Source organism: Achroia grisella, unplaced genomic scaffold (assembly GCF_030625045.1).
Source record: "Achroia grisella isolate CSIRO2021 unplaced genomic scaffold, CSIRO_AGI_Agris_v1 utg454, whole genome shotgun sequence".
NCBI lineage: Eukaryota > Metazoa > Arthropoda > Insecta > Lepidoptera > Pyralidae > Achroia > Achroia grisella.
This window is the reverse complement of record NW_026712865.1, coordinates 274029-418207: the sequence shown is the minus strand read 5'-3', so window position 1 is coordinate 418207 and position 144179 is coordinate 274029. Positions and strand designations below refer to the sequence as shown.

The following is a 144179-nucleotide window of genomic DNA, read 5'->3' as shown; positions in this document are numbered from 1 at the left end:
AGATATGTCTATGATATTTGGAACACATATTTATCTGGTAAGTTAGTTATCTGGTTAGTTGGATTACAATTCAGTTCTGTACCGAACTACATGCTCCTATTATATTATTATATTGACTGTAATCTGTTTTGTATGCTAATAAATAAATAAATAAATAAATAAGTCTCAATATATGAACCAAATTTGACACGTGTATGTAAAAGTTTTTGAGTTATGAGGGAGTCAAAAGTGGCTCCAAATGGTTCGTGTAAAACTACACACGGTGCTGCTCGCCAGTTCTCTTACTTGGCTTTGAAACGCTTCCGCGTGTCTAGATACTCCTGGACAATTCACATAGCGCCATCTAGTTTTAAGCTATGTAATATAATGTTATCTGTGCTTAAGTTAAGCAGAGCTTATGTATATAAAACAATTGACATACATACATAATACACATAGGAAGCACCCACACCAATTCAAACAATCATATATATTTGTACAGTACGAAGAATCGAATCAACGACCATAGGAAAGTAAAGCGATGTCCTAAATCAGCCCATCGTGGTCGTCAAATAATGTATGTTTCTCATAATATACTAAGGTTATTTTAAAAGACAGTGTTATTTTCTTCTCTAACCTTCGTCTCCATATTATAGTGTTGGGTCAATTTGATTAAACTTAAACCAAATGTTATTTGGATCCGTTGGATTTCGAAGGTACCCAATATATGGCCTTAAAGATAAACCGGATGAATATATGCAGTCGTAAAAGGTATTGTTTCATTCTTATTCTGATCATTATGAACTCAAAAACAATGAATAATTATAATAATATATTTATTTTTCTCCACAAAATCATACATAATATAAAGTGCTGCAGAACCTTTGAAGTATGTAAATTTCCATGCAAAAATACAGTTTTGTGGAGAACTGGTGCCTGTACTAGGTTTCCGAAGAACCTGTGTCACGGGTCACCAGGTCCCCCCACTAGATCTTACATGCTAAAATTTATATATAGGTGGAAAGAATTAGCTGGAAAGATAATGTAAGAAATGAAGAAATATTGTACAGGGTGAAAGAAAAAAGGCAGATATTGAATGCTATAGAAAGTAGAAGAGGAAAAAAGTTGGGGCACTTGATACGGCACGATGAATTTTGAAACTAAGGAATTATTGAGGAAAAGATAGAAGGAAAGAGAAGGAGAGGAAGACCAAGGCACAGCTACATCAAACAAATTATTTATTTATTTATAATTGCACATGCATATACATTACTTTACATACAATAAATCAACAACACACATGGACTCTGTTTAAAGAGTATGGCAATTACGCAGATGACTCATTCCCAAAATGAAATTTAAAATTTCAATCTGTTGTAGTGTTCACTTAGCTCTTATAGTACCTCTGTTAAAAATTCTTTTACTGTGTAGTAAGCTTAAATTTAAAATTAGAGACAGAATTGGAGTCGTGTCGTATCAAGGCCTAAAGACTGTGATGGAAGATCGTAGAAAGTGGCAAGAGCTCCACCGACAAGAGCGTAGCTCTTAAATTTATGAATGAATGAACATTAGAAGAAGGATACACCTACTATAATCAATGAAACAGAGAATATTTGTAATGAAAAAACAATATAATTTAGAGGTACGTTAAAAATGTAAAAGTATCCAACAGAGAATGAAAACCTGTAAGCCTGTAGTTCTACGATATAGTAAGTCATTATTTAGCGATTTCAGTTTTTGATGTCATTGATTCGAAAGCTCCTGATTATCTGTATAAGAAACTCGTGTGGTCTTGCAATCAACATTATTTTAAAACTAGGTTTGGGGTAAAAGTTAAAAATACTCCCAATAAACTCGTAATTATTTAATTGAAATGAGCGTACAATCGACACAGGTGTAACCTAATACAGAATAATCGCGACTGGCTATGACCGAGCGACAGCGGAAGCTGCACGGTGCAGCAAAGCGATGCGTTACAAAACTTGTCAGACGACTCTCAGGTGAGTACATCACAGAAAGTCCGGCCAACCGCATACTACGGGTTTCGCTCGAGTATGCTCACGAATTAAATTAATGTTGTACAATAATGATTGTATGTGTATATAAGTATATAACAAGAGTATAAATGTATATATATTTATATTATTATGGTTATATATGTGAATATTGTAATGTTCGTATCCGTATGTATGAGGTGTAATAAAACCAAGCTTATCCGTCAAGCGTATATTCCGGACTGGCTCCATCTCACATATCGCCTTAAAAGTACCCGCCACCTAATTATATCTTATATACCCTATATTACAAATATAATTTAATGAAATGTATAAATCTGTAAATATGAACTTTAAGTCACCTACACTACATTAGAGTAGCCCTAGGGCTACTCTGTATCGACGGGTGAATCCTGCACATCGGACTACTGCCTTCAGGGGCAGTTTCAGATATATGGCCTCTAAGTGTTGGAATAACTTGCCTCCTCCCATTCGCACTGTAAGCACTAAAGATAATTTTAAAAACCAACTGAAAAGACTTCTACTAACTGAACAATAGGAGGTCCCGTATCTGCGGACCTTTATTACCCAACTTAGTCCGCAAGCACTGTCTTGGATCATCTTCGTCATCATCAGTCTCGCGGAGCCTTTCACCACATCAATATATGTGTAATCCTTGTTATAGTATTTATGTAGTATAAGTAGTTTAATAACATAATTAATTACATTATTTACAATTTATTCATATTTTATATATTTTGATAAAGAGCTCGAAGTTTAATATTTATGTATTTTTTTAGTAATAAGTATAGTATAAGTAAGGAGCCAACAGAATATCAGCGCTGCAGTTATCTGTAGCATTATGCTGAGTTGGCTGCCTTTTCACTTTTGCGGCACATAAAGTCACCTACATTTCTTTTATTAATTCGTGTTTTTTCTGTATCTCATGTATGTTATGTGTCTGTAATTGTGAATAAACAATTTATCTATCTATCTTAGGGTGGATAAGTTACCTAGACCTAGACATAGTATCCAATTTACAATTTTAATAATTAGTTTGGCTTTAATAATAGTTTAAAAAGAGAAAAGTTTAGCTTAGTTTTAAAGAATAAAGGTATTTTGAAATTGACATTTTGCAAATTTTAACACGTGAGATGTCTTCAATTTCCCTTCTTTATCTTCTTTTCTTCTCCTTACGTCATCTTTACATATTTGAGAATACATTTGAGAGGACACTTAGGTCTTGATAGTAGTACCATTTGCAGTTAATATCCATTAAATACATTTTTCCTGTCATAAATAGTTTTACTACATATTTCTACAACAAATTTGCGCAGGCTGTTCAGAACTACGTGGCGTGACGGTTGATACGCGTTATCAATCACATACTCAACAAATACGGTTGATTTGTCTCTTTCGTTCATTTCCTTCCATTTTGTATTTGAGATATTGTTTCTGATTCCCTTTAATTTGTCTTAGATGTGTACTAGCTGTAAATATTAATAGAATAGAAAATCATTTATTCACTTACTTACTGGTTACTCCGTCGTAATATCGATCCCCGTTTGAATTGGATGGGGGATCGATCGGAGCGTCGATATGGAAATATCGACAGATTTGTAGTGAAATTTCAGACTATCGTATTGTTAAGATTCACATCGACATTGTCGTAAAATCTGATATTTTTAAAATATTAAAAGAAGGTAGTTTCATTATTACTCGGTATCGTTAAACTAGTTGCCTATAACCCCCACTCATATCTTCTCTGTAGAAAATAGAGGGTTTTTGTAAGCCGCGGCATTCGGTCTTTGAGCACAGGATGTGCTGGTTGTATTTTAAATGCTAAAGTGAATTGCGTTGGAGACATAGTTAAATTAATGCTATAATAATAATAATAATTCAAGACAATTCACACAGCGCCATCTACTCCCAAGGTAAGCAGAGGTTGTGTTATGGGTACTAGACAACTGATATACACGCATACATTTTTTTTTGTAAATAAATACATATTATATATAGAAAACACCCAGACCGATACAAACAATCATACTCATGATTACAAATGTTTGTACCGTGCGAGGAATCGAACCTACGACCATCGGATAGTAAAGCGGTGTGCTAAACTACTAGACCGCCGAGGCTGTCAAAATCTATATAGTTGTTATTTTATTATAATCATACTTTTACTAGTACATAGAGTTGATATATCTTACAATATTAAGTTTATTTGAATAAAGATTATTTCTATTTCTAAGTTCTCTGTCGGAGAGCAATTAAGTTAGATTTCATTACATTACATAGGAATTTATGATAGGTACACTGTAATACAGTGGCGAAGTTAGGTAACCAAGGGCCCTGGGGCAAATAAAAAAATGTATGCCCTACATTACAGTTTTATTAAAACGCACACATCGCTATCAGTCAAATTGACAATACTGCCAACCCACAGAAAGAATTTTGGGTAATATTTGTGGCAGTACATGATATTTCATTGACAGATTATTAAATATGTATGTTTGGGAAACTACTCTCTGCTACCAAAATGTTAGGGAATTTACTCTCTGTATATATATAGTGAAGAATGAGTGGAAGCGTCAGTTTCGTACCTGTATGGTTCTGCGGATTTCTTGGGCTTCAGGGTCTCGAAGGTATCTTCGCTAGCTTTCCAGCTTCACAGTAGGTTTAACACAGTTCTAATTTATTTTAATTCACAACACAATGCGCGCGCGTCATGGCCGCTGTACGGTCCGTTTGTTACTAGGTGAGGGAGGGGAAGGGAACGCGCGGGAACAGAAAACTAACGGACTCTAATATAATATAATATCTGTGCTTACGATGATACAGGGTAGATTTTGAACAATGTATTTATGTATGGTTTATGTATGTATCTATATATGTAGTTATTTATTCATATATATTTTTATGTGTATCGTTTAATATATTTATTATATGTATTTGCACCGCCAACAATTATTCTCTGCACCACCCATGGTTGACTGGTAGATAATGCCGCATGGTGTTGAGTCCACCTATATATTTTCAATTATGTGCATTAAAGTTTTAATAAATAAATAAATAAATAATTCCGAAGGTATAACTTTCGAATTTCTCTCAACAGTGTTGCCATGATTAAAGTCGGGTTGCAACCTGTCATATTTTGAAAATGGGAGAAATTTTGAAAAGTTCTGTTGGATTAAGATTTTCTGGTAAAGGTGCGAGGGCCCCCTGAGCTGAGGGCCCCGGGGCATATATAGACCTGTCATATTTATTTTGAAAATGGGAGAAATTTTGAAAAGTTCAGTTGGATCGAGATTTTCTGGTAAAGGTTCGAAGGCCCCCTGAGCTTGAGGGCCCCGGGGCACTGCCTTATTTAGCCCCTAGGTATATATAGACCTGTCATATTTATTTTTAAAATGGGAGAAATTTTGAAAAGTTCAGTTGTATCGAGATTTTCTGGTAAGGGTTCGAGGGTCCCCTGAGTTTGAGGGCCCCGGGGCACTGCCTTATTTAGCCCCTAGGTGTATATAGACCTGTCATATTTATTTTGAAAATGTGAGAAATTTTGAAAAGATCAGTTGGATCGATTTTTACTGGTAAAGGTTCGAAGGCCCCCTGAGCTTGAGGGCCCCGGGGCACTGCCTTATTTAGCCCCTAAGTATATATAGACCTGTCATATTTATTTTGAAAATGTGAGAAATTTTGAAACGTTCAGTTGATCGAGATTTTCTGGTAAAGGTTCGAGGGCCCCCTGAGCTTGAGGGCCCCGGGGCACTGCCTTATCTAGCCCCTAGGTATATATAACGTTATTCAGTGAACATAATGTCATATTTATTTTTAAAATGTATCATCTATATATACCAATAAAATTGAGAAATTTTGAAAAGTTTTTTTACAGTTGAATATAAATGCGAGATTTTTTTTACAATTTTTGTCTGTCTGTCGGTTCTGAGAAATGGCTCCCGATTTTGACGTGACTTTTTTTGGCAGGTAGCTGATATAATGAGTAATTTAGGATACTTTTATTTTAGAAAAATAAAGTTAAATTTCACGGGAAGTCACTGCCTTAATGAATACAAATATTTGCCCGAACTCAGGTGTATATAGACCTGTCATATTTATTTTGTAAAATGTGAAATTTAATTTCCACCGCTGAAATAGATCCCCCAAAGATTGACGATCGGTTTTTCAAATGCCTTCCAGCGATCTTGACCAGATCGTCGGTTCACCTTGCTGGAGGCCTTCCACGCTGCGGTTTCCGGTCACGCCACTCGAGGACTACTGCCCCAACGGCCATCTGTCCTACGAGCTATGTGCCCTGCCCATTGCCACTTCAGTTTCGCAATTCTTCGGGCTATGTCGGTCAGCCCTTCTATCTCATTATATATAGACCTGTCATATTTCGCGCCATTTATAAACATATCGTGAGAAATTTCATATTTGACGACGTTCAGTTGATCGAGATTTTCTGGTCGCGGGTTCGATTCCTCGCACGGCACAAACATTTGTATTCATGAGTATGATTGTTTGTATCAGAGATATAATACGGCAACACTGCGTATGGCTGTCAAAATAAACAGCTGTTACATTATTTATATTTTAATTTAGTTTTACTAATAAATAATCGTATATTTTTATAAAATATAATAAAATAAGTGATAATTATTAAGTACCAGTGTTTGTTGAAGATTATATATATATAACGTTATTCAAACGTGAACGGCATCGAAAATTGAACAAATGTTTTATTACCTTTGAAAGTAATCTAGTTAATGATATAAATGGGATGTTAATCTAAATAATTAAGGTTGTTTCATCACATATCCATATTTACATATTATTTAGTTACATTTTTTTCATAAAAGTAATATTAGAAATATTAGAGATTCATATTGGAAATGTTTAAATCATCTCAAACAACAAAATACGTCTACCTCACATTATTTTGTTTTTAGCAATAATTCCTATAGTATATTCTCAATTAATTAATATATAAGTATAATAATTCATAACTATAAATACATTATTAAATTGTCGACAAATCAATGAGAATATACATAGTATCATCTATATATACCAATAAAATTGGATTGTCTGTTTGTAATATTGAAACAACCGTTTTTTTACTACATGCATATGAATATAAATGCGGTACATACACCAAAATAACATTTTTTACAATTTTTGTCTGTCTGTCCATGAGTTTGTTGAACTGTCATTAATCTATAAACACATGAAAAAAATGGCCAAGGAGAAAAGACCGATTTTGACGTGACTTTTTCTCTAATACACAGGCCTTTTATACAACACAAGCAACTATATAATGAGTTAATCACAGAAATTAGGATAGAAAACTTTAAAAAATTATTTTTAAAATTAATCGAAAACCTTCTCAAAAATATTAAAAGTTAAATTTCAAAAACAATTAGAATATTATGAAAATGAGTTCTGGACCCATAAACTACAATTTGATACGAATACTACAAGATTATTGTTGCATATAAAAGAACTGGACGCATCATTGGATGCCATTAGTGACAAGTACTCACAAGTCAATGAATACAAATATTTGTACTAAAAGTGAATGTGAAACATCAGACCACCTAGGCAACATTCAGACTTCAACACTGTGTCGAATTACACCCACATCGACATCCATCATCAATACAGGTGCTACCCAGTATTGTTAGTAGTAACCACACATGTATGAGTAACACAGTAATATATTCAGATAGCATGGGAATAAATCTGCACTTGATACCTGTTTGACATATCCAAAATAATTGTATGTCATTTAATTATATAGTTGAATATAAAAAACAGTTATTAAATACACAACTCTTGTGTTATTCAGTAGTTTAAGTATCACTAAAAATGACTTGATATTCTTATTTAATTCTGTCTCGAATATGAGAATTAAAAAATTTATTATATGTACATTACCTTATTCAAAGTCATTATCCAAGAATAGAAATAATAATATTTTTAGACTTAACACTCTTATATACAACATGAGCTGTTATAATAGCAATATTCATTGTTTTGATATAAATAAATTTGTAAAAAATTTTACATTGACTAAAAATACTTTGTATTTGTCACATTTTGATAAAAGACATATAGCTACTTTGTTAGCTCATAATATACACAATCCTGTTATAAGTAGTATAACGGGTTGACTGCACAGTTTTTAGTAGTTTTACTAATGTTTCTGTGCAAGAATCTTTAAACTTAAGTTACAGACAAAGAGAAAGCCATCACAACTAAATTTATTACATCAAAATATTCAAGGCTTTCTTGGCAAAGAATTAGAGATAGAATTATTTATAAGTAAATTTAATATTGACATTGTATGCCTCACAGAGCATTGGTTAAAACAGTCCAACATGTTATTTCAGTTACCAAATTATGAAATATTGAGTACTTTTACACGGCAAATTTCAATTAGAGGGGGTTCAATTATTTTATTAAAAAATAACATTAAAGGGAAAGAACGTAAAGATATTGTAGCACTTTCAAATGAATGCATTATAGAATTATCATGTGCAGAATTAGAGAAACACATAATTATATGTGTGTATAGGCCTCCTAACTCAGACTATGAAAAGTTTGAGTCCACCATGGAAGATGTACTGAAGTTAGCATTCAAAAGTAACAAATTTATTTTGGTATGTGGGGATTTCAATATTGATCTTCTTGTTGATAATCCTATAAGTAATAAAATTAGAAACCTTTTTAAAAGTTTTGATCTTGATCATATTTTCTTTGAACCTACTAGGATTACATCCACTACGGCAACATGTATTGATAATATATATTGTAATTTTAGTATTTTAAATAAATCGATTATAAATAGATTGCCGTCAGACCATTGTGGACAAATAGCAACATTCGCATGTAATGAAAAAAATGAGATTATGTATAAGTTCTGCAGACCAACAACAGCATTTAAATTACAGAATTTTAAAAACAGATTAAATGGAAGTTTACCGTTTTTGATATTTGATAATATTGATCCAAATATATCATATAATCGTTTTTTCAATATAATAAAAAATCATTTTGATAAAAATTTTACAGTAAAGAAACTTAAAGTCAGTAATTCTAAGTACGCTGAATGGTCTACATTAGGTATCAATATAAGTAGGGAAAATATGTATCAATTATATGATATTAGATCCTATTTGCGTGATCCTATATTCGATGAATATGTCAAAAATTATTCAAAGTTATTCAAAAAAGTATGTAAGGCCGCCAAGGCACTTCATTTAAAGAATAAAATTAAGTTTTCTAAAAATAAAATAAAAACTACCTGGAATATAATAAATACAGAAACAGGTAACATTAAGTCGTGCCAGTCAGAATATGAGTTAAAAGCAGAAAATGGCGTTATTATCGATAATAAAGAACTAGTTGCTCAAACTTTTGATAATTTCTTTTCAACAATACCTCTCAAAGCTACGGAAAATTTAAACTCATCACCTAGTTTAGCTGAAACATTATTAAAAAATACCATAAATCCTTGCGTTCATGACTTTACTTTTCATCATATCAGTTGCTCCTGTGTAATAAAAACGTTCAACGCTCTCAATCTAAAAGGAACAGGATATTGTATTCAGTTAGAGTAATGAAAACTGTAATAAGTGAAGTTGCTTCACATTTGACTGAAATATTTAATATGAGCATTGATCAAGGTATTTTTCCAGATCTAATGAAAGTGAGTAAAATAATACCGCTATTTAAATCCGGTGACAAAGACAATATATCAAATTTTAGACCTATCTCAATTTTACCAGTATTTAGTAAGATTTTTGAAAAGATACTACTTACACAAATGTTAGCTCATTTTAATACACATGATTTATTTCATAAACAGCAATTCGGATTTATGAGTTTCTACTGATGCAGGCATTAACTTAATACAAAGTATTTTCGGTGCCTGGGAAGATTCACAGGATGCCATTGGTGTCTTCTGTGATCTCTCTAAAGCGTTTGATTGCGTTGACCATAGGATATTATTACGCAAACTAGAACATTATGGAATTAGAGAAAAGTCCTCAGAACTCATTGGATCATATTTGCGCGATAGTGGTAGACATTAAAGGAAGTAAGTCCAAGGGGTCATTTATAAAAATGGGTGTACCCCAGGGTTCTATACTTGGCCCATTTCTTTTCTTGTTTACATAAACGACTTATTATTAAAACATTATTATTATGACACATCACTTATTTTCAAAGTGAAAAGAAATACAAAGGATTTTAATAATATAAATATTGCTCTTGAGGATGTTCCTGGTTTACATCAAATAATCTAGCGCTTAATTCAATGAAAACAAAATGTCAAATTCTCTTTAGGTAAAACAAGTAACGACAACTGTTAGTCTGAATCATCATGTTTTGGACTTTGTTGATGAGACTTCGTTTCTTGGTATTGTAATAGATAATAAATTGCAGTGGGGTCCACATATATTCACATTAGCCAAAAGACTAAGCTCGGCTGCTTTTGCTATCAGAAAAATTAGACAGTTGACTGATACCAACAGCGAAACTATTAATTATAGTAAATATATTATATTGTGTGCATGTTTTTATATTACAAAAATATATAATTTAGTGTCGCGATCTCATAGAGAACGCTTTAAAGAAACAGGTATCCTTAGCTGTTCCCTGTCAATATATATATGAAAATATTATGTACGTACGCAAAAACTTAAATTTATTTCGTAGTCACTTACACGCTTATAATACAAGGAATAAAAATAAATTAAATATGCCTAGTTATCGTCTCAAAAAAGTAAGTACATCTTTCATGGGACATTGTATACGTTTTTATAATAAATTGCCAGATAGTGTTTTAAATTTAAGTGAAGGCAAATTTAAGATACATGTAAAAAAAACACTTTGCTCTAAAGCTTATTATAAAATAAACGACTACTTAAATGAACAATGTGTGGACTTAATTACAATTTTAACTTTTGTTATGAGGCATATAATTTTTCCCATTGACATGGATAATGTAATAACATTAAAGAAACTTATTATAAATGATTTTTTATAATTTGTAATGACATATTGTAAATTAAATAATGTAAATTTAATATTGTAATGGGTGAATGATTATATTGTAAATAATATAATTGACGTAGTGGAGTAACCTGAAACAGTCATGCTCGCTATTAAAGTTCAAACTTGTGGCTTGTTGGTAGTTTGTATTCACAACGTTGCTACGGGGACTGGTCTGTTCAAAACACTGATTAAATTTTTTATTCTTTGCGATAGCATATGCTGATTATTTAAAATTTGAATTTTAAAAACTATATTTATTATAAACATGTTCCACTATTATTTGAAAAAAATACGAGCTTTTCTTGTCTCGTTCATCTCTATCATTCCGTGATAGATTTGACATATCATAAGAGTCTGTAATAGACCTACATGAATAAAGATATTTTGAATTTGAATTTGAATTTGAATTTGTATCGGTCTGGGTGTTTTCTATGTATAATATGTATGTATTTACAAAAAAAAAAATATCTTTGTATATGTATCAGTATTCAAAAGTGCTTAAATTAGATGGCGCTGTTGAATTTGAATATTATTATTATTATTATTATTGTTATTATATCCTCATCCCTTTCCCGCGCACAGTATGTCAACTTCATGACAGTCCACATATCCGCTACCCCCGCTTTATTTCTATATTTGAGTTGCCCTGTGTTTTTTCATGACCAGCCGTATAGTTGGCGACCACGCCTCTGTGCCGTAAGTCATTGCTGGCAATATACAATATTAAAAGTAAATAATTAAAACATAATTTCTATATGAATGAAATCGTTACAAAAATTATCACTTGCACCATCTTGAAGGGAGAAAATCGTCAGATCTCCGGCCGCTCGATGGGAAGGGTTTCGAGCAAAATAACCATTTTTCTGGGTACATACCCCCGTAAATGTCCCAGTAGGGTTCAATACTGATAACTCCGAAAATACATTGTTTATTTATACATTTGTTTTAGAGAATATTTACACCCAGTTGCATTTCAATCGGCCCGTAAAATATTGTCCCTATTGATTTATTTATTTGCTTCAAATACGAAATACAACGATGTACTGTCCACATAAACAATATCAAATCAAATAATATTATAAATGCGAAAGTTTGGGACTCTTTCACGCAAAAACTACTGAACGTATTTTGATGAAACTCAACAGTAATATAGCTTATACATCAGAATAACACATACGCTATATTTTATATTAAAATCTAAATCACAGCTAGTTATTACATAGTATAACACAAAGTCGCTGTCGCCCGCTGTCCCTATGTATGCTTAAATCTTTAAAACTACGCAACGAATTTTGAAGCGGTTATTTAATAGATAGAGTGATTCAAGAGGAAGGTTTATATATATAATACATGTACACCCGTGCGAAGCCAGGGCGAGTAGCTAGTATTCAATATTATAAAGGTGAAAGTTTGTGAGTATGGATGGATGTTTGTTACTCCTTCACGCAATAGTTTTTGCGTGAAAGAGTTTTTTTAATACTTTTAAGTATTAATGACTGATTATTTGAATTTATTAATTTAGCCTATTGACATTATCTATACATCTATGCATATAAATAAAATTGGAGTATCTGTTTGTAATATTGAAATCACCGTTTTTTACTACATGCATATGAATATAAAAACGGTACACACATCAAAAATACATATTTTGAAATTTATTTTAAGAATAAAAAAAATCGGACTGATCATTAAAATAATTTGTAACAAACTGTAATAAGATTCTGTTTTATTAGGTACCTTTAAAATGAAGATAAAAAATTACTACATTTTACAATTTCAGTCTGTCCGTTTGTTTGTTCCGGCTAATCTCTCAAATGGTTGGACCGATTTTGACGGCACTTTTATTGGCAGGTAGCGGATGTAATAAGGAGTAACTTAGGCTACTTTTATATTATTATTTTAGAAAATAAAATAAAATTCCATGCGGTCGAAGTCGCGGTTGCTGCTAGTATAATAATATAATTATAACAAGTATATTACCGAGTCCTGGTTTTAAACTAAATTGTTCTGGATTTTCCAACTTCAAATCATAGTGTTTTAAGTTTGGTGTTGACAACCCTAACCGATATAAGACGAAGAAGAGTGAATTTACAGGACATGGAAGCACAACCTCTCGGGAGTGTATGAGTGATATCACGGGCATCACATGATAACGTGATGTACGTAGTGCTGTCCCTCTATATAGCTGACGGTTACCATCTACCATTAGGAAGACCTTCAGCATATAAGCTTATTAAGAAACTTATTCTAATTTGACATATTGTAATTTAAATATTGTAATGGATGAAAACTGTGATTGTTACAGTTTATGCTGTAAATAATATAAATGACGTAGTGGAGTAACTTGAAACAGTCATGCTCGCTGTAAAGTTCAAACTTGTGGCGGCGTGGTGGGCCGGGTCGATGTGCTCCCTATAATATGGTTGAGTGCAATGATGGCTGGATCATCCGTCATACTCGTGAACGGGTGCTGCTTGTGGGGACTGGTCTGTTCAGGTTGCGAACACTGATTAGATTTTTTTATTTTTTTTATTTTTTATATAGCATATGCTGGTGATGAATAGTAAATAGTATTATTGTAAATATGTACAACATAAAAAAAAATACGAGCTGAGTTTCTTGTCAGTTCTTCTCATCTCGAAATCATTCCGAACTGACGATAGATTTGACATATCATAAGAGTCTGTAATAGACCTACATGAATAGAGATATTTTGAATTTTAATTTGAATTTGCATGTTTGATATCTCAATTACATAAAACCAAGTACCCCAATGGTATAACAATGTAGGCATGTCAATAAAATTAATCATCATAAAACATATTTCCGCTAATTAAAATTTCAATAAAGACTGTTTGTCGAGACGGGAGTAAATTGTATAATTTCAAAACAGGTGTGCTTTGAAACTGTTTGTAATGCGTACACTTGCAGGCCTTTGTTTGGTGGTACATACAAAGTAAAGTACATATAGATATATATATATAAACATGCCTTCTTATGTAAATAATCATTAGCATAAATAACATTACGTTTTATTCAACCTGCATTACAACGAGAATAGCTGTCTTTACACGGACGATCTTTCGCGCGCGAAAATCCCCCGTCAAATTCAAAAGGGATCGAAATTACGACGGTCTGAGCCGCGGTTCGAACCTCTACTTTTTGACTTGGAAAAAATCCCTCATGGACACCCGCCGGGAGAGGCAAGCGGGTACTGTGAGACTCCTACTCGCTAAAAACTCCAAGATGTCCCTTTGTTTACGTCAGGAAAATCCATCATGGAGAACCATCCGCTTAGGGACGAATGGATACTGCCGGACTCCTACCTGCTAAAAACCTGACGACTGTTCGTCCTCGACATAATCGCCGTGGCCACGATGTCCCTCACCCAATGCTTAGCCGGAGTCGCGGGATCGGAATCAGTCCACCGCGACTCCTACGGTGGTGGCCCACACTAGCAGCGGGCCCCATCTTTGCTGGTTCCCTGGCAGAACCCACTACTTCTTCCGTCTTCCCTGGGGAAGGCGCGCGGAGACATGCGCGCGATTTATACGGGCCTAGTTCGGTGGGGTGGGACCGCCCCGTGGTCGTCACCACGGCCCGGTAGCGATCTAGGGGCGACTTGCGGTGCCCCTGCCTCCCTGATCGCTATGAGGAGAACTGACGTCCATCTCCTCCTGGTTCCTGCTACCACGACCTGATGCCTGAGAGGCGGGCCGTGCCAATCCTTCCTCTTGAGCGGGGTGCACTTCTTGCTCCCCACCCAGTGGTCCACCGGCTGACCCAGTGATGAGCAAATTGCACACTTCTGGGCCGCGGTGCACACTGCGGTGCGGTTCGAACCCCTAGAGGTACTCTCAGACTAAAATCGTATCCGTCAGGCGGGAGTTGTCCTTCAGTCCTTATAAGTCCTTCCTTGGTTTGGAGTGCATCTGCACTCGCCCCCTATCGTCCGGTGAAGCTGTAAAGCCAGTTGCGGACAACAGCATTAGAGTAATTCGAAAAAAAACGTTTAAAAAATTTAAGCGCAAAGCTGAATAGCTTCAACAACAATCAGGCGAAAGAGAGAACACAAAAAAATGTTAACTGCAATCACGATTGCGCGCGTTGCTTTTCCCGCGCTAAAACAGCATCGCAGCAATCGCACGGGAAAGAACGTTTCGTGTAAAGGCTACCTTTACACGAAACATACTTTCCCGCGCGATAATGGGACCAATAATCTATATACGAGACCTTCGAGATGTCACAGTATAATTAATAATATATAATAATAACCTACGACAATTCACATAACTCTAAACAGACCTTGTACCATGTGTTTTAAACAACTGACAGAAATACACAAATACATTTATTGTAAATATATACATGTATGTATAATAATAATGTGTTGCCATATAAATTAATGGTGATCGATGGCCGAGACTAGAAAATTACTGAAGTACAAATATCGTTATCTTATATATAAAATTCTCGTATCGCAGTTTTCGTTCCCATACTCCTCCGAAACGGCTTGACCGATTCTCATGAAATTTTGTGAGCGTATTGAGTAGGTCTGAGAATCGGCCAACATCTATTTTTCATCCCACTAAATGTTAGGGGTAGTCATCCTTAATTTTTTTTTTATTATAAGGCTAAACAACGTTTGCCGGGACAACTAGTCTAAATATATATTACTCAAAGGTGATCGACTGACATAGTGATCTATCAAAGCACAGACCAAACCACTGGACGGTTGACCTGAAATTTGGCATGCAGGTAGATGTTATGACGTAGGCATTCGCTAAGAAAGGATTTAGATTAATACTACCCCCAAGGGGATGAAATAGGGGATGAAACTTTGTCAATTTTAAACCGATCGGGCTGAAACTTTGCATGCATAAAGCTACTATGACGTAGGCATCCCCTAAGAAAGGATTTTGATAAATTCCATCCCTAAGGGGTTAAATTAACGCGAGCGAAGCTGCGGCCAAAATCTAGTATATATATATATAAATGTATAGTCGTAATAAACTGGTTGCGTTTTAAAGAAAGTTAGCAACAGAGTCAAGGGCCTTCTTGTGTCGAGAGCGCTGTCGTTTGTCCCTTTGTGCCGGCTGAGACTTAACAATAACCTGTCACTGTGTAACTATAGTTTGTATTCACCTGTTCAGTGTACGGCGACCTCTTTCTTTCACTACATAAAGCGTTGACCTGAAATACATTGTATGTTTCTTTTTATTTATTTATTCATTTATTTCAGGGAACTAGGCCCATATTATAAATACCTTATAGACTAACATACATGTAATATAATATTTAAAAACTAATACATTGATATTGTCTGTGTGATCACTGCACTGAAGACGGCAATCTGCCACGGTAGCGCCGATACACCGCCGATACACCTTTCGGCCAGTAGTCCTCTTTCATGAAGGTGGGCAGCAAGTCGGTGGGGACCAGGGCCACAAACGCTTTACGCCTACGTCGTAGTAGATTTATGCATGCAAAGTCTCAGCCCGATCGGTTTAAAATTGACAAAGTTTCATACAAACTTTCATCCCCTACTTTATCCCCTTGGGGGTTGAATTAATCAAAATCCTTTCTTAGCGGATGCCTACGTTATAACATCTACCTGTTTGCCAAATTTCATCCCGATCCATCCAGTGGTTTGGGCTGTTCGTTGATAGATCACGATGTCAGTCACCTTTGAGTTGTATATATATAGATATATAATTAGTTATTTAAAAAAGGAAAATAATAGTCATATTTATTTTCTTAGCATATATGTCAACAGGGCCCCGAACCCTTTCGTGGCGTGCCTCGTTGCCTAAAACTGGGACATCTTAATTTAATAACCGAACGAGAAGCACTGAATCACTGGCAAAAAATGCCAGGATTGACACATTCAAAAGCCCTAATATCGGGCTACTCGAACAAATACTCCAATAGACTACTACTATTGAGTAAAAACAACATATGCATGATGACTAGGGCCCTCACAGGACACTGCAAATTAAACAAGCATATGGCTAAACTAGGCCTATGCACGACAAAAATCTGCAGATTCTGCCAAACTTAAGACGAAACGCCACTACATATCCTAGTTGTAGCCCACTCATGCATAAACGAAATATCTCCTTTGGAAAGTTTACACTCTATCCTGAGGAGATAAAACCATCGCTCCTAAGAATATCCTTCAATTCTTGTCCCTGACGGATCTAGGTAGCGAACTCTGAAAAAGGGCCAGCTCAATAGATATATGTGCTACAGGTGCTACAAATATCTGACAATAGCCCAAACATCGCAATAAAAAAAAAAATTAATAGCATATATGTTATTCTGATATATAAGCTATATATACTTTAAAGTTTCATCAGAATCCATTCAGTAGTCTTTGCGTCAAAGAATAACAAATTTCCATCCATACTCAGAAACTTTCGAGTTTATTATAGAATAGAAAATCATTTATTCAAATAAACTTAATTTAAGCACTTTTGAATAGTCAACATTTTTTTAAATCTACCGCTTATTCGGAAAGCTGTCTCATCACAAGAAGAATAAGCAAGAAACTTGTGTGTCGCTCTTTTTAATAATCCTTGTAAGTTCACATTTTACAAGTCGAAACGTGTGAATACAAACTACCAACCAGCACTAATTTATTTAGGCTCAAATATAAAAACACAATAAGATTAAATCAGTCGTAGTGATAAGAGCAGACCAGTCCCTACAAGCAGCACTCGTTCACGAGTATGACGGATGAGCCAGCCATCACTGCGCTCGACCATATTTTAGGGAGCCCAATGACCCGGCCCACCACGCCGCCACATGTCTGGACATTTTAGTGATTATTATATTAATAAGATAGGATTATACTATTTTCTTTACTTCAAATACTCCAAACTATGCGTCTATATATTATATATAAGTCATTCTTACTCACAAATGATTGACCACAAGCAAAAGACAAACTAACTTCTCTATCTACTCTAAACTCCAAAAAGAAGCTCTTCTCAATCCTGGGTATTGTATCTGACTGGACATTTCTGATGGACACGTAAGAAAAGTATTGTAAAATCCTGGAGGATGTAGGATTTCACCATCCAGGCCTAGAGTTACCAACCGTCCTGTTTTCCCAGGACATGTCCTAGTATTTAAAGTGTCCTGAGTAGTCCTAAATAGTTATTTGGCAGCGTTCTGGGTTTTTAAAATATCTCTCTTTCTTCTATTCTCTTGATTACTGATTTTCAACAGTATAATTTTATCAAATACTTTTTATTAAGAACCTGATTATATTAATTAATTAAATTTTACTACATATTAATATATCTATTGCAACAGTATTACTGTATTTTCTTTTAAAACTGGATTTTAAATTAGGGCTTAGCAACTCTATCCAGACCAGATATATTCCTGTATTCTAGGAAAGTGAATATGTAAATACTTGTAGAACTCACTGTACCATGGGAAACAAATATATCTAAAGATCACGTAAGCCATGGAAACTTGCTATGTAGTTAATTAAATACAATCGAAGTGGGAACAAGAGCTATACCAGCGACTTCTCGACACAATCTTCTAAAATGTCTTAGAACTGCAGTGGGTTCAATACTAGAACCATATTGGTAGGCTCCTACCAAATTTCTCTTGGCAGGTAGAGGAACACGCTCGTGAATGCGTTAAACCTATACCAGAGTCACAATTTCTGGCAAGAGCTCGGAGTTTCAATAGGTGAGACATAGTCACCCAAACAGACAACTTTGTAAAAAGTCAACATCGGTAAGGAAGAAAATAAAATTTCGGCAAAGATATTTTAAGTAAAATTTAATCTAATTAAAGTCTAGAAGATTATAATATAACTATGCATCGTCTTCTAGAACGAAGTCGGCGGCCCTCTCCCCTAGTGCGATGGCTGCGGCGGCGGTGTTCCCGCGCGGCGGGCGGGGCAGCACGCCCGCGTCGGCGGCGCGCAGCCGGCGCACGCCGCGCACGCGCAGCCGGCCGTCCACCACGCGGCCCAGCGCCGTCGTGCCCACCGAGTGGAACGTCGAGTACGTCATGTGCCGCGCGTAGCAGCCCCAGTACGACGACCAGTCCTCCTCTGCGCTTCGAGGACAGCCCTCCAGCTCCAGCTGCACCATAGACGCGCCGCGCGATTTGAACGCGGGCGTCTCCATTAAGTCTTTAATTATATTTATGCCACGTAGAATCTCCTCCACATCTCGGTCGTCAGACAGATAATTGGGAAATATGGTAGGGGGTTGAAGCGGATCCGCGCTCGCCAGCCGCACCCTACCGCTCGACTTTGGTCGCAACACCAGAGACGATATTATTATAAACGCTGAATTTTTACTAATTTCAGTCAATTGTTTGATCACAGAGTCCTCTAATCCAGTGCTGTGTTGCATAAAGGCTCCTCCGACGACGAGCAAACCTCTATCTATGTACGCGTGAATGAATTGTGTCGTGGGCAACTCGCACTCGGTGCTGTTGTTTATAAGCTGGTGTTTGTCAAAATCGTAACATAGCGTGTTCACGAAACCCGTTACATCGGTGAGGCCGATGGATCCCAAAGATCCACCTCGTGTTAGTATTATATCGGCCAATGAGCTGAAGACCTTCTCGGAGCCATCCAGAACCTCTTTCAGTAAATTTAACTCCTCGTCCACCTTAATGAAAACTAACGGTAACGTGTGATCTGTCATGTCATCACCTACAGACAGATCTACACGAAGTGGTATACCTAACTCGTTTAAATGTTCAGCCGGACCGATCCCAGACAACATGAGCAGTTGTGGGGTGACTAGAGCGCCAGCACTTAAGATAACTTCTTTCTTCGCGTACAACCGTAGTTTAGCTTTGAACAGACCATGAGCGACGGTGACTCCGCGCGCCACATTGTTATCGTCTATGATAACTCCAGTACACGTCGTGAACTTGGCCACTTTCAGCTTCCTCTTCACATCAGTCCTACCGAGATATCCTCGTGCAGTGCTCATACGCAAATTATCATAAGTATAGCCAATGATATGAGAGACTCCAATTTGGGTTGCCGCATTTACATCAGGATTGTTGGGGAAATTTAAAGCTTCATAGCCATCAACAATCCTTGAATGCCAAGGATTGTTAGAATCTTCGAAGAATTCAATCTTCATCGTACCTGTGGTGTTGTGATATGGTATGGAAGATGCAGGAAGCAGGTCTAAGTCCTGTAACCCTTCGTAACGTAAGAAATAAGGTTCTACGTCGTTCCAGGACCAGCCTGTGATGTTGAGACTATCGAAGTCGTCCCGATTACCGCGGACGTACATCATGTAGTTGATACTGGTGGAGCCTCCCAGACACTTGCCGCGGCTGGCTACGCACGCTTTATTCTGCGACGACAGACACGACACGTTGTTAGGCACAGTGTCATAATGATAATCCAGGGCAGAACCCAATAGCGCCATCGATGCAGCCGGTGCCTAGAAAAAATATTAATTGAATTTTAAAAAGAATACTATTCATATCGTATGCTTTATCACTATAATAAATGGATTATTTAGATTTACTATAGATTGATTTGAATAAGGCAGAGCTCTAGTAATTTTACGATCAATCAAAAAGATGTATGAGAGCATTATTTAAAATTTATTATTTACAATTTTGCTAAATTGAAGAGGTTTTAAGTTAAGACGATTTTTATTTTACAAACTTGCGGCTACCCTGCTGCTAAATGATGCCGCTCATGAGCACCCGCAACACCAGAGGAAATGCAAATGCTTTTCCGGCCTTTTAAGAAGGAAAACACTCTAGGTTGGAAATACAATTGCTGGAAAGTGACTCCACCATGTGGTTGTGCGTGGCAAAAAATTTCTAGTGGACCATTAGTTAACCATTAATTCCATTCTCACGATTCTGTTTTTTATAGCATTAGGTACTTTACCCTGGAGACGAGGTCAGGATCGCCCCCCGCTTCTATGAGCAGCACGTTAGCCCCTGCAAGAGCAAGCCTGGCGGCAGCCGCCGACCCCGCGGCACCCGCTCCCACCACGATGTACTCGAACACCTGGCCATCTGTTCACCGAAGTACACTTAATACAAAGTCATCCAACCGGTTATCAATACCGGTTAACAAAGCCGGGTGTTGTGAAACCTCTTTCGTTTAATTTTTTATATTTAAACTAGCTTTTGCCCACGGCTTTGCTCGCGTATATAGGGTCGCGCAAATAGGGGATGAAAGTTTGTATAAATCTTCTTAGATTTTCGACTGATTGAACTGAAGTTAAAGATTGGAGTTACTATAATGAGGACGTTCGCTTAAATAGGATTTTGCTAAATTCAACCCCCATGGGGATAAAATAAGGGATGATGCAGGACATTAGTTTGAACCTATCAGTATCTAATGGACCGAATAAATTAATACGTACAAAATAATTTTTAGTTCTTTAGGCTACTTTTATTGTAGAAAAATAAAGTTAGATTACGAGGAAACAGCTAGTCTATCTATAAATCCACTCATCCTACATACCCGCTGTCCCGAAACCAAGAAATTTCTATCCGATCCATCACACCGGGTGTTTCCATACACATCTAAAAAAATGTGCGTTAAATTATACATACCCCAAAGTTTTACCCCTATAGGTAGCGAATAGCTCGGCTGCTGTGCTGTTGTCTGGCCGTGGACGACAGCAAGAAGAGAGAGCAGTACCAATCTGAAAATATAGAGACGTTCAAAATACGAGCTCGGTGGACTAGCTGTTACCATTACCATCTTATTTCAATTGCCATTTTTTTTAAATTATTAAAATCACATTATCTCTACCTCAGCTACCTGCCAAAAAAAGTCCCGTCAAAATCGGTCCAGACATTTCAGAGATTAGCCGGAACAAACAGAGAGACAGACAGACACAAAAATTGTAAAAAATGTTATTTTGGTGTATGTATCGTACTTATATTCATATGCATGTAGTAAAAAACAGTTATTTCAATATAACAAACAGACACTCCAATTTTATTTGTATGTATAGATGAACTATTACTCACTCAAAATAAACTCAAATAAACGATATATCTATCTATCTATCTAACTCACGGCACTCAATATCTATGGTAAAAATAATTTTATTTGTATTTTTATATAACGACTGTTTGTAGCCAAAATAAAGAGAAAAAAATATTGGCGCCAATATAATAATAATAATAATCTCAGGACAATTCACACAGCGCCATCTAGACCCAAGTTAAGCTAGCTGAAGCTTGTGTTATGGGTACTAGATAACTGATACGAATACTTAATTTTTTTTCGTAAATACATACATAGAAAACATAGAGACCGATACAAACAATCATACTCATAAATATAAATGTTTGTGCCGTGCGAGGAATCGAACCCGCGACCATCGGAAGTAAGGTGATGTGCTAAACCACTACACTATCGAGGTCATCTCGGCCTACATGTTATTACTTTATTGACACGACAGTACTATCGTAATATTTAATTAAATGATTTGTCGACAAAAAACTTCATAATTAACTTTTAATTAGCTCTTATCATTTCAATTGTGCCAAGTGCCTTCTCAATGTTTTTTTTTTAATTTATTACAATACATACGTAAAAAAGATAAGGGTATCGAACCTGCGGTCACCGGAAAGTGAATTGTGGGTAACGTGGGTACGAATATTGTGTTTAGCTGAGTGAGCCGAGCTGAGTTTCTTGTCAGTTCTTCTCATCTCGATATCATTCCGAACTGACGGTAGATTTGACATATCATAAGAGTCTGTAATGGACCTACATGAATAAAGATATTTTGAATTTTGAATGACATTTTATATTGAGTAAACAACAACAAGACCATGCATCATTATTACACATACCCTCCGATCGATCCTCTGTCCAAATCAAACGGGGATCGATATTACGACGGCCTGAGCCGAGGTTCGAATACGACTTTAGTCTGAGGGCACCATTAGGGGAATGGTGCCCTCAGACTAAAGTCGTATCCGTCAGGCAGGAGTTGGCATTCAGCCGTTCCATAAGTCCTTCCGCGGGTATGGAGTGCCATCTGCACTCGCCCCCTAACGTCCGGTGAAGCTGTAAAGGCCAGCTGCGGCCAACAGCATTAGACTAATCCGGAAAAAAAAGGACACTGCAAATTGAACAAACATGTAGCAATCCTAGACCTGTGCACACCAAAAATCTGCAGATTTTGCCAAACTGAAGAGGAAACGCTACTAAAGATCCAACGTGGTTGCAGCCCACTAATACATAAACGTAATATCTCCTTTGAAAAGTAAAAAAAACCATCGCTCCTAAGAATATCCTTCAATTCTTGTCCCTTACGATCTAGGAAGCGAATCTCTGAAAAAAGGGCGAGCACAATAGACAATAGTCCAAATCCCCAAAAACAAAAATAAGAATAACATTTGACATGAAGATGTATAGAGGACAATCGTCGCCATAATTGCCGTTGCCGTTAACAATTTAAATAATGTATATTAAACACGAATTATATTACAAAATACCAGACAAAGTCGCGTGAAACAATCAGCTATAGTATGACCGATAAAATATTAATTCCTACCTAATTTACATAACGAACGATTATCTGAAAAAAAAAAACAAATTAGGCAATATTAATTATAACCTTGGTTGCTTGTAGGCAGTTAGAATTTGACCATATGTAAATATTTGATAATCATAAGCAAATATCTGACAAAAAAACGAGTTATTTGTTTTATATTGTACTGTCAAAGTATGAGTTACTGTTCATCGTAAACTGAATAGCTAAATAGTGTTAAAATACGATTTCATATAATTGTATATGTAATGTAAGAATTCATAATGTAACAATACAACACAATGTAATGAAAACTGTGAAATTAGTAGTAGTGTAAGATTTATATAATTGTGTATGCATATTGGTAAATGTAACTGGCTCCTAATAAAGATAGGTGACACTGCATGTTGTCAACTCACCCGGCCGGCCAGCGGTGGTTCTGGGCCAGATGGATAAGGTTTGCCTCGGTGCCACTGTTAGGCAAATTGTAACATCTCGGCTGAAGTTGTACAAAAGTGGAAATTAAAGAAATATAATAATATTAAAGTAAATTAAAAAAGGCACGGACGAATATGTCTGTGGAAAATTGTATTTAAAAAAAAAACTGAATAGCTAACCAGCGAACTGTCCACTCACCACTCTCGCCTATATAGTCCCTCCGATCGATCCCCCGTCCAATTCAACCGGATCGATTTTACGAGCCTGAGCCGAGGTTCGAACCCCTAGCGTTGCCCTCAGACTAAAGTCGTATCTATCAAGGTAATGGTATAACTAGCCAAGCCAAGCCTGTATAACAAGCTAAGCCATTACCCCTGGAATTTCCCTAAATTATTTCTGTGGGTTGACAGTGTCGTCATGGTATGGACAAGTAATGCGTAGGAACGAGGATAATATTTTAAGAAAGGTGTTACATATGAATGTGGATGGTTATAAGGGCAGAGGAAGACCGAAAAAGAGATGGATGGACTGTGTGAAAGATGATATGGTGAGAAAGGAAGTAAATAACGCGATGACTGCGAACAGAGAAAAACATATTACGCCGACCACAAATAAATGGGATAAGGAAGAAGCAGATAATTATGGTTGGCAGTGTTGCCCTTGGTTACCTAATGTAGGGCTGTTTTATGATTTACCCCAGGGCCCTTGGTTTCCTAATGTAGGGCCGTTTTATGATTTACCCCGGGGTTCTTGGTTTCCTAATGTAGGACTGTTTTATGATTTACTTCCGGGCCCTTGGTTTCCTAGTGTAGGGCCGTTTTATGATTTACCCCAGGGCCCTTGGTTTCCTAATGTAGGGCCGTTTTATGATTTACCCCAGGGCCCTTGGTTTCCTAATGTAGGGCCGTTTTATGATTTACCCCAGGGCCCTTGGTTTCCTAATGTAGGGCCTTTCTATGATTTACCCCAGGGCCCTTGGTTTCCTAATGTAGGGCCGTTTTATGATTTACCCCAGGGCCCTTGGTTTCCTAATGTAGGACCGTTTTATGTTTTACCCCAGGGCCCTTGGTTTCCTAATGTAGGGCCTTTCTATGATTTACCCCAGGGCCCTTGGTTTCCTAATGTAGGGCCTTTCTATGATTTACCCCAGGGCCCTTGGTTTCCTAATGTAGGGCCGTTCTATGATTTACCCCAGGGTCCTTGGTTTCCTAATGTAGGGCCGTTCTATGATTTACCCTAGGGCCCTTGGTTTCCTAATGTAGGGCCGTTTTATGATTTACCCCAGGGCCCTTGGTTTCCTAATGTAGGGCCTTTCTATGATTTACCCCAGGGCCCTTGGTTTCCTAATGTAGGGCCGTTTTATGTTTTACCCCAGGGCCCTTGGTTTCCTAATGTAGGGCCGTTTTATGATTTACTCCAGGGCCCTTGGTTTCCTAATGTAGGGCCGTTTTATGATTTACCCCAGGGCCCTTGGTTTCCTAATGTAGGGCCGTTTTATGATTTACCCCAGGGCCCTTGGTTTCCTAATGTAGGGCCGTTTTATGATTTACCCCAGGGCCCTTGGTTTCTGAACTAGGTCACTGCATAGTGGTCTCGTTTTTGTACCTGAACTATCATTTTGAGATAACTCAGGACGTTTCTCAAAAATAATCTACTCAAATAACTGCAACAATCACATCAAGGGACATTTCATCATAATAATTTCTATTTAATTTTTAATACTTTTGGTACTTTATAATATTAAATAGCAAAATGATTTAAATTCAAAGATATTGAAGTAAGTTACTAAATTGCCTGTGAAATCAAAAACAATTTACAAAATTCATTAGTGACCGCTATTAGGCTAATGAATTGTGACATCAGAATAGTATGTAACGATCCCTATTGTATATATAAATAGCTGCAACCGCGACTTCGTCCGCGCGGAATTTAGCTTTAATTTCTAAAATAAAAGTACCCTAAGTTACTCCTTATTGCATCAGCTACCTACCAAAAAAAGTTTCTGCAAAATCCAGCCATTTCAGAGATTAGCCGGAACAAACAGACCGACAGACAGACAGACAAAAATAGTAAAAAGTGGTTTTTTGGTGTAGGTACCATATTTATATTCATATGCATGTAGTAAACGGTTATTTCAATATTACAAACAGACACTCCAAGTGTATTTATATGTATAGATGTATAGATTGTTGTCTGTGGTTATTAAACTGTTATACAATATTAAATTCATTATTGATGTACATACATACAGACAATATACAACGGATGCTTCACTCGGTAGCAGGATATTGGACCGTTACATCTTATTAGACGTTTTGGAAATGTATTTCATGTTCAGAATTGACCTCTCTACAGATTTATTATAAATATAGATAGATAGAAGATAGACGAAGATAGATAAAGGTATTTACCTCTCGACGTTTCGACCAGGTTGCACTAGCCGTGGTCACAAGCTGACTGCTGGGCTAGTGTTTTTTTTTTAAAGGATGATAATGGAATGGTGCACCCGCCTGCGCTAACGGTTTACGCTGGCGGGGCACCAGTGGAGGATGATAAGATGAACATGAAGTCAGATCAGTTAGCCTAACGTGACAAATTCACCGGGAATGTATCACGATGGTTTCCAAGGGGACCGCGTGGAGGTCAAGCTGACATGGTACATTGATAGTAATAGAGTCATGATGCTGGGCTAGTGTAATCTAGTTGAAACGTCGAGATAGGTTTATTTAGATCACGAGGTTTATATCGGTAGCCGTGGTCACGAACTGACTGCTGAGCTAGTGTACCTAGTTGAAACGTCGAGATAGGTTTAGGACCTTTATATGCCATAAAATTATTCATGTTATCAGTTATCTAATACCCATAACACAAGCTCTGCTTACTGTAGGATTAGAAGGTGTTGTATTAAATATCCAGAGTTATTTGTTATTATTATAAATGTGAAAGTTTGACAGTCCATCTGACGGGTAAACAGTTGAATAATGTTCATGTTATTTGATATTGATAAATTGCTTGCTTCATGTCTAGCCCTCGCAGGACACTGAAATTGAACAAACATATAACAACAGTAAATATCTGCAGATTTTGTCAAACTGAAGAAGAAACGCCACTACACATCCTATGTGGTTGTAGCCCACTCATGCATAAACGTAACATCTGCTTCGGAAAGTAAAAAAACCATCGATCCTAAGAGTATCCTTCAATTCTTGTCCCTTACGGTCTCTGAAAAAGGGCGAGCACAATAGACAATAGTCCAAATCCCCAAAAACAAAAATAATAATGATGTTTGACATGAAGATGTATAGAGGACAATCGTTGCCATAATTGCCGTTGATCCGGTTAATACAATCATTGCCATTGACCCGGTTAACAATTTAAATAATGTATATTAGACACGAAAGTTTAAAAATAAATTATATATTCTGTCTAAACTTACCCAGCACTCCGCAGATACATTATTATTGATTGAACTAGAGCACAATTTGCCTAAACAGACACTATATATATAAGTCCACTAGTATATGTTTGTACCGTAAGAAGTCGGGCAAGTTGATATTGAAAAAAAATTACATTACACGACTCTATACATTTTATTACGTACTAAACGCGCGCCGTGACTTCACGTGAGTTAGACGTAGTATTACGGAAAATATGGTAAAATCTCTCATCGATACTAGCAGGCAATGAAACAATATGAAAATATGTTTTATTCCAAATCACCTTTCTTTTTATTTTTCAAACATATTATTTCATAGAAAACTTGGCTTTTAAATAATTAAGTATTTATTATAAGTTAATAATTATTATTAAATTTAAAAATTAATTTAGTAAAATTATGTTACAAAAAAAAGTTTCTACTCGCCCCGGCTTCGCCCGGGTGTACATGTATTATCTATACTTATAATAAATCTGTAGTGAGGTCGATTCTGTACATGAAACATATTTCCAAAATAACTATCACTATCAAAAATGCAATCAGTAAAATTGTTGTCTGTCTGTCTGTATGTTCGTTATAGAAACAAAAACTACTCGACGGATTTTAACGAAACTTGATACAATTATTCTTCATACTCCCGGGCAGGTTATAGTATACTTTTCATCACGCTACGATCAATAGAAGCAGAGCAGTGAAGGAAAATGTTAGGAAAACATATCACAACCACTGAACCGTGAGGTATGACATAGGCTACTTATTTTACGAAAAACGATGGAAACGCAGACGAAGTCGCAGACAACAACTAGTTATACATATAAGCTTTCCTCTTAACTCACTCTATCTATTTAAAAAAACCGTTCCAAAAGATTTAAGCATACATAGGGACGGACAGACAGCGACAGCGACTTTATTTTATACTATGTAATGGTATATTAGATACTAGCTGACCCCCGCAATTTTGTCTGCATTACACTTATTATTATATATCGCCCAATTTATTTGATATCTTTTTAAATTATTGCCCATATGTTATTCTGATGTGGGTATAAGCTATGTTACAGTAATGTTTGAGTTTGAAAGACTAAAAAACATCCATACACACTTACACACTTTCGCATTAATATTAGTAATTATAATAACTTTCTTTACTAACAGATAACATACTCGTAATATTACTTAGTAAGATCAAATTTCAACACACAACAAAATATAAGTAATACCGAAATGCGTGTAAATCATTGTAAAGTGATGCACTTAAAATTACAATTCAGCAATTGTTTTTATAATAGACAAACTATTTTTTATCATTACTCCTAACTTTTTTTCTTTTTTTTTTTTGCTTTTTTTTTTTACGTGGTGAAAATCCCTCATGGAGACCCGGCCCTCTCAGGGGTTGGACGGACAGGTACTGTGAGACTCCTACTCACCAATAACCCCACGATATTCCTAGTGCTGGCAATCAACCGCGACCCCAGCGGCGGTTGCCCGCAAGCGGGTACTCAACGCGTGGGGGGAACTCTTCCCAGTTCCCCCGCCTCCGCGGGGAAGACGCACCAGATGGGATGCGCCTCCCCCATCTCGGCTCCTGTAGTGTGGACGGCAGACTTGAACCCCTGAGACTGCCGTCCACACAGAGCCGCGCCCGCTCCGCACGTGTCTCTACAAGGGTAGAGTCATAGCAGGAGCGGGCCACCAACGCGACACTTACCTGATGGGACGGGCCCCACCTGGGCCCATTATCCCAACCTGCCCCCCAGTGCAGGTTTACGGTTTGAAGTCAGTTGCACCGAAGTGCTGTCCGGCTACGCAGTTAAGCACCCACCGGACCTGACTTGCCAGTAGTCAAAGAAGAAAAACGAAAAGAAAACAGAAAGAAAACACTATGAGGTTACAATTACAATCACTTGCAATAAGTTCAAGTATATAGTGTTGACTTAATTACTGGCTGCCACGACATGCGTATATGTTTACAGAAGTTTATATCTTATATATAAAATTCTCGTGTCACAGTTTTCGTTCCCATACTCTTCCGAAACGGCTTGACCGATTCTCATGAAATTTTGTGAGCGTATTGAGTAGGTCTGAGAATCGGCTAACATCTATTTTTCATCCCCCTAAATGTTAGGGGTAGTCCACCCCTAATTTTTTTTTTATTTTAAGGCAAAACAACTTTTGCTGGGACAGCTAGTATATATACATATTTATCTTTTTATTTTATTCTAGTTTATATATATATATATCGATTTTGCTTAAATCTTTAAAACTACGCAATGGATTTTGACGCGATTTTTTTTAATAGATCACTTTATCTATTAAAAAAAAAGAGGTATGTTTATATGTATAATTCCGGGCAGCCAGGGTTAGTTACACTATATTATAATTATATTTATAATTATCATATATATATCCTCAATAGATAATAGGAAATTGTGTTTACACTGTTTACAAGTTCCTTATCGTGGAAACAAGTTAATTGAAAATACCTTTATCTCTTTTTCATTCCTTTAATACTATATGTAAAGTGACACATATATTATATACTAGCTGTACCCGCGATTTCGTTCGCGTGGAATTTAACTTAATTTTTCTAAAATAAAAGTAGCCTAAGTTACTCCTTATTACATCAGCTACCTGCTAATAAAAGTCCCGTCAAAATCGATCCAGCCATTTCAGAGATTAACCGGAACAAACAGACAGGCAGACAGACAAAAATTGTAAAAATGTTATTTTGGTGTATGTACTATATTTATATTCATATGCATGTAGTAAAAAACGGTTATTTCAATATTACAAACAGACACTCCAACTTTATTTATAAGCATAGATATCTTAATCTTCTAGAACCATATGTATGCATATGAATATAAATACGGTACATACACCAAAATAACATTTTTTACAATTTTTGTCTGTCTGTCTGTCTGTTTGTTCCGGTTAATCTCTGAAATCGCTGGACCGATTTTGACGGGACTTTTATTGGCAGGTAGCAGATGTAATAAGAAGTAACTTAGCATACTTTTATTTTAGAAAATGAAAGTTACATTCCACGCGGGGAACAGTTAGTTTTAAATAAACTCAACTATAAAACTGTAATGCTATTGCTTTAGCGCCATTTTACTCTTAAATGAGCGGTGATCACTTCGAAATTTATAAAAAAATTACAAAATAGTGCGGTTATGGATAACTATCTGGACCGGAAGACGCAGCGTGGGAAGGCCTCCAGCAAGGTGGACCGACGATCTGGTCAAGATCGCTGGAAGGCATTGGATGCGAGCAGCGCAGGACCGATCGTCGTGGAGATCTTTGTATGAGGCCTATGTCCAGCAGTGGACGTCTTCCGGGCTGCGATGATGATGATGATGATGTTTTACGTTTATAACGCACACGTGTTTTATGAGCTGATTCATCAACATTACATAGTATAAAACAAAGTCGCTGTCGCTGTCTGTCCCTATGTATGCTTAAATCTAAAACTACGCAACGGATTTTGAAGTGGTTTATTTTAATAGATAGAGTGATTTAAGAGGAAGGTTTATATGTATAATACATGTATACCCGTACAAAGCCGGGGCGAGTAGCTAGTTATATATAAAAAACCAGTGAGATTAGATCCACTTTACGAGCCGAAAAAATAATAACAAAGTTAAAAAAGGTAAATAAAAAAATTAAATATTAAACATAAAATTAAAAATTAATATATATGACTAGCTGTACTCGCGACTTCGTCCGCGTGGAATTTTACTTTATTTTTCTAAAATAAAAGAATTTTAGAAAAATAAAAGTAGCCTCTGTTACTCCTTATTACATCAGCTACCTGCCAAAAAAAGTCCCGTCCAAATCGGTCCAGCCATTTCAGAGATTAACCGGAACAAACAGACAGACAGACAGACAAAAATTGTAAAAAATGTTATTTTGGTGTATGTACCGTATTTATATACATATGCATGTAGTAAAAAACGGTTATTTCAATATTACAAACAGACACTCCAATTTTATTTATAAGCATAGATATCTTAATCTTCCAGAACCATATTTCCACCACTTGCAATGCGATATCACAGGCACTGGTCTTCAAGAATGAAAACACATTAAAATCACGGTCGTCACAATTTATTGATGGTATTTTTTTATAGTACAGGGGACAAACGAGCATGCGGCTCACCTGATGGTAAATGATTACCGCCGGCCATGAGCACCCGCAACACCAGGGGAATTGCATGTTGCTCTTGGTGGATGCCATTGACGAAGATCACCTTCGTTCAGAATGCAAGTATATATTTATTATTCAATTGTTTTTATTATACATGATATCAATACATGTATACATAAACATGTACATCTACTCGTCACGACATCTGTTTCAACATACAATGAATACGACTTTATCGTGACGATATTGTTTTTAATTAGTACCTACTGTACTGTAAGTAAACATGTACCTTATAAAAGAAACTAATTAGAATACGAGTAAATATTGAAAATCGTAAAAACTGTAAGCCATATTTCCAAAAACATAATATTCTTACTTTGACCTGCATTTATATTCTAGAAATCAGTAAATTCTTCGGAAAATACGCCAACAACAAAACACACGAAGAAAGGTGTAAAAAATATAATTTACGGCACAGAAACAGGCTACTTCTTCCATCCTCCACGTTAGCACTACATTCAAGTGGTCCTCTGGTGTCATCCATAAATATGTATAACCACTTACCACTTTCTTTAAAAGAGGAAAAAAATGATAAAATATTTATAAGAAATCTCAAGACATTGTTGATTCAAAAATGTTATTATACAATTTTAATAATTAAATATATAGAATTTCAATACATTAATTATTACTAGTCGCAAATAAATCTATATTATTACTATATATTGATCATCTATAAATTCAGATCTTATAATAGGCTTTTTTACATAACGTTTTCGAATCAGAAATATTGAAATCCGCAGAAGAACCAGAGTAACCGACATATTTCCAAAAATATAATGCGACTTTGAAGTGGCAATGGGCAGTCGGAAAATAGCTCGTAACACAGAACACACGAAGGGTGCAAAAATATAATTTACCACAGAAACAGGCGACCACCACCGGAAGACGCACTACATTCGTAGGAAGGCCATCCATAAATATATATAACCGACGATCTGGTCAAGATCGCGGAAAAAAATTATAAAGCATTTATAAGGAATCGTCGTGGAGATCTTTTGATTCAAAAATGTCCAGCATACGTCTTAATAATTAAATATATATGATGATGATGAATTATTACTATTTTTATTATTATTATTCCTAACTTCCAAAACAAATTCTCATCTCCCCTCTTAAGGAGAGGAGATGGCAACTTACCCCTGGCAGAAGCACAGTCTGCCGGGGTTCAGGGCCCCAGGGATTATTATTATTATTAATATATAATACATAAAAAATAAAAGAAAATAACTCGTCCTCCTCTCTTCTATTCCGCTTGCTGCCCAACAGGGTCCATAATTAACCTACTTTGAAATGTACCTGTCTATCTATTTACTGTAAAATTATGGAATGCAATCTTAAATAAATATAAAAATAAATAAAACAAATATTGTGACACAATAATGGGAGTATGTTGTGACACAACAATGGGAGTATGTTGTGACACAACAATGTGAGTATGTTGTGACACAACAATGGGAGTATGTTGTGACACAACAATGGGAGTTGGTTGTGACACAACAGAGGGACACACTGTGACAGTCATTTTGTTGTTAACAATTATTGAGGTGTTGACGTAAATAGGCGATGGTTAACACTAGGGTTGCCAGATGGCTAGGAAATCCGGAATTGTCCTGGAATTTTGCGTCTTGTCCCGTGTCCAGTGATTAGACATTATTGTCCCAAAATCAATTTTTATTTTCAAATTCGAACGTGAATTAAGTTATAATGTTTTTATACATTTACTAGCTACTCGATCCGGATTCGCCCGGGTGTACCTGTATACATATAAACCTTCCTCTTGAATCACTCTATCTATTAAAAAAGCGCATCAAAATTCGTTGCGTAGTTTTAAAGATTTAAGTATACATAGGGACAGACAGCGACAACGACTTTATACTATGTAATAATAATGATTATCGCAATATTAGTGCATTTTTATACATTCTGACTGATTTTATTTCTATTATACATAGACGACCACGGTCGGTAGCAGTCTAGCACACCGCTTTACGTCCGATGGTTGCGGGTTCGATTCCTCGCACGGCACAAACATTTGTATTCATGGGTATGATTGTTTGTATCGGTCTGGGTATTTTCTATGTATAATATGTATGCATTTACGAAAACAAAATATCTATTTAGTTATATTTAGCTTTTCATTTAAATTCAAATTTTCATTTAAATTTAAATTTCTGAGAATAGAGCATATCACCATCACCACCAGCACCACCACCAGACCACCAGCATATCATCATCATTAGAATAATAAATACTTATATTAACGAAATCACGATGGTCACATCCTGAGGTCAAAACCATGTTTACTATATAGCTGTACCCGCAACTTCGTCCGAGTAGAAAATAACTTTATTTTCTAAAATAAATGTAGCCTAAATTTCTCTTTATTACATCAGCTACCTACCTGCCAATAAAAGTCCCGTTATGTTCGACATTATCATCATCATCATCGCAGCCCGGACGACGTCCATCGCTGGACATAGGCCTCATACAAAGATCTCCACGACGATCGGTCCTGCGCTGCTCGCATCCAATGCCTTCCAGCAATCTTGACCAGATCGTCGGTTCACCTCGCTGGAGGCCTTCCCACGCTGCGTCTTCCGGTCCGTAGTCGCCACTCGAGGAGTTTACTGCCCCAACGGCCATCTGTCCTACGAGCTATGTGCCCTGCCCATTGCCACTTCAGAGTCGCAATTCTTTGGGCTATCATTAGATTAACCGGAACAAACAAACAGACAGACAGACAAAATTTGTAAAAAATGTTATTTTGGTGTATATACCATAGCTATTTGGTGCATATGCATGTAGTAAAAAACGGTTGTATCAATATTACAAACAGACACTCCAATTTTATTTATATGTATAGATAAAAGACTACAAACATTGGTATTAACTACAACTATAACTAAAATAGGTGTAACACAGTTAGTTTTACAGATTTAATAGGAAGTTAACAATAATGCAATTAAAACTGTTGAACAGTTGAAATTCGGACGTTGCGACCTCGGTCATTCGGCGCGTGCAATTCATGCGTTTTAGCATTTTTCAACAAGGCCAGTCAGTGCACAACCTTATCAAAAACTGCTGAATATATCATTTACAAGAGATTGTTATTAGATATTTTATGTTTATACTAGCTTTTGTCCGCGGCTTCGCTCGCGTTAGGTTTTCCCGTTAGGGGTGGAATTTACCAAAATCCTCTCTTAGGGGATGCCTACGTCGTAAGTAGCTTTATGCATGCAAAGTCTCAGCCCGATCGGTTTATAATTAACAAAGTTTCATACAAACTTTTATTCCCTATTTTATCCCTTTGGGGGTAGAATTAATCAAAATCCTTTCTTAGCGGATGCCTACGTCATAACATCTACCTGCATGCCGAATTTCAGCCCGATCCGTCTAGTGGTTTGGGCTGTGCGTTGATAGATCACTACTTATATGATCAGATCAATATCAATTTGACTGCCCGGGCAGCATCTCAGTATAATATTGTTTTTGCATTCTACTTCATTTAGTAGCAGGATACAGTTTCTAATAAGTTTAGATCGGGTTTCGTACGAGTGTAGTGCTAGTAGAGCAGCATAACTGTCCGTATAAATGCATATGTTCTGATTGATGTAGTTAAGGTTTAGGATTACTTCCAGACATCTTATTAAGGCGTAGGTTTCAGCCTGAAAGATTGAGGCGTGTTTTCCTAAGCCTATATAGTTGCAGATTTTAGGTTTTACACATCCTACATCATCTATTATTTTGGATTCGTCTGTAAACCAAACCTTTTCACTTCGCTTCGTCTCTTCTTGTTACTTCATGAGATTAAAGGCGAGTATCAGTGCTGATTGTCTTCTAGAACGAAGTCTGCGGCCCTCTCCCCTACGGCGATGGCTGCGGCGGCGGTGTTCCCGCGCGGCGGGCGGGGCAGCACGCCCGCGTCGGCGGCGCGCAGCCGGCGCACGCCGCGCACGCGCAGCCGGCCGTCCACCACGCGGCCCAGCGCCGTCGTGCCCACCGAGTGGAACGTCGAGTACGTCATGTGCCGCGCGTAGCAGCCCCAGTACGACGACCAGTCCTCCTCTGCGCTTCGAGGACAGCCCTCCAGCTCCAGCTGCACCATTGACGCGCCGCGCGATTTGAACGCGGGCGTCTCTATCAAATGCTGGATGATCCGTATACCGCGCACCATCTGCTCTACATCACGGTTATCGGCCAAGTAGTTGAGAAAAATTGCAGGCGCTTGTAGAGGATCGACGCCAGCCAATCGTACCCTACCACTGGACTTTGGCTCTAATAACTCGCATGATACTAATAAAAAGGCATGATCTGCATTAATTTTACTTAGTTGTCTAGTGATAGCTCGGTTTAGTCCGGTTTTGTGTTGAAAAATCTTTGGCCCGAGTTGAATCAAACCTTTGTCTATATTAGCAAAAATGATCTGTGTTGTCGGTACTTCACAATCAGCACCATTGTTCATAAGTCTTCGTTCCTTAAAATCGTAGCATCGTGTGTTCACAAATGCAGTGATATCTGTCACACCGATAGAGCTGTGGGACTCGCCTCGTGTGAATAGTATATCAGCAAAAAAATTAAATACTGTACCGATGCTCTCAACGATCGTCTTTAAGAAATTTGAGTCTCGATCGACTTTGATAAATATAAGTGGTAACGCGTGATCAATCATATCATTACCTACAGATAGATCAACACGAAGTGGTATACCTAATTCGTTTAAATGTTCAGCCGGACCGATTCCAGATAACATGAGCAGCTGTGGGGTGACTAGAGCGCCAGCACTCAAGATAACTTCTTTCGTCGCGTACAGCCGTAGTTTAGTTTTGAACAGACCATGAACGACGGTGACTCCGCGCGCCACATTGTCATCGTCTATGATAACTCCAGTACACGTCGTGAACTTGGCCACTTTCAACTTCATTTTCACATCATCTCTTTCCAAGTAACCTCGTGCAGTGCTCATGCGTTGATTTTTATAAGTATAGCCGATGACTTGAGAGACTCCGATTTGCGAAATTGCATTTACATCAGCGTTGTAAGGAAAATTCAGATAGTTAAACCCATCGATTATCCTAGAACGCCACGAATTATCAGAGTTCCTGAAAAAACCAACTTTCATTGTTCCAGCTGTATTGTGATACGGTATTGAGGATGGAGGTAGCAGATTCAAATCAGTTAATCCCTCGTAACGTAAGAAATAAGGCTTCATATCGTTCCATGACCAATTTGAGAGGTGTAGACTATCAAAGTCATACGGGTTTCCACGGACGTACATCATGTAGTTGATACTAGTAGAGCCTCCGAGACATTTCCCGCGGCTGGCACGACACGACCTCTTCTGGGAGGAGAGGCACGACATGTTGTTAGAGATGGTCTCGTAATGATAATCCAAATTAGAACCCAATAGTGCCATAGATGCTCCGGGTACCTGTGGTGAAGAATTGTTTTAGTTACCCTCACTTGTTTTGTTTACAGTAACATATACATTTAGTATTTGATGCCTAATTCTTCTTCAGCGCATTAAGCGCGTGGGTACTTATGCTTTAAATAAAATTTTTGTTACACATTTAAGTTTAAAAATGAAATTGGGTATTAGGGTGAGCTTATCTACTATTACCTTATCTTAGCAACTAACGTAGGCTCTTAAATTGCCATCTTAGTCTTTAGGGAATGAGTGATATCGCAACGCATGTGTCTTTAGTGCTGTTCACGACGACGGTTATAATCAGCTGAATCTTCACCTTCAGCACCATTACATAAAGAAAGACGTACAGTTGTATATCCTGTAATATTACTGCCATATCTCCTCGAAACTTTTACTGTACTTAGTGGCAAAATTTCGATAAAAGAAGTTAACCATGCAAACAAACTTGTGCAATCTTACTTAATATCATTAAATCAGAAAGTTATTACAGATATGCAATATCTTTGCGATTGATGGTTGCAGCGTGACAATACCCTGGAGAAGAGGTCAGGATCACCACCCGCCTCCAGCAGCAACACGTCTGCTCCAGCGAGCGCCATCCGAGCAGCCGCAGCGGTACCAGCCGCGCCAGCTCCTACCACGATGTACTCGAACGTATCACCATCTGGGCAAACAATAGGTCGATAAATCTAAATATATATAAATCAAAGGTGACTGACAGACATAGTGATCTCTCAAAGCACAGCCCAAACCTGTGTGGGTGTGGTTCACCCCAAAATTCTTTTATCATTTTTTCGATAAAATATTTTATTTTTATATTTTATGATGTGACATAATACCCTAAATTTACACCCTTCCATCACCAACCCCTATTTTTAAATAGCGATTTTAATTTATATTGCAAAACAACGTTTGCCGGGACAGCTGGTATTCTACATATGTATGAATTTTACGTAAGTGTGATGCAGACGAAGTTGCGCGGGTAAACTATTAGGTTGTTCGGAAAGTAATTTCGATTTTTCCTAACTTGGGATTTAATTGTTTTTTTTTTTTGCAATAGTACGCAGATATTTGATCAATACAGAATATAGAATGAAATTATAAATAAGGACAGTATTTTAAGGTGTATAAAACAAAATAAAAACATTGTAATCGAATCTTCAGGGGCTTTGTTATAATACATTTTATGTTTCAAGAAAAAATTAATAACGTAAAACACAGTCACCTTTGAGTCTTACTGCATCCGGTAGAGAGTGAGTCGACCAATCACTGCCGGTTGCTCCAGTCCCACGGGTCAGTAACAAAATAATTATCCTATTAACAATATACTTTATTTATTTCATTGATATCCTTTCTTCATACATATTAACTGAAAAAGATAAGCTCAGAAGCGCGTTAACCACTTATTAAATTCATCTGTTAAATCATATTTACCGAGCAAAGTCTAATACTCACTAAACGATTACTTGAATGACGAGCGTGCATGGCAATATTCATGCACGGGATTTTCATTTAATGTTAGACATAGACACCTATATAAATAGAGAATGACAAGCGTGCATGGCAATAGTTGTTCATGCACGGGATTTTATTTAATGTTAGACATAGACACCTATATAAATAGACATTGTAAATAGACTGGCTTTAAAAAAAAAGCCATTCAATTGAGTTTCTTGCCAGTTCTTCTCAATTGGATCTATATATTGAACTGGACGGTAGGGAAAAAATTAAAATTATAATGTAAAACTTTGACGTTCATAAGCGGCTAAAATGTCCTACATGAATAAATGAATTTTGAATTTTGAATTTAATAGATAGATAAATATATGACATATTGTCATAAATAATGTAATAAACATTCAAGAAACTTATTGTAAATTTAGTAATGACATATTGTAATTTAAATATTGTAATGGGTGAAAACTGTGATTAGTACAACCTATGCTCTCAAAAAAATATAATTGACGTAGTGGAGTAACTTGAAACAGTCATTCTCGCTATAAAGTTCAAACTTGTGGCGGCGTGGTGGGCCGGGTCGATGTGCTCCCTCTAATATGGTTGAGTGCAATGATGGCTGGCTCTTCTGTCATACTCGTGAACGGGTGCTGACTGTGGGGACTGGTCTGTTTGGGTTGCGAACACTGATTAGACTCTTTGCTTTTGCTATATCATATGCTGGTGGTCACTGTATTCTCCCAAATTTGAAATTAAAAATGAATCTGTATTATTGTAAACATGTACAACATTTATTTGTAAAGAATACGAGCAGAGTTTCTTGTCAGTTCTTCTCATCTCGATATCATTCCGAACTGACGGTAGATTTGACATATCATAAGCGTCTGTAATAGACCTACATGAATAAAGATATTTCGATATTTTTTTAATTTTGAATACATAAATGCTTTATTCATCCATTGTAAACACACCATACATGGGACACAGAAAAAAATATATAAATAAAAAAAAATGGAGGTGTCTTTTTTTATAACACAAGGGACAAACGAGCATGCGGCTCACCTGATGGTAAGTGATTACCGCCGCCCATGAGCACCCGCAACAGCAGGGGAATTGCAAGTACGTTGTCGGCCTTTTAAAAAGGAATAAGCTCTTTACTTGAAGGTTTCAGTATCGTATCGGTTCGGAAATACCATATCAAGAGAGGCAACCACCTCAGTATAAAGCTACTGATAAATCTGCAGCGCTGATATTCCAGAGAATACCCCCCAGACAGACCCCAGAGGGTCCTATAATAAAATAAAAAATATAGAGCCCTGGATAGGCACAGTAGGTCACACAGAATAGCACTTGTTTCTTTAATATTGCAAATGAACTGAAATACCCTATGTATATAATCTAAATATATATATATATATATATATATACATATATACAGTCCCATTGTTAGGAATGTTTTGTAAACAAAAAAGTTAAAAAAACCTAAAGTAAAAGCTAAAAAACCTACTTATAAAAATAACACAGAATAAACGCGGAAAAGCAAGGATCGCCTTGAAATCTACGGGTCTTGTCGTTAAAGTAAGTAATCATCAAAAAGATGAACTCTATTCGTGAAGTTTCAGTTTTTATCTTAAATTTTCGTTCGCAATTCTTAACTCTCATCTGATGTGTTCTGCCAAAATTTAAGTCACTACTACAATGCACGAAAATAATAAATTTTATTTTTATTTATAACTCTTTATTGCACCTTTAAAAAATACAAAATCAAAAAATATTTATATATATATATATAACTCAAAGGTGACTGACATAGCGATCTATCAACGCACAGCCCAAACCACTGGACGGATCGGGCTGAAATTTGGCATGCAGGTAGATGTTATGACGTAGGCATCCGCTAAGAAAGGATTTTGATTAATTCTACCCCCAAGGGGTTGAAAGTTTGTATGAAACTGTCAATTTTAAACCGATCGGGCTGAGACTTTGCATACATAAAGCTACTATGACGTAGGCATCCCCTAAGAAAGGATTTTGATAAATTCCACCACTAACGGGACAAATTAACGCGAGCGAAGCCGCGGGCAAAAGCTAGTTCATAATATGTCGTATTAGGATCTTCCGCAGGTCCTCATGGACCGATGGGTTCGGGCCTCGAGCTTGTGCTCCTTGCCCAGGTATTCTACTGTGGTGAAACACCACAGCGTCGTTCGTTCACTGGCCGGCCGGAAGCCGGCTACTTTCCGGCAGCCGGCTGTGGGCATCATGTGGCGCGCCTGCCAGCTAAACGACGTCGCGTTACGTAGGTTAAAAAGGCGGTCTTATCGCTTAAGCCTTTGGGTAGAGGAACCCAAAGGTTGTCTGGAAGGGATCGCAAAAACAGAAGGTGGTGGATGGCACAAGATGTAACAAACAAACATAAATAGATAAATACGATATCTAATATAACACAATAAAATTATTTTTCCAAGTAACTAAGCTATAAATTTTAAGATTTAAATTCAAATTCAATAACATCACTTACTACCTATCTAAAAAAATGTACACAATTTGTCGCCCAATAAGACGTTTAAAATTTTTCATTTCTTATACGGTCAGTTGAGTCTAGAACCAAACAATAGCTACCAGTGAATTTTAAAACGGTTCCTTACTAATATTATCTATAAATGCGAAAGTAACTCTGTCTGTCTGTGTCTGTCTGTCTCGCTTTCACGCCGAAACCACTGAACCGATTTAAGTGAAATTTGGTACACAGATAGTCTAAAACCTGACAAAAGACATAGGCTTCCTTTTAATGCTCAAAAAGGGTTGCAAGGAGTTGAAAGTGGAGATGAAAGGTTATACGGAAATATCGGGTAAAGCTAGTCTAATGTAATGTAATAAAATTATTTTTCCAATAACTAAGCTATAACTTTTAAGATTTAAATTCAATGAAACATCACTTACTATATAAAAGAATGTTCACAATTTGTCGCCCAACAAGACGTAAAAAAATTGACATTTCTTAGACGGTCAGTTGAGTCAAGAACCAAACAATAGCTATCAGTGAATTTTAAAACGGCTATAAAGATATTATAACATGGATAAATATGTTATTAAAAGTTAAATGCGCTTCTTAAAAAGTTAGTAATTCGTTTTATGGCAATTGCGTAAGGTTTTATAAAATATACCAGAGTCTGTTATAAATCTGCCTGAAAAAAGATTTAAATGTCAAATAAAACAGTTCCTTTGCAAAAAAGCTTACTATAAAAATGAAGAATTCGTTAAAAATAATAATGTTTTTATAGAAAAACTTAAAATTCATAGCGCTGACAATATTATCTGATTACACTAATAATGAGTGCGTAACGGTTTCTATGTTGATTATCGCATGCCTCTTACTTGTTATACTGTAATTATTTATAAAAAAAAAACATCTATTAAAAAGAGCAACAGACAAATTTCTTGCTCATTCTTCTTGTGATGAATCTGCATTCCGAATGAGTGGCAAAATATGACTATTCAAAAGTGTTTATAATGAGTTTATTTGAATAAAGATTATATATTTTTTTATTTATATACTATATTGCTTTAGAACAGAAAAATATTATTTAATATGAATATATATATATATACAATCATAGGTACAAAGGCGCCTTTATCGCTAAGCAATCTCTTACATATTAGTATATATACATGAAAAACTGTAGGTGGTGCAAGTAACATATTTTTCTTTCTATCTGCGATCAGCCTTTCCAGCTGTAATCAGATTTTTTTGATGTTATTGGCATTTTGAGAAGAGGCAACTCCAGTAAGGTGCCATCTCATTTACTTTATTTAGATGTTGGCAAGGCGAGACCATTTTAATCTAAATGGACAGTTATTTACACCCAGTAGTTTTGAAGCTAACTGGTTCTTATGACTGGCTAATCTGTGTTTATATCATCCACAGGCTTTCTGTATCTCTTCTTTTACAGTTGGAATTTCTAGATATGTATGTACTTCAATGTTTTTCATGAACCAAGGAGCTATGGTTTTTAATGCCTTATATATATGTTAGATTGATCTGATATAATTCCATCGCGTATGTCCACACTGGTATGATTATTATTATGATTATTTTCCATATAGTCTGGAAAACAAACTCTAATAATTATTATTATTGAACATATAACATATATTATTTCTGTTTCTATTTCTATTTCTTTCGAGTTCACCCGGACACGTTTAACCACGTCTGACACGGAACCCTAGCAGAACTAAGGCACGGCACATATTTCCTTTGTTGGCTCTAGAAAAGTTTCGAGCAACTTTCAAAACCTGCGAATACTTCAAAGCTCTGTTAGCAAAAGTTAAGCATGGTGTTTGCTCATTTTTAAACTATTTTTAATTCAATATCTATACATGTGAATAAAATTGGAGTGTCTGTTTGTAATATTGAAATAACAATTTTTTACTACATGCATATGAATATACACCAAAATAACATTTTTTATGATTTTTCGTTATAACTAGCTATACCCGCGTGGAATTTAACTTTATTTTTCTAAAATAAAAGCCTAAGTTACTCCTTATTTCATCAGCTACCTGCCAAAAAAAGTACCTTCAAAATCGGTCCAGACATTTCAGAGATTAGCCGGAACAAACAGACAGACAGACAAAAATTGTAAAAAACGTTGTTTTGGTGTATGTACCGTATTTATATTCATATGCATGTAGTAAAACACGGTTATTTCAATACTACAAACAAACACTACAATTTTATATATATGTATAGATAATAATAATGTTATGTTTGCGTCCAGGGTCAATAATGATCTAAAACCAATTATGAACATCTTTCACTATAATATTATGGAATGCAATAAATTTTTAGTATTGAGTATACTTATATACACATATAGATATAGATAGATAGATAAATTCTTTATTCACAATTACAGACACATAACATACATGAGATACAGAAAAAACACGAATTAATAAAAGAAATGTAGGTGACTTCATGTGCCGCAAAAGTGAAAAGGCAGCCAACTCAGCATAATGCTACAGATAACTTGCAGTTCCCCTGGTGTTGCGGGTGTTCATGAGCGGCGGTAATCACTTACCGGTGAGCCGCATGCTCGTTTGTCCCCTGTGTTATAAAAAAAAAGATAACTCTGCAGCGCTGATATTCTGTTGGCTCCTTACTTATAACATAATATTACATACTTATACTATACTTATTACCATATTATGTTATCTGTGTTATTACTAAGAAAATGACATAAATGTTAAACTTCGAGCTCTTTATCAAAATATATAAAGTATAAATAAAATAATGTGCTGAATTATATATATACATACATACACACAGTCACACCAACATAATAAAACAATTAGAAACCAATATGCTACTATAAAATATCTGCTTAATAAACACTCCGCTCAAAATATCGTTGCAAGCGAAACTAAAGCGCTGATTTTCAGCGGAAAGATTAGGTAAATAATTCTCAAGTACTCACCAATCTAGATTCATCCCATGCATTTCCAAACTCGGTTCACCACATTATAGTTTTAGATACAACTATTTCTCCAATCTCAAAGTGTCACACTGTTTGTTTAAGAACAAACGTATCGTTTTTGTACTTTACAAATGAAGTTCGTTTTCCAATTACGGTGCTAATATTAATGGAAGCTTAACCTGTATGGAGAGGTCGGATTATCCGTGCATTGATGTCCAGTTGGAACAATGACCAACCTCGAAGCCCGACCTTGCTTTCGAGAGAAATAGGCAGCGTGATTAGCATTAAGGAGTCCACACTGTAAATTTCGTTTCGTGCATTGTCTTAAATTTGACGCAGTCTTTATTTATATATATAACTAGCTGTACCCGCGACTTCGTTCGGGTGGAATTTAACTTTATTTTCTAAAACAAAAGTAGCCCAAGTTACTCCTTATTACATCAGCTACCTGCCAATAGAAGTCTCGTCAAAATCGGTCCAGTCATAACAGAGATTCATTTCATTCATTCATAATTTAAGAGCTACGCTCTTGTCGGTGGAGCTCTTGCCACTTTCCGCGATCTTCCATCATGCTCTTTAATTCTTGATACGACACGACTCCTATTTTGTCCTCAGTTTGTTTGATGTAGCTATTCCTTGGTCTTCCCCTCCCCCTCTTTCCTTCTATTTTCCCCTCAATAATAATTTTCATGAAATCATCGTGCCGTATCAAGTGCCCTAACATTTTTCCTCGTCTATTTTCTATGGTGTTCAATATTTGTCTTTTTTCTTTTACCCTGTGTAGTACTTCTTCGTTTCTTACTTTATCCTTCCAGCTAATTCTTTCCATCCTCCTCCAACACTACATTTCAAAAGCCTCCAGTTTGTCTCTTTCCTTTTGATTTAATGTCCACGTCTCATACGCATACAAGGCTATAGGTTTTAATAAATCGTTTCCGTTAGGTCTTTGATATTTTAGCGCGTAAAAGGTATTTTTTGTTGTTAAATGCTTTTTTTGCCATGGCTATTCTTGTTATAATATCTGTGGTACATCTGGAGTCGCTGGTGATTTAACTGCCTAGATATTTGAATGTGTGATTAGCCGGAACAAAAAGACAGACAAAGAGATATTGTAAAAAAATGATAATTTGGTATATATACCGTATTTATATTCATATGCATGTAGTAAAACACGGTTATTTCAATACTACAAACAAACACTACAATTTTATTTATCTGTATAGATAAAGTTTTTGTAGAAAAATTATAGCGCTGACAACACTATCTGATGGAACAAAGATTGAGTGCGTACGTTGATTGTCGCATGCCTAATCCTTATTATAGTAAACTCACTTATAACAACATATTAAAAAGAGCAACACACAAGTTTCTCGCTCATCCTACTTGTGATGAGTCTGTGTTCCGAATGAGTGGTAGAAAACAACTTGACTATTCAAAATTGCTTATATTAAGTTTATTTGAATAAACATTATTTCATTTCTATTTCAATCCATCGCTATGTTTATAATGCAAATTTATCTGAGAAGTATGGCCAAGTAACATTACAATTTGAATACGGCGTATTCTTACCGAGAGAGAAACGATGTTATTATTACACAAACAGCACAAAACTTTATACCTCTTTTTAGGAAATAAACATGTATAGGAATGCACGAAGTATGAAAATTGGTAAAGTTAATATTTATGTACAGAGGAAGCGCTGAATCTAATATTTATTTTTCAGTGATGCTTAAAAATACTTTAAAATTAAAAAAAAAACATTATACATACATTAATGTGTTTTTTTTTAATTTTTAAAGTATTTTTAAGCAACATATAAAAAACATGGTAGGTAATCAATGAACAAACATGTAGCACATACCGTGTTTTTTCAATGATGCTTAACAACCTCAGCGCCAGACCTCAGTGACCGTTTTAAAAAAAAAACTATTAATTTTTGGAAAATCACCGATTCCAAGACCATTTACACCACAAAAATGCGACAGGCCAGGGTTTTCATTTGTGTTACAAAATTAGAGTCTCTGTTTGTAATATTAATACTAGATTTAAAGACAAACTTGCTGTCCCCAAGTATCGTTTAGAAAAAGTCAATAGGTCTTTTATGGGAATAGGTATAAAAATTTACAATAAGATACCAAAGGATATATTGGGAATTACCCTTAAATAAATTCAAAACATCTGTTAAATCATATTTACTGAGCAAGGTCTATTACTCACTAAACGATTACTTGAATGACGAGCGTGCATGGCAATAGTTTCCATGTTCGGGATTTTCATTTAATGTTAGACATAGACACCTATATAAATACATTGTAAATAAACTGGATTTTAAAAAAAAAAGTAATTCAATTGAGTTTCTTGCCAGTTCTTCTCAATTGGATCTATATACCGAACTGGACGGTAGGGAAAAAAATTATAATGTAAAAACTTGACGTTCATAAGCGGCTAAAATGTCCTGAACATGAATAAATGATTTTTGAATTTGAATTTGAGTTTGTAATATTAAAAAACCGTGTTTTACTACATGCATATGAATAAATACGATACATACACCAAAATAACATTTTTTACAATTTTTGTGCGTCTGTTTGTTCCGGCTAATCTCTGAAATGGCTGGACCGATATTGACGGGACTTTTATTGGCAGGTAGCTGATATAAGGAGTAAGTTAGGCTACTCTCATTTTAGAAAAATAAAGTTAAAATCCACGTGGACGAAGCTGCGAGTACAGCTAGTATGTAAACATAATAATCTATGGAAGTGCCTCCCTAATTTGAATATAGTAAAGGCTAGCCTGATCTCATTTAATAACCATGCAGCCACTGTACAATAGATGTTATCAACACTACACTTTGTTGCTGACTGTTGAGGAGGGTTGACATCCTCAGAGATCACGGCTGCCCATAAATTAGGCACAATCTTTCGTGGCAGATACGGTGCGGCACTCTTAATACACTGGGCGTATTGTTTCAGTGTTGGACCTTTGTATCCCTCCCATCTGTGATCTATAATTTTATCATTACAACCCCATACAACCACAATTACGCTACGGTTTGTATGTTTATACTAGCTGTTCCCGCGACTTCGACTTAATTGTTTCTTTTCGAACATGTCATTACTGTTTCACACTTTATAAACCAGAGAGTTAACAATATAGAACCAATCATAGACAACAATTTTAGTTGCCAATTACTACTAATATAAAAATGCTAAATGTATGTATTTATACTTAACAATTATATTATATGTTTACACTCTACTAAATGTTAAGTCACAATCGTCGCCACATACAACTACCACCTTCTTTATCTCAAAAAAACCGTCCTCCTGCGACAGGAGTGACAAGAGTGTATGAGATTATTTCCCATCTTAAAACCATAAGATGTACTTACGAGTATTAGTGCCGGAGAGTTAGCATTATACCGCGACTCTGCCAGCGCCCAGCTTGTAGGTGGTGTGTGACATGCCTCATCTTGTTATTAGGACGATGTACAGTACGTTACCATACAGCCAGCATTTTATTTATTTATTTATTTACTAGCTGTCCCGGCAAACGTTGTTTTACCCCTAACATTTAGGGGGATGAAAAATAGATGTTGGCAGATTCTCAGACCTACTCAATACGCTCACAAAATTTCATGAGAATCGGTCAAGCCGTTTCGGAGGAGTATGGGAACGAAAACTGTGACACGAGAATTTTATATATAAAATTTGAGCGATCAACAAGACATACACTATGAGGTTACAATTATTATCACTTGCAAGAAGTTCAGGTATATGTATAGTGTTGATTTAATTACTGGTTTCCAACACACACATTGCACATCATCATCATCATCATCGCAGCCCGGAAGACGTCAACAAAGATCACGACGATCGGTCCTGCGCTGCTCGCATCACTATGACCAGATCGTCGGTACAATTATTATCAACTTGCAAGAAGCCACTTCAAAGTCGCAATTCTTCGGGTATATGTATAGTGTTGACTTAATTACTGTCTCTGTTTAACACACACTGGCAACACACATTGGTCAAACCTTTCTTGAGACACTGCGGAAATTTGGACGAAAAGATATATCGGAGCTTCCCGAACGCTGCCCATCCGAGTTGGATTTGACGATTGACCTATCAAATTAACAACACTGCCAACCTCTGTGGGTTGATTTTAAGGGAATTCGGAAGGAAAGAACTTTCGAATTTCTCTCAATTAAGTTGTCATGATTAAAGTCTGGTTGCAAACTGTGTTATTTTGAAAGTGAGAGAAATTTTGAAAAGTTCAGTTTGTTCGAGATTTTCTGGTAAGGGTTCGAGGGCCCTCTGAGATTGAGGGGCCCGGGGCGCTGCCCCGCCTAGCCCCTAGGTAGCTACGCCATTGGTTCGTACTAGTAATGTGTAATGTTTTGTGATGGCATCTGTTGTATCTCATCAGAAATGATCCCGGTTGAGTCAGAGCGTAGAAGTGTCTGGCGGTGAGCTCCTTCCATAATTTTACAGCAAATAGATAGACAGGTACATTTCAAAGTAGGTTAATTATGGACCCTGTTGGGCACAGCAAGCGGAAGAGAGGACTTGCGCCGCCCCTGCCTCCTCGATCGTTAGGAGGGGAGTTGATGTCCATCCCCTCCTCTGCACCACTCCTACGGCCTGGGACCTGTGAGGCGGGCCGTTTCCCTCCTTTGCTTCTGGGCGGGGTGCACTTCTTGCTCCCCACCCAGTGGTCCGCCGGACGGCCCGTCGACGTGCAGAGTGCGCATCTTGTGCCCCGCCTAGCCCCTAGGTAGCTACGCCATTGGTTCATACTAGTAATGCGTAATGTTTTGTGATGGCATCTGCCTCCCACTCCTACGCCTGGGACCTGTGAGGCGGGCCGTTTCCCTCCTTTGCTTCTGGGCGGGGTGCACTTCTTGTTATCTCGCGGAAGGAGGCCGCGGAAAGGGAGCGGACTCGTCCCGCTTCCCTCCGTCGCAGAAGAGCCAGGCCTAGAAATGAGGGCGTACTCAACTCCGCTCCCTCTATCCCCCACTAGGGCCGGGGTGACTGCCTTGAGGGAGGCAGTACCCCAATCCAAAGGCCCCGGAGGTGTGCGAGTGTACGCACACGCCTCCACAATGGAGTAGGGCGAAATAGGTCGCCCTAACTGTAACGAGATGGGGCCTGCCCTACAACATCTACAGGGCGGGCCGTCGCCGTCGGAGCTGGGGTGGAAATGCACTTGCGAATCCTCTGGCTCCGACATAGGCGCTCGTAGGTACACCGTGTAGTTTTTGGTGAGTACAAGTCTCACACACCGCCCCGCCCTCCCTCCGGCGGGGTGAGTCTTTTGAAGATTTTCCACACCTTAAAAAAAAAAGCGTAGAAATGTGGTCATGACCGTCATGACACGTCAAGTACAAGCGCCAGAGTTGTGTTGCGACGTGTTGGAATTCACCTTTCCTAGAGCTACGTCTGTATTGATTCAATATATCGTCAGAAGGCATCAGAACACGACATATAAATGTAAAAACTAGTCAGCATGTCATGACAGGACACGTCGCGACACATCGTCGATTAAATAGAACAATGGCAATATACAAAATGTACTTTTTTTTACAAGACAAACGTTTAAAGTTTTTAAATATATTTAAATAATTTTTCCCTTTTAAAGTTTTAAATTTACACACAAGTATTATATATAATCCCATCAAAAACATAAATGTGAAATGATAGCCGAGTTTAATATTATGATATATGCCTTGATTGTTGACTTCTACGACAAAAGAGATGAGATCTAAATGGGTGCCAAGTTCAATGGTCTGTCCTGAAATGTATTTATAACAATATAAAATATCATTTCTTCTTATAACTTAGGATAATATACTGTAGCCTAGTTATATAGTTTCATTTTTTCCTTTATATTCACCTAATTACCTATCTGCATGCCAAATTTGAACTTACTAGGTCATCTGGAATTGGGTTATAATTTTGATCTATAGTTGATCAGTGATAAAAATGACGATATTTCGACGTTAATATCTAAATAACCGTTTGAGATATGTTTATGAAATTTGGAATACATATTTATCTCGCAAGTCTCAATATATAAACCAAATTTGACAGGTTTTGTGAAAGAGTTTTTGAGTTATGAGGGGGTCAACAGTGGCTCCAAATGGTTCGTGTAAATATACACACGGTGCTGCTCGCCAGTTGTCTTACTTGAAACTCGGCTTGACACGCTACCGCGTGTCTAGATTTTAAAAGTATTTAGATAATAATTAAGACGGCGTGGTTAATTTAATTGACTTATATAAAAGGAGGCAATTCTAGCTTCCAATTTTGAAAAATTACATTTTTCTATTTATTCGACGAGATGTACATGCACCAGTACTGTGTTGTGACGCATCGGAGTTTCACTTTGTGTAGAGCTACGGCTGTATTTCAATTACGGCATTCAAAATATCGTTTGAAGGCATCAGAACAGAACATATAAAACATGTTACGTCACGACACGACACGTCACGACACATCAGACAATATGAATCCCACTTTAATTACATACTGTATTGTAAAAGTTGAACGTTAGCTGCAATACAAACAGGAGCACTATCTCAATGTGTTTATATGGAGAGCCGGAGCGGCGCTTCGTGTGAATTATTCAACAGTCAATTGGACGACGTCTGCATCGTTGAATCGAGATGAGCTAACTCCCAGGAGAATTGTCAAGAAATAGGTTTAAAGATTGATTTGTTATTTAACTAGATCATCTTGGATACTTTGTATTGTATATTTAATATTACTACTACTTTTGTAGAATAATCTAACTTAAAATTCATAGCACTGACAATGTTATCTGATTGAACAAAGATTGAGTGCGTAGCGTTTTCTATGTTGATTGTCGCATGCCTAATACTTGTTAATGCATATATAGGTTTTTTTTTTTTTATTGGGTTGTTTGGGCTATTGTCAGATGTGTAGCACCTGTAGCACTGCGACCTACATAGATCTATTGTGCTCGCCCTTTTCAGAGTTCGCTACCTAGACCCGTCAGAGACAAGAATTGAAGGATATTCTTAGGAGCGATCGTTTTTATCTCCTCGGGAAAGAGTGTAAACTTTCCAAAGGAGATATTTCGTTTATGCATGAGTGGGCTACAACCACATAGGATGTGAAGCGGCGTTTCCTCTTCAGTTTGGCAGAATCTGCAGATACTTGTCGTGCATAGGCCTAGTTTAGCCATATGCTTGTTTAATTTGCAGTGTCCTGTGAGGGCCCGTCATCATGCATATGTTGTTTTTACTCAATAGCAGTAGTCTATTGGAGTATTTGGTCGAGAAGCCAGATATTAGGTCTTTTGAATGTGTTAATCCTGGCATTTCTTGCCAGTGATTCAGTGCTTCTCGTTTGGTTATTAATTTGAGATGTCCCAGTTTTAGGCAACGAGGCACACCACAGAGGGTTCGGGGCCCATTTGGACGGTTTTTGCCCCTAACTTTGCCAGATGGTCGGCATTCTCATTGCCTTCAATATTTGAATGCCCGGGGACCCATCTCAGTATAATATTATTTCTGCTTCCTACTTCATTTAGTAGCAGGATACAGTTTCTAATAAGTTTAGAACGGATTTCGTACGAGTTAAGTGCTAGTAGAGCAGCTTGACTGTCCGAATAAATGTATATGTTCTGATTGATGTAGTTGAGGCTTAGGATTACTTCCAGACATCTAATTAAGGCGTAAGTCTCTGCCTGAAAGATTGAGGCGTATTTTCCTAAGCCTATATTTAAAAGAGTAACACGCAAGTTTCTTGTTTCGTTCGATCTTCTTGTTGAATCTGCGTTCCGAATGAGAGTAGTAGAAAAAATTAATACACATCCTACATATTTCTTTTTTCATTTTTCTGTGGTGCCCTACCAGTATATACTTCAACTAGCTTTTGCCCGCGGCTTCGCTCGCGTTAATTTATCCCCTTAGCGGTGGAACTTCTCAAATTCCCTTCTTAGGTGATGCCTACGTCATAGTAGCTTTATGCATGGAAAGTCTCAGTTCGATCGGTTTAAAATTGACAGTTTCATATAAACTTTCATCCCATATTTTATCCCTTTGGGGGTAGAATTAATCAAAATTCTTATCGGATGCCTACGTCATAACATCTACCTGCATGGCAAATTTCAGCCGATTCGTCCAGTGGTTTGGGCTGTGCGTTGATAGATCACTACGTCAGTCACCTTTGAGTTATATATACATATATATAGTGAAGGCAAGATCAACTAAATCCTATGATAATAAACTGTAGAGCTATAGCTTATTTCATATGTCCCATTTTGTTTGATTCAATTTATGACCATGGTTGATTAATATAAGAAATCAAATAAAAACTCAATTTTCTACATTAATATTTATTTTACAACATATAAAACATAGAGTAACAACAATATACATTCATTATAATATATATACCTACTAACATTCTATTACAATAACACAAATAACAATTTGTGAAGGGAACTGATCACGAAGTGCTGAGACAAATTCGATGAAATTTGGGAGGCAGGTGTGCCATACAAATATTAATTGTAATCAGAATATTGGTCATATCACAGTGACATCTAAACAAAACTTGTACTAATAAACATACAACATGTATATTTACATTATAACAAGCTGCACCCGCGACTTCGTCCGCGTGGAATGGAATTTAACTTTATTTTTCTAAAATAAATAGCCTAAGTTACTCCTTATTACATAAGGTAACCTGCCAAAAAAAGTCCCGTCAAAATCTGTCTAGCCATTTCAGACATTAGCCAGAACAAACAGACATACAGACAAAAATTATAAAAAATGTTATTTTGGCGTATGTACCGTATTTATATTCATATGCATGTAGTAAAAAACGGTTATTTCAATAACAGAATAGCAGAGAGGGTAGACTCCTTCATTAGTTTTAAATTATATTATTGTATGGGCAGCAATTGTATTAGTTTTTGTATGAGACAAATAAAAATGATTATTACAAACAGACACTCCAGTTTTATTTATATGAATGTATCCCATTGCTATTTCTCGCATTCCACACTTCATATAGCTTTATACATTTGTCTAATTTATTACCTGCATTTAAAAAGAATTGTACGTTTGATATATTATGCGTAGAGATGTGTCAACTCGAGTTAACTCGAGTTGAATTCTGCCAACTCGAGTTGGAAGAATTCAACTGGTAAATGAATGAATCAAGTGTAAAAGCGAGAGCATGATTCTGTCATCGAACCGACAATGACATGAAATTTATTTTTTATATTATTCCTTTTTGTAATTGTTTGTTTTTTTATGACAAAAAATAGTTTTATAATTATGAAGAATTGTTGATTTTTAAAATTATGCCACTATTCCGAAGATATGGAGATGCTAACGTATGAAATTTTTTTCCATTTGTACGAGGTTAAACATTCTGCTGTTGGCTACCCTAGTTTTGAGTAACACCAGTAAACTCGCAACTTGCCTAAGTGTGAAGGTCGCGTGCCACTGTTGCCAGTGTTGCCACTAGACCTCTAATTAGAAGGATGTTTACGAAATTTTTAATTAAATTAGTTTTAAAATCTATAAAAAAAAAAAAATCCAATCATTTCATATCATACAATTTTCACTCGTCACAAATATTTCAATATTGATTTGAGGTTGTTATAATTTTTTTCTCATATTCGTCTGATAATGATTATGCGTTCCATAGGTCCTTCCGGGACTTTAAAGTGTCATTTCTACTCGCCCCCTAAAATTCGGTGAAGCTTTCAAGGCTAGCTGCGCCCAAAAACATTAGAATTATTAGAATTGTTCGAAAAAATAAAAATTAAACTGTTTATTCCATTCGAGTTGACTCGAGTTACCTGAATTTTAACTCGAGTTAACTCGAGTCATGTTTATTGCGAGTTAGCACATCTCTAATTATGCGTAAATTCTCAGGACATGAACGATATTTCATAATATATACACTTAATTTGTTAGTTGAGGTTATTCGGTTCTGAACACCTGAATATATAATTCTAAATTGTATATTTCATTGTATATACAATTCTAAATTGTATATTTCCTACCATTACTTTATTATTTGCTAAATAGTTTGATCCGAGACTCCGGCATTGTTAATCATTACATAGTATAGAATATAGGTCGCTGTCGCCGTCTGTCCCTATGTATGCTTAAATCTTTGAAACTACACAACGGCTTTTGAAGCGAATTTTAATAGATAGAATAAGAAGGAAGATGCTTATATATATAATACATGTACACCCGGGTGTACATGTATTATATATATAACCTTATACATATATAAAGAACTAGCTACACGCCCCGGCTTCACCCGGGTGTACATGTCTTATATATATAACCTTAGGAGGAGGAGTAGGAAAGTTTATATATATAATACATGTACACCCGGGCAAAGCCGGGGCGAGTAGCTAGTTCTTAATATATGTATTTTTAAACATGAAACTATTATTGGTGATAGTTATCACCCGTTTAATACACGTAGAGATTTTATGTACAGAGTACATAAACTTTTCACAAAAGAGAAAAAAAACAGAGGATGTATTTTCGTATCCGGCACAGATTAACTATACGTAACATTGTCACAGATTATAAACAAAGGATTGTTATCTCAAAATAATAACCAAACGAGAAGCACTTAATACTGGCATTATTACATTCAAAAGCCCTAATAACGGGCTACTTGAATCAATACTCCAATAATGAAATGAAATATTTATTAAGTAGAAGTAAAAAATATAACACATTAAACAAACAAACAGTGCAACAATTACAAAAAAACAGTACACAAACTACGTGTGCGCGTGTGTGTGTATGTTTGTCGAAGCATCAACCGAAGAGGTCCGTGCTCAGCGTAATACTGCAGCGTCTGGAGCGCTGCAACGCTGTTTTTCAGCACATGACCTGGGGTGGTGTATTGCTGTGTTGTACACGATTTATGATATGATATACTAAATTGATATAAATTAATATACATAAATACATTTAGCTAAAACAGAGATAGTACACAAATGACAAGGCGATAATAAATATAAATACAGTCAAACAAAAGAGATACAGGAGAGGGAAACGCATACAGACCACGTAATTGTAGATATAGATATATATAAAGTAGTATTGTATTTTTGCCTAGATTGATTTTTGTACTACTATTGAGAAAAAACAATATATGCATCATGACTAGGGCCCTCACTGGCCCTGCAAGCTGCAAGCGCACATGGCGAAATTAGGCCTTAGTTTTCCATTTGTCCAAATCTGCTGATTGATGCTAACATCAAATCTATAAGAATGAAATATCTCCTTTGGAAAGTATACACTGTATCCTGAGGGAATAAAACCATCCTCCTTTCAATCAATGGCATAGCTACTTAGGGCCTAGGCGGGGCAGTTCCCCGGGACCTTCAAGCTCAGAACCTCGAACCCTTACCAGAAAATCACGATCGAACTAAAGTTTTGAAAATTTCTCCCATTTTCAAAATAAATATGACTTTAATCATGACAACTCAGTTGAAAGACATTCGAAAGTTATACCATCAGAATTCCCCCAAATTCTTTGTCGGTGGCAGTGTTGTCAATTTGACGGATAGCAATATGTGTGTTTTAATGAAACTGTAATGTAGGGCCCCCGTGCTGAGCAGCGGGGTCCAATTTTTTATTTGCCCTTGGGCCTTTGGTAGCTCACTACACCACTGCCTTCCATTCTTGTCACGGGTCTAAGTACTGAACTTAGTGCTGAGCACTGGAGCCCCATTTTATTATTTGCCCCAGGGTCCTTAGTTACCTCACTACACCACTGCCTTCCATTCTTGTCACGGGTCTAAGTAGCGACTTAGTGCTGAGCAGTGGGGTCTCATTTTATTATTTGCCCCAGGACCCTTGGTTACCTCACTACACCACTGCCTTCCATTCTTGTCACGGGTCTAAGTAGCGAACTTAGAGTGCTGAGCAGTGGGGTCTCATTTTTTTATTTGCCCCAGGTAACCAAGGGTGGTTACCTCACTACACCACTGCCTTCCATTCTTCTCACTGGTCTAGGTAGCGAACTTTGAAAAAGGGCAAGCACAGTAGATCTATACAGGTCGCAGTGTTACAGGTCTTAGCATCTGACAATAGCCCAAACCAAATTATTGGGGAATAATAAAAAAAATAAGTTTGTTATACATTTCTTCACTAAATTTAACACTAAACAGTTATCTATTTCAGTACAGCGACCGCTAAAATATGAATTCCAAATATAGACTTGCGTATTAAAATTTCAATCTAACTACATTACCATAAAGTTTAAACTCAAATGCCGAGTAAGCGCAGTTGTTTGTTCGTAAGCCACGTGGTCTTAAAAGTTGAACTCTTGAGGGTTGTTCGCTTCACTCTACACCAGTGGTTCCCAACCTTTGATCGACCAGAGACACTATTTATTTTTTTTATTGGGGGTTTGAATTAGTGCTAATCGGTAGTTTGTATTCACACACTTAAAAAAGTAAAGTAAAAATAAAATTATTTAAAAGAGCAACACGCAAGTTTCTTACTCGTTCTTCTTGTGATGAGACAGCTTTCCGAATGAGCGGTAGATTAAAAAAAATGTGATGACTATTCAAAAGTGCTTCAATGTAAGTTTATTTGAATAAATGATTTTCTATTCTACTCTATTATTGTCAAGTGCTGTGACCTGTAGATCACCATTAGATCTATTGTACTCTCCTTTATTCAAAGTTCGCTACCAGACCCTTAAGGGACAAGAATTGAAGGATATTCTTAGGAGCGTAGGTTTTTATCTCCTCAGGATATAGTATATAATTTCCAAAGGAGATATTTCATTTATGCATGAGAGGACTACAACCATATGGGATGTGCAGGTGTATTTTTTATTACCTATTCTATAGAGAATTTACGTTAGTTGGTAGTTTGTATTCAAGTATTTCAACTTAAAAATGTAATCCGGCTAATTTTGGCTGTTAAGGATTAGAAAGTCCACTTAGGAGTCTAATATTAATATGAATTTAATTTATAGCAGAGCTAGGGTTGCCATAAATTCAAGACAGATTAGTTTTGTTTTTTCTTAGGGCTAGCTCTGTCGTAAATTATCTATTCCATAACTAAACTGCTATATTAAAAGCAAAATTCGGCACTCAATGTCTATGGTAAAAATCATTTTATTTTTATATAACGACTGTTTGTAGCCAAAATAAATAGAAAAATATATTGGCGCCAATATAATAATAATAATAATCTCAGGACAAATCACACAGCGCCATCTAGACTCAAGTTAAGCTAGCTGAAGCTTGTGTTATTGGTACTAAATAACTGATACAAATACATAGTTTTTTTTTGTAAATACATACTTATTATACATAGAAAACACCCAGACCGATACAAACAATACTGATGAATACAAATGTTTGTGCCGAGCGAGGAATCGAATCCGCGACCATCGGATTTAAAGCGGTGTGCTAGACCGCTATACAACCGAGGTCGTCAAATATGTATATGTAATCCAATATAGGTTAGTATTGTTTTTTTTTTAATTAATCAAGACAAAACTGGATAAAAAAATTACAATATCAGTCAGTTACTTTATTGAACGCGAAATACGCAATTATAATTTTGTTAGTGTATAATTCATAAGTATTTATTGACACATGTCAAAGACTAAAATACAATGTCATTGTATAGAAATTATTTTCCAGAGTAGATTCACCGCGGACCACAGTTTGGGAACCACTGCTCTGCACTAACAATAAAGCTACGTATTATATACCTTACTTGTGTGAAATACAAGGATATTTGTTTGTTTGTGGTTTTTCATTACATAGTAGAAAACAAAGTCGCTGTCGCCGTCTGTCCGTCCCTATGTATGCTTAGTTTTCATATACGAAATATTCTGTAGCCTTCGCAAGTTCTAAACATGTTACTTGTCGGTTCCTATTTTATTATTAGTAGTAACTAGCCATCGAAAGTAATAATTGGTATATGAGAACTGGCCAAGTTAGACCTTAGGCTACAGTATATTATCCTAAGTTATAAGAAGAAATGATATTTTATATTGTTATAAATACATTTCAGGACAGACCATTGAACTTGGTACCCATTTAGATCTCATCTCTTTTGTCGTAGAAGTCAACAATCAAGGCATATATCATAATATTAAACTCGGCTATCATTTCACATTTATGTTTTTGATGGGATTATTATTACAAGACGTTTAACCTTAACACAGATTATAAATATCCACACAAGTCACAGATAGAACAAAGAAAAAATAAATTGAATTTATTTCTTTAACTGCGCTCAATTGCGTCACCGTAAATTTCAGTTAAGCAAACTAAACCATTGATTAACCCATAACTTTAACTTGCAGGCGAAATGTAACTGTTATTTATAACCTAAAGATTTTTTTTTAACACAGGGGACAAACGAGCTTGCGTCTCACCTGATGGTAAGTGATTACCGCCGCCCATGAGCACCCGCAACACCAGGGGAATTGCAAGTACGTTGTCGGCCTTTTAAAAAGGAATAAGCTCTTTTCTTGAAGGTTTCAATATCGTATCGGTTCGGAAATACCATTGCTGGAAGGTGATTCCACAATGAGGTTGTGCGAGGCAAAAAGTTTCTAGAAAACCGCACTGTGGAAGACCGCCATTCATCCAGATGATCAGGATGGTATTTATGCACGGTCAGTATAATCGATCAATGTTGTCTAAACTAATATAATAGAAAATCATTTATTCAAATAAACTTAATTTAAGCACTTTTGAATAGTCAACATATTTTTGTAAATCTTTATTCGGAAGACTGTCTCATCACAAAAAGAATAAGCAAAAACTTGTGTGTCATAAGCTCTTTTAAACAATCCTTTTTGTAAATTTAAATTTGTACAAGTGAACGGAAAACAAAAATGTTGATACAAAAAACTACCAACCAGCGGCTAAAATGTCACTAACAAATTATTTTTGTTGTAGATTGTCAAATATGAAAACACAATAAAAATGATTAAATCACGTCGTAGTGATAAGAGTGAACAATATAGTGTTTTTAATTTTACAACAGTAACAAAAATGTTGATACAGAAAACTTGAGGTTCATAAGCGGCTAAAATGTCCTACATGAACAAATTATTTTTGTTGTAGATTGTAATTTGTACACTGAACTGGACAGTAACAAAAATGTTGATACAAAAAACTTGACGTTCATAAGCGGCTAAAATGTCCTACATGAACAAATCATTTTTGTTGTAGATTTAAATTTGTACACTGAACTGGACAGTAACAAAAATGTTGATACAGAAAACTTGACGTTCATAAGTGGCTAAAATGTCCTACATGAACAAATCATTCTTGTTGTAGTTTTTAATTTGTACACTGAACTGGACAGTAACAAAAATGTTGATACAAAAAACTTGACGTTCATAAGCGGCTAAAATGTCCTACATGAACAAATGATATTTGTTGTAGATTTTAATTTGTACACTGAACTGGACAGTAACAAAAATGTTGATACAAAAAACTTGACGTTCATAAGCGGCTAAAATGTCCTACATGAACAAATCATTCTTGTTGTAGTTTTTAATTTGTACACTGAACTGGACGGTAACAAAAATGTTGATACAGAAAACTTGACGTTCATAAGTGGCTAAAATGTCCTACATGAACAAATCATTCTTGTTGTAGTTTTTAATTTGTACACTGAACTGGACGGTAACAAAAATGTTGATACAGAAAACTTGACGTTCATAAGTGGCTAAAATGTCCTACATGAACAAATCATTCTTGTTGTAGTTTTAATTTGTACACTGAACTGGACGGTAACAAAAATGTTGATACAAAAAACTTGACGTTCATAAGCGGCTAAAATGTCCTACATGAACAAATCATTCTTGTTGTAGTTTTTAATTTGTACACTGAACTGGACAGTAACAAAAATGTTGATACAGAAAACTTGAGGTTCATAAGCGGCTAAAATGTCCTACATGAACAAATAATTTTTGGTATAGATTTTAATTAAGTGCTATATAAAAATCCTCCGCTGTCCTAAGCTATAGTTACACAACATTAGTATAAAACACGGTGTACCTATATGTATACTAGTGACTAACTACTGGTACAATTATTATAATTCAATTCCATATTATTTTTCTATAACTTACATGATTAATGCAAAGATGCGATTAATTACGTAAGTTATTTCCAACCAAAACTTTAAATTACATAGATATTATGTAATTCATATTGTTATAGCACATTTTTTTTATATCGTTACATAATGAAAATTTGTTAAAATTTAAATATTGTTCGATGACCTTTGAAATTGGTTATCCGGATTTTCGATTATACGGAAAACCCCGGTTTTAATTGATCCGGATAATCGGAATTCTACTGTAACAATAAGAGTAACATTGAACCGGTGGTTTTACTGTTATTGATTCATTATTATATTTAACTACATTGTGAAACTGTTTGTATCCCAAATAAAATAAATGAATGCTACATCAAAGTTGATGCGGTACATTATACAAGATTTTTACTAATTTTTCCATTGACATCCAGCCTAATTAGTATTCAATTTTTATGGCTAAACAACAGCAGATAATGAAAAAATAAAAAGTGAAATAAACTTTTATATAAAACATTTTTTCATATTACTTACCGTTATCGAGTTATTTTGAAAAATGGCGTTTCACATCCCTTTTTGTAATTTTCATCCCTTTTCCTTAACTTCAATCAAAATTTCTTTCTGAACTAACTAACTCACGTATTTGCGAAGTTATCTTTATATATTGCAAAAAAACTGGTCACATCATGTTTAATTTCAAAATTTTACTGAACTACATTGTCACGACCAATATTTGTCTATTCCTTATTATCATTTTTACAATACAACTTCAAATTGCAACTGAATTTACAATAATCCAATATACCACTACTACAAAGTGACTTATCAACTAAATAAATGCTATATGCTTTGGTTAAATAAATATTAAAATAAATTAATTAATAAATAATTCACACATTTAGTTAATTTTTAACTTCCGTGTTTAACGATTATTTAAATTATTAACCGGGTCTTAACACGGATAATTTTATGGTAAATAAAGGTGTTTACCTCTCTCGACGTTTCGACTAGAAAACTGTTGCACACCGTGGTACAATGACATCGCTGTTGGTCCAGCGATGTCAAAAGTAACGAACATTTATGTTCTACCGTCACTAGATTGTTTAACGAAAGTTCGCGACACACAGCTCTCACGGTATCCGTACAAAATTGATTGACTGTTGATGCTACTGAACTTTGCTAATTTATTTATGATTGCATTCCACGCAGATGAAATTTTAAGCCATCCTCTCTGTTGAAATTGACACAAATTTTAATTTCAATCGTCTCTGAACGCGGACCATTCGTGGGTAATAGTGGCGATCAGTAGAGAGTCCTCTTAGGATCGCATGTAGTTCAATCCAGTGATTTGTTCCAGCGTTCAGTAGACGATCGGCAATCGCTGATTTGTGTGGTTGTTTTTAACCGCTGCGATGTGCTCTTTGACCATTTCAGCTATTGATCGTTTTGTTTGACCAATATAAGAGCTACCACAACGACAATCAATTTTGTAGACACCTAGAGCTTCGTAAGGTAACATCCTTTGGTGAACATAAATGTTCGTTACTTTTGAGGGTGAGCTGACTGGACTAACAGCGATGTCATTGTAAATAGGTGATAGCAGTTTTCTCATCTACCCTCGAGAGAGGTAAATACCTTTATTTACCATAAAATTATCCGTGTTAAGACCCGGTTAATAATATAAATAAATTTACTTGTCATATAAGACTATATAATACTGTAAAACATTGCTAAATTCCTTTACATATGTGATAACATCGACTTAAGAGAACTATTTATATTAATACCCATAATAATTCATGCCTTATGAGGTATGAACAACAATTTGGTCACTTTCTCACAGGGATATTAAGAGCTAGTCCTATCCTGCGACTTTGTCTCCTTTTCAATTAAAAAGTAGTCCATCCTTGTGATACAATATATTTGCATATATTTTATTAACATCAATTTTGCTGATTAATCGTGAACGTGTGATAGACAGACTGAAATGTATTTATGTTATATATAAAGTCTCTGTCACAATGTTAGTTACTATACTCCTCTGAAAGGGCTTGATCGATTTTTATAACATTTTATATGCATATTCAGTAGGTCTGAGAATCGGCTACTATTTTTCATACCCCATGGTGATATATGATATCCGGCGGCCGGATATCCGGCGGAACTTAACTATTAAAAATAAATAACTTTATATAACAGTAATTTCTTTAACAGTGAATAAAAAATTTAAACTTTAAACTAATTTTATTCCTTATGTAATACTAAGACTAACTATATAAAGCAAATAATTATTTAAAAAAGATTTTTTTTAATAGGATAGGATAGGCATCCGGCCGAATAGTAGTTATCCGGTATTCGGCCGGATATTAAGGCCGCCGGATAGGCCGGATACCGGATAGTTACCGGATATCCGTTTCATCTCTAATTTATTGTGATCACTTTTTGTAATTTCTGTCTCATTTCACTTTCTCTAGGATAGATAGCCATTTTTATTTATGGTATTGTCTATGAAATACACTTCAATCTACATTATGGTATTAAATAGTGTTGAAATTGACTTATTTTGTTTATAAATAAAGATGTATTTTTTATGTACTGGACTACCGTTACCAATGTGCTTGGGGTTGTTCTAGCGGCCATGTTGCGGTGCACGCGCCGCAGTTCACAGGAGGGTGCACTTGCCGAACTTCCTGCGACGTCGCTGCTTCTCCTCTTGCTGTGGGTGGTTTCTTATGATTCGGACCAACTGATGAAGAAATATATTGTTATAATTTTGACGCCCCGGGTGCTCTAGCGGTTTAATACACCGCTATAATTTCGATGGGAACAGGTTCGTTTCTACGCACGGTACAAACATTTGTTTACAATACTAATATAAACATTATAATTATGAATGTTACGTATGTATGAGTATTATTGTTTGGATAGGTTTTGGTTTTTTTTCTTCTATACATATAAATAAAATTGGAGTGTCTGTTTGTAATATTGAAATAACCGTTTTTTACTACATGCATATGAATATAAATAATAAAAAAGTAAAAGTAAAAAATGTTAATTTGGTATGTACATAATAAATTTAAGTAGCTGTGACGTGGTCGATTGGAATGAGTAGTCATGCTCACTAAAATGTCCAGACATGTGGCGGCGTGGTGGGCCGGGTCATTGGGCTCCCTAAAATATGGTCGAGCGCAGTGATGGCTGGCTCATTCGTTATACTCGTGAACGAGTGCTGCTTGTAGGGACTGGTCTGCTCTTATCACTATGACTGATTTAATCTTATTGTATATTTATATTTGACCTTAATAAATTAGTGCTGGTTAGTAGTTTGTATTCACACGTTTCGACTTGTAAATGTAAACTTACAAGGATTATTTAAAAGAGCAACACACAAGTTTCTCGCTCGTTCTTCTTGTGATGAGACAGCTCTCTGAACGAGTGGTAGATAAAAAAAAATTGTTGACTATTCAATAGTGCTTAAATTAAGTTTATTTGAATAAATGATTTTCTATTCTATTCTATTCTACTATTACCGCTTTATTGGATGTCGTGCACAATGTTTTGACAGCTGTAGATAATGAAAGACTCACTATATTAAGTTATAATAATGCTACGAACAATATATGAAAATATGGAGTTTCTTAAAATAACGAATTTGATATGATTTTTTTTACACCTTTGTTACCTGGTACCTGCCAAAGGAACCACGATCCAGGTTTCATGTTTGGGGATCGTTCTCACCTGTGTTGGGGACACACATACAAGAACTTTCACGTTTACTAAAACGACGTATGTCTGGCCGTCGTGGGCTCTTGGGCTATAATTTTAAATGTAAACAAGAGTGGTTAAATTAAGTTTATTTGAATAATTGATCGTCTAGTGGTACCTCGTGGAAGGCTGCGTCGATGTTGAGCGGCGGTTCCTTGGCGCTGGTCTCGACGTAGGGCGCGTGGAGGCGCCGCGCCAGCTCGCGGCCGGCCTCCTCGGGGACGACCCGCGCCGCCACCAGGTCCACCTTGTTGGCCGCCACCACCATCGGGTACGACTCCCTGACCACCACACACTCCCAATTTAAACATTTTTTTTTCTCAGACACACGTTTCTACTTAACATACTCCATTTATGGTATGGGTTCCAGGGAGTCATTGCGAGAGTGTTTTAAGGAATCAAATATCCTCACCGTTGCTTCTCAATACATTTATGAAAATATCATGTATGCCAAGAAGAATATAGACAGTGTCAAAAGAGTTAGTGATTGCACTAATAAAAGCTTACGTAACAATAACAAACTGATTTTACCTAAATGTCGTTTGGCTAAAGGTAGTAATTCGTTTTATGGCAATTGCATAAGGTTTTACAATAACATACCACAGTCTGTTATAAATCTGCCAATAAAAAGATTTAAATGTCAAATAAAACAGTTCCTTTGCGAAAAAACTTACTATAAAATTGAAGAATTCGTTAACGATAATAATGTTTTTATGGAAAAACTTTAAATCCATAGCACTGACAATATTATCTGATTACATTAATAATGAGTGCGTAGCGATTCCTATGTTGATTATCACATCCCTCTTACTTGTTATACTGTAATAATTAATTAAAAAAACATCTATTAAAAAGAGCAACACACAAGTTTCTTGCTCATTCTCCTTGTGATGAATCTGAGTTCCGTATGAGTGGTTCATCAAAAGTGCTTGTAATGAGTTTATTTGAATAATAATTTCTATTCCCTATTTCATAATAATAATAATAATAATCTCAGGACAATTTACACAATGCCATCTAGACCCAAGTTAAGCTAGCTAAAGCTTATGTAACTAGGGTACTAGATAACTAATACAAAATACATAGATATTTTTTTTCGTAAATAAATACATATTATACATAGAAATCACCCAGATAGAAACAATCATAGTCATGAATACATAAATCAATAAAAAAAATTGCACATATATAAACTTTTTTGTTTATTGCATGTGTAACGGCCCGTGTATTATATTAGAAGTATATAGTTATTATAGAAGTATAGTCTTTGGAAATAAAACCTTAATTCTGTTAAAACTTATAATTGACTATATAAACACATAAAAACCATTCATTGGGTGCACGGAAAGAACTGATGGGACGTTGTTGAACGGAAACCGCGCTGTAAGAGTACCGCGTTATAGGAGGGCTGTCGCAATTTCAGCTCCGCGTTATATGGAAACCGCGTTCTGAGAGTACCGCGTTATAGGAGGGTTGACTGTACATAGATATTTTTTTCGTAAATAAATACATATTATACATAGAAATCACCCAGAGCGATACAAACAATCATAGTCATGAATACACAAATCATTTTAAAAAATTGCACATACATAAACTTTTTTGTTTATTGCATGTGTAACGGCCCGTGTGATTATAGGTCTTTGGCTATTTGTATAGTGACCTGTCCTTGACCCTGAGGATCTGCGTGTGGAAGTGTCGGATGTTCTCGTAGCTCTGCTGTTTGTATAGTGACTGAAATACCACACCACTACACATTGACCCTGAGGATCTGCGTGTGGAAGTGTCGGATGTTCTCGTAGCTCTGCTGGTCAGTGACGGAGTACACCAGTAGGAACCCGTCTCCCTTGCGCATGTACTGCTCGCGCATCGCGCTGAACTCCTCCTGACCGGCCGTATCCAGAACTGAAATACCACACCACTACACATCAACATACATCTGGATTGGATTGGATTGGATTGGATTGGATTGGATTGGACTTTTTTTTTTTTTAAATTGAGAATCTCTTTGTTGTACTCAATACTTTAGCGTTTGCGCCTGTGGTTTACACTCGCTTCAGCAGAGTTTATTATGATTTAGCAAGTTTTGATTTTAATAGGTGTCATTAGAATATTATTATTGAAATATATACATTTTTAAAAATATATACAATTATTTATATAACAAAACATAAAACAAAATTACCGAAGAAACAAAATCAACAAAAATAAAAAATACGAAGACAATCAAAACAATATAGAACAAGTCAATTGTACAAAAATACGAGAATTTTAAAAGAAAGTGAAATCACACTTACTAACAATAAGTAATTAGACAGTATCCTAAAACGCGCTATTAAAGTTTTTTATTATGAATGTTTATTACTGGCGAACAATTACCATCGAGTATGCACCATTGTCCATCCACTTCTGTATGCTGTATGTACGAGTCCTCTATGGTGGGGTCGTAGTCTGTCACAAACAGCTTCTGGAAGAACTGGATGGTGATTGCACTCTTGCCAACGCCACCATCGCCTACCACCACCAACTTCACCTGCAAATTGAAACACCAAGTTATGTATAACAAATTTATCTATACATTTAGTTTGTGGAACGAACTATCTGTCGAGGTTTTCTCACGAGACTTACAGTATGGGGTTTATCAAGAAGGTATATTAAGGTTTTTCAAAGGTCGACAACGTACATGTGACACCCCTGGTGTTTCAGTCGTCCATAGGCTACGGTAACCATTTACCATCAGATGGGCCGTATACTTGTTTGCTGCCATAGTAGTATAAATAAATACATAAAAATTACATGTCAGATTGTTTGTCCGCGATGGACTCACAAACTACTGAACCGATTGCAAATTTAATTTGCACATTGTGTGCAATTTGATCCAACTGAAAGATTAGCTTACATCTCAATTTATAGTCGCAATATTATTACCTTAGCCACAGTAACGCGTGGCAGGGTCTGCTAGTACCAATCTACACATATAAATAAAATTGCAAAAACTGTTTTTTACTACATGCATATGAATATAAATACGGTACATACACCTAAAATAACATTTTTTACAATTTTTGTCTGTCTGTCTGTTTGTTCCGACTAATCTTTGAAATGGCTAGACTCACGAAAAATGGAGTCACTTAGGCTACTTTTATTTTAGAAAAATATGTATAATAACAGCAAGTCTAAAACTACAATTTGTAGTTTGTATACTGTAGATAAAATGACGCCCATTCAAATATTTTTCATAAATAAGAAATCATTCTACTATCCTCTTGAAATTAATCAATCTCAAGGTAAATAAAGTAGTATGTAGTTATATGGACTGCGAACAGGGATGAATGGAAGAGAAAAACATTACGCCGACCACAAATAAATGGGACAAGTAAGGAGCTGATGATGATGGAGTTACATGGAAAAGGGGTGAGGTTATTTCCCTGCTAGATCCCTTGAACCCTATCAAAATGTAACATTTTAAACTATTTTCTATTGCCACGTTAAAATGGAAAATCTTGTACAAACATTAAATTGCGACCATTGTGAATAATTTCGTAGACAAGAGACAACTTATAGCGGATAGCTATCTCCCGAAATGCACCGTTCGGTTGCCAGCCCGCTATCGCTAGTTTCCAGACACAGAGCAGCGTACATCCGGTATCTATTAATGGACAACTCGAGCTAGCCCTGCCATAAACTTCACTTACAATATCATTTTGATCATTTACGAAAGTCCTTCTATAGATGTGCTAACTCGTAATAAACATAACTCGAGTAATTTGAAAAATCCGTTGCAACTCTGCTGAAACGAGCGTAAACCAGAAGCGCAAACGCTAAAGCATAGAGTACATTAAACAGAAATAATTAAAAAAAAAAAAACTCGAGTTAACTCCAGGAATAAACAGTTTTTTTTATATATTTATTTATTATTTTTTCGAACAATTCTAATGTTTTTGGGCGCAGCTAGCCTTGAAAGTTTCACCGAACTTTAGGAAAGCCGCGGAAGGACTTCTGGAACTCATAATCATTTTAATGATAACATAACCGGACGAATATGCGAAAAAAAAATGATAACAACCTCAAATCAATATTGAAACATTTGTGACGAGTGAAAATTGTATGATATGAAATGATCGGAAAATTTCATGTCATTGTCGGTTCGACGACAGAATCATGTTCTCGCCCTTTCACTTGATTCGTTCATTTACCAATTGAATACTTCCAGTATTCAATTGGTAACTAGAGTTGGCAGAATTCAACTCGAGTTAACTCGAATTTACCGCAACTAGAGTTAACTCGAGTTAGTAATTCGAGTTGGCACATCTCTAAGTCCTTCAGTTATGTTTTATTTTACTGTAAACAGGTGGTCAGCAGGAAAACAACCTCAAACATTCTAAAGGATATAAATATAGGCTTAGCACATACACAGTCACTGTCTTTGAATATCGACATTACACTGCATGTGGAAATATTAAACTTCAGCTCTGAAAACAAATAAAAGCCACTTAATAGAGAAGCAGAGTACCAATAACCATGAAAAGAATAGAAAATCATTTATTCAATTAAACTTAATTTAAGCACTTTTGAAGAGTCAACAATTCTTTTTTAATCTACCGCTTATTCGGAAAGCTCAAAGTTCGGAAGTCTCATCACAAGAAGAATAAGCAAGAAACTTGTGAGTTGCTCTTTTAAACAATCCTTGTAAGTTTCCATTTTACAAGTCGAAACGTGTGAATACAAACTACCAACCATCACTAATTTATTAGGGTCAAATATAAATACACATTAAGATTTAATCAATCGTAGTGATAAGAGCAGACCACCAGCAGCACTCGTTCACGAGTATGACGGATGAGTCAGCCCTCACTGCGCTCGACCATATTTTAGGGAGCCCTATGACCCGGCCCACCACGCCGCCACATGTCTGGACATTTTAGTGCGCATGACTACTCATTCCACTCGACATCGTCATAGCTACTTTAATTTATTATATGGTAGTTACAGTATTCGCACTTTACATAAGGATGCATGCGGCAAGCAATACAAAAGCCGCTACGCTATCATATTTCTATAACGCAATATGAAAAAGAAATTATAACGTGGTCCGCTAAAAACTTTATTCTTGCTAGATATTGTTTCATGAGATTATTATCAGAGATACACTCAGACCTCTGGGAGAAAGGGGATTATTAGTAATGTGGACTGATGATCTTATTGTTACCAACTACAAAGTTTCATCAAAATCTGTTCAGTAGTTTTTGCATGAAAGAGTAACAAACATCCATCCATACTCACAAAATTTCGCATTTATAATATTAGTAATATGTATGTATTTAAAAAAACATGCATTTAAATATTGATATCAGTTGTCTAGTACTCATAACACAATCTGCTTAGCTTGGAACTAGATGGCGCTGTCTGAATTGACAGGTTTGCTAGCAATCTACCATGTCAGGTTGACCACCACGCGGTTCCGTCTGGAATCCATCGTGATAAATTCTTGGTGAATTTGTCACGATGGGCTAACTGACCTGACCTCATGCTCATCTTATCATCCTCCACCGGTGCCCCGCCAGCGTAAACCGTTAGCGCAGGCCGGTGCACCATACCATGATCATAAAAAAAAAACTGTTTATAACGTACTCTGTGCAGTTGACAGTCTGTATTGTAAAATGGTGGGAGCACCATTTCATTGTCATCCATAAAAAAACACTCGGACCTCAGTTCCACCTATTTTGAGTAAAGCAACTTGCTTTGCAGCATGTTCTGATGATGTACATAGTGCTCGTTCATGCATATAAGAGACGGTCACTGTTTACCATCAGGTGGATCAGCTAATTTGCTATTCAAATCTATTAACAGAAATGTTACTTATCATTACATAGTATAAAACAAAGTCATGTCTGTCCGTCCCTATGTATGCTTAAATCTTTAAAACTACGCAACGGATTTTGAAGCGGTTTTTTTTTTATAGATAAAATGATTCTAGAGGAGTGTTTATATATATAATACTTGTACCTACACTCGGGCGAAACCGGGGCAATTAGCTAGTAAGTTTATAAATTTAACTTTTGATAATTCACATATTTTTCATTTTACAACTTATTCTGATAGCTTTCTCATCATAAGAAGAATGAGCAAGAAACTTGTGTGTTGCTCTTTTATATAGATGTTGTTCAGAATTATTTTTTAAGAATTTTGTGCATATACAAACTGCCAAATAGCAGAATTGAAATATATAAATATTTACTTGAGTAACAAAATTAAATTTATAGAAATAGAAATAATCTTTATTCAAATATACTCATTACAAGCGCTTTTGAATAGTCATTTTTCGTTCTACCACTCATTCGGAACGCAGATTCATCACAAGAAGAATGAGCAAGAAGAAGAAACTATAATAAAACTACACAATGAAAATCAAATAGAATTTATTATAAACAATAATTTCATCAATATTCATATTGATTAAATACAATCAAGTATAAGCATCACATAAATTTCAAACAATCAAGCATAAGCTGCCACCTAATGACAATGCCACTGCACTCAATAATAGATATAGATAGATAGATAAATTATTTATTCACCAATTACAAACACAGCATACATGCAGTACAGAAAATATACAAATAAATAAAACAAAGGTGACTTTATATGTCGCAAAGGTGAACAGGCAACCAACTCAACATAAGCCACACAGCCACAGATAAAATTAGAAAAAAATAAGTCTGCAGCTCTTATATTCTGTGGCTTTTCTGTGGGCCTTTAGACTTACTAGTACTGGAGGCATTTGGTTTACACTGTATGATATATTTTGGGTGTAACAAAACACAAGCACATCTATACATACAAATAAAATTGGAGTGTCTGTTTGTAATATTGAAATAACTGTTTTTTACTACATGCATATGAATATAAATACGGTATATACACCAAGATAATATTTTTTACAATTTTTGTCTGTCTGTTTGTTTGTTCCGACTAATCTCTGAAATGGCTGGACCGATTTTGACGGGACTTTTTTTTGGTAGGTAACTGATGTAATAAGGAGTAACTTAGGCTACTTTTATTTTAGAAAAATAAAGTTCAATTTCATATGGACATAGTCAAGGAACAGCTAGTATTATATATAATAAATTTGAAATAAAATGAAGTTATTTAATTGATAGTTGATACAAGTTATAAAGTACCTACCAAATAGTCAAATCTTTCAGCATTTTATCTATATACAAAAACATTTTCAAATTTTGATTTATATACATTTCATTTGCAGCTGTTATATAATACAGCACTCATATATGAATATGTATGATAATACAATTAACACTATCATGTGACTTCAACAAAATGCATCAGTTTTCAAATCCAAATGCATGCAGTATGAATAACACAAAATCACAAAATTAATAAGTATAGTTTAGAGAATTATACTTAAGAACTTGCAAACAAAAACATCATATTTCTAGATAAAACAGGTTAATATATATGAAATATATATGCATAAATGATATAATGAATTATGTTAAAAATTTAACATAATTTTCAGTTTCAATTTTAACATACATTCAATTTATTTAAACAAATTTAATTACTTTAAACTAATTAAAGTAATTTAATTCTATTTAATAACTGTATTGTAACATGATTATTATTTAGTAAATGATATATAAGTCAAGATAAGTTTTAAGATTAAGTGATTGATGTTGCATTCAGTTTGGAAATATTAAGTCAATAAAATTAAATCTTAAGACTAACCATATAAGATTTAATTACTGTTGAACCTATCAATATATCTATAGATTGATATTTTAACTGAAAGCGTACGTACCGTGGGTATATTCTCGTTAGGAGGGCCGGGTCTCGTCATGTTGAGATGCCGCTGTGAACAGCCACCACCGCTTTTCTTTCAAACACCAGCGCAACCCGATCATGAGATATTATCTGGAATATCACCACCAATTTGATAACATAGGCGACTTGCTTAGCTGCCAATTGGTACTCGAGCCGTCAGTAGTTGTCTAGTCAGTACGTGGGCGCCTTTCGTTTCAACACAGATGAACGTCGCTCGGTCGGTAATTATTCGAGTTTGATTCGCAAAGAAAACTTCAACTCACCTCATTGTCGTTATTTCTGTTCGTTGTGTATTCGTACGAAGCCGTAATGGTCGTGACAACTATTTAAAATATGTAGAAAACAAATATTTTGTAATGTCGAAGAAGGAATTCGTCGTAAAAAGTTAATTGATCCTTGACATTACAGAACGACTTGACAGTGACAATGACAGTTTCGATATTCTTGACTGACATCTGCACAGATTAAATAGTTTGTTTTCACTGTAATTTTGTTCCCAATTTATTTGATTTTTCCTTGAACAACAGACTGTTTTTTGGATCTTAAAACTAAAAACAATGTGGGGTGAGTATAAAACAGTATTTTATAAATTATTTATTTTTATGTAATCGACAGGGCTATTTTTAAGATAACATAGCTATATATAATTCGAGCTGATAATGTAGTGCCTCTTTATATTACCTGAATATAACACCTACGTGAAATGAAATGCAAATATTCAAATAATATTTTTTTTATTGGAGGATTTGGGCTATTATCAGGTGCAATGACCTGTAACACTGCGACCTGTATAGATCTATTGTGCTCGCCCTTATTCAAAGTTCGCTACCTGGACCCGTAAGGGACAAGAATTGAAGGATATTCTTAGGAGCGATGGTTTTTATCTCCTCAGGATTTCGATTATGCATAAGAGGACTACAGCCACATAGGATGTGCAGTGGCATTTCCTCTTTTGCTTGGCAAAATCTGCAGATTGATTATTTGATATAAGTGTGAATAAATATTTATCGTATCTTACTATACATTATTTACGTGTGGACGGTTCCATTCATAGGAAAGAAAAAACTTAATTAACTGAACGGTAAAAATGATTTTCTAAATATGACAAACTAAAATCTTTGTGTCGTAGTTGTCTTATAAGCCTGTGGTTAGGGATTCAATCCCGCACAATGCAAATAAGTGTATTTATGAGCTCCTATATATTGATGAGCTATGAGATATTTATGTATTTACACAAATAAGTACAAATTGATTGCTGCAAATACTGATAGTGTGATTAGGGCTTAATTTTGTACTAGATGGTGCTATATGACTCGTATATTCGAAAAACATTTGATGACTTTCAATACTTTAAGATCAATAATAATAATAATAAGGTACCTTCAAGACTGTGAACCCAGATGGGGTAGTCAGAGACTAAGCGCAACTGGCGAGCTCGTTCCCTTCTCTCGAATTAATTTGATTTAATATCACCGTTTCAATTGCCGGAGGGTCGGGCAGGATCGAACACAAATATAAATTGACTTACAATATTTTAGGTGCCGTCCGGATACGAACTTAGGACTATTGGGTCTAAGTGAGGGTAGTAAACTATTAGATCACGATGCTCTTAAACAAATAGCAATATTATTATATCACAGTACATAAACCGTACAATTAACTGGTAGAAAATACACTTTGTTCGAGGAAGAAACTCATTTGAGTGGGGTACCTCAGTCTCACCTTTGTCACTCGCCAGCCAGCTTACTTTGTAAGTTGTGCTTATGTGGTTAAAGGATGCAAAAGTCAGCGAAATAAAGGATTGAAGCTATCTGCCGTCCTCTGTGGTCTAGCGGTATAGCACCCCAGTTTACTTTCGATGGTCGTGAGTTTGAGAAAACAAACCAATTATCTGTCATCAATATATCGTGATGATTACCAGGGGAAACCGTGTGGAGGTCAATCTAACATGGTACATTGTTAGTAAAGGTGTTATTACTCATAATCGCCTTCCTCTGTACAAGCGACTCTTGCCACTTACCATTTCAATTACATAGATTGTAGAAAGCAAGAAACCCCTAAAAGTAGGGGAGCAAGGAATTATTAGTAATGTGTATAACCCTATTGCTACAAACCGTGTCTTGTTGACCTCAACGCGATTCCTCTGGAAACCATCGTAATATATTCACGGTGAATTTATCACGATGTGCTATCTGACCTGACCTCATGCTCATCTTATCATCCTCCACTGGTGCCCCGCCAGCGTAAACCGTTAGCGCAGGCGGGTGCACTATTCCATTATCATACATAAAAAAAATTCCTTAAAAAAAACATTTATTCATGTGGGACATTTTAACCGCTTATGAACGTACAATTTTTATATTACATTTTTTTCCCTACCGACTCCTTATACCCTTCCTTACTCCGATACCCTTCGGAATATAGATCCAATTGAGAAGAACAGGCAAGAAACTCAATTCAATTACTTTGTTTTAAAAGCCAGTTTATTTACAATGTATATTTATATAGGTGTCTATGTCTAACATTAAATGAAAATCCAGTGCATTTGTGCACTATTGCCAGTTCGGAATATAGATCCAATTGAGAAGAGCAGGCAAGAAACTCAATTGAATTACTTTTGTTTTTTAAAAAGCCAGTTTATTTACAATGTATATTTATATAGGTGTCTATGTCTAACATTAAATGAAAATCCAGTGCATTTGTGCACTATTGCCAAATATAGATCCAATTGAGAAGAGCAAGAAACTCAATTGAATTACTTTTGTTTTTTAAAAAGCCAGTTTATTTACAATGTATATTTATATAGGTGTCTATGTCTAACATTAAATGAAAATCCAGTGCATTTGTGCACTATTGCCAGTTCGGAATATAGATCCAATTGAGAAGAACAGGCAAGAAACTCAATTGAATTACTTTTGTTTTTTAAAAAGCCAGTTTATTTACAATGTATATTTATATAGGTGTCTATGTCTAACATTAAATGAAAATCCCGTGCATGAACAACTATTGCTATGCACGCTCGTCATGTTCATCTTAACCTCAATAGGTGTCTCGCCAGCATAAACCGTTAGCGCAGTCGAGTGCACCATTCCATTATCATCCCTAAGAAAAATACCCCTAAATGTATCATCACTGCGATAATCGGTCGCAGGTGCAGTGACTTTACTCGAACACTTTCGCGATTTATCACGGCCCTCTCTGAAACTAGCGTGACAGCGGGACGGGATCCTATAAATACGTTTCACGCCCTCATACAACATGCATAGACACGTGTTCCGCGATGTGCCTAAACCAGGCTATTTGTATCTACTGAAATATTGCTGAAATTACGTGAAACATTCCACCTGAAGCGATGCTGCTGAGGGTGGCTACATTTTTGTATAAAACAAAGTTACTGTCGCTGTCTGTCCCTATGTATGCTTAAATCTTTAAAACTACGCAACGGATTTTGAAGCGGTTTTTTTAATAGATAGAGTGATTCAAGAGGAAGGTTTATAATAATAATAATAGTAATCTCAGGACAATTCACACAGCGCCATCTAGTCCCAAGTTAAGCTAGCTAAAGCTTGTGTTATGGGTACTAGATAACTGATACAAATACATAAATATTTTTTTTTCGTAAATACATACATATTATACATAGAAAATACCCAGACCGATACAAACAATCATACTCGTGAATACAAATGTTTGTGCCGTGCGAGGAATCGAACCCGCGACCATTGGACATAAAGCGGTGTGCTGGACCGCTATACCACCAAGGTCGTCTTATATATATAATACTTACATACAGGGGCGGATAGTGAAGTTGTGATACCCTGGGCTTTAGAGTCCTATCTGATTATATTACTCAACTAAAAAAGTACACCGACCGACACAAGCGACCAGAAATTTTCTTCTTTCGACAGACGCGCACTTGCATGAGTTGATTGATCTCAGGGTTGCCAACTTTATGATAATATTTTTTATATTCTAAATATCGTTTGAGTGGGGACTGGTGGCCTTTGTATCCTCGGGGCCCTGGGCTGCAGCCCTAAAAGTCCTTTGGTAGATCCGCCCCTGTTGATACCTTCTATATCCTTACAAATTTAACGTAATTTACATTATTTATACCGTCATGCTCGTGAACGAGTGCTGCTTGTAGGGACTGGTCTGTACTTATCACTACGACTGATTTAATCTTATTGTATATTTATATTTGGCCCTAATAAATTAGTGCTGGTTGGTAGTTTGTATTCACACGTTTCGACTTGTAAATTTGAACTTACAAGGATTATTTAAAAGAGCAACACACAAGTTTCTTGCTCGTTCTTCTTGTGATGAGACAGCTTTCCAAATGAGCGGTAAATAAAAAAAAATGTTATGACTATTACACAAAAAGTGCTTAAATGAAGTTTATATGAATAAATTACTTTCTATTCTATTCTATTCTATAATCGCACTAATAATAAATACTCTCTCGTAGTCGCTTTACCAGCCACTGAAGGTATACTGGAGAAATATTCATGAGTTAAATTATATGCAGATGTTGTCTATCCATATGTGTAATCCAATACACCGGATCAAAGCTGCAACCCAACAAGCCGGCCATGTGGAAATGATTTTCGATAGTGCATCGCTCATCTTTCATAGTCATTACATAGTATAAAATAAAGTGGCTGTCGCTGTCTGTCCGTCCTTAATGCTATACTTAAATCTTTAAAACTACGCAACGGATTTTGAAGCGGTTTTTTTTAATAGATAGAGTGATTCAAAAGGAAGGTTTATATATATATATATTTATATATATATACTAGCTGTCCCGGCAAACGTTGTTTTGCTTTAAAATTAAAAAAAAAATTTAGGGGTGGACTACCCCTAACATTTAGGGGGATGAAAAATAGATGTTGGCCGATTCTCAGACCGACTCAATACGCTCACAAAATTTCATGAGAATCGGTCAAGCCGTTTCGGAGGAGTATGGGAACGAAAACTGTGACACGAGAATTTTATATATAAGATATATATATATATAATACATGTACACCCGTGCGAAACCGGGGCGGCTGCCCGCCTAGTTACATATAAATAAACTAGCCACCCTAAAATAGGGGGTAGGGGATTATTAGTAATGTGGATCCCATTGCTAGCAATGTACCATGTCAGGTCGACCTCCACGCTGTCCCCTCTGGAAACCATACACGATGGACAAACTGACTAGACCTCATGCTCATATTAACATCTTCCAATAATGTACCGGCAGCGCAAACGTTCCATTGACAAATAGAAATAATCTTTATTCAAATAAACTTAATATAAGCATTTTTGAATAGTCAAGTTATTTGATTCTACCGCTCATTCGGAATACAGACTCATCACAAGAAGAATGAGCAAGAAACTTGAGTATTGCTCTTTTAAATAAATATTGATTTGTTTATATTTAATTAATAACAAGGATTAGGCATGCGACAATCAACATGGAACCCGACGCACTTAATCTCTGTACAGAAATAAAATACACCATAATCCCTAGCTGTACTTCGTCCGCTTGGAATTTAACTTAATTTTCTATTTGTTCACGGTGAGGTAATGGAGTGATTTGTTTTAGGGTACAATGGGACTGGCATGTACTTAGATTGTATAAAAGTCCCTAAATTTAAAAAAAAATTAAAAAAAAGCTAATTTTCTGAAATAAAAGATTTTTTTCTAAAATAAAAGTAGCCTAAGTTACTCCTTATTACATCAGCTATCTGCCAAAAAAAGTCCCGTCAAAATCGGTCCAGCCATTTCAGAGATTAGCCGGACCGAACAGACAGACAAAAATTGTAAAAAATGTTATTTTACTCTATTTATTTATTTATTTAATTATTTATTTTTTTTAGGTAATCAACAGCTTATACAATTTATAGACAATATATAGTATTACTTAGTTAGTAAAGCCAATAACAGATACCTCATGAATTTATCTTTAATATTAAAGTTATATTTAAATTGGTTATATAAAACAATACAGTTACACACTTAAACATTTAAACAGGTCAGAACCAAAGATAAAGAACAGGTAAGGATAAGTACAATTAGTAAATCACGTTACAATATAATGCATAAAGTCATCCATATGTATTTATTTTCATATGCATATAATAAAAAACGGCTATTTCAATATTACAAACAGACACTCCAATTTTATTTATATGTGTACTTTGTTTATAATATATATTATATGTATATATGTTATATTTAATTATTTATAATATGTATATATATTTAATACATTTTTATTCAATTTACTAAACCGTCTTTGAGTATCTCTGCACTCCCTAAGGTTGGCTGGTACAGAATACTAATAGCATTGTGCCGCTTGTTGTAGGTACGATTGCAATAAAGTTTAAATAAATAAATAAATAAATAAACCGTTTAGTTTAGAAATTCTATTTAATTTAATACCTCGCTTACGATGGCGCATACAATCTATACATATAAACAAAATACAATCAATCTATACATAATAGAAATCATTGTGGCACTGCACTCACTGGGCTCAACTTTCTGCTGCGTGCTGCTACACCGACCACGACAATGTACCTGTCCCGTCTACATTACGCCACTAAGGAGCAGGACATTGTCGATTATATTCGTACCAAGAGTAACCTGACATTGAGGGTAACGCAGCTGAAGTCGAGTCACAACGCGAGTTTCAAAGCGTTTGTGGCCCTGGTCCCCACCGACTTGCTGCCCACCTTCATGAAAGAGGACTACTGGCCGAAAGGTGTGGTATATCGGCGCTACCGTGGCAGTTTGCCGTCTTCAGTGCCGTGATCACACAGACAATATTATTGTATTAGTTTTTAAATATTATATTATATGTATGTTAGTCTATAAGGTATTTATAATATGGGCCTAGTTGCCTGAAATAAATGAATAAATAAAATAAAATTGGAGTGTCTGTTTGTAATATTGAAGTAACATTTTTTTACTACAGTAGTATTTTTGTATTAGTTTTGCGAATTGTAAACCAACAGAGTCAAATGTACACTATTTTTTTTTTTATTATATTACGGAAAGGAGTACTTATATAGTCCAATAACTCTTTTCTTTCTTTCAGTGACTGAATCACGGCAGTTGCGTGTTGCGTGACGGCGTGTCGGTCACTTCTATACGATATGGTACACGCATTATTTCCCTGCCGCGTCCCTTTTCTTTAATGTCCATTTAGTAAATAAGCCAACGAGGTAATTCAGAATGCATAATGGGTATTAGGCCGAACCCACAGATTTTTATTAATGATTTTCTGTTCCTGCGACTTCGTCCGTGTGGAATTTAACTTAATTTGTCTAAAATAAAAGTAGCCTAAGTTACTCCTTATTACTAGCTACCTGCTAAAAAAAGTCCCGTCAAAATCGGCCCAGCCGTTTCAGAGATTAGCCGGAACAAACAGACCGATAGACAGACAGACAAAAATTGTAAAAAATGTTATTTTGGTGTACCTATGTACCGTATTTATATTCATATGCATGCAGTAAAAAACTATTATTTCAATATTACAAACAGACACTCCAATTTTATTTATATGTATATGTAATGAAATGGCCCGTACATTGAACTCTATTTGGGAGACGAAAGAGTATTGTTAGTAAATCATGTAATATTACCTTTTTTTTTATGGATGATAATGGAATGGTGCACCCGCCTGCGCTAATGGTTTACGCTGGCGGGGCACCAGTGGAAGATGATGAAATGAGCATGAGGTCAGGTCAGTTAGCCCATCGTGACAAATTCACAAGGAATTTATCATGATGGTTTCCAGGAGGAACCGCGTGGAGGTCAACCTGACTTGGTACATTGCTAGTGATGGAGTCATCTGGCCACATTACTAACAATCCCTTTTATACTTATTTGTAATTGGTTAAAAAAAACTAAGATAGATCTACGAATATGCATCTGATCATGACTTTATGTGACTTATATATATGTAATTGAAGAAAGGTAAAAATATAATTTACGACACAGAAACAGGCTCCTTCTTCCATCCTCCACGTTAGCGCTACATTCAAGTGATCCTCTGGTGTCATCCATAAATATATATAACCACTTACCACTTTCTTTAAAAGAGATAAAAAATGATAAAATAGTTATAAGAAATCTCAAGACATTGTTGTTAAACAAAATGTTATTATACAATTTTAGAATATAAAAACGACATATTGAATTAAATATTATACAATTTTAGTAATTAAATATATACAATTTCAAATTATTAATTATTATTACTATTTTTTTATTATTATTATATATTATATAAAAAATAACTCGTCCTCCTCTCTTTTCTTCCGCTTGCTGTGCCCAACAGGGTCATAATTAACCTACTGTATATTCAAATTCAAATTCAAATTCAAAAATCATTTATTCATGTAGGACACTTTAGCCGCTTATGAACGTACATTTTTTTACATTATAATTTTAATTTTTACCCTACCGTCCAGTATAAAAATGTGCAACCCAGTTCAACTCTCGGGTTACAACTAATTATTCAACAGAATAGAATAGAATAGAAAATCCTTTATTCAAAGTAACTCATTTTACACAACTTTTAATAGTCATAGTTTTTTTTAAACTACCGTTCATTCGGAAAGCTTTCTCACAAGAAACGAGCAAGAAACTTGTGTGTTGCTCTTTTAAATAATCCTTGTAAGTTCACATTTTTCAAGTCGAAACGTGTGAATACAAACTACCAAATAGCATTAATTTTTTAGGGTCAAATATATATATATATATAAACAGATTAAATCAATCGTAGTGACAAGAGCAGAGTGCTGCTTGTAGGGACTAGCCCTACAAGCAACACTCTTTCACGAGTATGACGTATGAGTCGGCCATCACTGCTCTCGACCATATTTTAGGAAGCCCAAAGACCCGGCCCACCACGCCGCCACATGTCTGGACATTTTAATAAGCATGACTACACATTCCACTCGACCACGTCATAGCTACTTAAAATTACTATATAGTAGTTAATTTAAGTTAAAATAAAAGGCCCGGCTGTCATCTAGTGGTAAGCGGCCGATGAGCGAATGGTAAATCCCTACAATTCTTACCCCACACGAACCAGTACGTAAAGCCACCCCTAGGCATTTCTGGCGGCCATAAATTTCCAATAAATATTACACGTGTACGAGATTTTCTATGTCAAGTAACGCACCTGTATTCTACTAGTGGTGATATATCTTAAGTGCCGTTTATTTTATACTAGATGAAAACCCGGCTTCGCTCGGGTGAAATGTGGGTAGATATTTCTGTAGTCATCGGTTCTCATGGAATATTAAAAGTAAGCAAGGCATATATTTGTAAAGCTTCGTTCATTGTGTTTAATAAATATAGTAAATAAAAAGTGCAAAAGTTTTTATACAAATAATTTTTATTTTTTTGTAAAACTTTAAGTTGGGCTAAAAAGAACTTGTATCCAGAGCCGTAAAACAAATTAATAAAAAAAATTGCCAAATTTGTCTCGCAATCGGCCAATTTCAGGTTTAAAGAAAAAAAACATACTCTTTTATCATAAAAAAGTGTCAAAAACAATATTTTCGCGAAACGTCAAAGACCGAAGAAATTGCTAGTGAAATGAAAAGATGGCGACTGCGGTTTGTTTGTCAGTGTCATTAGAATTTAACGAAATACTCCATAATCCGAATTTTGCGGATAACATATATACGCAAAATTCGGATTATGGAGTATTCGACTCGAAATCAATATTTTTTATGTTTTGTTATTCACATAAGGTTTCGTTCGAGTCTACCGTACCCATTGACGAAATTATTAATATAGACTAGTAATTTTTTTTTTGTAGATAAACTACTGAGAAACAACTTGCTAGAGCCAGCAATCTGTATATCACAAACTTGCCGCTTACAGATAGTACTAATATTATTATGAATCGTGATTTCTGAACGCATCTATTTCGATATGTTCCCGAACAGTCATATCCAATAAGCTGTAATGACACACTTGTTCGACAGAAGTCTTAATAAAAGCATCAAAATCCATCGTTTCGTACTATTAAAAATATCAGAAAAAATGGTCATAAATAGAGACAAATGTAGTTAAACGAGTCGTTTACTTATTATTATTTATTACGGTATTTTTACCATAAAATTATTCGTGTTAGAACCCATTAACTCATAACCCACTTAACGCAAAAATTAAAAAAAAAGCTGATAGTATCTATTACAATCTGTGCTCAATTTAAAGGATAAATATGGGAGTGAAATTTGTAGGTACGGAGGCATGACCTTAGCCCTTAGGACTGGGTGACATGAGTGGTGGACTCATAACTAGTTAGCATTTTAATTAATGTACTTGTGTTTTACATTTTGACGATATGTAATAGAACAGAAAACAAATTTAACGCCATTAATTATTAATATTATAATATAAGAGATATCACATATTAATGTAGTACATTTATATTCGTTCATAGTTATATATCTGTACATACCTACTTTTTCTTTATTTCAGTCAGTACACACCCTTAAAAGAAATACATAGGTAAATAAAAACACTAAGCAAGTAATCACTATGTCTATGTATAAAGACATAGTTACCTCGTATGTATACATTGTTCACACAAAACTAATATTTTATTAAAATTAAAACAAAGTTATCATAATCATACAGCCATGTATAAACCTGGCCTACCTAAAAATATTTTCCAGCCCTCATTCTGGCTGAACGTTTCATTTCAACGAGACAATCGCATTATATAATTCATGCAGAACGTATTTAGGTTATAGCTAAAGCTAAAGTGGTAAAGATGCAGACGTCTCGTTGCCATAGCAACGCGCTCCCCAAAATGGCGAACCAGGAACCGGCGAAATTCCCGCGCTTTCATCGCGCGCCTTCCCTATTGATTTGTTTGTGTCATACGTTCTGAAATATTTTAAGTATTTGTGGGCGATAGAAGTGTGGATTTCATGTTGAAAATGAACGAAACGACGGAAAAAAAATTATTAACTTTTGTAATATTGGTACGGACGTGACAATTAAAAAATAAATTCTATATATAAAAAAATGTATTCAAAATTAATAATAAAATAAGTATATAAAAATGTGCATATTGGTATTAACACTTACTTGTTCCCGTACGTATATGTGTACAATAAAAAATCCAACACGTTTTTTTATATTTCAAATTCAACCATATTCTCATTACGTTATATATTAACTAGCTATCCGCCCCGTCTTCGCCCGGGTGTACATGTATTATACATAAAAATCTCTTGAAGCACTATATCTATTAAAAACTATTAAAATCCGTTGTGTTGTTTAAAAGATCGAAGCCAACAGACAGCGTAAGCGATTCAGTTTATACTAAGTAAAGAAAAGAATGAAAAGAAAATAATGTAAAGATGACTAAATAATGAAAATAATGTAAAGATGATACCTACTGTACTGTACTGTACCTACTGTATACCAACAGTAGAAATAGAAATATTTGTAGAAATAGAAATAATCTTTAAAATAAACTCATTACAAGCACTTTTGAGTAGTCATATTTCTTTATTCTACCACTCGTTCTGAACACAGACTCATCAACTCATTATAAGAAGAATGAGTAAGAAACTTGTAAGTTGCTCTTTCGAATATATATTTTTTAAATAAATAATCACATAATAACATGTAATAAGCATGCGATAATCAACATAGAAAACGCTACGCACTCATTCTTAGTGCAATCAGATAATATTGCTATGAATTTTAAGATATTACTACAAGAATATTATTATAGTATGTATGTACAAAAATATAACTTTATGATATGTAAATCTTTTGTTAAATAGATCTAAATTCAGACTGCAAGTTGAATAACCTTTATAGAGCGACCTTCATAAATTCAATGACAAGGTTATGTAGGTACTTCTATAGCACGCGATGTCTAAATGTACTCATTATGTGACAGAACCCTGTAGTTATTTTATGCCATATTAATATTTTTAATATTAAATAACATATAGTGTAGTGACCTGCATAATAATACTCACTTAAAGAGCAACACGCGAGTTTCTTCCTCGTTCTTCTTGTGATGAGTTCCGAATGAGTGGTATAATAAAGAAATGTGACTACTCAAAAGTGCTTGTATTAAGTTTATATGAATAAATATTCTTTTATTTCTAATATTTCATAGAAGTAGGTATTTCTTATGGTTAGATGATTAGTTGGCTGGGAAATAAGAATTACTTTAGACAGTAACTTACTACAGTATAAATGCTGAGTGGGAGTCACATTCAGTGTTACCAGTATATTTTTTCTTTTAAGTTTTTTAGTAAACATTATTGTATATACGAATATTATGATGTAATATTAAATTTATTATTATTATTATTATTAAATAGTTCCTTTTCAGACGTTCGCTGAGACCTGCTCTACTTAAAACAAAAGTAAATATTTATGAATGAAACTATGTGACCTAGTTCTTTTATTTTCGTCCTTCCATAAAAATACTATTTTTGTATATATTAATTTCTTTAGTACCTACAGCTTTCCGCCGTATAGATATCACAGTAGAGAGCCAGATAGCAAAATCTGCAAATAGTAATACTGCAAACGAAATTTTGTATTATTGTAAACATGTACAACCTTATATGAAAAGAAAACGAGCTGAGTTTCTTATCAATTCTTCTCATCTCGAAATCGCTCCAAACTGACATTAGATTTGACATATCATAAGAGTCTGTAATAGACCTACATGAATAAAGATATTTTGATTTTTTTTAATTCACCGTAATTTAGTTTCTCTCTCAATTTCCGTACCATTATCAGATATTTTGATTTTTTTTTAATTCTCCGTAAATTTTTTTCGTCCCAATTTCCGTGCCGTTATCAACTAGACGTTTATAAATATTTGACGTCATATCCGTGACAAATTTCCTTATAATACATTAGGAAACAGGAAAATAAATAATTGCAATATTAAACACACATATAGGATACCTGTGTATACCATAAAAATGTTTTACATATATACTTTTATATCTTACTACTAGCAATGTATTTATATTTATTTTATCCATAATATTAATTCTTACTGCAGCTTTTGACAGGTGAAACCTTTTATAAATATGATCATATTAATTTTTCCTTTAAAAACAAATCATTAAATAAAATTTCTTAGCCTTCTGAATGTAGAAGACTCTAATGAGAGTATGACCGTGTTTTAAGGCACACTGTGAACTTGTTATTCCGTATTTAGAATCCATTATCTTTACGCAAAATTCATATATTCACGGTGACTTTAGTTCATCCTGCGCACTGAAAATCCTAATTCCCCGCGACCCGCCCCGCCGCTGCCTCGGTCCTCAGACCTCTCAGTGCGTTACGCTGCGTCGTAACGGACGGTTTCTGTCGGCATACGCGGATATTCTATTTCAATGCACTTCCTCGAATAACAAAATTGTTTTCATCATTGTTATAGTGATTAAATTAAACTTTATAATGATAAATATATAATCTGTGAGTATACTATGGTATTTACCAGTGTGTTGACAAATAAATGCAAGTGAATGGAGTGAGGGGCCGGTGAGTAGACGGTTACTTTGAGGGAGGTAAACCCGTGACGCGTGCTGAGGTTTATTTACCGATGTCGAACAATTGAACATACACGAGGGTGATAAATACTAGCTCCTGATATAATTGGTGATCATCGGTACACTATTTATTGTTGGACTAAGTACAGTTAGTTCATTCATTAACTATTAAGTTAACGATTACCATGTCAGCATTAATTTTAAACGTTCAACTTTGTGAATTCCTTGAACAATTTACACAGCGCCATCCAGCTCCAAGTTAAGGAGAGCTTATGTTATAGGTATTAGACTATTGATATAAATATATATATATATATATATATATTTGCACACGTATTATTGATGTAGAAATGTGTAGTAAAACTATTTATAAAGGGATAAATATTGTTAAATATTACTATATGTTAAGAATTGAATGAGTTTATCTAGGTGTACAAATCTATTTTCAGAGAATAACTGTACTGCTATAGACTGTTAAAGTTACCTTTTTGTTTGTATTAAACATTAAGATACAATGAGACTGACGTACCAAAAATGTACAAAAGTCCCTAAATTAATAAAAAATACAGAAAAGATACTTATTTTACACTTTCGTCAAAATTTTTCATTAGATGAGTCCGCATGTCTATTTTGTTTTGACTAATAATATATTAAAATATTCACTAAATAATAAAAAATTCACACAGTACTTTCAAAATATACGAAAGTACCGAGTGAATTTATTATTTTTTAGTAAACATGTTTATAAAATATTGTTTTGCACAAAGAAAACAGTAGAAAAGAATATAATAGAAAATCCTTTATTTAATAATAATAATAAACTTAAGTACTTTTGAATAGTAATAACATTTTTTTTAATCTACCGCTCGTTCGGAAAGCTGTCTCATTACAAGAACGAGAAAGGAACTTGCGTGTTATTCTATTAAATAATTCGTACACAGTACACATATAAACTTGAAATACAAAATACTGTCCAAGGATTAAATAAAACAATACATATAGTGGAATTTATAAAATAATCTCTCTCGAATTTAAAAATGAATCTGTATTATTGTAAACATGTACAACATTTATTTGTAAAGAATACGAGCTGAGTTTCTTGTCAGTTCTTCTCATCTCGAAATTCCGAACTGACGATAGATTTGACATATCGTAAGAGTCTGTAATAGACCTACATGAATAAGATACTTTGAATTTGAATTTTGAATACTTTAATGTTAATAATCTATATATTGCTAATAAGAAAGAAAGAAAGAAAGAAAGATTACATTACTAAAATGATATATTACTAAGATTATATATTAACATGATAAAATTTCATTAGGGGAGGTACTAACCCCCCCTAATGTCATTTTATCACTCACTGGCGCCCAACTTGGGACCATTACTAGACGATTCACTATCTGAACTCGATGGCTATAGCGACAACTTGGCGACTGTATTACAACATACATATATAAATAGTTTAAGTAAATCTAAAAGTACTGGTGGTCCATAATAAAAAATACAAAAAGATATATGAACCAGCAATAAACAAATGAATATGTATTTATGTGTGTGTCAAATACATGATAGTATAACTAGCTGTTTCGCGTGGAATTTAACTTTATTTTTTATAAAATAAAAGTACCCTAAAGAACTAAAAATTACTTTGTTCGTCTTAATTTATTCGTTCCATTAGGTGCTGATAGGTTCAAACTAATACATTTACATCCTGCTTCATCCCTTATTTTATCACCATGGGGGTTGAATTTATCAAAATCCTATTTAAGCGAACGTTTTCATCATAGTAGCTCTAATCTTTAATTTCAGTTCAATCAGTCGAAAATCTAAGAAGATTTATACAAACTTTCATCCCCTATTTTATACCCTTAGGGGTGGAATTTATCAAAATCCTTTCTTAGGGGATGCCTACGTCATAGTAGCTTTATGCATGCAAAGTCTCAGCCCGATTGGTTTGAAATTGACAAACTTTCATCCCCTATTTTATCCCCTTGGGGTAGAATTAATCAAAATCCTGTCTCAGCGGATGCCTACGTCATAACATCTACCTGCATGCCAAATTTCAGCCCGATCCGTCCAGTGGTTTGGGCTGTGCGTTGATAGATCACTATGTCAGTCACCTTTGAGTTATATAGATTTAGATTAGGGAATGCAATTACAGGATAAGAGGCATGACTTTTGAGTCCTAGAACTGCAACACATGAGTAGTATCACGGGTGTCATATGATAACGTGATGTCCGTAGTGCTGTTAATTTATATCAGCAACAGTTACCATCAGGTGAGCCTTTAGCTTGTTTGCCATTGTCATGAAATTAAAAAAATATATCATCAGTATATATGCATACCTGTTTACGGTATTCGATAGATTATAAAGAGTACTGGTTCACCGATAAATACGACTGATAACGTAATCAGTGCACTCCAAGAATGAAACCAGTAACTGTTTATTATCATTTAACTAAACGGTCCTTAAAAATATTTAAATAATTCCCCAATCGTATGTCGGTATTTTCATTTACTATTTTTATTTTCACCTGAGTTTACACTGGCGAGGCACGAGTGGAGGATGAGATGAACATGAGGTTAGGTCAGTTAGCCCATCGTGACAAATTCACCAGGAATTTACTGCAATGTTTTTCAGGGAAACCGCGTGGAATTTAATCAGACTTGGTACATTGCTAGCAATAGTGTCATTAGCCACTTTACTATCAATTTGCCAGAAAAAAGATGCAAATATCTTATAAAACACTATCTTTGAAAAAAATCTTATAAGATTTTAAAAATGATAATAATTTTATGAAGGGCTGAAGATCGTACCCAGTGGCATGCCTTAGGAGAGCCCTATGTCCAACAGTGGACTGCAGTGGGCTGATCATGATGTAGAGAAATTCTAACTTAAAATTCATAGCGCTGATAATTATCTAATTGCACAAAGATAGATAGATAGATAACTGATAATTGATTTATTGCATAACACAAATGTCGTCGCACATAAAAATCGGAGATTCTACACTCGAAATTGTCGATCACTACATCAAGCTCAAAGTCACTCAGAGAGCGATGGAGAGGGCTGTACTCGGAGTTTCCCTGCGTGATCGAATAAGAAATGAAGAGATCCACAGAAGTGAAGTGGCAATGGGCAGGGCACATAGCTCGTAGGACAGATGGCCGTTGGGGTAGTAAAGTCCTGGAGTGGCGACCGTGGACCGGAAGACGCAGCGTGGGAAGGCCTCCAGCAAGGTGGACCGACGATCTGGTTAAGATCGCTGAAGGCATTGGATGCGAGCAGCGCAAGACCGATCGTCGTGGAGATCTTGGGGGAGGACTTTGTTCATCAGTGGATGTCTTCCGGGCTGAGATGATATGATGATAACACAAATAATACAATTTACAATAAGACACAAAATGGGAAATAAATAAAAACATGAAAGTTGGCAATAGGAGCTGCCTCAGCTGTTGCTGATATAAGCACAACCTTAATGAGGTGCACCTATACAGCGCTGATTTTCAGGCATTGACAAGATTGATTGCGTAGACGTGTCTATGTTGATTATCGCAAGCCTAATCCTTATTAATGTTAGAACAATATTTATTTAAAAGAGCAACACGCAAGTTTCTTGCTCGTTCTTCTTGAGATGAGTCTGCATTCCGAATGAGTGGTAGAATAAAAAACTTGACTATTCAAAAGTGCTTATATTAAGTTTATTTGAATAAAGATTATTTCTATTTCTACAATTTACATACCCGTTTAAAGTAAGGGCAAGTCGATTATAATTAATAAAAGTTAATTTCTTATGTTTAACTAGCTTTTCCTCGCGGCTTTGCTCTCGTTAATTTATTCCCCTAGGGGTGGAATTTATTAAACTCCTTTCTTAGGAGACGCCTACGTCATTGTAGCTTTATGCATGCAAAGTCTCAGCCCGATTGGTTTAAAATTGACAAAGTTTCATACAAACTTTCACCCCCTATTTTATGCCCTTGGGGATAGAATTAATCGAAATCCTTTCTTAGCGGATGCCTACGCCATAACATCTACCTGCATGCCAAATTTCAGCCCGATCCGTCCAGAGGTTTGGGCTGTGCGTTGATAGATCACTATGTCAGTCACCTTTGAGTTATATATACTTAGTCCGCAAGCTTCGATAAACGATGGAATGTAGTATATATATATTCCTTAACCTTCTCGAGGCCTCCCTATTTAGCTCGCAAGATAAGAAACTCCGCAGCAGGTCCGCAACCCCCTTCCCTGTGATAAATGCCCCCCACGGCTCTGAGCATTTCCAGCTGATTGCGCCCATTAAGCACAGCGGAGGCACAAAACCGGCGTCAATCTGTGAGTTTGTTGCTTTACAACAGAACAGTGGCTGTAATAAATACATTGCTACGCTTTTTCCAGCGCTTTTTTCGTGTAAGGATTTCATTTGGTAAAATACTAGCTTTGTCCGCGATGTCACTCGCGTTAAATTTATAGCTTATATGTTATTCTGATGTATAAGCTATATTACTATTATTCATCAAAATCCGATCAGTAGATTTTGCGTGAAAGAGTAATAAACATCCATCCTTACTCACAAACTTTCGCGTTTATAACATTAATAAGACTAGCTGTTGCCTACGATATTGTCTGATATTTTGTCATAAATAGAAATAGAAATAATAGTTATTATTGAAATAAACTTAGTATAATCAATTTAGAATAGTCATATTTTTTATTCTACCACTCATTTGGAACGCAGACTCATCACAAGAAGAATGAGCAAGAAAATTGTGAGTTGCTCTTTTGAATAGATGTTTTTTAAATAAATAATTACACAATAACAGGTAAGAGGCATGCGATAATCAACATAGAAATCGCTACGCACGCATTCTTACGGCATTCAGATAATATTGTCAGCGCTATATATTTTAAGTTATATCACAATAGGGTTGCCAAGCCCAAATTTAAAAAACCAGGATTGTAAGGTTATAACGCCAGGACCATCCTGGAGTTTAGAGAAAATATTACATATAATATTTTAGAAATTATCGACAATAAGTCAAGTGATGTACTATAGTTTTATAGAGGACCTCGATATCGAAAGGTGATATTTTGATATTTATTTATTCAGTAACAATTTATATTGTTTGAAATTATACAATTTTTGCTGCTAAGAAATTCATCAACACTGTAAAATTGCTCCAACAGAAAACATCGCAACCTCCCCCTAAAAAGCTTCCAATTATGTATTTTCTTTAAACTATTGGGCAAAGAGTTATAAAGCCTTACTGCTCGGAAATCCTCACCATGCTTCACAATATTAAGGGTAGGTTTTATAATGTTAGGGTAAACCATTCTGCGAGTACTTTCCCTTACGTCTCGATTCTCCCTCACCACCAACAATACTTTTTACAAAATCTGTTAATAGCAGGATACGTGCATTTGTGTGGTAAAATGTATAATTTTTGAAGCTCTTGTTAAATATTCGAACAAAGCCGGGGTAGGCCATTAGTCCTGTTTAAATACCTTCAGCTACAAGTCCGTATCGATGCTACCTTAAGTCATAAATTCGTCAATACTCATGTCCAATAAAAATGATTTGTAATGCATGTACTGCCTATTACGGCCCTGACTTGCCGACGTGACAGACAAACAGACACCGTTGCATAACATTGCTCTAGGGAGGCACGCGAGGGTCGTTCACCCTCTGTACAGGGGCTGACGACCGTGGGACAGCAACTACACAAATAAACACTCTATTTATACAATAGTAAAGTTTATATTAGAATGATAGATGTAGAATTGGTTATTTGGGTAAAAAGGGGTCTCGATGTTTCGATAAGTAAACCTTGTTACCTGGTCGGTAAGGGTCATATTGGTTTACACAGAAGGAATTAGTTTGTTGTAGAAGGAAAAAAACTGAAAAGGAATATTAAAATAATTCAAAATGCGGACAAGCTGTTTCGTAACAAAACAAAATCAATATATTCAATAACCGAATTGGATTACAATTCACTATTTTCCTTTTATTCTATACATTAACAGGAAATGCGGAATGTATACATATAAATGAAATTGGAGTGTCTGTTTGTAATATTGAAATAACCGTTTTTTACTACACGCATATGAATATAAATACGGTACCTGCCAAAAGTCCCGTCAAAATCGGTCCAGCCATTTCAGAGATTAGCCGGAACAAACAGACAAAAATTATAAAACATTATTTTGGTGTATGTGCCGTATATTCATATACATGTAGTATAAAACGGTTATTTCAATATTTCAAACAGACGCTCCAATTTTATTTATATGTATAGATTATGTCAAATGTCTAGTACCTATAACAGAAGCATTGCTTAACTTTGGACTAGATGGCGCTGTCCAGGGATTTTATTACTATTATTATTATATTCAAACCTTCAAGAAAAGAGCTTATTCCTTTTTAAATGGCCGGCAAGGTACTTGCAATTCCGCCTTTGATGCGAGTTCTCATATGTGGCTGTAATCACAGGTGAGCCGCATGCTCGTTTGTCCCCTATGCTATAAAAAAATGTGATCACAATTTACATAATATTCTGCTGTAACTTTATGTATCACAGACATCAGTATTCATGGCTGTCATTCACTCAGAAAATGCATATTATTTAGTTGACTGCAGTCACAATGTGGCCACTGATTACGTATCTTGATATCTGAATACTGAATACTGTTGATAAATCAACTCTATGTACTAGTAAAAGTATGTATTATAAAATAACAACTATATAATATTAATTTAACTATGTCTCTAACACAATTCACTTCAGCAATTAAAATACAACCAGCACATCCTGTGCTCAAACACCGAATGCCGTGGCTTTTTTTTTCGGTCTACTCTAATGCTGTTGGCCGTAGCTGGCCTTTACAGCTTCACCGGACGTTATGGGGCGAGTGCAGATGGCACTCCAAACCAAAGGAAGGACTTATGGAGCGGCTGAAGGCCAACTCCTGCCTGACGGATACGACTTTAGTCTGAGGGCACCACTAGGGGTTCGAACCTCGGCTCAGGCCGTCGTAATTCGTCCGTTTGAATTGTAGAAGCTGTAAAGGCTGTAATTGAATTAAAGCTAGTTGGTAGTTTGTATTCACACATAAAAACTTAAAAATGAAAAGTAAAAATAAAATTATTTAAAAGAGCAACACGCAAGTTTCTTGCTCGTTCGTCTTGTGTTGAGACAGCTTATCGAATGGGCGGTAGATTAAAAAAAAAATGTGATGACTATTCAAAAGTGCTTAAATGTAAGTTTATTTGAATAAATGATTTTCTATTCTATTGTATTCTATACTCTTTATAGATAAGTGATTACAAATTTCTCAATTAGTTAATGATAATGTAATAAACCACAATCAATATATAATAATTTATATTAATTAAATAAACTAAATATTAAGCACTTTTACATAGACATACGTATTTTTAATCTACAACTCATTCGGAAAGCTATCTCATCACAACAAGAATGAAAAATGCTTTCAGACGTATCTTATAAGTAATTCATAAGATAAGCAACAAAATCCGAACTTTCCCCTCAAACATATTACACAGTCTTTTGTAGTTGAACATTTGTAACGCCGGAAACTTAGACATAAACAATCGCATCTATCTATGACAGTTCTATTCCGAAACTGGAGCTTATCTATACATCTATACATATAAATAAAATTGGACTGTCTGTTTGTAATATTGAAATAACCGTTTTTTACTACATGCATATGAATATAAATACGGTACATACACCAAAATAAAATTTTTTACAATTTTTGTATCTATCTGTCTGATTATTCCGGCTAATCTCTGAAACGGCTGGACCGATTTTGACGAAACTTTTTTTGTAGTTAGCTGATCTAATATGGAGTAACTTAGGCTACTTTTATTTTAGAAATATAAATTCCACGCAGATGAAGTCACGGGTACAGCTAGTAATATTATAAATATGAAAGTAGGGATGTTTGTTACGCTTTCACGCAAAAACTACTAAACCGATCATCATGAAATAATATATGTACAAAACACATGTTCTTGGAGGTATTAGAATAAACATAAAATACTTTTTATTTAAAAAAAAACAAACATTTTTCATTCAATGCTAGCGAAGCCACTGGTAAAAGCTAGTAATATTAAAACGCGAAAGTTTGGAAGTATGGATAATAATAATAATCTTAGGACAATTCACACAGCGCCATCTAGACCCAAGTTAAACTAACTAAAGCTTGTGTTACGGGTACTAGATAACTGATACAAATACATAGATATTTTTTTTTCGTAAATACATACATATTATACATAGAAAATACCCAGACCGATACAAACAATCATACTCGTGAATACAAATGTTCGTGCCATGCCGTACGAGGAATCGAACCCGCGACCATTGGACGTAAAGCGGTGTCCTGGACCGCTGTACCACCGAGGATGTTTGTTACTCTTTTCCTATGTAAAAAATATCTACATATTTGAATCAGTTATCTAGTACCCATAACACAAGCTCTAGCTTAACTTGGGTCTAGACGGCGCTGTGTGAATTGTCCTGAGATTATTATTATACACATATCGTCGATTAAATAGAAATATGTCATTTTTCAAAATTAGAAACTAGAATTGCCTCCTTTTATATAAGTCAATTAAATTAACCAGGCCGTCTTAATCATTATCTAAATACTTTTAATACTAATATACAATATACAATTCATTCATTCATTCATAATTCAAGAGCCAAGCCCTTGTCGGTGGAGCTCTTGCCACTTTCCGATGATAAATAAATACTTAAGTGTAAAAAAATAATTTAAATAAATTAAAAAAAAAAAAACTATAAATACTTGTCTTGTAAAAAATTTACATTTTGAATACTACCATTTTTCTATTTAACCGACGTTATATTTATGTCCTAAAAACATATAACAAACCAATATATGTATGGAAGGGACAAAGCGATGTCGAGCCGATTTCCAATTAACCCATCTAAAGCTACGTAGGCCTTCCGTTAGCCGCTAAGCGTCGGGTCGAGGAGATAATGTCTCCACCCCCATCCCCCGGCTGACTCGCTGAGGCTTCGTCCGCGCCCCACCCCTCTCAGCGTCCAACTACTCCCAATTTCTAGGGAAAAAAATCGTATAAGTACTAATGTTGTATTGTACGGAAATTTCTGTCGTCTTCACTTTCATCATCTACATATAACTTTTAAACTCATCCACGCTTGGTTAAGGCCCGCGTGTTTGAATGTATTACCCCTGTAAAAAGGGAGATATAAAAAATATATGTATATAAAATAATAATAATAACAAAAAACCTGAGAAAACAAAACATACCAATAATCTATACATGTAAATAAAATTGGAGTGTCTGTTTGTAATATTGAAGTAATCGTTTTTTACTACGTGCATATGAATATAAATACGGTACATATTTAACATACGGTACATACAAACCAAATTAACAAATTTTACAATTTTTGTCTGTCTGTCTGTCTGTTCGTTCCGACTAATCTCTGAAATGGCTGGCGAAATAGTAAAAATCCTGTACTTTAGAATAAGCAGTGCTTTAACACTACAGTGATACAGAAAATCTAAATATAAATATATATCTCAAAGGTGACTGACATAGTGATCTATCAACGCACAGCCCAAACCACTGGACGGATCGGGCTGAAATTTGGCATGCAGGTAGATGTTATGACGTAGGCATCCGCTAAGAAAGGATTTTGAATAATTCTACCCCTAAGGGAATAAAATAGGGGATGTAAATTATGAAATGATGAAACTTTGTCAATTTTAAACCGATCGGGCTGAGATTTTGCATGCATAAAGCTACTATAACGTAGGCATCTCCTGAGAAAGAATTTTGATAAATTAACGCGAGCGAAGCCGCGAGCAAAAGCTAGTGTTTGTAGTAAATTGTTGAAAAATTAATATTTTCTAATTAATTTTGAACAGAAACATAAGGAGGTAAATACTAACATACGGACACAATGAGACTATCCATTGCATGATGTCTCGTTTAGAGGATATGTCGCAATATGGATGTAGATCAAATAACGGTCAGAATTTGATCACAAATAAAAGAAAGTGTATAATATGAATGTGGATGGATGTAAAGGGAGGGGACGCCCTAAGAAAAGATGAATGGATTGTGTGAAAGATGATATGAATAAAAGAAGAGTATGTTTAGATATGACGACTGATAGAGAGCAGTGGAAGAGAATGACATACTGCGCCGACCCCAAATAATGGGATAAAGGCAAGGCAATGAATTTGATCACAAATAACATAATTTTTAAATGGGTAGGTCATAACGCTTTCAATAGCGGTGGTCAGGGTTTCCGCACTGAATATTTGTGGTCTCACACAGGCTAATGATAGCGAAAACAAAACAAAAAAAAAACGAATGGACAAATATAAAACTAAAATATTTAGTCTGTGGACAATAAGAGCGTTACTTAGAAATAAAAATAATGTTAACGAATTTAATATGTATTTTTAAGTAATTAAATGGACATCAACAATATAACACCTGATTCGATTAAATATAAAATATCGATTATATATTAATCGATGTAATGGAATAATACAATTAAAAAACGATGATAAAATTCAATTATTTATTCATGTAGGACTTTTTAGCCGATTATGAACGTCAAATTTTTGAAGTCGCGGAATCAGCTAGGAAATAAATAAATAAAGAGTTCGAATAAAACACGGAAGACTAGTGTTGACGGTTCGGCTAGACGTATGGTCAGTAAGTAATCATTTTTTATTTGACCAAGTAAACTAGTAACTAAACTAGGATCTAATAAAACACCAAATAATGACATTAAATAGCTAACATTTATAGACCAGAATGTCTAAAAAATAAATTTATTTAAAACAATCGAATCGGTTTATTGAATCGGTAATAGTGTAAACAAAACACGTTTAATAATCCGATTTTTATGCAGAATATCACATGCCTAGTAGTTATAGAAAATATATGCTAACATTCAAGCAACGAGGTCATTCACTTGACCGTTCACCTCGTTTCACTCCAACAAAACACCAACCCCACGATTCTTTTATCGCTATTTTCCGTAGCGAAAGTGTTATGTCGTGCCTGTGCTTGCGGTGGCTACGATAAACAAGGGGTTAGGGCTGCGGACCGGGACCGGAGTGACAGTGTACGGGGCATGTCATAATTACTGCATTAGACGCGGGGTAACATTTAATGAAGATTGACGATTAAAGTACTTTATGGTCAATTTAGAATACTCTCATGTGGTCCTGGATTCGAATCCTACACACAAATATATTTAGGAATATGTTTGTTTATATTATGGTCTAATTTTCTATGTATCAAAAACTATTGCGCAGAGCATTTGCCAGAAGATTATGTAAAATAAACTTATATATATATATTTTTTTTTTAATTAAGTTTTTTTGTTTTTTTAACGCGTGTTTTAGTTTCTTTTTCTACTGAATAATTTTTTTTTCATTTAAATACAACTGCAATTGTTTTATTACTTTTATAATATTAAATATACAAATTATGGAAAAGAGAAAAAACGCGGGATATATTACAAGGACACTTAACAGAGAGAGAGTGACATTTGACACATTTAATGACAAAATACTGACATTGACAGATACATAAGATTGAGTAATAAAGCGTAAAACTGTATGGGCTTAGACTCTTTGCCTTTTCGGCGAGCGGTAGATTAAAAAAAATCTTATTACTATTCAAAAGTGCTTAAATGAAGTTTATTATTATTATTAAATAAAGGATTTTCTATTATATTCTTTTCTACTGTTTTCTTTGTGCAAAACAATATTTTATAAACATATTTACTAAAAAATAATAAATTCACTCGGTACTTTCGTATATTTTGAAAGTACTGTGTGAATTTATTATTTTTTAGTGAATATTTTAATGTATTATTAGTCAAAACAAAACAGACATGCGGACTCATCTAAAAATTGGGACAAAAGTGTAAAATAAGTATCTTTTCTGTCATTGATTCATTTTTAAATTCAAAGTTGGGAGAATAGAGTGACCACCAGCATATGCTATTGAAAAAGCAAATAGTGTAATCTGTGTTCATAACCCGAACAGACTGTATAAAGTTCTTGCAATTATTTTAGTACGTCGATTAAAAAAAAATGATTCCTACAATATTAGCGACCGTAATTGAGTTTTATAGATGCCAATTTTCTATATAGTTCTTTCTATTTGATGTATGACACACATTCACGTCCCTACGTGTCCCTGATCGTGATAGAAAATTCTCGAAGGCACGTCGTTGGCGAGACGCCAAAGGTTTTGTTACGAAGTTGTGCCAACTTAATCTACTTGACGTGACAGATTCTCGGATGTCATTAATTTAGATTATTGGGTTAGACTTCCAGTCTCTGTAATATATTTTTGATATTTATTTATTTTGAAAACTGCAGGGAAAGACTGGATGCAAACTGCCATTGATAGAGTGGGTTGGCAGAAGATGGAGGAGGCTTTTACCCCAGGGGGCACATTACAAGAAAAAATAAGTAATACAAAAATAACAATTATATTATTGAAGTGGGGAACTTAAAGCTATAATAAAAAATTCTAAAAATGCTTACTAATAACTCTAAGATCTACTTAACGTGACAGATTCTCGGATGTCATCAATTTAGATTATTGGGTTAGACGTTCAGTCTCTGTTATACATTTTTTATATTTATTTGAATTCACACATTTTAACTTAAAAATGTGAAATCATAACAATAATTTAAAACAAGCAACACACGCTAGTTTCCATCTCTCTTTTTATGATGAGACAACTTTTGTTTGTGTGTAGTGTGTGATTAAACAAACAACATAATATGTATTTAACAAATTCAAATATAGAAAATCATTTATTCTTGAAGGACATTTTAATAGTTATGAACGTCAAAAATAATTAAATAAATAAAATTTTTTCTCTAGTAGGACCATTTCCGTATCCAATAGAGATGAACTGGCAAGAAACTCAATTGAATTACTTTTTTTGTAAAAAATAAGTAAACCAAAATAACAATATATGTTTGAAAAATATTTTATGTTTCAATTAAAAAAAATACTAATAATTTTTCTTTCAATTAAATTACAACTGCAATTGTTTTATTACTTTTATAATATTAAATATAAAAATTTTATTATATACGGAGAAGAGAAAATATATTATGCTTTAGGTAGCATATATTATACACTTAACAGAGAGAGAGTATAAATAACATTTGACACATTTAATGACAAGATACTGACATTGACAGATACATGAGATTGAGTAATAAATTTAAAACGGCTGTATGGGCTTATATAGCCTTTTCGGCGAGCGGTAGATTAAAAAAAATCTTATTACTATTCAAAAGTGCTTAAATGAACGTTTATTATTATTATTAAATAAAGGATTTTCTATTATATTCTTTTCTACTGTTTTCTTTGTGCAAAACAACAACATATTTACTAAAAAATAATAAATTCACATTTAGTACTTTCGTATATTTTGAAAGTACTGTGTGAATATATTATTTTTTTGTGAATAGTTTAATACATTATTAGTCAAAACAAAATAGACATGCGGACTCATCTATGGAAAAATTGTGACGAAAGTGTAAAATAAGTATCTTTTCTGTCATTTATTCATTTTTAAATTCAAAGTTGGGAGAATAGAGTGACCACCAGCATATGCTATTGAAAAAGCAAATAAAACTTCAGGGAAAGACTGGATGCAAACTGCCATTGATAGAGTGAGTTGGCAGAAGATGGAGGAGTCTTTTACCCCAGGGGGCACATTACAAGAAAAAATAAGTAAACCAAAATAACAATTATATGTTTGAAAAATATGTATTATGTGGAAGTTAAAACTATAATAAAAAAAAATTCTAAAAATGCTTACTTATAACTCTAAGATCTACTTGACGTGACAGATTCTCGGATGTCATCTATTTAGATTATTGGGTTAGACGTTCAGTCTCTGTTATACATTTTTTATATTTATTTGAATTCACACATTTTAACTTAAAAATGTGAAATCACAACAATAATTTAAAACAGCAACACGCTAGTTTCCATCTCGTTCTTTTTATGATGAGACAGCTTTCCGAATGAGTGGTAGATTAAACAAAATAATGTATTCAAATTCAAATTCAAAAATCATTTATTCTTGAAGGACATTTTAGCCCCTTATGAACGTCAAATTTTTTAATTATAATTTTTTCTCTACCGTCCATTTCCGTATCCAATAGAGATGAACTGGCAAGAAACTCAATTGAATTACTTTTTTTGTAATGTAACTATTGAAAATTGAAGTTTTTATTCTATTTTTTAACATATATTATGTAAACCATTACACTATGTTCTTCAAATTGTGTTTGTGACTTCTCCTTCAACTAATATTTACATGTTGTAAACGTTAAGTTCAATACACCCTCGCTAAAACAGGGGGCGCAAATTCTCAATAAGCAATACTTATAGACTAAGGAAGGAGAGGGTCGAGCAACAAGCCCTGAGGGACGTCGGCATTTCATTTCCCCCGCATATGGGATACTTGCCGATTTTATAGGAAGGGAGCTATGAGTTCCATTGACGGGGAATGTTTCATGGCAATATTTTTGAATTATACGAGTTTACTCTGTGTTACGAATATGAATTTTAATTGTGAACATATGAGGGTTTTTGGGTAGAAAACGGCATCTAAGTTTTAATATAAAAACTAGCTTTTGCCTGTGGCTTCGCTCGCGTTAATTTATCCGCTTAGGGATGAAATTTATCAAAATCCTTTCTTAGGGGATGTCTACGTCATAATAACTTGATGCATGCAAAGTCTCAGCCCGATCGGTTCAAATTTGACAAAGTTTCATACAAACTTTCTTCCCCTTGGGGGTAGAATTAATCAAAATCCTTTCTTAGCGGATGCCTACGTCATAACATCTACCTACACGCCAAATTTCAGCCCGATCCGTCCAGTGGTTTGGGCTGTGCGTTGATAAATCACTACGTCAGTGACCTTTGAGTTATATATATTTAGATTAATTTGGTAGGTATATGTCTACATAGCAGTGTAAGAATATTAGAACACAGAAAAACATGTAAAATCGTTGACACATAACTTTCCGAGTATATCGTGCAAGTACTAACAGAATATCTATAAAAAAAAACTTTTAGGACCAACTACTGGAAAATACTAGAGCATACAGGTCCGCAATTATCACGAATGATAAAAAATAAAATAAAATTTATTCAACCAACACTTACTAACAATGAATAAAGTCTTAATGTATAACGAACAAAAAGCATACCTATTAATAAAGAAAAAAATAATACATCACTAATAGTTAACAACAAATAAACCGTATTTTATGGTCATCCTGATCATCTGGATGAATTAAGATTTCTCCATGCAGGACCACATTGTAGAATCGGTTCGGAAATACCATTTCTGGATGGTGATCCAGCAATGGTATTTCTGAACCGATACGATATTGAAACCTTCAAGTAAAGAGCTTATTCCTTCTTAAAAGGCCGGCAGCGCACTTGCAATTTCTCCGGGGTTGCGGTGCTCATGGGCGGCGGTAATCACTTGACCATATGCTATAAAAAATATAGTATAGAACAAACGTAAACAGAAAAAGTGCGCCCCGGCGCGCGCAGGCGCCCGGTTGATTGCGCGGTATGATGTGTTTGAGGTCGTCGTCTTCGCCAGCGAGAACGGTGTCGTGTGTGTGTAAAAGTGTGGTCGGGAGAAAAAAAAAGACATGTCTGTACCTTTGTATACGCATAAACCTATATGCGCGCATATGAGTGCTCACAGAACAGGTCGGTGCTCAGTATAATGCTGCAGAGTTTGTAGCACAACAGCGCTGTTTTTCAGCATAAACCCTGAAAGGGAAACCTGGTAAAAGAAGGTATGTTAACCCTGATGTTTACTCTCCAGACGAGATGTGGAGTTACGTGGACAGCGGCGCGGCGGAGCTGCAGGCGGCGCCGTGTTCCCGCGGGAAACACTCTGCCACGCTGCTCGGCGGGTACGTGTATGTGCTGGGCGGCCGCGGCGCCGGGGGTTCGGTGCCTCTGCGAGACTTCTGGAGATACTGTCTGTGTAAGTTGGAATAATAGGTGTACGACATATTTTGATAATAATAATCTCAGGACAATTCTCACATCCAAAAAAAGCCTATGTTATGGGTACTAGATAACTGAAATAAACATAGATATTTTTTTTCGTAAATACATACATTTCATCATAGTATAAAACAAAGTCGCGGTCGCTGTCTGTCTGTCCCTATGTATGCTTAAATCTTTAAAACTAATGAAACTATGAATTTAACTTAATTTTTCTAAAATAAAGGTAGCCTAAGTTACTTCTTATTACATCAGCTACCTGCCAATAAAAGTCCCGTCAAAATCGGTCCAGCCATTTCAGAGATTAACCGGAACAAACAGACAAACAGACAAAAATTGTAAAACATGTTATTTTGGTGTATGTACCGCATTTACATTCATATGCATGTAGTAAAAAACGGTTATTTCAATAATACAAACAGACACTCCAATTTTATTTATATGTAGAGATGGAAAGTTATTCTAGCAAACTCCAAATTTCACTGGACAAGTATTCACTACTTGCCCAGTGAAATTTGGAGTTTGCTACACGGCTATGAATATGATAAAATGATGCTAATATCCAGATTGACAAAATTAATTAATTGAACCTGCGGAGGTTTTCCCACGAGACTACAGCATGGGGTTTTTCAAGAACGGTATATCAAGGTTTCTTAAGAGTCGGCAACGCACATGACACCCCTGGTGTTTAGACGTCCATAGGCTACGGCAACCGTTTACCATCAGATGGGCCGTATGCTTGTTCGTCACCATAGTAATATAAAAAGTACTAAGTAAATATAGCTACATGAATAGCAAAATGTAACAGTCGTAAATGTAACTGGGACATCTTAAATTAATAATCAAACGAGAATTACTAAATCACTGGCAAGAAATGCCAGGATTGGTACATTCAAAAGCCCTAATATCGGGCTACTCGAACAAATACTCCAATAGACTACTGCTATTGAGTAAAAACAACATGGCTAGGGCCCTCACAGGACTCACTGCAAATTATACTTATGGGAAATCTAGGCACAACAAAAGTCTGCAGATTCTGCCAAACTGAAGAGGAAACGCCACTACACATCCTATGTGGTTATAGCCCACTCATGCATAAGCGAAATATCTCCTTTGGAAAGTTTACACTCTTCTCGAGGAGATAAAAACCATCGTTCCTAAGAAAATCCTTCAATTCTTGTCCCTGACGGATCTAGGTAGCGGACTCTGAAACAGGGCGAGCACAATAGATCGCAGTGTTACAGGTGCTACAAACATCTGACAATAGCCCAAACAACACAATAAAAATAAAATAAAAAAAAAACAGTCGTAATTTTACATATAGTCATAATTTGTGATATAGTTAACTATGACGTTTGTAAGATCCACTAATAGTGATGACGACATAGGCTTTGAAGCCGGCTACCGGAAGAGAAACTCCCGTAGACACAGGTGTAGGTTTAAAAGGCCCTTTTAGAATGCATTAACACTCACCTTCACTACTTGCAGCTTCCCCCCAGGCCCAACTAAGACCGGGATAAACCCATTCCTAATACAATTCACTTCAGTATCCAAAACACAACCGGCACGCTCTGCGCTCGTCGACTGAATGCCGCGGCTCACCCAACGAAAGAGGATTATTCAACTACCGACCTCCGTATTTATAGACCGAAGTCAGTGTAGTAGGTCCATAAATACTAGATGGCGCTATTTATAATATTCGTAATAATCCTTACATTGGGTACTTCATTAGTACTAAAAACAAACTACCTTATTTTAATATTTTTAAAATATCAGATTTTTCTACAATAATGATGTGAACCCTAACACGTTATTATGTTTCAAGTAGTTTTAACGATCAAATGATTAGAATCTATTAGATTAAAGGTATACCTTTATGAAACAATGAAGTTACCTTTATAAAACAATGAAGTTATTATGTTATATATAACATAATAACTTTATTGTTTTATACGGAAGATCGTCTGAAGGGAGGGTATCAGGTGATACATTAACACTCAAACCTATTACATTGTAATCGATTATTTAGTAGGCGAGCGTATATCGTTAGTCCGTTAGTTATTCAAGTACAGGAATTTCAACATAAATCTATACATATAAATACTTGAACGGCCCCTAACATGAAAATAGGATAAGTTTCAAGCTCCTTGTTCTCGCTGATTCTCTTGTTGTTTTTTTAATTGTGAGAGAGAAAATGTTAAATATAAAATCATTTTTGTATGGGGATCGAATTCCCAGCCACTTAAAGACTGAGCAGCACACAAATTTCTTGTTCATTCTTCTTGTAATGAGTCTGCGTTCCGAATGAGCGGTAAAATCAAAATGTGACTATTCAAAAGTGCTTAAATCAAGTTTATTTTAATAAAGATTATTTCTATTTGTGGTAAACAGCTAGACGGAGGTCGTCAATAGGCATCTAGTGAGACTTTCAATGTGAGAGTTCTCTCGACACATATGACACGTCCTATTCAGCATACCTTTGATGGACGTTCAGAAGTAGCATCGCTGAGACTCTTGCATGTAATTGGGTCGAGTAGTCACTGACGGAAGGGTCGATTAGGACTAGAGTTGACAGATTTTTTTTCAGCCTATAATGGGCAAACGATGAATAGGCAAAAAATACGGGAATTAGTTTTTTACCCGCGACATATAAAATTATTTAGTGACATTCTTTATTTTTTTTATATCTTTTTCTGGGGAGTATTTTTATTGGTTTTAACATATTTATTTTATATAATATTATATATTCATTTAATTATAATTGTTGTACATCTCAGTAAATAATATATCCCATTGCTATCAATATACCATGGCAGGTTGACAAGAAGTTCCCCCTGGAAACCATCACGATAAATTTTCCTCGATGGGCTAACTGACCTGACCTCATGCTCGTCTTATCATCCTCCACTGGTGCCCCGCCAGCGTAAACCGTTAGCGCAGGCGGGTGCACCATTCCATTATCATTATTAAAATAAATACATCGTCTCAACAACATCGTATTATCCAGCAATTATATACCAAACAGCCTCGGTGGTCTATTGGTTTAGCACATCGCTTTACTATCCGATGGTCGTGGGTGCGATTCCTCGCACGGTACAAACATTTGTATTCATGAGTATGATTGTTTTCTATATATAATATGTATTTATTTTACAAAAAAAATGTATGTATTTATATCAGTTGTCTAGTACCCATAACACAAGCTCTGCTTATCTGTGTCCCGTATATGTGTCATGCATTTAGAATGTTCTCTGGTTTTTAGCGAGCGGTGTGTGGGAGCGAATAGAGGCCCGAGGTGAGCCGCCGCCCGCCCTGCAGGAGCACAGCGCCAGCGCTCACGAGGAACGACTGTACGTGTTCGGCGGAGAGGCCGGCGCGCTCTCTAACGAGACTCCGCTTTGGATATATGACACTGAGGTATATATATTGTTAGGGAAAATATTTGGAAACGTCTGTCTCGTACCTGTATGGTTCTGCGGATTTCTTGGGCTTCAGGGTCTCGAAGATATCTTCGCTAGCTTTCCAGTTTCACAGTAGGTTTAACACAGTTCTAATTTATTTTAATTCACAACAAAATGCGCGCGCGTCATGGCCGCCGTACGGTCCGTTCAGTACTGTAGGTAAGGGAGGGGAACAGAAACCGCGGGAACAGAAACTAACGGACGGAATAATAATCTGTGCTTACGATGGTACAGGGTAGATTTTGAACATATATTTATGAGGATTTATATATTATTTTGTGTAAGAAAGCCTATTACAGGATAGATGAATTCATAGATGACAACGTATCAAGTAAATAATTAGTTTATTAACATACAACGTTATAATTTATTTATCTCATTGCTTTCTAGATTTAATTATTTTAGAAATATGAATGCGTAGCGGTTTTTGTATTGATTGCCGCATGTATGTGCTGGTGGTCACTCTGTTCTCCCAAATTTGAATTTTAATGACTGTATTATAAACTGTGTATTGTTATAAACGTGCTCCACTATTATTTGAAAAGAATACGAGTTTCTTGTCAGTTCTTCTCATCTCGATATCATTCCGAACTGACGGTAGATTTGACATTTCATAAGAGTCTGTAATAGACCTACATGAATAAAGATATTTTGAATTTTTTTAAATTAGGAAGGAACTGGCTTCTGTCATATGGCTAATGCTAGTTCAGTAGCCAGGACTACACATAAATACTAAAAGGATTGTTATTGTCTTGAAAGTGTACCTATAGTATAAATAATATTGTAACGATCCTTAATTTTGTTATTGTTTTGTAGACTTTGGAATACATACATACGCCCCTCCGATCGATCCCCCGTCCAATTCAAACGGGGATCGAAATTACGACGGCCTGAGCCGAGGTTCGAACCCCTAGTGGTGCTCTCAGACTAAAGTCGTATCCGTCAGGCAGGAGTTGGCCTTTAAGCCGCTCCGTAAGTCCTTCCTTTGGTTTGGAGTGCCATCTGGACTCGCCCACTATCGTCCGGTGAAGCTGTAAAGGCCAGCTGCGGCCAAGAGCATTAGAGACGTCCGAAAAAAAAATATACATACAATGACCCCGTTGCTAGCAATATACCACGCGGTTCCTCCTGGAAATAATCATAACTTCCTGGTGAATTTACCACGATGGACTAACTGATTTGATCTTATGTTCCACTGCTGCCCCGCCAGCGTAGACCATTAGCGCAAGCAGGTGTAAGATACCCTTATCATCCATTAAAAAATCCTTCCTGTTCTTGATTATGCCGACACCTGCTACCTAGACCTCACCGAAGTCCAATTAAATAAACTTGAGCGCCTTCAAAATATCTGTATAAGGACTACGCAAATATGACCATGTTTCTCAAAAGATCGCTCAAAGCTCAAGTGGCTCCCTATACGTCTTCGCCGTGACTGGCATATCCTCTCTCTTCTTTACTCCATTCTTTTTAACCCTGTATCTCCCTACTAACTTAAAGAAAAATTTGTTTTTCTCGGTGAGTCCCAAAATCATGGCTTACGCATTTCAACAAACCTATGCCTTAAAACTCCTTCCCATATATTCTTTCTACACTAACTCATTCTCTGGTTTATGCGACTTTGGAACTCACTACCATCCTCCATACGGATATACGAATCACTAACCATTTTAAAAATCGCTGTGAAATCGCTTCACTATCTCTCTCAGTAAATATTCTTTCTGCTGTCCTTTCTTTCTTATTAAGTCGCCTTCATAATTGCATATATGTTGCTGTGTACCTATACTGTATATATTTGTATTATATTATTGATATTTATTTTATAAAATTATGTATTTATATATTATGTAGAATGTATATGTTTATGATATGTATTATTTTATATATTAATATTATTAATGTTTCTACTCCATCATGCGCATCCAAATCCTTCTGTCTTTTCTCCTCTACCCAAAGGCGCGATTGTCTGGAAGAGATCGCATAAGCGATAAGAATGCCTTTTGTTTACACTTTCGCGCGTAATCTAAATATTGTTTTCGTTTGTATATATGTTTTTTTTGTTATTATGGTGCTAAAAAAAGACGTTTAAATAAAAAATAAAAAATGTACATAAAAACTCTCGCATAAAATCATATAGGGTTATTATTTTGTAGACTTTGGAATGGCGTAAATTGCCAGGCCAGCCGACCTACTCCACACTGCGACGACGGAACACAAAAGACACCCGAGCAGCGAATGTAGGTCCTCGCGGACGTCGCGGACACTCGGCCCACACCCTCAAGGACTGCTTGCTCATATACGGCGGATATATGGACCTGAGAGGCTCTACCAATGAACTGTGGGCTTTCCATTACGGTAAGACTTCGAGAGAACTCTTCACTTATTTCCAAAAAACAGCAACGACCAATAAACCATATATACAGACACAAGTAAAGTGTTTGGTTTATAGTACCTTTAGGACCTCAAGGTTTTTCATGGTCCTTCGAGCCGGATATACGATATCAGGTCATAATTAATAAAAATCGGCATGGACTAGAATTGCTTCAACGATCGAACGGAGCTCTAACTTGCGGTTCTTTTAATTAAGTCCTAAAAGATTATATTGCACATCTAAATCAACTGTCGAATGATATTAACGATATAAAATTTCATTATTTTGATGTAGCAAGAAAAACGTAAATTTTTGACTTCGTTCATGAACCGAGAGCGTCAAAAAGAACATCCACGGGAAATTGACGACCAAAACCGTTCTGCGAACATTAAAATCAATAGCTATTTTTAGACGTCACGTTTTTCACACGTAATCAGAAGCGCGCGCGATTTAGCGCGGGAAAACTAGCGCACGCAAACGCGAGCGATTGCTATTTTTTGTGTTTACACTTTCGCGCGTAATTGCGCGATTGATTTCTGTCATATAACTTTTTTTTTATTTTATTTTTTAATCCTAAAAAGATACGTTTAATATTTATCAATTATCAATAACTCTTAAATTATATAGTCAGATGTCTGCCATATTGCAACAATAATTAATTATAACAAAATGGCGCCAAAGAACGCATTATTGAAGTAAGCGGAAATGCGCTAGCTGCTGATGCTCGTGGTCTTTCTCAATCTTTCTTTGTACACTTTTACATGTATAGCAGGCGTATTACGTACTTTTTAAAATCCAGTCAGTTGATTTTACGATCTTAAACTGAATTGCTTTTTCGTATTATGACGGTCAAAATTCGCCCCCGCCCCTGCCTGGATAATTTGTGTCTGGCGGTCAGTTTTCGGTCGACGGCACTCGACCTGTCCCCCGCCCCCACACCTGTCCCCCGACTGGCTGGCTAATATCGTTCAGCGCCACCTGCGGCAGTGCGCCGACCTCTGGCACTAAGTGACTGGCCCCCGCCCCCAAATTGCCCCCGCTCCACGGCGGACACTAATATATGTTCGACACCGCCCGCAGGATCGTTTTACTGCACTGCGCCGACCTCTGGCCTGCGTACACGAGGCACTACGACACCGACCTGCGGCACTGTTGATTAATGGAGGCGGACACTGATATGACACTGCGCCGACCTCTGGCACTACGACACCGGTGGTCCGCCCCCACACCTCGCCCCCGCCCCCCGCCCCCCCCCGCCCCCGCTCTACGTGCACGGCGGACACTGCGACCTGCGGCACTGCGCCGACCTCTGGCGCCCGCGACGGCGGGCCCCCGCCCCCGCTCTACGGCGCGGACACCGACCTGCGGCACTGCGCGCCGCCGTGCACCGCGCGCGGCTCTACGTGCACGGCGGACACTGCGACCTGCGGCACTGCGCCGACCTCTGGCACTACGACACCGGTGACTGGCCCCCGCCCCCACAGCTCGCCCCCCGCCCCCCGCCCCCCGCTCTACGTGCACGGCGGACACTGCGACCTGCGGCACTGCGCCGACCTCTGGCACTACGACACCGGTGACTGGCCCCCGCCCCCACACGTGCACGGCGGACACTCGCCCCACTGCGCCGACCTCTGGCACTACGACACCGCCCCCCCGCCCCCCGCCCCCCCCCCCCGCTCTACGTGCACGGCGGACACTGCGACCTGCGGCACTGCGCCGACCTCTGGCACTACGACACCGGTGACTGGCCCCCGCCCCCACAGCTCGCCCCCCGCCCCCCGCCCCCCGCTCTACGTGCACGGCGGACACTGCGACCTGCGGCACTGCGCCGACCTCTGGCACTACGACACCGGTGACTGGCCCCCGCCCCCACAGCTCGCCCCCCGCCCCCGCCCCCCGCCCCCGCCCCCGCCCCCCCCGGTGCTCTACGTGCACGGCGGACACTGCGACCTGCGGCACTGCGCCGACCTCTGGCACTACGACACCGGTGACCCCCGCCCCCACAGCTCGCCCCCGCCCCCACACTGCGACCTGCGGCACTGCGCCGACCTCTGGCACTACGACACCGGTGACTGGCCCCCGCCCCCACAGCTCGCCCCCCGCCCCCCGCCCCCCGCCCCCCGCTCTACGTGCACGGCGGACACTGCGACCTGCGGCACTGCGCCGACCTCTGGCACTACGACACCGGTGACTGGCCCCCGCCCCCACACCTCGCCCCCCGCCCCCCGCCCCCCGCCCCCCGCCCCCCGCTCTACGTGCACGGCGGACACTGCGACCTGCGGCACTGCGCCGACCTCTGGCACTACGACACCGGTGACTGGCCCCCGCCCCCACAGCTCGCCCCCCGCCCCCACAGCTCTAATCGTTCTCATTGTGCTGCTTGCAGTGTCCCGCGTGTGGACGCAGGTGCGGACCCCCCCGCGGCTGTCCCCCAGCGCGCGCAGCGGACACGCGGGGCTGCGCGCCGGCGCACACCTCTACATATTCGGAGGGGAGGCCGACGGACACTGCACCAACGAACTGTGGCGGTTTCATTTCGGTGCGTTACTTAATTTATACAGTTGAAATGGCTGTTATTTTTGATGTAATTCTTTAATTAATGAGAAATATAGTTTTGTAATGTTCATTTATTTATTTAAATAAGACAAAGAAATGAAATACCAAATTAGTGTCTACATATTTGGTATTTCGCCTTTAATCTAATAAACAAAAGTTACGACATGGACAACTTGTAGTGTATGTATTATACGTAATTATATTTGGTCCGCCAACAGAGAGCGAAACGTGGGAACAGATAATCCAAACGTCGAAGTGGCCGTCGGCGCGGGTGGACGGCAGCGCGCTGCTGGTGCCGTGGGCGCGGGGCGGCGCGGAGGGCGCGGGCGGGGGCGCGGCGGGGGGCGCGCGGGGCGCGGGCCGCGGGGAGGCGGGCGGCCTGCTGCGGGAGATCGGCAAGCTGTCCGGCGTCAGTCTGCGGCGCGGCGCGCGCTGCTCCTACAGCGTGCTGGCGGCCGAGCGGGACTCCACCGAGAGCCTGGTGCGGCACGAGGCCGCGCTCGCCAAGTCGCACTCCGCGCACCACCTGCCCGCGCGCCGCGCCCCGCCCGCGCCCCCCGCCGACGGGGACGGGGGCGGGGGCGGGGGCGCGGGGGAGGAGGAGGACGAGGCGGAGCCGGGCCCGCGGCGGCTGCCCAAGTCCGCGTCGGTGCGGTTCGCGGCGCCGCGCGACGAGGAGCTGTCGACGTCGGACTACGCGAGCGCGGAGGCCGTGAGCCGGCTGTCGGGGTCGCTGGGGTTCAGTAACCCGCACTACGAGGGCGCGGTGGAGCTGCGCGAGCTGTCGCCGCGGCGGCCGTCGCTGCAGGTGCTGGTGCTGGGCGGCCGCGAGCCGCCGCACCGCGCGCTGCTGCGGGCGCCGCTCTCCATGTGGGCCTACCGCCTCCTGTAGCGCCGCCGCACCGCGCGCTGCTGCGGGCGCCGCTCTCCATGTGGGCCTACCGCCTCCTGTAGCGCCGCCGCACCGCGCGCTGCTGCGGGCGCCGCTCTCCATGTGGGCCTACCGCCTCCTGTAGCGCCGCCGCACCGCGCGCTGCTGCGGGCGCCGCTCTCCATGTGGGCCTACCGCCTCCTGTAGCGCCGCCGCCCGCCGCCCGGGCGCCGCTCTCCATGTGGGCCTACCGCCTCCTGTAGCGCCGCCGCCCGCCGCCCGCCGCTCTGTTCACGGGGACGGCTGACGTCCCACGATCTGCGGTACTGACTTGTACTATTTCAAACGAAACATAGGCAAAAATAACGTACATGACGTAAAGGTGTGTACACAATATACTAATCGTTTTCATCTCGACTTATGTACTTCAGTAATTTCAATTACCTTTCTTATTATCTGTAAACATATAACAATACTTCGAAATGAAGTGATCAGGAGCATTATCGACTATTCTAAAATAATTAAAGACATCACTCTGGTGAAGTAGGTATTTTGTTCAGCATGTGTTGGTATTTTATAATAGAACGTGACTATGGAACTCTCTCGGCTAATCTATATTGTTTATGAAATAATAAGTACCTCAAGACTAAGTTAAACGATACTCATGCTGTGTAAGAATAGAATTGAAAATCATTTCATCAAATAAACTTACATTGAAGCACTTTTGAATAGTCATCACATTTTTTTAATCTACCGCTCATTCGCAAAGCTGTCTCATCACAAAAACGAGAAAGTAACTTGCGTGTTGCTCTTTTAAATAATTTTATTATTACTTTACATTTTTAAGTTTATGTGTGTGAATACAAACCAATTAGCACTAATTCAATGAAATACTTAGTAAGTAACTCTTAATAACACGATATCTTTTAACCGTTAGCCTCCCTGTGAACAGAGTATAGTACATAAGTACATAAGTACTTCGTCCAAATAAATTCTAGCATGTAGCTAGTCCGCGAGTTTCTTACGCGGTAGTGTAGGCTGCGAATCGTAGGGTAGTTTGACTCCAAGTATAATAATCGTCCTGCGGAGTCGTTAATAAATATTTAAAAAAAATCTATGTAATTTTAGAGAGAATGGTGAAATTGTAAAATGGAAGAATTCTTGCGTATTGTAATTAGGGTTCTTCGTTAATTAACACTGAGACATTCGACGAACGTTATTTCACGTGCGAATCAGCTTTCACGCAGAAAAGAATAAACAAATAAAAAAAATTAGAAAGACCGCGCTCCGCCAGCACGTGCTTCAATCGTGCGTATTGTAGCGCCTTTAAAAAATAAAGTGTAATGACATAAAACATACGCTCAATCACACGCCATAGAGTGAACACAAAAAATACTAAAATGCAATCAAAAATGCGCGCGCCGATTTTCCCGCGCTAAATCCCGAGCGCTCCTAAACGCGCGTGAAAAACGTGTCGTGTAAAGGCAGCTATTGACTCGATCCTTGCCTCATTGTGATATGAACATAGCGTTCAATTATTAATTATATTATCATAATCTATCCAATACTTTTGTACATTTTTTTGTTTATTAAATTAATATGAACATAGCGTTAATTATTAATTAAAACTAGATTTACCAATTATTAGATTTTAATAAACTAAAAATTGTACACAATTATTGGACAGATAAAATGTAAGTAAAATCTTTTTTTTTTTATTATTTAATGGGTTCACGACACATTCCGAAATCTATGTATTAAAAATACTATATTAATGAAATAGACCTGGCTGGGACAATCTAATCATTTTAAATCAAATCCACTTTGAGTAATCTGTGGCGTCAACCTTTTGCCGCTGAAGGTTGGCAACACTGGCGCTTTTTAATTATGAACTTCAGTCTAAATTAAACGTTGTTTGTCGATTACATACAGTGAATGAATCTCTCTATATATCTATATCTAGATGCATGCAGAGCCATTGTAAATGCATACAATGGCTTTTGGATTTTGGCATCCGTTCTTTTTGTTGGTTGACTGATTTGATTGAAAATTTTGATTAAAACTTTATTGTTCTCACAGAACCACAACAAACATTTACTTACTCTATTATGTAAAGATATATAAATATGTAAAAACATACAACAGTGAGCAAGAGAAAGAGTCAACTGTGGGCAGCAACAAATTGCTGTCGTACAATGTATAACTGTGTTAAGTAAGGGAAGACCATACTGGATTGAGATTATGAGAAAGAAATGGAAGTGTTAGCGAATAGGAGCCAGAGATAATGTTTGACGTAGCTGTAGGAAATTTGTAACGTCCACATGTAATTTTATTAATATAGCTAAACGAGTTAACACAAAGTCATTTATACATAACACAAAGTCATTTATACATGACACAAAGTCATATAAGTCAAAGACAGGTGTACTTGTATTATATATATAAACCTTTATCAAGAATCACTCTATCTATTAAAAAAAACGCTTCAAAATCCGTTCCGTAATTTTAGAGATCATTCATAGTGATTAGGGACAGACAGCGACAGCGACTTTATTTTATACTATACTAGCTACTCGCCCTGGCTTCGCACGGGTGTACATGTATTATACATTCACATACAACAACGAACATACAACCTTCCTCTTGAATCACTGTATCTATTAAAAACAACGTAGTAGTTTTAAAGATTTAAGCATACATAGGGACAGACAGCGACAGCGACTTTATTTTATACTATGTAATGGTCATAAAGTTATTTATTTATCTCTTTCAATGTTTCTACCAGTTGTACTACTAGCTATAAACAAGCTGACTGCAGTAAAAACCCGTTAAACTATATTAATAACAAACGAAAGTTTAATAATAAGTATCACATGTGATTTGAACCGAAGTAACGGTTCTTCAGGTACAACATTGTGCCAACTCCAGTATTTTGAAACTATATGATACCTCTTTTAAGTATAATTATTATTTATTGTCGTTGTTTTGACGTGTTGTATGTTGTAATAGTGTAGAATGATTTTTTTATTAATTTTATTGTTAATTTTTTGTTTAATGTTATGTTTTAAGTGATAATTGCGTACAAGATTGTGACAGATCAGTGTACAACGATGTTTCTCTCGTTTATTGTAGACTATTGTCTATTGGTTCATCAATATATTGTACAATTTGACCAGGGATGTTAGGAAGCTCCGTAACTGAAACAATCGGATAACCGATATAAAAAAATATTCGTAACCGTAATCGAAATAAAAGTTTCGGATAATATTGGATAGGTACGGAGCCTAAGACATGTTATGTGACCATTTTATTAGCTGTATTTTACTTATTAAAATTCCTTAAAAAATTAATATCCGTATCCGAAATTTTCCGAAACTAACGGATGATACGAAATAATTTCATATCCGCATCCGGTATAATAATCATTTCTATATCCAAAACCTATGCGTATCCGATATTTCAATCCATAACATCCCTGAATTTAACTATTGATGTAATTTGAATATTGATTGAAATAGGTAGGTATTTATTATTGAATAAGTGAAATAAAATTTGTCAAAAAAAAAATTAAATTAAATCATGATATTGTTACCAGTTTTGACGCAATATATAAAAATAAGTCCCAAAATACGTGAGTAATAATATTCAGAAAGAAATGTTTATTTAAGTGGACGGGAAACGGATGTAATTAAAAAAAGGTTTGATAAACGCCTTTTTTTCAAAATAACTCGATAACGGTGAGAAATATGAAAAAATGTTTTAAATGAAAGTTGTAGAGAAAAAAAATCTGCACAAAATAGGTCCTCTTCATTTTTTCATTATATGCTGTTGTTTTTACAAAACTGTTCACATCATGGTTTAATTTAATATTTATTGGATTAAAATGAAAATGTTAATTTTGATATTATAAAATCAAATTGATCTGAATTTACAAAGAAATACTTTAGGTATTTCTATTAAAACTGTTTTGATGAGTTTGTGTAGTCATTATAATATTTCTGACCTACGGACTCGCAGATTTTAATTGGGGTATATTTTAGTAAGGCTCAGATAGGCTCTTTGCTAAAGAGCACTACCAAACCAAAATCTTGTTATCGACAACAGAAAGTAAAACATGAAGTAATTAGTAACCTCAAATCAATTAGACAAGTATTTATAATTTTAGAAGAAAGATTTTCTTTTCCGACTATTTTATCCTGTAGATAATAATAATAATAATATTTATACTGTACCTTTTTATAATTTAATAGCTACTCTGTATATTGTCATAAGACTAATCAATGACAATTTTTTTTAATAATATTTTCGACAACAATTTTAGAAATTTTGCATGCCCCCATTACACGTGAATAAATTTACATTTTTTTTATCTAAGAAAGTTCATTTTAATGGGTTTTAGAGGTTGAAAAATATACAATATTTCTTAAATCTTACATAAATATCTACCTACATCACAATCGCAAAGAAATGTACCAAATAAACCAGAGGACAAACTACTAGTACCTTAGACCTTATATACATTTGTGATTTAGTATTATTAACCATTAATATTAATTACCATCGTAAACCCACCGTAAAAAAGACAGAAGAACGCATTGTTCCATGTAGTGACGTACCTTTACGTTGAAGTTTTTTATGTTATGTTAGATTATATCTGACCTCACAGCCAATCGAATTAGGGCATCCACATCTTGTTCTTAAATACGATCTGTATTATGTTGTTAATTTGTATAAGTTCTACGGAATATTTTTGTGGAATTTTGACAGTAATTTCTTGTACCGACTGTAAGCTGTTATTAAATGTAGGTACGTCCATATATATTGTTTCATTTGTATTCTGCTTACTCACCTTTTATGATTATGAATAATTTTAATATTGCAGTCTACAAAAATACCAGGACAATTCACACAGCGCCATCTAGTCCCAAGCTATGTATATGATGCTATATCCAGAGCGTCTTATGGATTCTAGACAACCGATATAAATACTTAATTTTTTTCTTTGTTAATACATAGAAAAACTGGTATTGATCTGAGCACAGATAAATAATATTACATAGTCTGGTTGACCAATAAAAACAATCATACTCATGCGCCGTGAAAGGAATCGAACCCGCGCGCATCGGCAAGTAATTGATATTTTATAATATTGCAAATATGGAAAACTATAAATAAAAACGCCATATTGATTACCGTAGGGTATTTTAATGATTACAGGATACAATTAGCTAGATATATTTAAAAGTTCTTAAAGTAAGTGCAATTAATTAATACACAATAAAATAAAATATACACAATACAATAAAACATGAGTACTTCCATACTGTCGGGGTATTTGTAAATATAACATAAAACAGTAAGGGGGCATCAATAAATTACGTGAGCTGTTTTTTTGAATTTTCTGTCCCTCCCTCACCCCCTGGTTAGATGGCGTGAGATTTTATTCAACCGCTTCCCCCAATCTCACGAGAGATTTTCAAAATGTGGATTGTATAGGTAACAATAACAATCCAAAGCGGTTGCTTTGGATTGTTATTGTAAAAACAAAAAAAAATTGCTTCGTGCTTTTATTTACGACTAGTTAAGACTAGCAATCAATATTGCTGAGAGTTATAAGTGTAATAAGCATGTACAATCTGGATTAAATGGACTAAAATAGTATTTTTTTTCAATCAGAAAAAAAATTGCTTGATATTTGCCGAGAGCCCCTTCTCTCCAACGTAAGATTAGATGAGATTTGGCTCGATCCCCTCCCCCCTTAAACATGTCACGTAATTAATGGACGCCCCTTGAGATGCGTATAATTTTATTGCTGTTTGTGTAAAACTATATAACACGGAGAATACAATTAAAAAGTCACATGCTGTTATGTATACATAAAATACAAACAGACTAATTATACAATATAAATTGATTATAAAATAAATAGGGTTGCCGACATATTAACAAGTCACATGCTGTTATGTATACATAAAATACAAACAGACTAATTATACAATATAAATTGATTATAAAATAAATAGGGTTGCCGACATATTAACCTAATAATTATATTATAATTCAACATTTATAAAAACGTTAATCTTACTGAATCTACAATAGAATATTTTGTCACATTTTCCTTAAGAACAATAACATAGAATTCAGATTAACATAGCAACTAAACTATATATTTGTCACATTTTCACTTATGAAGTCACTAGCGTGTTAAAAGAAATCGCATATACAAATGTCAATATGAAATTTCGAGTATTTTGGCGGGAAAAGATTTTCAAGTCTCGTTTATAAAATTACTTTTTTTCTTTTACGGCTCTGGACACAAGTCCTTTTTAGCCCAACATAAAGTTTTACAGTATAAATTACAAAAATTATAACTTGGCAAAATTGTTTTGCCATATAAATTAAATTAAAATCGCTATTAACAAATATTGGTGATAGAATGGTAAAAATTTAGGGCTGTATGTATTTTTTTAATAAAAAAATTAAAAAATCATTGTCCAAAAAATGTTAGTGGTGAACAACCCTTATCAATTAGGGGTATGAAAAATAGATAGTAACCGATTCTTAGACCTACTGAATGCATATAAAACTTCATAAAAATGGGTCAAGCCGTTTCGGAGGAGTATGGTAACATTGTGACACGAGAATTTTATATTTGAGACAAGTTTGTGAGGCCAAAACACTGTCTTGTCAAAATTTATTACCACAAATAGTACTAACGATTCTGTCCCCGAGATTCTGTAGCTATAAAATTGTCACGGTATAAATATCATTGGTAGCAATTATTCGGAATTATGACTACCATTTAGTCACTGAATAATCTCGTTTTATTATAGTTCGCTAGCGCTATTATAGTTCGCTTACGAATAGGGATGTCCCGTTACCAATAAACACGAGTCAATATTCACTAGTTCTGTTTTATAAGTACTTTTTTGGTGTTGTGATACTTTACCCGGTATCGAAACGAAAGTACTTGATATCGAAACTAAGAAGACTGGTATTTTAGGAACAATCTGTTTCTTGGTTTATTTAGATATATAATATTATACATAAAAAGGTCATTCCAAATAGAAAATGACAGGATATCAGATAACAAACTATATTTTAAGAGTATCATACGTGTATTAAAAAAAATTGAGTACTATGTGTGTATCGAATCGACATGTTCTAGATATCGGAACATTCCTTAGCCATTATTAAGTCTTTCTAATAAAAAAAAAATCATACATTTAATAATAAATCTATTCAACTTATTTGTTCTTCTTGTGAGTCTTTTCCTTAATTAAAAATCAAGTTATAAATGACTCTAGTTTATTCAATAATGATTAACTGATTTAAATAATATATTTTTTTAAATATTGCGTTAAATTGTATTTATATATATATATAGCTATAGTCAGTCTGATTTTAATACTTACTTAATTTGATGGTAAACTCATTTACGATTTCATTTCATTATTTTGTTTAGACGCGGTTTTATAAATGTAGTTTAAATATATGTACTTTATCGCGAACTTTTGTTGGCGAACCTAGTGACGGCAGTTAAACAAACTGGTACCTATAGGGTAGTCAGTTCGAAGCCATGTCTTGGATAATTAAGGTATATTTTACTTACCATAATATACTGATTACATGCGCTTTAGTTATGTTTAAAACTATAGTGCAAGCGGGAGCACAATATCTTGCTATCTCACTCACAGCACATATAACCGTAAGTAGGTTACTTGTAGGCAACTTCATTTTGTACACATATTTATTATTATTATAAATAAATACTCCAAATTTGGAATCACTCTTATTAACGGAGACTACCGGTATTATACCTGCCTTCCCTCCATAACTTGATGCTGTTCATCAGGGCGGATCTACTTAAGGGCTTTTTGGGCTGCAGCCCAGGGCCCCGAGGATATAAAGGGCCCTGTTCCTAATGAAACGACATTTATTTAGAATATAAAAAAATATCTAGTATATTAAAAAACCTATCATAAGGTTGGCAATCCTGCAAATACGCGTCTATCGAAAGGAACGGGGAATTTCTGGTCGCTGTTTTTTTTTAGTTGAGTAATATAACTAAGTAGGTCCCTAAGTAAATTTAGCCCACGATCCGCCCCAGCTGTTCATCATCAGCTAGACCGGCAGGCATCTAAGTCCACTAGAATACGATAGGATGTAACTAGAGTCGGCAACCCTGATGAGAGATGGAGACGCGTGCGTCTACTGCGGCTGGAGCTGGTCGTGGGTGGGGGGCGGCGGGGGGGGCGCGATGGGGGTGTTGGCGGTGGGCACGTCATCGAACTTCACGTTGAACAGAGCCTGGCAGGCCGCGCGAGCTGCTGCTTTACGAGCCTCCTTCTTGTTAGACGCTGCGGGAGAACATAATGTTACACACACAGTGGCACAGATCAAAACAAGGTAGATAGTGTTCAATAGTCAATATTGTAAATCTAAATATATATAACTCAAAGGTGACTGACATAGTGATCTATCAACGCACAGCCCAAATCACTGGAAGGATCCGGCTGAAATTTGGTATGCTGGTAGATGTTATGACGTAGGCATCCCTTAAGAAAGGATTTTGATTAATTCTATCCCCAAGGGGATAAAATAGGGGATGAAAGTTGTCAATTTTAAACCGATCGGGCTGAGACTTTGCATGCATAAAGCTACTATGACGTAGACGTTCTCTAAGTAAGGATTTTGATAAATTCATCCCTAAGAGAATAATTTAACGCGGGCAAAAGCTAGTACTTTATAAACTAACTGGGGATGTTAGGGAACTCCGTAATCGTAACCAAAAATATGGCTAGTGTGATGAGTGTGACGAGTGTGGTGATCCAGTGTGATGACTTTGTCGATTGTGGTGAGATGGTGAGTATGTCTAGGGTGGTGAATGTGTCGAGTGTAACGAATGTGACAAGTATGGTGTGTCGAGTGTGGCATGAGTGGTATGTCGTGTGTGACGACTGTGTCGAGTGTGGCATGTGTGGTGAGTGTGACGACAACGTCAGTGTGGTGAGTGTGACGAGTGTGGTGCGTCGAATGTAACGACTGTCGATTGTGTGAGTGTGACGACTGCGTCGAGTGTGAGGAGTGTGAGGAGTGTGAGGAGTGTGAGGAGTGTGAGAGCGCGTGGGGCGACCTTTCCCGACGTAGGTGGCGCCGTCGACGTCGACCCCGAGCGTGAAGAGCATGTTCTGCGGGCGGTCGCCGTCGACGGCCAGCTCGCGGTACTCGAGGTGCGGCCGCATGTAGGTGAGCAGCATGCACGGGTGCATGGCCGACGCGTTCACCGGCACCGCCTTCGGGGGCTTCACCACCGCCGCGCGCGCCGCCGCGCACTCCGCCTCCGCCTCCGACTCGCACGACTGCACCCGGACGAACAAACGCACACACATTACTATTTACTTTAATATTCGGATCCCTAAAATATGCTCGAGCGCAGTGAGCTCTGGGGTTGACATGTGAAAAGAAAATTCCCAAAAATAAATCTAGATAAAAAAAAACATTCAGCTCCCTAAAATATGGTCAAGCGCAGTGATGGCCGGTTCATCCGTCATACTCGTGAACGAGTGCCGCTTGTAGGGACTGGTCGGCTCTTATCACTACGACTGATTTAATCTTATTGTATACTAGCTGTTCATGCGACTTCGTCCGCGTGAAATTTAACTTTATTATTATAAAATAAGACTTTTTTAAAATAAAAGTATTCTAAGTTACTCCCTATTTCATTAGCTACCTGCTAAACAAAGTCCCGTTAAAAGCGGTTTAGCCATTTCAAACATTAGCCGGAACAAACAGACCGACAGACAGACAGTCAGAAATTTTTAAAAGTGACTTTTTGGTTTAATTTACATTCATATGCATGTAGTAAAAAACTGTTATTTTAATATTACAAACAAACACTCCAATTTTAAAGTTATAATTATAACCCTATTCTCACACATAATACTAATACAATGAATATGTATACACAGAAAATTTCATCAAAATGGGTCAAGCCGTTTCGAAGCACTATAAACACGAAACCGGTGACACGAGAAATGTATATATTAGATAGTACATAACACCACATTGGCATTAAAAACGGCCCCCAAGGGTGTTTCACCCCAGCAGCAAGTCCGGGTTTTTTTTAGAGGATTATATTGGAATGGTGTACCCGCCTGCGCTAATGGTATACCCTGGCGGGGCACCAGTGGAGGATGATGAGATGCATATGAGGTCAGATCAGTTAGCCCAACATGAAAAATTCATCGGGAATTTATCATGATGGTTTCCAGGGGAACCGCGTAGAGGTCGACCTAACATGGTATCAGCTAGCAATGTGATCATTAGTCCACATTACTAACAATCCCCTTTCCCCAGCATTTCCTGGTAAGGACCTTCTCGAAAGTCGGATGACCAGAATCAGAATCCATGGAATGTTGAGGAGTACATCAGGGTCAGGGGAGCTATGAACGAGTACGTACTACGGGCGGGGGGCGCAGCTGCGGCACTTTGTGTCCGGCGTACTCCCACTCCAGGAACAGCTTGTGGAGCGCGAACGACGCGATCTGGATCATGGGCAGCGTCTCCTCCTCACTCTCGCCGTTCTGAGACTCTGCACACGAGGAACAAAACGTTACGTTAATAATTATTCAATGTACACATATTTTACGACCTCTCTGGTCTATATGATGCATGTTAAAATGGTAGTAGCAAATCTGCTGTGAGCAGTATAATGCTCAAACTCACAGATGCCATCCTCAACCACCACTGGTCGACGTCAAACGTTGCGTCGATGACGGCATCACACAATCGACCAGTGAGAAGCACCGCTCATCACGCGACACATATGAGCACCAATAAAAAGGGTGGATACTCCACCCCTACATAATTTAAAAAACGTTAAGTTGTTGTAATAAACGCATCATGAACGTCAAGTTTTTACATTATATTTTTTTCCCTAGATTGTAATTGTAATTGTATGTTGGACACTCCGCAATTAGCCTCTCATTCGGGCCGTTGTCATTGTAGAGTATGTTGGACATTCTCCGACTATTCGGGCCGTAAAGTAGCCAGCCAAGCTCCTCCCAAAAGCGCAGAAGACTCCTGGTGTCTTCACAGGCTTCACGGAGCGACCTCACCGTTCCGAGGATTTGTTTTCGTTGTTGGGCCACTGCCGTGCAAGTTTCATTTAAAAACACTCTTCCTAACCAAAACACAAATTAACAATGGATCTATAAAATTCAAAATCAAAAATAATTTATTCATGTAGGACATTTTAGCCGCTTATGAACGTCAAGTTTTTACATTATATATTTTTTTCCCTACCGTCCAGTTCAGTATATAGATCCAATTGAGAAGAACTGGCAAGAAATTCAATTGAATTACTTTTTTTTTAAATGTTTTATATAATCTATCTACATATCTATCGTGGTCTGGACATGTAATGTGTAGGAATGAAGATCATATTTTAAGGAAGGTGTTACATATGAATGTGGATGGTTATAGGGGCACAGGAAGGCCGAAAAAGAGATAGATGGACTGTGTGAAAGATGATATGATAAGAAAGAAATAGAAATAGAAATAATCTTTATTTAAATAAACTCATTACAAGCACTATTGAATAGTCATATTTTGATTCTACCACTCATTCGGAATGCAGATTCATCACAAGAAGAATGAGCAAGAAACTTGTGTGTTGCTCTTTTTAATAGATGTTTTTTTATATAAATAATTACAGTATAACAAGTAAGAGGCATGCGATAATCAACATAGGAATCGCTACGCACTCATAATTAGTGTAATCAGATAATATTGTCAGTGCTATGGATTTTAAGTTTTTCTATAAAAACATTATTATCGTTAACGAATTCTTCAATTATATAGTAAGCTTTTTTGCAAAGGAACTGTTTTATTTGACATTTAAATCTTTTTCTGGCAGATTTATAACAGACTCTGGTATTTTATTGTAAAACCTTAAAGGGAGATAATGACTGCGAACAGGGATGAATGGAAGGGAAAAACATATTACGCCGACCACAAATAAATGGGATAAGGAAGAAGCTGATGATGATGATCTATGATGATGGATTTCTTAATCTTAATGAATTGTGTATTCATCTGCATTGGATATGGGCATTGTGATCACCCTTTTACCCTTAGAAAGGGCGAAGGGAAACTATTGTAATGTTGTGGTCCATAGCTGATCTTTATAGCTTTTGTGGATGAAAATGGTCGCGACTGCAGAGGGCACTTCAAACCCACCGTACTTACGAAGTGGCTGAAAAGGGTCTAAGACCAGGACAAGGATCAATCGGAGAGATGTCCCTATGGCGTGGTTCATGGTTCCCTGAAGGCGTTAGGGGATGGTATGTTCCAATTTTGCCTCGTCTCGAAAAAGACCTAGGGCTGCAGTTACGTACTAAAAAATTATGAAAATACGAGCTGATGCTGACCTGTCCCGTCGCCGCTGGAGTCGGCGCACACTTTGGAGAGTCGTTTAATGATGAGATCCCTGATGGCCTGCTCGGCGGCCGCGTTGCGAGCCATCAGTTTGTTCTCACCTGAGGGAAAACGGCAAAGTTTAACAAAATGTTTAAAAGATTAGTAATTTAAACAACAAAGTTTATACTAGTTGTTCCCGTGACTTCGTCCACGTGAAATTTAACTATATTTTTCAAAAATAAAAGATTTTTTCTGAAATACAAGTAGCCTAAGTTAGCCTTATTACATCAGCTACCTGCCAAAAAGTCGCGACAAAATAATATAAATATTGAAATAACCGACCAAACAGACAGATATTATTTATACGTATAGATATATTGTACTAGATACTCGCCCCAATACATGTAATATACAAATCTTACTCTTGAATCACTCTATCTATTGAAGAACACCGCTGCCAAATCCATTGCGTAGTTTTAAAGATTTAAACATACATAGGGACAGACAGTGACAGCGACTTTAATCTATACTAGGTAAGGTCTGGTCACACCTTTGTGACAGCGTTGATATATCAATAGGTCTGTACAAGAATATATAAATAAATATGTCAGGACAATTAACATAGCGCCATCTAGTCCCAAGATAATCAGACCTTGTTGTAATGGGTACTAGACAACATAAATATATACATAGATACACAAACACTTGTTCATACAATTGTTTGTACCGTTCGAGGAACTGAACCTGCGACCGTCGGAAGTAAAGCGGTGTGCTAAACCGCTAGACAACCAAGGTCAAAAATACAAGAAATAGAAATAGAAATAATCTTTATTCAAATTTAGAATTTTTTTAAATTTATAAACTTATTATAAGCACTTTTGAATAGTCAAGTTTTTTTATTCTACCGCTTATTCGGAATGCAGATTCATCACAAAAAACTTGTGTGTTGCTCTTTTAAATAAATATTGATTTACTTATAATTAATTACAACAAGAATTAGGCATGCCACAATGAACATAGAAACCGCTACACACTTAATCTCTGTTCAATCAGATAACATTGTCAGCGCTATGAATTTCAAGTCAGATATTTTCTACAAAAACATTACTATCATTTATAATTTCTTCAATTTTATAATAAGCTTTTTTACAAATAAAATATTTTATGACACAAGTGTTATGAAACTCACCGTATCCCTTGTAGGTTTGTCCCTCCAGAGTGAGATCTGCGCAGAAGTTATGCTTGTTCTGCGATTTGAAGAACGGGCTACTGTCTGCCAACTCCACTTTGAAGTGCTGCGGCATGAAAAGGGGTTGTTAGTTGTTGCAGGGTAATATTAGGTTGTTCGGAAAGTGATTTCGTTTTTTCTTAACTTAGGATTTAATTGTCTTTTTTGCAATTCGCCTTTATCATTCTGCCGCTTATGCGGTAAGAAGAATTAGACAATTACCAGACGTGGCAACGGCTAAACTTGTCTATTTTAGCTATTTCCATAGCATTATGTCGTATGGTATTTTGTTATGGGGCAAAGCAGCTGATATAAATACAATATTTACTTTACAAAAGAGGGCCATTCGCTCCATTTATGGTATGGGTTCCAGGGAGTCATTGCGAGTGTTTTAAGGAATCAAATATCCTCACCGTTGCTTCTCAATATATTTATGAAAATATCATGTATGCCAGGAAGAATATAGACAGTGTCAAAAGAGTTAGTGATTGCACTAATAAAAGCTTACGTAACAATAACAAACTGATTTTACCTAAATGTCGTTTGGCTAAAGTTAGTAATTCGTTTTATGGCAATTCCGTATGGTTTTACAATAACATACCAGAGTCTGTTATAAATCTGCCAGAAAAAAGATTTAAATGTCAAATAAAACAGTTCCTTTGCAAAAAAGCTTATTAGAAAATTTAAGAATTCGTTAACGATAATAATGTTTTTATAGAAAAACTTTAAATCCATAGCGATTTCTATGTTGATTATCGCATGCCTCTTACTTGTTATACTGTAATTATTTATATAAAAAAACATCTATTAAAAAGAGCAACACACAAGTTTCTTGCTCATTCTTTTTGCGATGAATCTGCATTCCGAATGAGTGGTAGAATCAAAATATGACTATTCAAAAGTGCTTCTAATGAGTTTATATGAATAAAGATTATTTCTATTTCAGCTTCAACCGGCCTTCCCGAGGGAGGTGCATCTTCGACATCAAAATTGCCGGATCGTAATTTAGGGAACCAGTTCTGTCACTGGTGTGCTGTTAACACACCTTCTCCACACACATCGGTCAATTTCTTTCTGGCTTGAACAGCATTTTTGCCCTTTCTGTATTAAAACAGTAAGATATGTCGAAAATGCTGCTTATTCCTCTCCATATTTAAAAGGGCACCAATCAAAAACTACTGCGTAGAATTAATTGTAATTTTTCACACAAGCCTTGCTATATGAGCTCTCAAAGTATATAAAAATTATACTGCTTAAGTGTGAAGATGAGTGCAAAAAATACAATTAAATTCTAAGTTAGGAAAAAAACGAAATTACTTTCCGAACAACCTAATAATAGTAAATAAAAAAACCCATCCTTGTGTCTACAAAACCAACTATGCTGAGAAATAATATATATAAATAATAATAATCTCAGGACAATTCACACATCGCCGTCTAGACCCAAGTTAAGCTAGCTAAAGCTTACTTACGGGTACTAGATAACTGATACAAATACATAGATTTTTTTATTCTCGTAAATACATACATAGAAACACCCAGATTACAAATGTTCGTGCCGTGAGAGGAATCGAACCCGCGACCATCGGACGTAAAGCGGTGTGCTAAACCACTAGACCACCGAGGTAGTCAAATACGTGTCGTTGATGCGTCAGTCGACCCTATATAGTTTATTTTTCTATCAGCATATATATTTCTGATCTATACATATAAACAAAATTGGAGTATCTGTTTATAATATTGAAATAACTATTTTTTACTACACGCATATGAATATAAATACGGTACATACACCAAAATAACATTTCTTACAATTTCTGTCTCTCTGTTTGTTCCGGTTAATCACTGAAATGGCTAGACCTATTTTGACAGGACTTTTATTGGCAGGTAGCCGATGTAATAAGGAGTAACTTAGGCTAGCTTTATTTTAGAAAAATTCTTTTATTATAGAATAATAAAGTTAAATTCCATGCGGACCGAGTCCAGTGGAGAGCTAGTTGTAAATTAAAAAAAAAAAATTGTAAACTCACATTGTTAATTTGCTCGTGTAAGGTCATCTCGTTGAGAACCATCAGCGCGTTCTTGGGCACCAGCAGACGGCGGAGGTGCTCGTTCTGCCGGCGACGCCTCTCTCTCTTGCTGATCTTCTTTACTACACCTTTAGAACAACAAGGACTGTTAGCGATCTTTGTTCTCATATTACAAACAAACTAGAAATAATCATCATCATCATCATCATCATCATCGCAGCCCGGAAGACGACCACTGCTGGACATAGGCCTCATACAAAGATCTATACATGTAAATAAAATTGGAGTGTCTATTTGTAATATTGAAATAACCGTTTTTTACTACATGCATATGAATACAAATACGGTACATACACCAAAATAACATTTTTTACTACGACGATCGAGATGACTGCGAACAGAGATGAATGGAAGAGAAAAACATATTACGCCGACCACAAATAAATGGGATAAGAAGCAGATGATGATGTGTCTGTCTGTCTGTTTATTCCGGCTAATCTCTGAAATGGCTGGACCTGCTGGAAATAGCTGATATAAGGAGTAACTTAGGCTACTTTTATTTTAGACGTTAAATACCACGCGGACGAAGTCGCGTGAACAGCTAGTTCATTCATAATTTAAGAGCTGTGCTCTTATCGGTGGAGATCTCGCCACCATAGACGATCTTCTATCAGTCTTTTTAGCTGTTGATAAGACACGACTCCAACTTTTCCTTGAACCTTCGATAATGTTATTAACAAGTTCGTCGTGTCGTGTGCCCCAAAATTTTCCCCCGCCTATTCTCAATAATATCCATGATCTGTCTTCTCTTATTTTTTTTATACTACGATAATGGCAATCAAGCATACGGCCAATCTGATGGTAAATGGTTACCGTAGCCTATGGACGTCTGAAACACCAGTGGTGACACTTAAGAAACCTTAACATACCTTCATGAAACTCCCTTCATGAAGTTCCCTAAATATCCAAGAAAAACATACTCACCACCGGGCAGTTTGGACTTCATCCAGTGAGGGCGAGAGTTCCCATCGAGGCTGGCGTCATCCATTTCCAGCTCGACTTTCATCTCTATGTCGGAGTTCTGCAAGTTAGAACTAAATTATAGAATAGAATAGAAAATACTTTATTCAAATAAACTTCATTTAAACACATTTGATTAGTCATTACATATTTAACACGTTAAAGACCTCATGCCCACCGGTAGGTAACTCTGCAACGAAAGCAAATTTACACGTTGGGACCTGGTGATCACCCGTCTAATAATGTCTACTTCATATTAACGTACACCAAAAAACGTAATATAATCTATACATATAAATAAAATTGGAGTGTCTGTTTGTAATATTGAAATAACCGTTTTTTACTACATGCATATGAATATATATACGGTACATATACCAAAATAACATTTTTTATAATTTTTATGTGTCTGTCAGTCGGTCTGTTTGTTCCGTCTAATCTCTGAAATGGCTGGACCTTTTTTGGCAGGTAGCTGATGTAATAAGGAGTAACTTAGGCTATTTTTTTTTATTTTAGAAAAAAAAGTATATAAATAAATTCAGACTGGTTCCATGGTTCTGATCTTGCTGTAGTTGCTGCTATTGCTGTAGGTCTGAGGCTGCAGCAGGGGCGCCTGCTGTGGCACTTATTAAAAATTAAATAAGAACAAGACCTACACTGGGTTGCTGACTGGTTCCGAAGTTCTGATCTTGCTGTTGCTGTTGCTCCTGAGCCTGCGGTGGAGGCGGCTGCTGGGGCAGTGGCGGTTGTTGTGTCTGCGGGGGCTTCGGCAGCGGCGTCTGCGGCTGGTTGAACTGCTGCGAGGCCATCGGCGACGAGGGGACCGTGCTCGACTGCTGCTGCGTATTCCCAAACTGCTGGGGCTGTTGCTGTCGAAGTAATAATGCACAATTAAAACAAAACCAGATAACGTTGAATAACTTCAAAATTAGCTTCTTTTTATATTTTAATTTCATTCATCAATATTATAAACGATAGATATTTTTTTTTCTTTTTTGACTATTCACACATCGCCATCTAGACCCAAGTTAAGCTAGCTAAAGCTTGTGTTATTGGTACTAGACAACTGATACAAATACATAGATATTTTTTTCGTAAATACATACATATTATACATAGAAAACACCCAGACCCACACAAACAATCATACCCATGAATACAAATGTTTGTGCCGTGCGAGGAATCGAACCCGCGACCATCGGACGTAAAGCGGCGTGACCACCACTAGACCACCGAGGTCGTCAAGATGGATGTATGTTTGTTTGTTACTGTTACACGTAAAAACTACTCATCGGATTTTGATGGAACTTTAAAGTAATAAAATTTATAGATCAGAATAACGCATAGGCTATAATCTAAAAAGATATTATGTAAATTGTGCGAGATATAACGATAAATGTCATGTGTGATGCAGACGAAATTACGTGGGTACGCTAGTTTCTTTTTTAAATATTTTATTATGAATAATAATCCTTAATACTTATTATAAATACACTAGCTTTTGCCCGCGGCTTCGCTCGCGTTAATTTATCCCCTTAGGTTTAGTAGGTTAGTGGAATTTATCAAAATCCTTTCTTAGCGGATGCCTACGTCATAACATCTACCTGCATGCCAAACTTCAGCCCGATCCGTCCAGTGGTTTGGGCTGTGCCATGATAGATCACTACGGCAGTCGCCTTTGAGTTATATATATTTAAGATTGTTCACCAGAGAATATACTATTATCATTATTACATAGTATAAAACAAAGTCGCTGTCGCTGTCTGTCCGTGCCTATGTATGCTTAAATCTTTAAAACTACGCAACCGATTTTGAAGCGGTTTTTTAATAGATAGAGTGATTCAAGAGGCAGGTTTGTATGTATAGTATATGTACACCCGGGCGAAGCCGGGGCGAGTAGGTAGTACTAAATAAAAACTATATAAATTTGATACTCACCTCAAGATATGAAGTTTATGAAGATATTCTATGTGTATTATAGCATGGTGAGGGACAGGCTCCATACAAATCATTCAAATGTATGTAATTCAAAAAGGATTCCACAAAACCCTCAGAAAATACGAAAGCTTATCATAAATAACTGTAACACTAATTCTCAATCAGATGTTTCGTCAATTCATTTCGTTGGCTAGAAAATGACTAATTTTATATGTGAATTATTATGTGCTTAAGTGTATATATATATATATATATATATATATATATATATATGTATGTATGTATTTGGATATATATATTTCAATTTATGAATTTTATTATAATTATCAAATATCCTATATGTTCATAAAAATCTTGACTTATTTCCAAAAAACAGCAATTTCATAATATTAACACTAGATTTAAAGACAAATTTGCTGTCCCCAAGTATCGTTTAGAAAAAGTCAATAGGTCTTTTATGGGAATAGGTATAAAAATTTACAATAAGATACCAAAGGATATATTGGAATTACCCTTAAATAAATTCAAAACATCTGTTAAATCATATTTACTGAGCAAGGCCTATTACTCACTAAACGATCACTTGACTGACGAGCGTGCATGACAATAGTTTTCATGTTCGGGATTGTCATTTAATGTTAGACATAGACACCTATATAAATACCTATGTATTGTAAATGAACTGGATTTAAAAAAAAAGTAATTCAATTGAGTTTCTTGCTAGTTCTTCTCAATTGGATCCATATATCAAACTGGACGGTAGGAAAAAAATATAATGTAAAAACTTGACGTTCATAAGCGGCTAAAATGTCCTACATGAATAAATGATTTTTTAATTTGAATTTGAATTGTACCTACTTCTTCTTATTATTTATTTGAAGTTATTATTTACTTAAATGCACTGCCCTCTAATGTCTGTCTGCCCTATGGTCGACTGGGAGAAAATGCCTTATGGTGTTAAGTCCATATGCACCTTTATTTTTTTTTGTATTTGTGCATTAAGCTTTTATTAATAAATAAATAAAAAATAAAATCACCCCAACATGCTGGTCAACCAACTGACAGGCCCCAACAACATATGTCGCCTTAAAAAGCATTGGGTACTGAAACCAGATTACCAATCAGAGCCTTCTGAACAGAGGATGAATAGAAAATCATTAATTCAAATAAACTTAATTTAAGCACTTTTGAATAGTCATAGTTATCATTCTTTTAATCTACCGCTCATTCGGAAAGCTATCTCATCACAAGAAGATAGAGCAAGAAACTTGTGTGTTGCTCTTTTAAATAATCCTTGTAAGTTTACATTTACAAGTCGAAACGTTTGAATACAAACTACCAACCGGCACTAATTTTTATTACATGCATATGAATATAAATATGGGACATACACCTAAAAATCCGGAAAGCTGTCTCATCACAAGAGATCACAAGATTCTACTGAGAAACACACTCATACTCATAGTCTTTGTCTGATTGCAAGATGGACACAGGTAAAGAATTTGTCAATTCATTAATTAATAATAATATTGGACTAGGAAGGCGAAAATAGACAGAAAAATAGAAAACTCTGTTGTTAAAAAAATATGCTTTGTGAATATATATATATTAGTTCTTTCTCTCTTTATTACTATGAATAAATACCAAGAGCCATCACCATACCATGCTATAATACATAGAGTATAGGTACATTATTGACACATTCAAAGATGACTAATTTTATCATTCAATACAAATGACGACAAATACGAAGCGGACTGTAGGGAAAAAATTATAATGTAAAAATTTGACGTTACTAAACGGCTAAAATGTTCTAAGTGAATATATGATTTTTTAATTTGAATTTGAAATTACAAAATATAATTGTCATTGTTGTACAAAAGAACAATTTACAGGTTTTTTTAAATTAGTTTTAATGGTTGCAAACTTATCAGACCAACATTAAAATAGTTTTTTTTCTGTTTATTGTATATCCGCAATCAGTAATTGTACTATAATCGGATTGGTTGGTAAATTACTATGCAAGTCTACAGTCCAGTGAGTGCACGACTTTTTATTTAAAAGATGCCTCCAGCGCTTTAGTTAGGTTTCAAGACCCGGAGTACACTTTATCCAACATTAAAATAGTGTTCAAACTGAACATGGATGTTTCATTACATCCAACATTCATATCCCATTATTACATACTCACTAAAATATATATATCTTCATTACATAGTATAAAATAAAGTCATTGTCACTGTCTGTCCTTATGTATGCTTAAATCTTTAAAGATATGCAATAGATTTTGAAGTGTTTTTTTTAATAGAGAGTGATTCTAAAGGAAGGTTTATATATATATAATATGTGTACACTGTGCGAAGCCGGGGCGAGTAGCTAGTAGTATTATATAGTATACTAGCTGACTCAGAAAATGTTGTTTTGCCATATAAACTAAAATCGCTATTAAAAAATGGGGGTTGGTGATAGAAAGGTGAACATATAGGATTGTATGTATTTTTTTTTGCCACAGTATAAAAAAAATGTTCAAAAATAAAAATAATTGCTATGGGTGAACAACCCTTATCAGTTCGGGGTATGAAAAACTAGTGAAGTATAATTCACACTGACCAGTATGACCTCAGTAAACTACTTTATAGAAATTAGCCAATGAATGTGTTAACCGTGCACCCCACTACAAGAACAGTACTTACACCGTCAGCATGGCTGGTGCTGGTAGTTGCGTTGCGCGACACTGCTGCCCGCTGGAGCGCCGCGCCCGACCGGCTGGCCTCAGTCAGCTGTGTGAGCCATGTGGCACACCTCTCACTCCCACCCACACACCACACAACAAAGTCTCACCCTTTCACATACTAACCGTTTCTAAAAACCTGTTAGCATCTCTTGCACACTGTGAGGGTACGCACACATCACCCATCTCCGTCCATATTCCTATCATGGTTACCAATGAAATTGCACCTTCAATTCATATTATGCCACTTCAGTATGTTAGCCACCTTCGTTAATATCAGTTGCAATTTCAGCGGACAGCCATGTAAGGAATATGGGGCAGCCTACTGTCTACTTAAGTCTAGAGAACACCGTATGTGCACGAAACCCTGTGGTCTCGTGAGCATAATGATTTCTCAACCCATTTTCACTGCCCTCTGAGAGGCTCACACTGACACCCTGCATATCACATCACAAGCCCAAAAAAATGAGGACAGTAGTGTAGTAGGCAATGTCATCGGCGGGAACCATTCATTGTAAGAGACCATGGAGCAGGGAAGCATGCTCGGGTCTGTGGCAATGCTGGCTGTTAGGTTATCAAGTGAAAGCACTGTCAGAGGGAAGCCAACGACTTCATAGGGCCAGTGTCGGGGCTAGGGCTTGGTAATGCTGTGATAACAGATACTAATTATTATTTTTTTAATAACAATATACTTATTACACCAATTCATTTTAAGAAATCTTTACTTTAATATGTAAATCAAAAGCAAGTTATACAGAAACATTATTTATAGCGCAACAGTTAACCCGACGCGAGAAATCAATACTTCTACAGGAATAACATCACTTACTGAATTACTGAGTAACTAATGAAGTAATAATACAAAATAAAATACACACCTCTCCGGCCGACACGAACTGACCCGGCGTATTGTAGCGACCAGCAGCGGTGCGCGTTCGATCTGATGATAAATATACCACATTAACGTCACCACATTCCATACACAAATCAATAAACTTCAAAGCTACAACACTAGATTAAGGCGATCGATAACATCCAAGAATTAAGGCAAAATGTTAAGAAATAATTATAAAATAATACAACTGGTCAATAATCCTTCATCGATTGTCCATCGTGCAGAAATGTTAGCTTTTGGTTTTGCGTTCAACTTACATTGTCTGTTGTAAGACATCTTCTAATATTTAGAACAAATATAAAGATGAAATATAACTGTGATTCTCACGAAATTACACGAAATAAGAAAGTATCACAATTATATTAATAACAAATTTATACAATACACGAAAGAAACGACTCATACGAAATAAAACAAGACGTAAAATGTTGCCAAACAGAATTATTTTTTAAACATGGGATACCGGAATTAATGATTTCGATGACGTATTGTTAATATTATTAACTTGGGCTTATTTTAAAGAAAAACTTGAATTATTTACTCATCATTTTCTATAACACAGTACTTTAATCGAAACGTATTCACACATATTTATGACAACCTACCTGTTCTGGCAACACTAGTCGACACCGCCTTCAGTCCATAGAATATAAAATATAGAAGTAACAAAGTTAAAATATGTAATATTATGTTATCTGTGGTTAAAATAACAATAGTGAATAAAAAGAAATTAAACAAATAGAAAAAGAAAGCGAAGAAAAACGCCGTCTAATGTAATTCGGGCTGAAAGCTGTAAGATTTTAAAAGATTGAAAAAAAGTATAGAAAATGATGTCCTGCTAGAGTAGAGTCAAGGAAAATAATTTTTTTGTTGTTTTCTTTTCGGGTTGACGTCAGTCAAATAAATTATAATTGAATGACTGTATTTGACAGCTTTAGTCAAAATTATAAACATTTTTAGTTTACTATTAATTTTTACTTATTATACTTTCACTTTACAATGCACGACAAATTACTTTAATACTAATTTTTATGCTATTTCTATTTTAATTTGATAATATTTAGCAGGTACATCTATCTGTGTAGAATTTCAAGTGTTTCAAGTGCATGCATACTTAATTACCAATTAAATTGTGACAGAGATTTTTGTTTGATTGTTTGCATACTATTAAAACTTTATATTCATGTACAAATTAAAAGTTTATCGTAACAAATTAGTGTCATTGTATTCTGAAAATGCATCAATTTCCATGAAGAATGATACTTGGAAGCGTTAACAACCGCACAGCCTTCAATCAGCCACTGTAAGTACTGGTAATTTGTTTCGTACAAGACATTACTTAAAAATAACGTAATTGTGTGCCTGTGTCTGATGTTTGCAAGTTGTACCGTTGCAATGCAAGTGAATGCAATGTAATGTGAGATAATACTCTTATGCCACCTACTACATAATCAGCCCACAGTTTACATGTTCAAGTATGTTTGTCATCACATTTAGATATAAGTATGAGAACTGTGTGTTTATCTATTCCGTATGAGAACTTCTAGGCAATTTATAGATTACTAGCTAACCAACCCAACTTCACACAGGTGTACATGTATTATACATATAAACCTTCCTTATGAATCACTAGCTGTACCCGCAACTTCATATGTATGGAATTATATTTTAATTTTCTAAAATAAAATAATGTTTCTAAAATGAAAGTAGCCTAAGTTACTATGGGACACAGTCACCTAGATACATCTATATAATAATTGCATTTAATAATGTCTAGTAAGACAAATCCAATATTGTGTACTAAAAACTGCCGTTATTTTGTGTCATGAACCATATTTATATTCATATAAATAACAATAAAAATGTATATCAATATTACCAATAACATTAATTTTATATATAAAGTATATAAGATCATTATTTCTATGTACATATTGTCAGTTTATTACCATCTGTAATATACATTGTCTTGACCAACAACATCATATTATTCACCCGCAACATTACTACTTATTACATACAGCTACCTGTCATAAAAAGTCACATCAAAATCAGCCCAGCCATTTCAGAGATTAGCCGGAACAAACAGACAGACAGATAACAATTAAAAAAAATGTTATTTTTTTAACAATTAACAATTAAAAAGAATGTCAGTATTACTAAAATTGTCCTATCCAATTCAAATGGGCATCGAAGTTACGACAGCTCGAAACCCTAGTGGTGCCCTCAGACTAAAGTCGTAACTGTCAGACGGGAGTCTCCATAAGTTCTTCTGCAGCTTTGGAGTGCCATCTGCATTCATCCCTTATTATCTGATGAAGGTGTAAAGGACAGTTGCTGCCAACAGACAGAGTAGTTTGAAAAAATAATATGAGTTAGTCAAATCCAAGAATTCTAATTTAATTTGGTATACAGAAGGTATCCTAAATTAACATGTAAAGAGTCTTTTCACTGGAGGTCATGACAACAGTTGTTTAGGATATAGCTCGAATCACTTTATCTTTAAAAAAAATTGCCTAAAATCCGTTGCGTAGTTTTACAGATTTAAGCATACATAGGAACGGACAGATGGCGACAGCGACTTCGTTTTATACTATGTAATGTTTAAGACAGAAGATAATGATAAATGTCAGTCAATAGTACACCCGTGTATGTCGCATCAGATGTCGGGCGGAGGGGGCGGAGGGGGCGGGGGCGGCGGCGCGGTGCACTGCGTGGCGGTGTGGGAGTGGGAGGACGGCGGCGGGTGGCTGCCGCACTCGCCCGCCGTCAGCCGCACGCTGGAGCGCGCGCGCGCCAAGAGACTCACGCGCGTCGTGCTCGCCGACGCGGAGCCCGCGCTCACCGGGCTCGACGTCAACCTGCGCGCGCTCACCATGCGCCGCGCGCGCCCCGCCGCCGCCTGCGCCGTCCGCCGCGCCCTCTACGGCCTGCGCTCCCCCGCCGCGCGCGGCCGGCGCTGGGACTGGGCCCCGCGCGACGCGCTCTACGACCCGCTGCCCATGCACGTGAGTACCGCGACCGGGCCCCGCCGCCGCCTGCGCCGTCCGCCGCGCCCTCTACGGCCTGCGCTCCCCCGCCGCGCGCGGCCTGCGCTGGGACTGGGCCCCGCGCGACGCGCTCTACGACCCGCTGCCCATGCACGTGAGTACCGCGACCGGGCCCCGCCGCCGCCTGCGCCGTCCGCCGCGCCCTCTACGCGTGCGCTCCCCCGCCGCGCGCGGCCGCGCTGGGACTGGGCCCCGCGCGACGCGCTCTACGACCCGCTGCCCACACAGTCACCGATACATCAAAATAATAATTCCGCCGCGCCCTTAATAATGTCTAGTAAGCGCGGCCTCAATATTGTCCCTAGCGCGACGCGCTCTATCTGCCCATGCACTGATGTCACCGGGCCCCGCCGCCGCCTGCGCCTATTGCGCCCTTACGTATATAAGCCGCGCGCGGCCTCTATGTACACCGCGCGACGCGCTTATCATCATCTGTAATACACATCACGTCTCGACCAGCACGACATCGTAATATTGCAGCCCGCAAGACTTTTCAAACACCTTAGTACCGCAGTACGGTAGTACGGTCATATGGCAATATGTCCGGCAAGCTCCGGCAAGCAAGACATGTGGCGCCACCAGTCACACCCCAATGCACTATGGAAAAACTCACTCCCAGTTTCATTGTCTTCTCGAGAAGATAGACTGGAGAATGTATTCGACTAAGTTTCACTATAGTCGAGCATATTGCCTACTGAACTTCTCACCGATTGTCCTCGAAATGAAATAAAAAAATTTCTTATTAAACCAAATCCAATTATAGCGTTTCTGGTGACTGTTTATATACATCTTATTGCCCTTACATCTGTTTCACTCAGTGTGTGATTGTGAAAGTGTTGCAAACGTTAGTATGACTGTATATAGGTGCAGTGCGCGCTGGAGGAGGCGTGGGAGGCGGGCTCAGGCGCGGAGGTTCCTCACGCGGGCTGGCTGCTGTCGGCCGCGCGGCTGCAGGCGCGGGCCGCGGGCGGGGCGGGGGGCGGGGGGGGAGGTGGAGGTGGAGGGGGCGGGGGGAGACCGCTGCGCCGCGTGCAGCAGCCCCCGTACCCGCTGGCCCCCGCGCCCCCCACACCGCCGCCGCCGCCGCCCGCACGATACCGATCTTGTAACTATATACTTTGCTACACGTATCTCTCTTAACCTTCTACTACTTGTTTATCGTATTGCATGTAATTTTTTTTTGTGTTCGTTAAATTTGACCTCGTGAGTGTAATTGGAAGTAGTAAACCGCTACCTTGCGACGCTTTCTATAATTTTATTAATAATTAAAATATATCGATATAAGAGCTACTGCATAGCACAAACAACCTGCACACAAGATGTCGATGTTTATCCTGGCAACAGCAGGCGAGCGGGCGCAGCCGGCGGCGGAGGTGGCGAGTGCGGCGCGAGCACCGCAGCGCGCGGTGCAGGCGCCGCACGCCTCCCCGCGGGGCCGGGACCGCCGCCCGGGGCTCGCGCGGCAGATACTGCACAACCTCAACATATTCAGTCAGTGCCCGTTCCTTGCACCATATACTTTATCTTCTTCTGTTCTTCTAATTCTTCCTCTGCTGATGAAGGTATAAGGGAAGTGGAATTGCTGAGCGTAGAGAATGAATGAGAAGCTGAGAGTTGCTACTCATAGTTCATTTCGCCACTATATTTTTGCATGTCTTCATATAAGACGGATTGTATGGAACCATATGTACTTTATAACATCTGTGCACACCACATTTCTCGCAAAATAAAATCATTTCATTTCATTTCATTTCATTTCTGGAATTAAAATGACAGGTACCCTGACGGCTTATATGCAATTGAATGGTGACCATCCTTGATGTACATGTACAGCACCACCACTCATATATTGTGTTTTAAAGACTATAAAGTCATGCTGCATATTCGGTAACTTTACTGGCATAACTCCACGCTTCAAATGAATCAAAGCGAACTGCCTTACGGCTGTGTGTGCGACTATAGAAGACAGATAACTTTTTACATAATCTACATTGGTCAGAATCCTTGTACGAGCTAGCATCGTACATTATTTCGCAACATTAACATTTTATTTTACATTTCACATTTCATTAAAATCAGTTCGTATTCGGTCATCAAGGACGCCGCGCGTACTCATTACAATCATTAATCAGTTATATTTTAAGTTTCGATATACAGTTTTAATCAAGTTTCTATCAGTATCATTTATCAGTTTTACCTATCAGAATCTTTATAGTTTCGGTACAACCCGAACATTGGTCCTTCGAGCCGGATTTGAACCAGCGACCTATGGATTAATTCAAGCTTCTAGATATGTACTTTAAATCATACTGTAAAGACATGCTGCATAGTCGATAATTTCGCGACCATAACTCCACCTACAACTAAAACAAATATTTAAAGCGAAATGCTTGATGGCTGTAATAGGTGCTACTGAAGATGATCAACAAAAGAACACAGATGTAAACACACAAACACAGATACAAAATATACATAGGCCAAAATCCTGTCAGCTGAATCTCCTAGATGTGTAAATTCAATCCTACTTAATTCGCCATAATGAGCTTGTTAGTTTATAGTTATTTAGAAGCTAAGTTCATACTGTCTCGACACCTCGTTGTTTATATTATAAAATATTCAATCCGTTTAAAGTCAGTTCCAATAAAGAAATAGAAGCAAGCACATGTATTTTAATTCTTTGCAGAATAAATAGTGCAGAATCAAGCAATCGAAAACGGACCCTATTGAAAAGAACAGAGCTAACTGGTTTAATTTTATCACTACTTAATTATTTTAATCCAACAACTGAACGAATGGTATGTTACAGGCAATAACAACAAGACCAACAGCAGCAGTCAGTCGGAGGGGGATCCAGCGGCGGAGTGCGGGGCGGAGTGCGGGGCGGAGTGCGGGGCGGGGTGCGGGGTGAAATGCGGGGCGGGGGCTCGGGCCGACGGGCGCCGGCACAGCGTGGACACAGTCTCCACCTACCTCAGCCACGAGAGCAAGGAGAGCCTGCAGGTACTTCTAATTGTATTTTTAATCGCTCAGATTTTATTTTCGAAAGACAAGTTTAGGTTTTATGTTATAAACATGTGTTTGGAGCAAAGATATCTATATAGTAAGATATCTGCCATTTTGCAGTGATAATCAATTATTAAAGCGTGCACGATTGAAGAACGCGGGACTGCGTGATCTGGTGGCGCGAGCGGTCTATTTCATTCTCTTTGCATATTTTTTTTTATACTACTATGATGGCCGACAAATATACGGCCCATCTGATGGTAAATAGTTACCGTAGCCTATGAACGCCTGAAACACCAGGGCTGTCACGTGCGCGTTGCCGATCCTTAAGAAACCTTAATACACCCTTCTTGAAAACGCCATGCTGTAGTCTCGGGAGAAAATCTCGGCAGGTAGTTCATTCCATAATCTCCATGTGCGGTCGAACCTGTGACTTATATTAAGGAGTCTCTGGACCGCAGTGAACTACCGCCTCGTTCTATTGAGCACGCCGAGTTTTTTGGACGCCAGCTTGACCTTTTCTTCGAGGTGACTACGGAACCCAACTGTGCAAGAGATGTCGACACCAATAATCCCAATACTCTTAGAGATATATTATATACATTCTTTCCCGATTTACATGCACATTCTATCTCGAGTGACATCCCATCGCGTGTTAGAGCGTACGTAGTGGCAGTTAATGTGTGAGGTATCCCTGTCCCTGCAGCAGTCGTCGGTGTGCGAGCTGCTGAACTGCAGCGGCGGCAGCGACGACGTGTTCGACGCACCGCCCTCGCCCCAACCAGACCTGCCCATCTCCGACGGGTCCATCGTTGGTGAGATACTGTTTTAAATTACACTCCAAGCTTGTTTCGTATGAATATAACAGTATATATGACAAAGGTCGTAAGACAAATAAATAAAATTTAAGTGTCTGTAATTTCAAATTAAGAGCTATTCTTTAAATGTATATAGTATTTAGCGCAAATGAGTTCGTGTAGTATATATTCCAATAAACTTAAATTTAAGCAAATTTACATAATCGCACTTATTTTTTTGATCTACCATTTACTTGGAAAGCTGTCTGATTATAAGAAGAGCAAGAAATTTGCTTGTTGCTCTTTTAAACGGTCCAGAAGATGACGTGTCACGCGCACACTCAGTGTACGACAGCGGTAAAAGTGCGTGTGCAGTACGCACAATAAGAACGCTCGTGCGGCAGTAGACTATGGTAGTCACGCAGACTAGTTCGTATAGTTAGTATAGTGTGTATAAAATGTATACGGTATATCGCAGCGGTAGGAAGGTAGTGTGCATAGTGGAAGTTGATGGATGCGGTATTGTGGAGTGTGGATATTAGAAGTGCGTGTTCAGTAAGCGTGCGTGTGTGCAGGCGTGGACGTGGCGTCGTCGGCTGTGAGCGTGTGGGTGCGTGCGGTGTCCCGCCCCCAGTGGGGCGCCCTGTGCCCCGCCTGCCTGCTGCCGCTCGCCCCCGCCCCCGCCCCCGCCCCCGCCCCCGCCGCGCCCGGCCCCGCCCCCGCCCCCACGGCCCCCGCCGCGCCCGCGCACGTGGCCGTGGCGCTGGCCGGCTGCCAGCACATGCTGCACCTGCGCTGCCTCAACCTGCAGCTGGAGCGGCTGCGCGCCAACGGGGTCAGTACTTACCACCACATAATAGTCATAAACTTGGAAATGAATCCACACAGCGCCATCTAGTTTCATACGAAACTGTAATAATAAGAATAATATCGGTAGACAATTCACACAGCATCATCTAGTTCCATGCTAGGCATAGTTTGTATTGTAAATACTAGACGACTGATACATTTTTGTTAATATATACGTAGTACACGTACCAATACAAACAATCTTACACATGAACACAAATATTTGCGTCGTAGAAAATCTCGAACCGGCGACCGTCGCAAATATAACAATATACTAAACTGCTAGACTACCGCGTCCATCCAAATTAAGATTTACTGTAAAGTGCTTAAAGTCCAAAATGTGTATCGATGGTCTGTGGACACTGACATCAAACTCAAATGTGCAGGAGCAGCTGTACATCTCGTGCCAGGTGTGCGGGCGGGTGTACGGGCGCGAGGAGCGCGCGACGTGTGCGGGGGGCGGGGGCGGGGCGGGGGGCGGCGGGGGGCAGCCCCCCGGGTCCATGTCGTGGTGCCTGCAGCCCGGCAGCCTGCCCGCGTACCCGCACTGCGCCTCCATACTCGTCACATACAAGTAGGTACCCTCCACACTCTCTCATGACTCCTTGCTGCGGGGCCAGCCCCCCGGGTTCATGTCGTGGTGCATGCAGCCCGGCAGCCTGCCGGTAAAAGGTATAGTTTAAAAAAAAGGTTTTATTAGGGTCCTACTCCGGAGCCCCACCCTCTGAATAGCAGTTCACATTCATTAGGCTTCGTAATACATACTACTGAAGTATTTTAGAAGTTTTTGGCCAAGGGAAAAAAATAAAATGCGGCTCAGGGATTCAGGGATACTCTATCTGTTGGCGACGACTGTTAGTTTACTCAGGTGGACCTGCAGCTGGAATCCTACCTGAACAATATGTTCTGTAACATGGTGAGAGTATGTCCGTATGTTGCAGCTTCCAGTCGGGGCGGCAGGGCCCCGGGCACCCTCGGCCGGGCGCGCCCTACTACGCGGTGGGGTTCCCGAGGCACTCGCTGCTGCCGGACACGCCGCTCGGACGAGAAGTGAGTACGCATCACACTCACCACGCTCATCACACCCATCACACTTAATACAACATATACGTACCTCTCCTGCGACACTCGCTGTTACCAGCCACGCTGCTCGAATGCAAATTTAGCTGACACCACACTCACCACGCTCATCAAACTCATCACATTACATATGTGAGGTACTTATGATATTCGCGATATCCAGCGATATTCGTTATTGCCGGTTATGCTACAAGAACGCGAGGTGTCCTTGCACCACATTCATCACTCCCATCACACTTATCACTCCATACACCTAACTCCCCTGTAGCACTAGCTGCTGCCGGACACGCCGCTCGGACGAGAGGAGAACATGTCCCGTTCTCGTCACGCTCATCACACTTACCATACTTAGTATAACACACTTGTACCTCAACTACGGGCTTCACTGCTGCCGGACGCTCCTTGGACGCAAGGTGAGCACGACACCACACTTACCACGCTCATCAAACCCATCACACTATATACGTACCTCTCCACAATTATCACTCCCATCACACTCACCACACCATACACGTAGTGACACTTTCTGCTGCTGGACATGCCGATGGGACGCTAGGTGATCACGCATCACACTCGTCACACTCGTCACACTCCCCACACCTCGTACGTAGCTGTCGCGCGGTAGTGATCACCGTGCCCGCAGGTGCTGGGCGCGCTGCGCGGCGCGTGGGAGGCGGGGCGGCTGTTCGCGGTGAGCGCGTCGCTGACGACGGGCCGCGACCACGTGGTGGCCTGGCGCGCCGCCCCGCCCCCCGCCGCCCCCGCGCACTACCGCGCCCCCCGCGCCGCCGCCGACCGCCTGCTGCATGCGGCGCTCGCCAGGCTGCAGCCGCTCCTCTGACGGCGCCCGGGGCTCGCTGCATGCAGCGCTACAGCGGCTGCAGCCGCACCTCTGACGTCGCCGACGGCCTGCTGCATTCAGCGCTCGCGCAGTTTCACCAACGTGACTACCACGTGACCGATCGCCCGCTGTATACAGCGCTCGATCGGCTGCAACCGACACGCTAACGTCACCGACCATCCGCTACATACGACGTTGCAGTGACTGCAACCGTTACTCGTCGTCGACCGTCCGCTGCGAGCTTCTTCGCAAATGTAAAAAAAAAAATACAATCTTTTCACCGAACACTTTGTCTTAAATTATTAAATAAATTTCCAGAGGAAATCTAATTTAATACAACTAGTACGAAACTAAACTTCCAATGTAAAATAAGCTTATTTTTTTTAATGTAGTTAATAATTATATTGAATTATAGAGAATCTCCTCATATATCACTATAATTTATATTTATAGTGGCTAGAAATTACATATAAGTTAAACTATGAGACAAGACTGTCACGATATCTGCATTTATTATTTAATTTGAAAATAAATATTAACATTTGTTGTGTTAATAAATGAATATTAACATAGCTAGTGTCACAAATAAAGAGTACCTTAGCTAAGTGTTCCCATATAAAAATAAAAAATAAAACAGTGTTGTGCAGTTGGCACCTCTGATTGCATTCTTTTCAACCGTTCGCAAACGCACAAAATTACCTTAGCTAAGTTTTTCGATATAAAAATAAAAAATGTGTTGTATAGTTGGCACTGCTGATTGCAGCTATTATTCTTGTCAACCCATTTGCAAACGCACAAAAAAATAAAGTAAAATATAACATTAAACCGTTGTGGGGTCATAAATAAACAACTTAGCTAAGTTTTTCGATATAAAAATAAAAAACAACAGCGTTCTATGGTTGGCACTTCTGATTGCAGCTATTCTTCTTTCCAAGCCGTTTGCAAACTCACAAAAAAGTAAAGTAAAATATAATATTAAATGCATATTTAATAGATGTTAAAACCAAGATATTTATATGTAGTTTATATGTTCAGAGAGAGAAATATATACCTAGTATTCTCAACTCATTATATGTACCGACCTCCAATATGTACCTATATAGTATGTTATATTATATGTTAATATTAAAATTAGTTGCAATAAACAGTCAACGAACAACATCTAATAAAACTCAAAAGTTTTATATACATAACTGTACCGCGTCCTCGTCTGCGTGGAATTTAACTTTACTTTTCTAAAATAAAAGTAGCCTCAGTTCATTCATTCATTCATAATTTAAGAGCTACGCTCTTGTCGGTGGAGCTCTTGCCACTTTCCGCGATCTTCCATCATGCTCTTTAATTCTTGATACGACACGACTCCCATTTTGTCCTCAGTTTGTTTGATGTAGCTATTCCTTGGTCTTCCCCTCCCCCTCTTTCCTTCTATTTTCCCCTCAATAATAATTTTCATGAAATCATCGTGCCGTATCAAGTGTCCTAACATTTTTCCTCGTCTATTTTCTATGGTGTTCAATATTCAATAGTTACTCCCGTCAAAATAGGCCATTTCAGAGATTACCCGGAACAAACAGACAGACAAAAATTGTAAAAATGTTATTCTGGTGCATGTACCGTATTTATATT

The 144179-nt window shown here is 36.9% G+C and overlaps 6 protein-coding genes across 6 annotated transcripts; 2 read left to right on the top strand and 4 right to left on the bottom strand.

Annotated features, from left to right (window-relative positions):
• Window positions 1-18877: 18877 nt before the first annotated feature.
• Window positions 18878-21765, bottom strand: LOC131845162 (ecdysone oxidase-like). Its single transcript, XM_059194198.1, has 3 exons — window positions 21621-21765; window positions 20944-21074; window positions 18878-20482 (listed from the first exon to the last, which is right to left on the bottom strand). The coding sequence occupies exons 1-3, from the start codon at window positions 21763-21765 to the stop codon at window positions 18878-18880; spliced, it is 1881 nt and encodes a 626-aa protein (XP_059050181.1).
• A 13699-nt stretch (window positions 21766-35464) lies between these two features.
• LOC131845161 (ecdysone oxidase-like) lies at window positions 35465-48757 on the bottom strand. Its single transcript, XM_059194197.1, has 3 exons — window positions 48655-48757; window positions 37603-37733; window positions 35465-37072 (listed from the first exon to the last, which is right to left on the bottom strand). Exons 1-3 carry the CDS (start codon window positions 48755-48757, stop codon window positions 35465-35467), a joined length of 1842 nt encoding a protein of 613 aa, XP_059050180.1.
• Window positions 48758-62427: 13670 nt separating this feature from the next.
• On the bottom strand, window positions 62428-72113 carry LOC131845164 (ras-related protein M-Ras-like). The gene is made up of 7 exons (XM_059194200.1): window positions 71989-72113; window positions 71703-71815; window positions 66263-66416; window positions 65640-65788; window positions 65547-65551; window positions 64002-64164; window positions 62428-62864 (listed from the first exon to the last, which is right to left on the bottom strand). Exons 2-7 carry the CDS (start codon window positions 71739-71741, stop codon window positions 62781-62783), a joined length of 594 nt encoding a protein of 197 aa, XP_059050183.1. The 5' UTR covers window positions 71742-71815; window positions 71989-72113; the 3' UTR covers window positions 62428-62780.
• Window positions 72114-72211: 98 nt separating this feature from the next.
• LOC131845160 (leucine-zipper-like transcriptional regulator 1) lies at window positions 72212-110686 on the top strand. Its single transcript, XM_059194196.1, has 7 exons — window positions 72212-72289; window positions 101222-101386; window positions 104672-104826; window positions 107021-107249; window positions 108562-108699; window positions 109625-109777; window positions 110013-110686. Exons 1-7 carry the CDS (start codon window positions 72283-72285, stop codon window positions 110684-110686), a joined length of 1521 nt encoding a protein of 506 aa, XP_059050179.1. The 5' UTR covers window positions 72212-72282.
• Window positions 110687-118769: 8083 nt separating this feature from the next.
• Window positions 118770-133340, bottom strand: LOC131845143 (double-stranded RNA-specific editase B2-like). Its single transcript, XM_059194177.1, has 10 exons — window positions 133191-133340; window positions 132917-132978; window positions 128026-128238; window positions 127334-127430; window positions 126350-126471; window positions 124281-124386; window positions 123103-123210; window positions 121132-121262; window positions 119805-120030; window positions 118770-119028 (listed from the first exon to the last, which is right to left on the bottom strand). Exons 1-10 carry the CDS (start codon window positions 133207-133209, stop codon window positions 118880-118882), a joined length of 1233 nt encoding a protein of 410 aa, XP_059050160.1. The 5' UTR covers window positions 133210-133340; the 3' UTR covers window positions 118770-118879.
• Window positions 133341-133878: 538 nt separating this feature from the next.
• On the top strand, window positions 133879-142789 carry LOC131845158 (protein deltex). Its single transcript, XM_059194195.1, has 10 exons — window positions 133879-134236; window positions 135597-135941; window positions 136848-137088; window positions 137328-137474; window positions 138790-138983; window positions 139693-139801; window positions 140359-140618; window positions 141019-141206; window positions 141574-141682; window positions 142356-142789. The coding sequence occupies exons 2-10, from the start codon at window positions 135597-135599 to the stop codon at window positions 142551-142553; spliced, it is 1791 nt and encodes a 596-aa protein (XP_059050178.1). The 5' UTR covers window positions 133879-134236; the 3' UTR covers window positions 142554-142789.
• Window positions 142790-144179: the final 1390 nt, after the last annotated feature.

Bases quoted from the DNA above. Each gene is read 5' to 3' on its own strand.
- LOC131845158 (XM_059194195.1), top strand. From the start codon at position 135,597: ATGTCGGGCGGAGGGGGCGGAGGGGGCGGGGGCGGCGGCGCGGTGCAC. The intron at 139,802-140,358 runs GTGAGATACTGT...GCGTGTGTGCAG, and splicing joins CTCCGACGGGTCCATCGTTG to GCGTGGACGTGGCGTCGTCG. The intron at 141,207-141,573 runs GTAGGTACCCTC...CGTATGTTGCAG, and splicing joins TCCATACTCGTCACATACAA to CTTCCAGTCGGGGCGGCAGG.
- LOC131845143 (XM_059194177.1), bottom strand. The intron at 126,472-127,333 runs GTGAGTATGTTT...CTAAAGGTGTAG, and splicing joins GAAGTCCAAACTGCCCGGTG to TAAAGAAGATCAGCAAGAGA. The intron at 124,387-126,349 runs GTGAGTTTACAA...TTCATGCCGCAG, and splicing joins TACACGAGCAAATTAACAAT to CACTTCAAAGTGGAGTTGGC.
- LOC131845162 (XM_059194198.1), bottom strand. From the start codon at position 21,765: ATGGTAACAGCTAGTCCACCGAGCTCGTATTTTGAACGTCTCTATATT. The intron at 21,075-21,620 runs GTATGTATAATT...TTCGGTGAACAG, and splicing joins TATAGGGGTAAAACTTTGGG to ATGGCCAGGTGTTCGAGTAC. The intron at 20,483-20,943 runs GTAAAGTACCTA...TATTTTTTCTAG, and splicing joins ATCCTGACCTCGTCTCCAGG to GCACCGGCTGCATCGATGGC.
- LOC131845160 (XM_059194196.1), top strand. The intron at 104,827-107,020 runs GTATATATATTG...ATTATTTTGTAG, and splicing joins TTTGGATATATGACACTGAG to ACTTTGGAATGGCGTAAATT. The intron at 108,700-109,624 runs GTGACTGGCCCC...TGCTGCTTGCAG, and splicing joins CCTCTGGCACTACGACACCG to TGTCCCGCGTGTGGACGCAG.
- LOC131845164 (XM_059194200.1), bottom strand. From the start codon at position 71,741: ATGACGAGACCCGGCCCTCCTAACGAGAATATACCCACG. The intron at 66,417-71,702 runs GTACGTACGCTT...TTCAATTTGCAG, and splicing joins CTAACGAGAATATACCCACG to GTGAAGTTGGTGGTGGTAGG. The intron at 65,789-66,262 runs GTAATTGTTCGC...GTGGTATTTCAG, and splicing joins ACAATGGTGCATACTCGATG to TTCTGGATACGGCCGGTCAG.
- LOC131845161 (XM_059194197.1), bottom strand. From the start codon at position 48,757: ATGCGCACTCTGCACGTCGACGGGCCGTCCGGCGGACCACTGGGTGGG. The intron at 37,734-48,654 runs GTCCCAGGCCGT...TTGTTTGCCCAG, and splicing joins GGAAACGGCCCGCCTCACAG to ATGGTGATACGTTCGAGTAC. The intron at 37,073-37,602 runs GTATTGTCACGC...TCTTCACCACAG, and splicing joins ATCCTGACCTCTTCTCCAGG to GTACCCGGAGCATCTATGGC.